The following is a 121896-nucleotide window of genomic DNA, read 5'->3' as shown; positions in this document are numbered from 1 at the left end:
GCAGATAGGCACCAGCTCTCACCTGACCGTATGGAGAGTCCTTTCAGGGGGATTTCTTGTTGCTTTTCCAACTTCGATCCTGGAAAATCCATCTTCCGAGTACAAAAAGAACACAACGTAAAATAACTACAGAAGCATTAACATGTTAAAGACTTTATACCTCTTACTTTATGAGGGCAACACATTTACAATGACAAAAACATACTCAGCAGTATGATTTGAGGTATAAATTATTCAAATGTGTCACACAACCCTTCACTTACACTATTTAAATATGTCCTCTGCTGCACTTGCCAAATAGCAAATTAAAATTTCTTTGATAAAATATCACTGCCAAAGAAATATTGTTGTGAGGTTCCCCTGACAGAAAAAAGAGATCTTCAAAGTATTCTTTATTTATTTCATGGGGACATGGATGGGAGGGCTGGCAGTAATAGCAAAGAAGTAGATAAAAGCGAAGCATAATCCTTTTCCTTTATGCCAGCAAAGGTCACACTCGTGCCTTTCCACCCACTTCCTTTACCTCACACATTTAGGGGAGTCAGATGTGTTCTGCTTAAAGCAAATGATGAATTGAACTAATGTATGAAAGTGTTTAGTTGTATTTGTTAAGTTGTGTAATGCCATCTGTGCTGCTGAGAAAAGTTTAAATTGTCAATGAATGTGTTTAGGCATTTCAGCTGTTTAGCAGGGAAACGGAATAACTGTTTACAAAGGGAACTATAAGCAGGAAGCCAACACTTTTTGAAGAGACCACAGATTTGCAGGTTATGAGTCATCCTTTAATGACAGAAGCTTCCAATCAAGTTTGCCTCACAGAATCCCAGAAGTTCTAAGTTTAACCACAGAACAGGGCTTTAGGGGACACACTTTCCATCTGCTTTACTTAATTTACTGATCCCATTCAATTAGGGTTTGTTTTTTTTAAATATGATACTTTCACATGGGTTTCATGTGTGAAATACCTTTCTTTTTTCCATGTCAACTAATGCCATTGTTCAGGTGCTTGTTTTTATAAGTTTTTTGTGTATTCCAATCTGTCCCTACAATAGGTTCCTAACTTTTAATTTTATGCCCCAAACCTAACCAAGAACTGTATTTTATCACCTAACTGTTAAAGAAAACAAAGTATATACACGGTGGCCACTTATTTGGTAAACCTTGCTATTACGGGCTTGGGCCCTCTTTAGCCTTTAGAACTGCCCTAACTGTTCATGGCATAGATTTGAGAGGGTTTCAGAAACATTTTTAGGAGATCTTGGCCAATATTAAGATAGCAACATCACGTCTTTGCTGCTGATGTGTCAGTTGCACATCTGTGATCTCAAATTCCACCACATCCCAATGGTGCTCTGTTGAATTGAGATCTGGTGAGAGGCTATTGAAGTGGAGTAAACTCATGAAATCTAATCATTTTCAAGTAACAAGAACCAGTTTAAGATGATTTGAGCTCTGTGCCATGGAGCACTATCCTGCTAGAGACAGCCAAAAGGAGATGGATACACTGAGGTCCGAAAGGGGTGGACATGGTCAGCAACAATACTCGGGTTGGCTGTGACCTTTTAGCTATGCTCAGCTGGTACTAAGGGGCCCAAAATGTGCCTAGAAAATATCCACCACACCATAACATTACCCCCACCAGACTGAAATGTTCATACTTGGCAGGATAGATCCATACTTTCATGTTGTTTAGGCCAAATTACAAACCTATTATGTGAGTGTTTCAGCTGAAGACTCATCGGACCTGGAAACATTTATCCATGGTATTTTTGGTCCAACCTGTGTGAACTGTAGCCTCAGTTTCTTGGTCTTAGCTGCCAGCAGTGGCTCCTGGTGTTGTCTTCTGCTGCTGCTGCCCATCTCCCACAAGATTTGATGTTTTGTGCGTTTAGAATCAAAATCAGAATCAGAATCAGAATTAGAATCAGAAAAGCTTTATTGCCAAGTACGTTTTTGGACATACAAGGAATTTGTTTTGGCGTAGTCGGTGCAATACAGTACAAAGTGATTGTATTTTGCATACCTTGGTAGTAATGACTGATTATTTGATCAAATGACACCTTTCTATCGTCACAAGTCACTTTTCACATCACATCAGCAGGTTGTTTTAGTGCACACAGTTGTAGCTCACTGAAAATATTCTGTTTTTCAGACCCTTCTCGGTAAACTTCATTAGGTATGGACACAACCATGCCACAAAGAGCTGCTTCACATTTTATTCACACGGGTGTACATACCAAAGAAGTATGATGCTAGTAATCCTTTGGAAGACATATTCAGTGTTCAGAGTTAAGGAGTAGATGGCACTAAAACTCTCCTCTAAAACTAAAATGAAGACAAAACAGAGGTCTTCCATTTCGGAACTTCTAACCTCCTAAATTTTGGCCCTTTAGAAATTAAGAATTACGTGAGGCCCTCTACTACAAGGATGTTATTCTGGATAACAGTGTAAACTTTAAAAAACTGTCCTGACAGTTTGTTAAAGCTTTTGCAATAGCTGCTCCAAAACTGTGGAATAACATCTCTCCTACATTAAATATTTTTTAAAAACTGTTTTTATTCACCTGCTTTTAAAACCTGACTAAATTGCTGTCTTTAAATCTGCAATATCATTCTTCTTTTGATATTCTGCAACTTGTACACCACTTTGGTCAGCTCTTACCTCCGACAAGGAGGTTATGTTTTTGTCTGCATTTGTCTGTCTGCCCATCTGTTTGTTTGTAAAATATCTCAAAAAGTTATGAATGGATTTGGATGACATTTTCAGCCAAGGTGCGTACTAGGACAAGGAACTGATGATTAGATTGTGCTGCTGATGTGTAGCATCCACTGGATCTTGGATTCTTTTGAAGGATTCTTCATCATTGGCAGACCATGGTGCGACAATTTAAAATTCCCACATGGTTCCTCACCCTGTCAGCAGTTGACATGCAGTGACCTTGGCAAAGCTCAGTGCCCTCTGAGTACTTTTCTAGTTTTTAATATGCTTTTTAAATAAATCGACTTGACACCACATCTAAATGTTACATGTTTTGAGTCTCTGACATGTGACTGGCCCATCCACTGTTTCTATTAACAAGTAATTCAACAGCCATAACCTTTAAAATGACCAGTTAGTGCATTTTTTCCTAAATTACTTCAAAACTACCCACGCCAATGGAGGCATTCCATCAAAGGGCTACCAGAAAAACCCACCCTCTTGTTCGGGCATGTTTTGCTCAAATCTTGTAGAAAGCTTGGATTCCTGAAGAAAACCAATCCATGCATAAGGAGAATGTCTGAACTCCACACAGAAAGGCAACAACCAGGAGATGCCAAGAGCCGAGACAGCAGGAGTTGACAGGAGTCGAGACCCACTGCAAGGCAATGGTGCCTACCACTACACAATCATATAGCCTGTTAGCTTTTGTGGCTGGATTGCAAAAAAAAAAAAAAAAGAGAAAAACCAACACAGAACTGGGAAGCCACATTTCTCATTGTGCAAAACTAGAAAAAAATATAGTATTTCTCAGGAAAAACAAATAAAGCTACTCCAAAATAAACACAGTTTTAATTGGCTCTTTTATGTAAATCTCCAAAGCATAACTGTATATGCACACAGTTGCAGATATTCATTGTCTAACAGGTCTTTCTCTGCCAGTTTTCCTTTGGTGGTCACTGCCCTTAAACATAAATCTTTTCTATTATATAATGAGACTGTTGGAGGCCGTAAACTGTTCAAGCTGGAACAGTAACTTGTGGTATTTAGATGTAAAATTGTCAAACAAAAATTGACATGTTTTCTGTTGTTGTGTACCTCTACAGAACCCCATAAACTACATGATCACATTTTATGGGTTTTAGTTTGGCAGGAATAATGATATAGCAGGTTTTGATCTTTTACAGCATCTGCCTCCATAACCACGCATGAGACTGTGAAACAAAAAGCAAGTAATTCTGTGTTCCAGTATTTTGCACGTTCAAATTTAATCAACAGCAGATGCAAAGCCCTGCAAGGCTCAAAAGGGGAGTTTATTTAACGCCTTCTTTTTACTGCAACATTGTTGTTTCACAACACCAACAGGATGTGGGTCAGAGAAACAATATCTGGAAATTTCAATTGGATCTAGTCAAGGAATTTTTATACATTTCAGGGTGGGTCCAGAGACTAACACTTCATTAGGGGGACACATTTTATAAGGTGTGACTTGCCCTGTACACTTAGACTTGGCTGAGTAATCTCACTGAAAATCTTTAAAAGTGCATGTTAAAATAAACTGAGTTTACCTGTTCCCCTGAGGGCAGCTGATGTGATGAAGGTGTGAGCTGCACCTGTAGCAACAGCTCTTAATTAAAACAAGTGTGATGTCCACTGTATGCTTAAATCTTGGCCAGAAAAAGTCTCTCTAAAAAGTTTGCAGATTGTGTCATATTTGCGAGGCTGAGTGCAGAATCTGTGTGTGTGTGGTTGTTCTTGTACTTGTTGCTGAGTGAGAACCATTTTTCGTATTTTTATCGCAAAGTGAGGACATTTTGACAAAGTGAGGACATTTTCCTGGTCCTCACTTTTTCAAATTCCGTTCTTGGGACAGGGGTTAGGTTTAGGACTAGGGTATGAATTGAGTTATTGTTAGGGTTAGGGTTAGGTATTAACTGGTTAGGGTTAGGGTTAGTGCTAGGGTCAGGGTTAGGCACTAAAAATCAAGGGAAATGAATGGAAGTCAATAGAAGTAACCGAAAAGTCCTCATAAAGATAGTAAAACACGGATGTGTGTGTGCGTGCGTGTGTGTGTGTATGGGTGCGTGCACAGTCCTATGTTGTCTTTGCTGCAAGAATGGCTGACAGACTTAATTATCCTCATCTGTGTCTCCTTAAGGCTCATCGGGAGCCTTCCTTCCTTCCTTTCCTTACCTATTGCTCTCTCTTCTTCAGTTTCAGAACGATTGAGTGCTCGCCAGTTTGTTCTCCAATCTCTCCATTGTACGGCACCCAATCCACCAGAACTCTAACCAAAGGTATCAAGCAAGACACAGACACCCTTTATTCACATCATATTTTTATTCTCATCTGCTGAATAGTTCAAAAACAGGTGTTCTATTTTCCACTTCTGTGTACCCTGGCTGCAGTCTAAGAAGAAAGAACCATTATTGATCCTCGCAATAAAACACTTAAAACTGCTTCTTGTTTTTGTAGTTGTATCTGCACAGCCTTGTTAACAAACATGACATAACATGACATGATTAATTATGTTGCAAAGGGGTAATCCATCTTTTGACTACAACTGTCCTGCATTATGTTTGCTGCTTCAGAAGGAATGTCTGATAAATTAGAATAAAACGATGCTGACCTTCATCAACAGATTACTGAAAAGAGGATGTGCCTTCAACACTGACATTTCTGCAGCAAAGAATGCTTTTTGTTATCTCATGGTAGTTATATCACTCCTGTTTTTCCACTGGTATTTACATACCAGGAACTCTAACACTATCTGTATGATAGATCTGAGAGCTTTTATTCTTAATCCACATGCAGAATGTTAGACCTGAAACACATTAGTACGGTAAGTCTTTTATGTTGATTATCTCAAGCTTCTCGTTCTTGGAGTTTTTCATAGATAATAAATGGACGTATTTTTTAAATGCAGAATGAAGCTCAATTTCCTAACTGAAATTTGACTTCTAATCTCCAAAATATACCAAATATGTAAACAGTCGCCACATCAACACATTTGAGGGTGGTTGAAGAGTTTTGCCTGTTGAAAACCTTTATGTTTATTGACTTAACTGTAAATGTAGTTCCCAAGTACACAAAAACTGAACATATTTCATTGGGCATCCACTTTTATGCATGACAATAAATCTTTAAAATTCATGCACTTTGCTTGTAATCTGTGCCTGAAAACGTCCATCTTTATGAGCATGCCATTATAGGTCCCACCAGTAACTGAGCTTTAATAAATCTTAAATATGGCCTGTCACCTGCTGTGACAGCTGACAGTGATGTATTGCTGATGCTGATGCTGACACATTTCTCGCCCATGGTGAAGTGAAATTAATGCACTACCTACATTATAATAGGCCACTGGCTTTATTCCTAAATTCATTGCTACTTTGTTTCCTTTCTTCAGATATCCCTAACATATTCCAACGCATCCAACTGCCTTTAGAAGTTGCATAATAAGTAAAGGATCCAGCAGTGTGTAAATAACATAAGAGAAGAAATGGCATAATGGAGACATATGAACACACCAGACAGCTTAACGATAAAGTTGTGGATTAAAATGATTAGATTATAAAACATTATCCAAAGCCTCGACCTACTCCCAGAGCTCCGTTCAATCCATCATCTGAAAAATCGACATGGTCCTTAAGCTAAACTAAAAGGCTCGGAAAGAAGAGCACTAATTAGAGAAGCAGCCCAGAGAACCTTGATTACTCCGGAGGAACTACAGAGATCCACAACTGTGGTGCACCCCATTAATCTAGTTCTTATAAAAAAGTGGCAAGAGGAAAGCCATTGTAGAGTGAAAGCCTGAAGATGTCATGTTTGCAGTACGGTGCAAGGCCTTTACGGGATGAAGCGAACATACGAAAGGAGGTCTGGTCTCATGAGACCACAATGTAACGTTTTGGCCAACAAAACGCTACGTTTGGACAAAAACTAATAGTGTACACATCCTTGAACACACCATTTCTACTATGAAACATGGTGGTGGCGGCATCATGGTGCAGGTTTGCTCTTCTTCAGCATGGACAGGAAAACTGCTCAGAGCTGAAGTGCTACAAAAGACTTGAGACTGGGGAGGAGGTTCATCTTCCAAACTTACCAAAATGAAGGTTTGGTAAATTCAGAAGTTTTAAAAGTCTGTGGTCTTTTGACTGGATCACTATGATAATTTATACACAACATAATGAAGAGATTAGGATTTAAAGGGTCTGCAGTTCATTGACTCGTTACATTCTCTTTTTTCTATGTGGATTATCAGCTGATAACACATAGCGCCTATAGCTGCCACAGAAATCCAAAGTTACCACAGAAGACTGACATACATTGCTCTGATACTCTTAATTTCCAAGAGGAGTTTTAGGTATTGTTGAACCAGCCATCTCACAGAAAATCAGATTGTCTTAACTTTGTTACAAACCTTCCTTGTCTTGAACTTCATAGATGGGAGTGACTCCTGACTCCTTGACCAGCAGTTAAAATGTGAATAATCTGAGACTCCAAGCAACCATCTGTAAAGCTTCACCTCCTCTATCTGTGTTCTTTCAAACTGTCCTCTAATAAAAGTTGATGGTGATGGGAGGAAGCTTGTCAAGAGGCACAGGGACTGATTCTTTTTTATATGCTCTAAGGTGTGGATCTTATGATACTCTGATGTTTGGGTTTTGGTTTTCATTTGTGATTGGATTGCCATTATTTCTGGATCGTTTCTTGTTGTTATGATTTTGCCTTATCTAGCTTATTTCTTTGGGTTGAGTTTCTTACTTGTTTCTAGTGTTCTGTTCTCTGTGCATTTTGGTTTAAGCTCTTATGCTGGTGTCAGGCTTTTTCCCTTTTGGTCTGTGCATCCTTTGTATATATAATTAAGCTTTGTCTGTGTTAATTAGTCTCCTTGCCTCAGTTTTATTGCACAGCGCTCCCCCAGCTGTTCTTTATCCCTCCGATTCGACTCACCTGGTTTTAATGTCCGTCTTGACTTCTCAGTATTTGAGCTCCTTGGTTGTCGTTGTTCTCTATGATTTCCTCTGTGATTTCTTCTTAAGTACTACATCTGGTTCCATGTAGCCTTTTCTCTGTACAAAACATGTTTTTTTTTGTTTTCATCATTAAATCCTTAAAATATCCCTGTGTTGCCCCCCCCCAAATCTTCAGCTTTCTACACTGAATGTCTGTAGGATTGAGGTATGGTGATTAGCTGGGCCAATACATAACCATCTTGTGCTTGTTTTTTACCCACTTTTTGTTGCAGTGGCAGTGCATCTTTGGTTACTGTCACACTTGGAGACCCCTATGTAGTGTTCTAGTTGAGGGATGAAGAAGCAGCACTTGACCTTCATCCGTTAGCGTTTCAGTGTGGCTTTTCTCTATGTAGTAAAATAGGCAGAGAGCATAATATTTTCAACTCTGTGCTTGAAATGTGTTTTTTTGGTCCTACATAGCAGGTCCTTTTTTTCCAAATACTGTCGGTAAAGTTAATGGCAAACACCTGAATTTTGGTTTCATCTGGCCTAAGCACTTTCTTTTAAGGCTGCTCTAAATAAATTAGATATTCACTGGCAAACGTGTGATTGGTCTGTACATGATGGTAATTTAAAATTTCTTGCATTTCTGAAAAATCCCACCAACAGACATTGGCATTTTACTGAACTATTTGATGATGGTCCCTTTCTGTTTTTTCAGGGATAAAAATCAGAGACTGTTGACTTCTTTGGAAGGCAGAAAACTTACAAAATTGATTTCTGCCCAATATAAGCCATCACTGGCAAAGACAACCTAATAGAATGGTGATGAGTTGCTGCATTATAACCTTTTATCTTGGGAAATAAATGAAACGGAGGGACGCTTGGAATAATCATCTTCTGTAGTTTAGATCCTCAACAATAAGCTTAGACCTGAAATCCTCCTGCCCTTTCTCTAATAACCCTTTCTGGGTTTCAAATGTAGGTGCAGTGGAAGGAGGAGGGTGGACAGGGTTCTTGAATGGAGATCCAAGGAGCGAAGAATTCAGGAGGCTGTCAACCTGTGTGGTCCAACGAGGTAACGAGAGGCTTGAGTCTTTGTTCATGGAGCTGGATCGCTTCTTTCCAGAAGTGGTTAATGCAGGCAGAGTTCCACGCAGAAGGCAATGTCAAGTTCAGGTAATCCTGCAAGGTAACAGATTCAGATTACTAAAAGTTCAAGGCAAGGACAAGACATGGTAATGTGGCTTGAGCTGTACCACCAAGGGGAACACTCTGGCAGTCAGTTGCTGGCAGCCTCCTCCTTATATACTCCTCAGCAGGTAATCAAGGGACAGATCCTGACACCCAGCTACAAATAGTGTGATTGTTCTTCAAATATGTGGTAATGGCTTCAATAAAACACTGCAGACAATAGTTTGTGGAAAGAGTGAACAAACAGTCGTTTATTCTGTTGTGTCACACTGGGATTACTTGAACAAGTCCCCCATGAATGATGTATTCATTTAGAACATTAAGGTTACATACACACATAACAAAGACGTATAATGATTTCTATTATACAGTATGTCTATGCTATAAATGATCTTCCTTCTAAGTACTTTGGAGCCAATCGGAAGGAGTTTTTATTGTCTTAACCAAGAATATCTTGGCACGCGACAAGATGGAGTTTAACACGCTTGATCTTGTTTGAACAGGATATTAAACCTCCCCCCCCACCTAAATTCCCACTGTTATACCATCATCAAAATGCTTGTAACCCACGTTTCATACCGCTTTTGTGTGAATATATTACTGTGTTTTTTTAAAGTACAAGAGGATTTTCCCATGTAAGTCAGTTGCAATTATTCCACTTGAACACCTTGGGGCAAAACAATATGCAATGACCTTGAATAGGATTTAAACAGACTGAAAAGAAAGAAAGCATAGTCGTAGTGTAAGCAGAATTTAGTGGAATGCAGAAAGTTGAACCTAAACTCTATTCTAGTTACAAATACAATTATTAGAATCTTTGGAAAAAGTGGCTTCAAATGTTTGTCTTTTTAAAAATCAGAAGTAGGTTCAGACTTTGCTATTCGTCTTCTGATATATATAAGAAATTTATGTAATGACAGGAAAAACTATCCAGACTTATTGTTCTCTTGCATGGGACACGATTATGTGTTGCTACAGATTTTACATCTGATAACTTTGCAAGTTTTATTTAATACTTATATTAGATTTGGATTGAATAAATTGTCATATAGTGATGGCTGCATAATGTATGCCAAATCATTTAAGATAATTTCTTACTGTACTCTAATAGACCCTGAAATATCCATGTCAAGTGTTCTAGTGACTTTGAGGTGCCCACACTTGAACGACCAGAACCAGACTTCAGATTTCAATCAGTTTAACTTTATTTGACCGGTGCAGACGAAATAATGAAACAGGTGAAAAACCTTCAAGACAGAAAACACAGATAAGTTACTTTAAATGCAATGCAATCAATAAAGATAAATATTTCAACAATATCATGTTAATACAATAGTATGTTTAATCTAAAACTGGATATGTTTTATATCTAAAGAAATATATTAAATTCTGTAGGAAGTATATTTAATTAAAAAGAAAAATATAATTCTTTAAGTAAAGGTTTTTTCCTGCACAAACATTTTTAGCCACATTTGATCTATTTTTATACATTTTACTTATTTTAACTAATGTTTAAAGATGAATTTGGGTTTCCACTTAATTTATACCAACCAGGTTAAAGCTCAACTGATTTAGCATTTTTTATCTCAACTGAATACTTATTTTAAGGCCAAATACATGTACACTGCTCAAAAAAATAAAGGGAACACTCAAAAACACATCCTAGATCTGAATGAATGAAATATTCTCATTGAATACTTTGATCTGTACAAAGTTGAATGTGCTGACAACAAAATCACACAAAAATCATTAGTGGAAATCAAATTTATTAACCAATGGAGGCCTGGGTTTGGAGTCACACACAAAATTAAAGTGGAAAAACACACTACAGGCTGATCCAACTTTGATGTAATGTTGAGGCTCAGTACTGTGTGTGGCCTCCACATGCCTGTATGACCATGCTCCTGATGAGACGGCAGATGGTCTCTTGAGGGATATCCTCCCAGACCTGGACTAAAGCATCCGCCAACTCCTGGACAGTCTGTGGTGCAAGGAGACGTTGGTGGATGGAGCGAGACATGATGTCCCAGATGTGCTCTTTTGGACCATTTGCATGTTGCTGGACGCCACTATGCCTTTCCAACGTCATCGGCCATTTTGTACCGCAGGATAGTCTGTCCTACAAAACCCAGCGGCCACTGCGGCTGATATGACGGGGTCGTCCCAGGTCTGACGTCACAGGAGGCAATATAAGAAGGCGAACATTTGAAAGAAGCGGCTTTTCAGCTGGAGACCGGAACAGCAACTGAAGAGTCCCAAGTGGATTTCATTTATTCTCCTTCGTTGGCCAACGAAAAATTCATGAAAGAGGTTTCTGGAATGAGAAGGCCAGAAATTTCCCTTTGCCGATCGAAGACGTGAGTTTAACACGTAACCAAAACCATGGAGTTTCAAAGAGACGCAACTTTCCCTCCTTGCTTGGTTCCTGTCGACTGCTGACGGTCAGATCATAATTTTCCTTTTCGCCAAGGAGGCCAAAGGACGAAGATTGACCGCTCTTCCCGAAGTTAATTGTGGATGCACATTAACTTCCAACTTTCCGCCTCCTCCTCTCTCCCTCTGCTCAGAAGGAAGACTTCAACAAAGTAAAACCTATCCTTTAATTTTATTTCTCTCTTAGAAATAGTCTGGGCAGGGTAGAGGAAATGTTAGTGCGATTAGAGTCGCCATTTAGAGTCTAATGTGTTCTGAATTGTATGTGCATGCCATTGTTTTGAAACTTGCTGGTACTTTCGGAGGCCGCCGTGTCTCGCAAGTGTGTCTTTACCGTGCGAACACCTGTGAAACTGGACCGCTATAATAACCTTATGGTGAAAATCAACCATTTTCTGTCTTAAACTTCATGTTTTACTGGTTTGCCGCCAAAAGGGTTTATGATGCTTTGTGTGGACTGAGTTTTACAACCTTGCTGGGAGAAGGTTTATGACTGCCCGTGTCCCGCTGAGCTACACTTTGGGAGGGGCGCACCCAAAGCTTTGTTCAACCATATTCCCCTTTTATTTTGCCATAACTGCTGGTTTGATCTCATACACCCCCACTGCTGTTTTGCTTTATTTTGTTTAGTTAGATATTTTGCCCTTTTGTGTAGAACTTTGCATGTTTGAGTAGGTGAAGATTATTAAATCGGAAGAGCGGATTGTATCAGGCTGTGATTTAATAAATATTCACATAGATAAAGAGAAGACGTTTTGTGTTTATTTTGTGCAACTGTGATTTGTCAGTCAAAATAAGGTTAAAGTTCCCCACGTTTCGGCAGAAACGGTTGATTAAACAGTGACATCTCTGGTAATAGTTATCAATTATTACTGAGTGTTTAACGGTTGTAATTATCAAAGGCGTTGAGCCACAATTACAACACCAGAAGACATCTCTGGCTTCGATTCATAAATGAGTATTTTGGTTAAGAAATGAATTTTGTCAAATTATGATTGTTAATTATAATTCTTGATAAATATTAATTAATCAATAATCATAATTCCAACAGCTCAATCAGATTCAGGTCTGGGGAACCGGCGGGCCAGTCCATAGCTTCAATGTCTTCATCTTGCAAGAACTGCTGACACACTCCAGCCACATGAGGTCTAGCATTGTCCTGCATTAGGAGGAACCCAGGGCCAACCGCACCAGCATATGGTCTCACAAGGGGTCTGAGGATCTCATCTCGGTACCTAATGTCATGGAGTCGGTTTCTAACCGTTTGTGCAGACACATGCACATTTGTGGCCTGCTGGAGGTCATTTTGCAGGGCTCTGGCAGTGCTCCTCTTGTTCCTCCTTGCACAAAGGCGGAGGTAGCAGTCCTACTGCTGAGTTGTTGCCCTCCTATGGCCTCCTCCACGTCTCCTGGTGTACTGGCCTGTCTCCCGGTAGTGCCTCCAGGCTCTGGACACTACACTGACAGACACAGCAAACCTTCTTGCCACAGCTCGCATTGATGTGCCATTCTGGATGAACTGCACTACCTGAGCCACTTGTGTGGGTTGTAGAGTCCGTCTCATGCTACAATTAGTGTGAAGGCACCACCAACATTCAAAAGTGACCAAAACATCAGCCAGAAAGCATAGGTACTGAGAAGTGGTGTGTGGTACCCACCTGCAGAACCACTTTATTGAGTGAGTCTTGCTAATCGCCAAAGATTTCCCCTGTTGTCTATTCCATTTGCACAACAGCATGTGAAACTGATTGTCAATCAGTGTTGCTTCCTAAGTGGACAGTTTGATTTCACAGAGGTTTGATTTACTTGGAGTTATATTGTTTTGTTTAAGTGTTCCCTATATTTTTTTGAGCAGTGTATATTTAAACCTTTACTCAGAACACAGCATTCAAACTTCAAATATTTGCCCAATAGAAAAATACAAATACATTTTCTTCACCCAAACAGAGATTTTAAAGTGCATAAAAAAAATCAAAAGTGAGCTTAGCGATAGTCCTTTTAAAATCAGAAGTCCTATTTTTCCTCGCTGCCTAGCTGCCATCTGTTCAGCTTGCTGTTCAGTCAAAACTGGTTTGCTCTGCATCCATGGCCTTTAAATAGGAGCTGCTGATTGTCCAAATGCAGCACACCTGGTGGAGTGCTCATGGCACACTGCTGTGCAACTGCTTACAGCATGTGTGCTTGTATGATGGCATGCAGTTCTACAAAGATGGGAAGACAGGTCACCGCAACACCTCCCACTTGATCTTTATGTGGTGATGCCCGGAAAGATCGTATTTCCTCAGATGAGCTAGTCTTTCTCAACTTGATCTTCAATTGGTAGAAGTACAACAAGGCGCCAAACATCCCGATGCAGTATGGTACCTTGGCAACTTGACTCACAATGTTTGGCAATGGATTTTGGAGTCTTCACCGAAATGCTGCAACTTGCCGAGATCTTCACATGGACATCTCGAACAACACCTCAGGAATCCGGATTCACGCTGACAACTTTTGCGAGCTTAAACTGTCCTCTTTGCACATTTTGGTCACAGAGCCAAACTATATCTCCAACAGCAACATTCCTTTCAGCGGTGTGCCATTTGCTGCGGATGAACAGGTTTGGACCTACGAGTTGGCACCAGGACTTCCAGAAGCTGTTGACTATACTTTGCACTTCTTGGAGTCGTTTAAAGGGGTAAGTGGTGCAGTGGATAGTTTTGAAGTCCCCACTTTCTGACGCTCGACCAAGCAACAGGGGGTTTGGTGTGATGTATTGGTTACTCTCTTCTATGCTCTGAAGCCTAGTGCCAATAGGTCTTTCATTGGCAGGATTGGCAGCTAGTTGGAGCACTGTCGGAAATTCACTCAAGGTCAGGCCTTCTTCTTTGCCGAGACTTTGGAGAGCCTTTTTAGTGATTCTGACAGCGGCTTCAGCGGCCCCATTCCGTTGAGGTAAATCAGCTGGAAGGATCTCCCACATCCAGTTGGTCGCATTTTTATCGGCGTATTCTTCCAGTGATTCTTTATTTTATTCCTTAAGGTAAGTGTACATCTCTTTTAGGACAGGTTTTGCTCCAACAAAGTTGGTACCAGAATAAGACCAAATTTCCCGGGGATGACCTCGCACTGCGGTGAACCTCTGGTAAGCAAGCAGGAAGCTTTCTGTAGACAATGTGTTTGCCAGCTCAACATGAATGACTTCATTGTCAACCTCTTTTTGACATCATCTTTCAAATGGTAAGGTCCAAACAAGTCAACAGATGTGAACTCAAATGGTGCGGCACAAGTTGACCTCTCCTTAGGGAGGTTTCCCATTATCTGCTTACAGGTTCTTGCTTTTATTTTCTTGCAGACAATATACAAGTCAACAACCTTTTGGGCAATGATTCTTACAACGCTTTCTTTCTTCCTCATCTGCAGAAGGATTCCTGCTACTCCATAAGTGGAGTGGATATCCAGGCTTGGAAAGGTAGGAGGGCTTTACAGTCTTCTTTGAAGGTCTGGACTCTACCACCACAAACTAGAAGTCCACTTTTCTGGTCTCTGTAGACAACTAGCCTATTTGTCGTGGTGCTAGGGAAGTTCACACCATCTTACGCTGCCAGACAAAGGTCTTGAAACACATCTTGTCTTTCTCTGACTGAAAGGACACCTGATAATTGTACTGCCTCCCAGTTATCTAGGCCTTTGGTTCTACCACTCAGGAACTTTTTGGCCGCTCTTGGGATCCATGCTATGGATCTGGAGACCAACCAACCTTATGAGATTGCTGAATTACCTCTCGTCAACTAGGTTTTTGACCGCTGCTCCTGCGGGTGGCCTTCTGAACTCTACACAGGCTGGATCTTGTGCAGCCTTCAAGTGACTTGTAGTAAGAACAGCAACAAATGTTTTTTCTGGATCTTTACAACTTTATCTCGAGTTTGTGAAGCAATAATTCTAGCAGATTTTTTAGGCCACTCACAATCAGGAAGTTGGAGAAACTTTGGACCCAACTGCCACTCAGAGTCCTCGGAGAGGGCTTCAATACTGGCCCCTTTGGTGATTATATCCGCCACGTTCACTTGCCCAGGAATCCACCACGAATCGTTAACATCGGTGCTTCTCTGGATTTCGCCAACACGGTTTGCAAAGATGGTTTGGAAGCCATAGCTCTCACTGGATTGCACTCAGCACAGTCTGAGTGTCAATAAAATGATACCATTTCTTGACCCTGACCTGGCAGTGTTTTAGGAAGTTGTTTTTTAGGCGAACAGCAAAGATGGCCCCACATATTTCTGCCTTGACAGGATCACCCTTCTGGTCGAGGGGAGTCAACTTTGCTTTAGCTTCGACAAGTCTCACGACGACACCACTGCTGCAGTTCTATCGGAGGTACATTACTGCACCATATGCGTTCTCACTGCCATCAGAAAAAGTGATAGCACTGGGTTCTTCGCAGGGATCTAATGGAGTCAGGGATCTGACAAACCGGAGTTGGCTCAGGTTAGCATACTCCTCCAGAAGCTTTATGGTATCTTCTCTGAGCTCTTTAGACGAGGTAGTGTCCCAAGTATCTTCTAAACAATATTTTATTTTAGCTTCTTGAAAAGCTCTCCTAACCAGGATGGCACCTTTTTGCTTGATAGTAGTTATGAGGCCTAGTGGATTGTTTAGGCCAGAGACTTGGCTTAGCAGTTCTCTTCTTGTGAGTGGATCAGGGGTTTGATTCCTGACTTCCTCTCTAAGCAAATTTTGACCAAGGCGCATTTTGTTCTTTTTCTTTGAAAAAAACTGCAACCATGACATGGAGCTGGTCATAGTTGATGGTGTAACCAAGGCCAAGAGCTTTGTTCTCATCTTCTGTCAACTGGTTAGGCAGGATCATGGTGATGGGTTCTGCTATGGGCGTTTCACTTTTACATCCTTTCCTCCCACTTTGATTGGAGTAGACCCAGGGTTTCATACAGAATTTTCCAGCTTTTAGTATGTACTCAATGTTGGTTGTGAGGCGTTTCAGATGCTCAAGATCATTGTGCTATGTTAGAATGTCATCGACATAAGCATCTTCTTCCAGCACATGCCTCTCTTCCTTGAAGTGCCTGAATGAAGGTAGGGTTGCAGTCTCTCGCATAGCAACTTGGGATATGCAACCAGCAGGCGTATCTCCAATATTGACTCTTTATAGCATAATCCTCTATTTCTGCATCTTCAGAATCACGTCACAGGAATCTGTCCAAGTGCACCTCTCGGTCTCCTAGCCAGACAGTCATACATCTTTTGGATGTCACCAAGAGCAGCGTAGACACCAGTTCAAAACCTCAGCAGGACAGCTCTGATTGGGTTTAGGACATCAGGACCTTTGATGAGGATGTTATACAGACTAAAACCTTTATACCTCTGACTGCTATTCCAAACTAATCTCACTGGGGTCAAGAGCGAATGTGGATTTGGTGCAATGAGGTGACTAATGTACCACACTGGTCCAGTCCAGTTCTGCAAGACATCTTCGGACAGCTTCATTGTAGCTCAGCGATTCAACTGCTTTTCTGTTGTTTGGTAAGGTTGCTGGATCTACAACCCATGGATACTTTATATGCCAGTGTGATTCATTACTATGGTTATCTCCGGTCACATATATCAGCCCGTTTCTCACCATCTCCAGCTCCTTTTCTTCTGCTAGAGTCATTTCTTTTCCCCCTGGCTGGCAGTTTCCACAGCAACATCCCCCACATCTTGGCTCACAGGCAGCTCCAATGCTTTCCTGTCTCCACCACTTGAGAAAGTTTATGCTGCTAATGGCTGTGTTGGACTGGGTCTCAAGAAGGTACTGACAGCAAATTACATTTTTGGTGAGCTCTTGGTACTTGGCAGCCGCAGTTCTCATGGATTGGGCAAAATGAGTCTTGGACGTGTGAGCCACTAGCGTGACTTCTTCAAAAAGATCTGGGTGTGTGCCCCCAATGGTCTTGCCAAGTGGACCTTCCCAGAGCACTAGGTCACCGATTGAGCGGACTTTCTGGGTCACCAGCTGGCCTTCTTTGTGGCTGATCAAAAGCTGAATTTCTCTAGGTCTGCTGAGTTCTTGGAGGGAAACATCTGGGAAAATCTTCTGCAACTTTTGAGCTTGAACATGTCTGTGAACTTTTTATCAAGTCCATAGCAGATTAGTTGATGAAACTTGAGGGTCCCTCTTGAAGTATTGACAGAAATCTTGAGAAGGCACCGTTTAGTTGCAACAGACACCTTCATCCCGCTGACACCATGGACAACGAGTGTGATAACTTCTCTGCGAAGATTTAACTTGCTTGCAGCTGTAGTTATATCTATAGCTGTAGTTATATATATATATATGTTATATAGATTGTATTAGAAGCCAGATCAATGAGGGTCCCGATTTGTTGACCATCGTTGGCAGTGACATTAAGACGCATCACGATCACAAGATATTCATGCAGACCAGTTTCCTCCAAAAGGCTCCTTTCAGGTACAGTGGAGTTATATTTTCGAGATGTTACATTGCAGAAAGCATCACGACACTGCTGAGCCAATTCAGGTGAACGTTTAGAGCGGAATTTATCTTAGGCCTCAGTGTATCTTCTCTCAGCTCTCACTGGGCTGGACTTGGAACTTTGGGTCAAGAGTCTGGGCATGGGACAGAGAAGGTAGTGGTGTTGGTCTCTGCATTCTGGATTCCCACACAGGTAACTGGTTTTCCTGAAGGGTTCATTGTCATGGATCTCGAGACACCTTTTGCAGGCTCCGTGCCGCTGCACTGCGTCCTTCTTCTCTGGTAACTGTGTGATTGTTCTGAATCTTCTGCAAATGTACAGTTTTCTCTTATGATTTGGGTCTCCACAGTTGATGCAGCCTGCTGATTCACTGCTAGATTTGGAGGTCCTTGTTCTGGCATACTTTGTTTGAACCCTGGTCTTGTCCTTAGCAGGGTCAATGTCTCTCAGTCGCTCCAACTACTCGTAGATGGATTCTTGAGACTGCAAGTATGCGAGGAGCTTGTCAAAGCGGTTTTGAGTGTTTACCGCATTTTTCTTGTCAGCAGCATAGGTAAGCCAGTCTTTCTTCAGGGTTTCTGGAAGCTTGTCTTCAATGGATTTTGTTACTAGTGGGTTCTTTATAGCATTTGCATAATTCAATTCATTTAAATCATAGAGAGCCTTTTTAACTGCTTGGATGAGCTCTATGATTCTTCTTGGCTGATTACCACGGACAGGTGGAAGAGCTTGTAGATCTTCAATGATCTCTATGGCAATAGTGGCTTGGTTCCCATAGCGGTTTTCCAGGACTCTAAAGATCTCAGCTGCTGTAGTGTACGTTGACAGGTGTAGCCACCTTTTTATCGAGGCTATCAAGCAGTTGAAATTTCTTTACCTCTCTGGACCCTGTCGGTTAGTCTTGCTTCTGCAGACCCTCCCAATCTTTCTTCCATCTGTAGAAGTCACGCTGGCTGCCTGTGAACTTTGGTAGGGCTGTGGCTTTAAGCTTTATGGTTCCGGCAGTAGCTGAGCTGTGAGCTGTGGCAGGTTCCATTCCGGTGTCCTCTTTGAGATTTGCTGCTTTTATCAGGGCAGCCTTCCCCGACACCAACTTGGGAAGGCAGATCTCTAGCTCCATCAAGCGAAGATTAAAATCTTGCTTCTCGGCAGGTGGAGCCCAGTGACTCCAAGTTTGATGTGCTCCTGTGGCTTTTGCACGAGCGTCTCCAAATTAGTGAGCATAAAGTCATAAGCCTCCAGGGACTGGTGTTCAGTTGAGGTAACATTGTTACACTCTGCCTCTGTGATTTGTAGAGCGAGGGACAGTTCTTTCTCACCATATGAAGTCCATAGTGTCTCTTGGATCAGGTGCTTTGCTGCCTTTAACTTCTGCTCACACTCTTTCTCCATCTTCTCGATGTCGGTTTTCTGCTGGTCGCTTAGTGCACCCTTTCCACCTGCTGCGATGTAAGTAGCCTCAAGCTCTTCATTTGCCTCCATCATTTTAGAGCCCTCCACTGTGAGTCTTTTGAAGTTCTCATCTAGCTCCTCTACAGACATGTCCATATAAGTCCTCATAATATGGTTGGTGTCTTGAAAATAGTCTTTTTACTGTGGTTCGCTCACTTTCAGATCTTCAAGTGACTTGAACTCAGCCATGTTGCTCCTCTTGGCTGTTGGACAGACAGATGGCAGACTTTTCCTCCAGGCCCCTGGAAGGAGTCTTCTCCTCTTTGTGACGTGCTATTGTGGAGTCTTCACTGATCAAGCAGTTCCACTGGTTAGGTGGTTTTTCACTGTCAAGTGTTCTAGTGACTTTGAGGTGCCCACACTTGAAGGACCAGGACCAGACTTCAGATTTCACTCGGTTAAATTTATTTTACCAGTGCAGACGAAATAATGAAACAGGTGAAAAACCTTCAAAACAGAAAACACAGATAAGTTCATTTAAATGCAAAAATCAAATCTGACTTTTTGCTCACTTTTACATACAGCCACCAAGATGCGTGCAAAAGGCATTCATCACATCATTACTTTGAGGTAAAATAAGCTTTTATTCCGCAATTTGTGTCCCTGAGGCTCTTAGAACATGCAGTCATAATGATTAACTGTTATTTAAATACTTATGAATACATGTCAAAGTATTTCTTAAACACTGTGAAACAAATGCACTCGGGTGTTTCCTTGCTTAGAATATATCTATATATCTCTCACAAACTGAACATAAACAGCTTTCAGCCAGTGGCATTTTCTTCTAGAGTTTTTTTTGTTATTCTTTCACCAGCTTATCTTAGATTTCCAGCAAGGTTTGTTTTGTTTTGCCTTCATGCACTCGCAAAACTCAGACAGATTACTTCTTGGTCCTGTTACCAACTCATTCCACTTTCCTGAGAGAGGAAACACTGAACATCCAACACCTGCCAGATGAAAAACAGCCGATTGTTTTCAAGTGATGACCTTGAGGCTGTGTCAAATAAATGTTTTTGTTCTGAAATGCCCCCATCGATAGTGCTGAAAAAAGGCATGTTCAGAGCTGCAGGTCTAGGGACCCAGTCCAGTTTATATTAGTGTGACTACTGATAGGTTGATTATTGATTCTATTAGTTAGTTATTGTGACTGCTAAGATTTTTGATGCATAAACACATTTACATATCAGTTGCTACATCTAATGCTTCATCCTTTATTGCTCTATCATTTATTGATCTTTATGATTTGATAAATTACCAGCTCCGTTATTCTGTTTATTTGGTCAGGTACTTTTGTATAAATGAATTTCTTCTGGGTATTCCTACAGCAGATTACATGTTTTTCATCTGCCTTGTATTTACTTATAACCCCCTAGCAAAAAATACTGAATTATTACTGTTAAAAGAGGTTTAGTCAGCTAATTACACATCTAATACACAATTTTATCCAACAGGTAATCATTCTGGTTCTGAAAAACAAGTTTTAAAAAATGAGTACTTTGATGTAGTTTTTGGCCAGCTGAGTAGGGAAAAAATATGGAATCAATCTATATTATGGTTTTGTAAAACAAATACCTGCACCTATCAAATTTAACAATTGAAGCCGCAGTTAAAAGAGAGGGATTGCAGAATGAGTTCTTGCACAAAGTAAAAGGGCTAGGTTGCAAAAGATGCTGGTTGTTCCCATCCATCTGTGTTCCAAATTTCGAGCAAGGACAAACAAAAAGAGAAGGTTGAGAAAGGAACACCAAGGAGTAAGGGCATAAAATCTAAAGCAAAACACATTGAAAATCAAAACTCCAAAAGAAAAGAAATGCAAGACAAATGGGAACAAACGAACTCAGTTTTTCATTATGAAATGGTAAAAAATGGCTAAAGGAAATGAGATTTAGGTTAAAAAAACCAAACTACCATCAACGCTGGTGCAACACAAGGTTCCAGCCGGCTGAGGAGAAGCGAAACAGTCAGACTGCAGAAGTGAGATTTAGTGATGAGTCAAATGGTACATTTTAAAAAGTGGCATCGTTCAGGGTATTTTCTCCACTGCGGTATTAAAAATGCAAGTACTCTTGCCACAACAGTCCATTTTAAATACAGGTCCTTCTCAAAATATTAGCATACTGTGATAAAGTTAATTATTTTCCATAATGTAATGATGAAAATTTAACATTCATATATTTTAGATTCATTGCACACTAACTGAAATATTTCAAGTCTTTTATTGTCTTAATACGGATGATTTTGGCATACAGCTCATGAAAACCCAAAATTCCTATCTCACAAAATTAGCATATTTCATCCGACCAATAAAAGAAAAGTGTTTTTAATACAAAAAACGTCAACCTTCAAATAATCATGTACAGTTATGCACTCAATACTTGGTCGGGAATCCTTTGGCAGAAATGACTGCTTCAATGTGGCGTGGCATGGAGGCAATCAGCCTGTGGCACTGCTGAGGTCTTATGGAGGCCCAGGATGCTTCGATAGCGGCCTTTAGCTCATCCAGAGAGTTGGGTCTTGAGTCTCTCAACGTTCTCTTCACAATATCCCACAGATTCTCTATGGGGTTCAGGTCAGGAGAGCTGGCAGGCCAATTGAGCACAGTGATACCATGGTCAGTAAACCATTTACCAGTGGTTTTGGCACTGTGAACAGGTGCCAGGTCGTGCTGAAAAATGAAATCTTCATTTCCATAAAGCTTTTCAGCAGATGGAAGCATGAAGTGCTCCAAAATCTCCTGATAGCTAGCTGCATTGACCCTGCCCTTGATAAAACAAAGTGGACCAACACCAGCAGCTGACACGGCACCCCAGACCATCACTGACTGTGGGTACTTGACACTGGACTTCTGGCATTTTGGCATTTCCTTCTCCCCAGTCTTCCTCCAGACTCTGGCACCTTGATTTCCGAATGACATGCAGAATTTGCTTTCATCCGACAAAAAGTACTTTGGACCACTGAGCAACAGTCCAGTGCTGCTTCTCTGTAGCCCAGGTCAGGCGCTTCTGCCGCTGTTTCTGGTTCAAAAGTGGCTTGACCTGGGGAATGCGGCACCTGTAGCCCATTTCCTGCACACGCCTGTGCACGGTGGCTCTGGATGTTTCTACTCCAGACTCAGTCCACTGCTTCCGCAGGTCCCCCAAGGTCTGGAATCGGCCCTTCTCCACAATCTTCCTCAGGGTCCGGTCACCTCTTCTCGTTGTGCAGCGTTTTCTGCCACACTTTTTCCTTCCCACAGACTTCCCACTGAGGTGCCTTGATACAGCAATCTGGGAACAGCCTATTCGTTCAGAAATGTCTTTCTGTGTCTTACCCTCTTGCTTGAGGGTGTCAATAGTGGCCTTCTGGACAGCAGTCAGGTCGGCAGTCTTACCCATGATTGGGGTTTTGAGTGATGAACCAGGCTGGGAGTTTTAAAGGCCTCAGGAATCTTTTGCTGGTGTTTAGAGTTAACTCGTTGATTCAGATGATTAGGTTCATAGCTCGTTTAGAGACCCTTTTAATGATATGCTAATTTTGTGAGATAGGAATTTTGGGTTTTCATGAGCTGTATGCCAAAATCATCCGTATTAAGACAATAAAAGACCTGAAATATTTCAGTTAGTGTGCAATGAATCTAAAATGTATGAATGTTAAATTTTCATCATGACATTATGGAAAATAATTAACTTTATCACAATATGCTAATATTTTGAGAAGGACCTGTAATCTAGCATGTGTTTGTCATTAGGTTCTTTCTTTACATCTGATCCGCCTTTTAAAACATTTCCCCACAGACTATAAAGCGATTTATTAAAATCCATATAATACATTTTATTCTATTTGTTCAAAGTTCTTATAATGATTTGTATCTTCCCCTTCATCCCACCGTGCACAGAAATGAGAACAATCATTGCACATTTCAAAAGTAGTTTCACAAGAGCAATGTTTATTAAAATCCACATTTTTGTTTGTTCTTGTGAGCATTAGATGTCAGATTTACACAATATACAACTGGTGCATTTTGTAGCAAATATACGTTCTATTAAGACAGCAGCAGTAGATTTGGCTTGTACAAAAATACACATTTTGTTTTTGCAAACCATACCAGAAGGATCAAGATAGTGTGTATATCTATATATATATATATATATATATATATATATATATATATATATATATATTATAAAAATCTTACATATATCTATGTCATAAATATGCAAAACTATACAGGCTGAACATAATTCACGTTAGTGGAGCTAATTATAATAAACAAGGATAAAGCACAAACAACTAAAAACACTTTACACGACAATGATCCCCTTCCTCTGTTGTAATTCATTAAAAAAAACAAAAAAAACATGTGAAACCTGTTCACCGAGTTAAATTCAGTGAATTATGTTTGTTGTTGTAATAATAAAGTAGAATTAGGTCATTTATTAAGATATTAACAAGTATAAACAAGACACGAGAGGAAGAAGATTCTAGGAGGCATACAGGCAATGAGCTGTATTCCTGTTAAATTGGCAGATTTCCTAATAAAATATAGTGCTATTAAAGCAACATTAAAAAGAGATTTTAAGTAGAGCTGCACAGAAAATCAGCTGTTTGACCAACCTCCCAGTTAAAGACTCAAGAATCTGATCTTTTTCCACTGAGTGACTGCACCATACCAAGGGTCAACAGCTTGAGCTGACAAAATGGAAAATGTCACTGAAGACTGAACTAGATGTTGGATATTAATAAAAATGTCAACTGTGTTATTATTTTGTGTTCACCAAATGAGTGTCATTAATCATAGCCCACAATCATCAGATTAGGCAAAATATCAGTTAATGCAGATCAAAAAACCTTAGACTGGAGATCGGCCACAAATCTCTGATTGGTGCATCTCTATTTTTAACCCTCCTGCCATGGTCACAGATCCAAACCAGAGCTAACAATACCAAGAACACTGATGTGTGAGTGAAAGGACAGCTTATTTGAAAAAATAGCTTAACAATTCAAAAATGCAACAAAAGCTTTTTCCTGTTGAAAAGGTGTAGTTTAAAAAATGCACCTGTTAAAACATAAAGGTACAAATAATTTGATAATTTAAGTTATTAGTATATACAGAAAGAGCATTGACTTGTTTTCTACAGCTTTCATTTTTCAGAAGAAACAAAAAAGTAAAAGAAAAAAAGATGTTTCTATGAAAGATGATGGAAACATGAATGTAAGATAACAAATGTCAACCTAAAACACTTCCTGCTAATTTAGCCCACGAGTAAAAAAGGTTGTAATAGCTGTATAAACCATGTATAAAGTCAGAGCTAAAATCACTTCTAAATATTAGGGATATTTGGAAAATATTTTTTGATAATTAAGGTGCGTATTTGTACCTTCTAAAATACTGAGTACCATTAAAGTACTCTGCTTCATAAAAAAACATGTACTGTATATAGGGAATATAATACCAATAATGTCAACAGCTTTACACAAAGGACCACATATGATAAAAAAAAAACAGTCCCCCATTTACAATTTGTTTGTACAGTTCATATTTACACATATGACTCTTCTGCAAAGAAGAGCTGTTCGAAGTCCTCCAGTCGTGGGTCGCTGCACCGCCTGCTCTGCCACTCCTTCTTTCCCTGCGCAATCGCTATCGCCACCTCCTGACTCCTCCGAATGCAGGAGTCAGCATCCTCCTGACCCTGCGAGGAAAAGTAGTCCCTCACCACCCGGTTGGCAGAAGGAGAAAGGCAGAGCTGCGCCTTAGAGTTGCTGGACTTCACATCTGATGCTCTCAGTCTGCTGTCCTTCAGCTGCGTTCCATTACCAAAAGGTGTATTAAGGGTAAGGCTCTTGGAGATGTCTGAATTAGCAGAGACCTTAGCAGGCTCAGACGCTCGGCGGGGAAGAGTCTTCCGTCCTTTGTGACCTTCCACAGCAGGAGTAAGAGAGTGGGATTTTGGCCTTTGGATGACCAAGGTGGTGGTGTTTTGTCCATAGAAAACACTCTGCGGGGGCTGCACTCTCTCAGTCCCTGATGATCTTTGCGAGACCTCAATTCCTGTTATCAGTTTGGGAGTGTCTGATGAGGTTGGGTTTGAGCATTTGTAAGTGCAGCTCTGGTCATTGAACTGCCTCAGCTCTTTGACAGTCAGGGGTTTCTCTGCTCCTCTGTAAAAAGGAGAGGGGTTTCGCTGAAGCTGAATAAGAGCCTGTTGGTAGGATGGAGGGCTGTTAGATCGCTGTTGGCAGTTTTTATTTGTCACTGCAGTATCGTCAACAGGCACAGAGGAACCACTACTGTTTAGGTAGGAGTTCCCATTTACCACAGGCAAGTCCTCCAAGTGTCCACTATCAGGTTGTCTTAGAGACAAGCAGCGGTCCTTCTTAAGCCAGGTGTTCGGGTGAAGCCCATGGGACTGGGAGGAGATTTGGTTTCCCCTAGGAGGATGAACGGATGGTTGCCAATGAGGCAGGGTGTCCCTCTGAGGTGGGGAGTCTCTGGGTGACTGCTGAGTAGCTGCACCATTCGTAGTATAGTCAGTGGAGTACTGTGAAAAGGCAGAGTCTAAAGAGCTGAGGGAGGAACCAGTTGGAGAAGTCGCAGGCGAAGACAGGCTGGAACAGCTGGCATCCAGTCGCAGTGGAGGCAGAGGTGCATGCTTCATCTTCCTCCGTCCACTGCTGGCTCCTCTCTGAACACACCTGTCCTTGCCCTCCTCGTTTAGCTGCAGCCTGGTCAGCCCCTGCTCCACAAACACCTCGTCCTCCTCCCCTTCTCCTTCCATGGCTGCATCATAGCTTGCCTTCCTTAAAGGTAAATGGTGGTTATCTGTGTTAACCATCACAATGCTGGAAGATGGCAGGTTTGCTAACGCCAAGGCAGGCTCGGAACTTCTCCGAAGCCTCCTGGGACCATGCAACGAGCCGTTCCGGGGGTGTCGTACTGCAGGGCTGAATCTCTTTGGTCTAGCCAGAGGGGGGAGCTGCAGTAGGTGGTCAGTGTCAGGGTCTGGTTCAGGGTCACCATCACTCAGAGTGATGACCGAGTCCCGGCTGCGGGTATCCGGCTTGGCTTTTTCACGAAGCAGCAACTGTTCCTGGTAGGGAGACTCAGGATCATCATTCAGCTCATTCTCGAGACTGTCGTAGGACGAGTCATTCATTTGGAAGGAAGATACATCTGGAAAGACAAAAAAAGGTAAAGGTTATTGACTTTTAAGTGATTTTTAAAATCGCTTTAAAAGTGGATTTTTAAATACACTTGTGGACTTGGAGATTATTTAAAAAAGGGGTCCAGTTTGCAAACGCCAACTTCGGCTTTCTTAGCTAGAGGCCACAACAATAGTGGGTATGGGTAAAAAACTTGTCCTGACTTTGTTTCTATTGAACATCAAATGAAAGTTGAAGAACTAACCCGAAAGGGTAAAAATTGTCAAAAAAAACAAAACATGGGCAACAATTGCTGTAGAAAAATCTTTCACCTGGCGCTACTTTAGCCATGTTCAGAATCTCCTTTTGAATTCTGATGTAGCTAATGTTGATGTAATCGCCACCAGCTGCTGGAGCACAGGTATTACAGCTTTTATTTTTAATTTGTTAACATTTTGTGGCATTATTAGCCTTTATTCACAAACATGTCAAACATGCAGCAATTTGAAACTCAGAAGTGCTGAATGGAGGACAAATAGGCTTTGTGTACAGGGCGCCTGCACTACCCATGCCATACATAGGTAGCGCAGGGTTTTGGGTTGAAATCCAACAAAGAAACAGATGGAGATTTGTTTCAGAAACTGCAAAGAAATATCAGTTAAAACATATGTATATCCAGAGTATTACTCTGGATGGATTCAGAGAAGTAGCAGGGGACCTCCCAACTGAAAATCACAGTGCACTGCTGAAGATGTGGAGAACAAAGGACAAAGCTTCATCCTGCTGTGAGCTCTTTGACCTCGAACAGTTATTTTTGGCATGAAGAAGAAAATCTGTGCTATGTATGAACGAAGGTATTCAGAGACATTTTAATCAGCACCTGTGACCCTAGCAGGCACTGAAATTACTAGAGGTCAATCTGCTGACCACAATCAACAGTTCTGAAAGACCCCAGGCACCTCGGCTAGATAGACAGACAGAGACAGTAAGTCTCAGTGCACATTACTTGTAGGAAGAACACAGTGAGGCTATATTACTACTTTCAAAAAGGGAATAAATGTTTGAAAAGCACACAGCAATTGTTTTAGTAGTTTACCCCTGCTGTGCTCAAAATGGGACTAAAAGCATGTAGGATTAAAGTTAATCAAACTAAAACATGAAATTTTGGCTTTCATTTATCTCTTTCCCTTTATTTTGGGTCTGCTGGCTCAGTATTTACCAGATCCATGGTCGCTGTTGCTCTTCTGGCTAATGTCTTTGAACAATAAGGTAACATCTCCCAGGAGATTCCTGCAGTTCTCTATGAGGAAGCGCACAAGCTCACACACCTGTGGAGAAAAAACACAGGTCAGTTAAATCACACTGCCAATCACATTTCAGCATTTTTTTAAATTTACGTTTCTGCAGCTGCTGACAGTTTGTTTTTCATTGTTTTATAGACACTTTGAAGGATAGTTGCTGTTTATTGTTTCAGTTGTTCAATCAGTTCCTCAGGGAAGCAGCCAAAGTTCAGCAGAAATTGAGCCAACAAGCAGTTTCAAAGTGTCCACATCAGCACAAAATGCAAAGTCAAATGCATGCAAGGATCACGTAGTCAGACCGCCACAGTTGGAGGAAATGCCTGAAATGAAGCATTCTCTCACAGTATTACTAATGAAAAGAAAAACATGTACTTAGAAAATATATAATACATTTTTTGGGTATGGCAAACAGATCAATTTCTGAACAATCAGAATAGTTCCTTTTAAAAAAGGGAAACACCCAGTTCACTGTTCCTTGAGTATTTGAAACAGCTCTATATCTAAAAAATGTCAGTAATCTAAAACGTGCCAACAGAAGGTAACTAGTAGATGAAACTGAACTGCAGATTGTAATTAGTCAATAAAATAAATTTTATAAAACTGTTAATCATATAAATATCAATTACTATTACTACCAGTACTGATAATGTTGATGACAATGGTGATATTCGTACCACTGACTTTATGCTTCCAGCACTTTTTGCATATTTTAACAAAAGCATGATATTTATAACTGTGACGAATTGGATGTAATAGTCAAAATATAACTTTTCCTCTCATTACATCCCTATGTGTAGTGCATCAGTATTGGGATCAAGAGGGTGACATTTATAGTGTCTAAGTGAAAAGGAAAATTATTGATCATCTGACCATCTTAGACTGAAAGTTTAATGCTTTTATAAACAGTCTATGAATGGCCTCAGGTGGTCATTTAATTAATAGATGAATCACTGAGAAAATAAGTCCAACCCTCCTCCCATCTCGGCTACTCCAAGCAAGCAACATGCTGAGGTGAGTGAATCTTTATCAATGCAGACAGACCACCCATACAACGTAGTATGAAATTAAGTACTGCTATTATTAGAACATTGCACCAACATCTGTTTAGCATTTTCATAATTTTGAGAGAGGGTGTATATATGGTGTCTCATTTTTTTATGTCCAAACAATCTGAATATTATGTGTGCTACTGTATGCTTTGATGGGCCTTATTTACTTAAAGTGGTACAACCTTATTTACCATTGAACACAATGCAAATTCCGATTAATGTTGAAGGGGTATTACTATGTATGTTGCAATGTGTTCTAAAGCAAGAAATACAATTAAACTTTGACATTTGAATTTCTGGTAACACCTTTCATCATGAGGGTAATACATAACTGTAAACATTTAACCTGTAACCAATGCCATTTATCAATACAATAGATACTGTTGTATGTCGATGCTGCTTCAGGGTGCTGGAGACTCTGTCAGCTTTGTTGTTTAGAACCATGATCTTAATGATTTTGTAAGAGGTTTCGAACAGCTACCAAAAGCGGTGCTTTCTGGTCACTCAGGTTATCATAGGAGTGCTGTGATGACATCAACTACCCAAGTCCCGCAAGAGTATTTGCATTCACAGCTTCTCAAACACATCCTTCTCAGTTCTGGAAAATGCCCTGATGTTTTAATGTAACACAGTTTCTAGCTCTGATACTTGCTAACTTTATGAGAATGACAAGTCCAGAAGACTTGACTCCATAAACAATGTGTTTCATAATACAAACTTGAATGTTTAAGAGCGAAGAAAGTCTCACAATTTTGGTTTACTGGAAGGATGGACATTCCAACAAGGTGAGGTTTTCAAAAAACATGGTGGCAGTGTGTTTGCTTTGCTATCAGCTCAGACTTCAAACAGATCCCAAAGCTTGTCTGAAGCCACCACCTCTTAAACTAAACAGAGAAAATGTACTAAACACTAAAGTCATCGTCCTACACAAACACCAGAGTCGCAAACTGTGGGAAGTTTCCACTGAAATCTGCCTGTCGGGTTTATACAAGAGTTGTTGTTCCCGCCGCTCTGCCTCCATGATAAATACAGTGGAGATGAACATATACATTGGCTTGCAAAAACATTCAGAAGTGGTAAACCTTTCGCATTTTGTCGCATTAAAACTAAAAACATTCATGTATTTCAATAAGATTTTATGTGACAAACCAACATAAAGTACAGCAGATTTGAAGCTTTTTTACAAATAAAAATATAAAATGTGTGGCAGGCATTTGTATTCAGCTTTTTTACTCTGATACCACTAAATAAATTCAGTGCATCCTTTCTCCAACTATTTGGTGAAGGCCTCATTTTGGTGATGTAGGCTACATAGGGTAAACACTAAATATTTGGAGGAACATTGCTCAGATGACAAAAAATGTAAACTTTATGGCCTGCATGCAAAACACTTTGTGGTGGAAGCTAACATCGCAAATCCCACTGAACAAACGTTTTACTATGGAGAGTCATGGCGAAGGTGCTTTTCCTCAGGATGAACAGGGAAGCTGGTCAGACAGAGCAAAATACAGTAAATACTGGGACAATATCTGTTAGAGGCTACAAAAGAGTTAAGTTGAGTGGAGGTTCACCTTCAAGGAGAACAATGGCCAGAGCAACAATAAAGCGATTTAGATCCAAGCATAGTTATGTGTTAGAATGGCCCAGTCAAGTCCAGATTAAGCCAGTTCAACTCACAGACATCCTTAATTCAAATCAGGCTGAGCTTGAGATAGATTTATGAAATCAAAAAAATGGCAGTCAGTTTCAAATTTGCAAAGATGATAAAGGCATACCCCAACATGGCTGTAAGTGCAGCAAAAGGTGATTTTACAAAGTATTGTCTCAAGAGGGCTGAATACAAATGTATATCACACTTCAGATTTTTTACTTTGATAAAAAAAGAAAGCAAAGAACATGTCCTTTCCCTTCCAGAGGTCTCGCATTATTCTTGCATATTAGAAAAAGTAATACATTCACCACTTTTTTTTCCCACAAAAAGCAGTGGGAAAAAAATATCTGTATATATAAAATTCACAAAAATCTCATCCCCTCTGTCACCCCTCCTCTAATCCACCTTAATTGACCAAACTAGCGATGTCAAATGTTCACCTTAATACCTCTACTTTTGGATCTGCCTTCGCTTGCCATAGAATAACCACAAAGGCCTTGCAGTGATTTGCATCAGGAGGAATGAAACTATTTAACTTTCCAAGTAATTTGGATTAAAGGCATGATAACTTCAGTGATTGTTGCTCTTCTCTGACATCTGTCTGCAAAATGGCATTCCACTGTCTCATTCCCAAACAACAGCCCACTGTTTGTTATACAGGTCCTTCTCAAAAGATTAGCATATTGTGATAAAGTTCATTATTTTCTATAATGTAATGATGAAAATTTAATATTCATATATTTTAGATTCATTGCACACTAGCTGAAATATTTCAGGTCTTTTATTGTTTTAATACGGATGATTTTGGCATACAGCTAATGAAAACCCAAAATTCCTATCTCACAAAATTAGCATATCATTAAAAGGGTCTCTAGGTAAGACACAGAAAGAAATTTCTGAACGAATAGGCTGTTCCCAGAGTGCTGTATCAAGGCACCTCAGTGGGAAGTCTGTGGGAAGGAAAAAGTGTGGCAGAAAACGCTGCACAACGAGAAGAGGTGACCGGACCCTGAGGAAGATTGTGGAGAAGGGCCGATTCCAGACCTTGGGGGACCTGCAGAAGCAGTGGACTGAGTCTGGAGTAGAAACATCCAGAGCCACCGTGTACAGGCGTGTGCAGGAAATGGGTTTCAGGTGCCGCATTCCCCAGACCTGGGCTACAGAGAAGCATCACTGGACTGTTGCTCAGTGGTCCAAAGTACTTTTTTCGAATGAAAGCAAATTTTGCATGTCATTCGGAAATCAAGGTGACAGAGTCTGGAGGAAGACTGGGGAGAAGGAAATGCCAAAATGCCAGAAGTCCAGTGTCAAGTACCCACAGTCAGTGATGGTCTGGGGTGCCGTGTCAGCTGCTGGTGTTGGTCCACTGTGTTTTATCAAGGGCAGGGTCAATGCAGCTAGCTATCAGGAGATTTTGGAGCACTTCATGCTTCCATCTGCTGAAAAGCTTTATGGAGATGAAGATTTCATTTTTCAGCACGACCTGGCACTTGCTCACAGTGCCAAAACCACTGGTAAATGGTTTACTGACCATGGTATCACTGTGCTCAATTGGCCTGCCAGCTCTCCTGACCTGAACCCCATAGAGAATCTGTGGGATATTGTGAAGAGAACGTTGAGAGACTCAAGACCCAACCCTCTGGATGAGCTAAAGGCCGCTATCGAAGCATCCTGGGCCTCCATAAGACCTCAGCAGTGCCACAGGTTGATTGCCTCCATGCCACGCCGCATTGAAGCAGTCATTTCTGCCAAAGGATTCCCGACCAAGTATTGAGTGCATAACTGTACATGATTATTTGAAGGTTGACGTTTTTTGTATTAAAAACACTTTTCTTTTATTGTTCGGATGAAATATGCTAATTTTGTGAGATAGGAATTTTGGGTTTTCATGAGCTGTATGCCAAAATCATCCGTATTAAGACAATAAAAGACCTGAAATATTTCAGTTAGTGTGCAATGAATCTAAAATATATGAATGTTAAATTTTAATCATTACATTATAGAAAATAATGAACTTTATCACAATATGCTAATTTTTTGAGAAGGACCTGTAGATGGCACTTGTTAAATGGCTCTCCAAGCTTAGTTTTTATAGGCCTTTAATTGAATGTGAAACCTCATACACGGGCCCAAAAATAGTTTTCCGAAAACTTAAACGAATTTGCATCGACAATTTATATTCTACTGAACTGCCGCCTGCAGATCTATGACATTTGTGGGTGATTTATGAGGGTCAGAAACTAGCAAAGATGCATCCAAGATAGACTAAAGAGTGAATTATGGACATTTTTCTTCTGAACAAGAAACAATTAAGTTTGACAATTTTTAAGTTTGGCAAGTTTTTACAGCAATAAAAAAGCACTTTAAAGTTTGCTAAAACATACTATAAATATTTAAAAAACTTTTATCTTTATGTTCATAATAACATTTCCAGAAACTTTTGCTGGCTGCTGTAAATTCTTTGTAAATGAATATGGTAAAGGACAAAAGAAAAAATATCTGTGTTATTTATCTGATATTATCCTTCTCTGACTTGCCAATCTCTGTTTCACTTTGCAGCTTTCCTGCTCATCCTGAATTCCTTCTCGTCACTCAGCGAGAGCTGCTACGTGATACAACACACTGCTGAAGAGAGCCTGCAGGCATCCAGTAGGGTTTCAGCCATCCATCCATCAGCAGCCAATTCACAACTGTTCTTCTTTTGCCTCAGTTGGATGTCAGCTTTACATTTTTAACCACATTCACAAAAACACTGAAAAAATTTCAATTAAGTGTTAAATACCTGTTGGTTGCACAAAGACACATCCATATAGTGCCTTGCAAAAGCATTCACTCCTTTTAAATTTTGTCACATTTTGTCATGTTACATGCATATCCAGAATCTTCTTTTCAAAACTTCTCAACCCAAGTCAGATCAATGGAAAGTAAATCTTTTAGTCTAGCCACAGATTCTTAATTGGATCAAAATCTGAACTTTGACTGGGTCGTTCTAACACATGAATGTGCTAATAACATGATCTCAACCATTCCATTGTACCAGCTTCCCTGTCCCTGCTAAAAAAAAAATACATCCTCACATCACATGATGCTTCCACCACCATATTTCATCCTGGGGACGGTGAGTTAAGGGAGATGTGCGGTTGGTTTCACCCATAGTGTTTTGCATTTAAGGAAGAACATTCAATATTGGTCTCATAGGAAGGTACTCTGCCACCGTCCATGTAGGGGATGCAGCAAATATGTTTTCAAACTGCAATTTTGGGTTTCATTCAGCAATAGCCTCCTTCTTGGCACTTTTCCATAAAAACCAGATTTGTGGAGTTAATAACTAATAAATGTCCTACTGATATATTCTTTGCAGCTCTCCCAGAGGCTTATTTACTAATGTGACCCAGTGCAATCAATGCCTCTGAAGGCAGCTGATTGCACTGGATTATAATTACGTGTGTCAGAGTAATGGAGGGTGATTAGCCATGTATGCCACACTTTGACATTGATTTGTAAAACAAATGTGAAAAAAAAAAATCGGTTTTCCTTTTAGTTAACAATTATGTGTATCCCAAAAAACAATCATGTAAATAGAAGATTGTGTTTGTAATGGAAAGAAGTTGTAGGGGTGTTTTGCAAGGCACTGTTTATCAGTGCCACACAGTTACTATCCACAAGTCACTTAAGCACCAATAGCTTTGCACCTACTTCCTGTTTCAGTGACATAAAGAAGTCCGTGCAGTTTTAAAAGCCAAACCAGACCAACGTAAAAGACTGGCAAGCAATTTTTTTAACCACAGTTGAGAGAAAAACAAACTGTGCACAAACTAAAGCTGCAATTACCTCAGAATCTCCCACACAACTATGTTCAGCCGAAAGCATTTAAATTATATGCTGCATGAAGGAGAATCAGACACTCGGGCAGAACAAAATCTGCTAAATCTCAGTGTCCACGTGTCTGCCAACAAGATTAGGAACCAGTGGAAAGTGTCCAAATCTCAGTTTGTTATTTTGTAAGATCCCCCCTCCCCCGTTAGAAAAAGGTTCCCTATGCTTGGAACGAACATACAAACATCCAGTGTGGTGGCAAGAAAAATGTGACCAGGGGAGTATTTGTGAAACAGATCTTCTGGCATTTGAGAGTGTTGACGATTTTTGTGCTGACAAGTGTGTGTGTGTATGCATATGTGTGTGAAGAAAGAAGGAAGGGGGTGTTTTCAGTGACAATGCTCCACACATACTTGGAGTTGGGATTGTATAGGAAATTCTTTTAATGTTTTCTCAATGAACCACTCTAAGGAATACACACACATTCGCTTTGCCTCACTCACATATTTGAAAGGATAAGCAAAGAAACCACCCACAAAGATTGTCACTGTGATAAACTATCAAAACTGACCACAAATCAGAAAGATTTGTGTGTTGGATTTTCTTAAGAGCTACAGGATCAATTCTGGAGTAAGCAGCTCTCGTAGAGAACTGGACCCACTTCAGGTCAGACTGGCTGGCCAAGGTGCAGTAAGATACCTTTAGAATCTCTTTTAGATTCACAAGAGTATACCATTTACAAGGTATATAACAAAGACTGTTAATATATTAGGATTTGTTGACAAATGACTGGTACCAGGATAAAGGTTTTAGGAAAGGATGCAAAGCAAATGTGACACATTTATACATAAATATGCAAGCATTGAAACACTTACTAAACATACAGCAGAGCACTTTAGTTTTCCAAAGCCTTGTCTTAAAATAAAAATTAAAAGCAAAAGATGCGTTACCAGAGAAACTTAATAATGATAGCCATCAGTTGTCAGGCACTGTTAAGCAATTGTAGATCAATGCCTTGTACTTTCAAACTATGCAACATACTCACTACAATAATTATATGCCTACATAGATATTTAAAGACAGATAAACATGCTCACAATTTCTGCTATAGTTTAAATAGGAGTTTCAAAATGCTACTTTTCTAACTTCCTAACAGCTAGCTGTGCTGCCGGGGTGCTGGACAGGACTTTTCGGTGTGCCTTCTACAAAGGGGCCTTTAGTATAAACCGTTCATCAGTTCATATTTGCCAACAGATGTTTGGTACCTGCTTTGAAAACTGTTAATTCAATATAATTTTTTGAGATTCTTCTGAAAAAGAGTTCAATTAACATGTAGCACTGGGAGGTCACAGGTTTAATTTGGTTTGATCAACCGTGGTGGAAAAAGAGGCAAATTGACCTGAGGTCATACTGAAGTGCTAACACAAGTTTGCTAGCTTGTAAGAAGTGGAAGTTTGGGTTCAACTTATTTCTATTCATTTCTTGCTGTGTAAAGTTCCATATTAGTCAAATCCTTCATTAACTATGCACATTCCTGGAATATTAAAAATGATAAAGTTAGCTCCCAATTTTACACAGAAGCTTGAGGTTTAGTTAAAAAAAAAAAAAAAAGTGGACTTATTGGGAGGTAATGACAACTAATAGCAGTTCTCACAGTGTGGAACCTGATAAATAGACACCGTTTACCTGCAAGTGCTTAAACTTTCCTGTTATGTCTTGCTGTAATCCCAGATGTTTTAATCTGGGCAGAATACAAGAATGTAATGACTTCATTTTATGACTACTTCTATGCAGGAGCGGCTCAACAGCTCTCAGGCTCTCCACAGCTGCCCCCCTACTTTTATGTCCTTAAAATACTTGTAATTACTAATTGCTTGTTTGTCCAAAGGCCTCTAACAGCCTTCAAATTAAACATTAATTTACCAAAAATATATAATTGTCGATATAATCTGAGGTCGCTGAAAAACTTAGTTACTACCCTACATCAAACACTGTCTGCTTACTGCTCCATTGCCGTATCTGCGTGTGTCTCAAGCACTTTAACGAGGCAATCTGTCTGCAGCCCAGCAGAGTGGAGAAACGGGGCTGTCCAAGTTTCTGCAGTTTTTGTCCAGGTGATGTTTTAACACACAACAGGAAAGGCAACTTAAGTTTGCAATGAATGAAAGCTCAGCTGAAGTGACCAACGTTCACAGTGTAATATGTTTATTAATAGTTTGACGACAGTGACTCGTGTGATTTTTAAGAGCATCACCATATTTCCCTTTTTCAGTTTAGCTCACACGATAACAGTTAATGGACAGATTAGCTACGAAAAATTTTTTGTTTTTTCTTTTTTAGGGGCTAGAGTTTCACTGACGTCTCTGTATGATCAATATCACGGCAATGAGGTACAATAAAACCAGGTTACATGCATTTGGTCAGATCGGGAAAATAATGAATTGGCTTCCATTAGGATAAGATTTCTAAATATAACTGCTTGTGTGACCTGTGTTAGTGTGATCATTGCTGGTTTCATATCGTTATAGACTCTTGTAATAAATGAGATAATTCTTCCAAATCTTGATGATTGCATGTTGCAGATCACTATGAAAAGGAAATTTAAAAATGGAGACACTTCCAGTTTATTGGGAAAAAAAGAGACAGACCTGAGACATGATAGAGAGACCAGGAGGGCCACAGGCGAAGGAGGCCACTGAAAGTGCAACAGGCGAAGAAATGAGTGAAGATTAGAAAAATGATGTTGGCATAAGCAGTAAGGATGAGAATATTTTCAGAGACAGAGAGAAAGAAAGAAGACAGTGCAGAAGAAACTGATGAAGGAGAGAAGGAAGGCAGAGTCAGGGAATCCACCCTATCCAGCTGGACCACCTGGTATAGATTTATTCTTGATATACATTTTAGTGCAGAGATATTATATATTTCAATGAATGATGTATCTGCACAAGTCTACAGGTGTGTTAAGTAGTTAGATAGTCCAGGTTTTATAGATGTAGTCAATTTATGTTATAATTTTATGTATAATAAAAGCAAATCCCATGTGCAGAAACGCAGTGAAATCTGTATTAGATCATTCTAATTGTCACTATATATGTTTTTAGATCAATTAACTTCAATGAAGAGGTCCAGCATTGCCACCTTGAATGGAACTTTTGCGCCTCCTATGCCCCCACATGTAAAGTTTTCTAGATCCGCCACTGCTTTTACGTGAAGGCTTGTGAATGGGGGGCTCTCAGAAACGAGGAAACAGCTAGCCTGCTTCAAGCAGAAAACTTGGCTCAAAAGTTGCTGATTATTCCACATTATACTGTTTTCTGTTGGTTAAATCTAGAAAAGAAACAAGAAAAGGGTTTTAAAAGGCAGTTGATCCCTGGATCTTACAATTAGGACAAAATATATAGAATCTTGAACTACAAAAGGCAACTTTGGAGGGCAGTAAGTATTAGGTGTATTAGTTTATATATGTCAACTTAGTAAAAGTTAAGAACTGTCAGTCAGTCAGTCATTTTCTACCGCTTATCCATAGTGGGTCACGGGGGAACTGTTATAACAAAAATCTGTTTTTGCAATAATTTAGGTTTGCATCCAGTTTAAGCTAATTTAACAACAACGCTAAACTTGCTAGCAAGCTGAGCTTCATTGTCAATCCACAATGTAGCTTTGGTTGTCAGGTGAAAGGTTGGCATGGCACCCTTCAGACTAGCTTTAAAAGCTTTATTACAATTTCACAAATGTTTTATACCTCAATCAAAAATTATTATTTTTTCTTTCAGGACTCGAACCCAGGACCGCTCCCTCAAAGACTGAAGCCTCTATACACGGATTGACGCGCCCTATTTTTCCTTTTCTCCATTAGAGTTAAAAACAGATGGGCAAAATTAAAATGATTTTAATAATTAGTCAGAATTTTACATATTTAGTTAAGAATTTTTTGGATTATTACCATTTTATTTCAGTTTTTGTTTTACAGTTAAACTTACAAGATTTCTTTTTTTTGTTTGTTTTTTAAAGGTATTGTTTTAGGCACTAGCTGCCTTTATTTTTTTTTTTCCAATTTTTGGAAAGTAAGCTGAAAGGAAATAGGGTGGAGAGTTCAGGGGAAGGGTATGCAGTAAATGTTGACATTCTGTGATTTGATCCCACGATGCCCAATTTACATGATTTCTAGTCAAAAATATAAAAAAATAAAATAAATAAGGGAAATAAAATAAATGCAAGTTGTTAAAACTTGTTATTTGGTTAAAATCTAACAACTACTTTTATCAGTGTCAGAATATTAACAGGAAAATTGACTTACGTCTAAATTTAAGGAGGCTAAATGTCAGCTTGATTTCTAGTCTTTAAACAAATGCTAAGCGTCAAATTGAACCACAGCTTTCTCACATAAGTATATCTTACCAGATCTCAAATCATTGTGTTATATCCACTAAATAACATTCAATTACACCTTTGTAAAGCAAAAGACTATAAAACATGCCAGTGTGCATATTTTCTGTACCTTTTTTGTGGCCTCTCCCTCCATCTCAGGAGTGCTCGGGGTCGGAGGCCAAAGCATGCTGGGAGCAATACAGACAGACAGGTTGAAGGCATTCATCTGGTTGTCGTGGGCGCTCCCTTGTATATGATATAGCACAGCAATCACATGACGCAGCAGAAGCAGATTCTCACTGGGAAGGAGGTGCAGCAGCCTAAAACAGAATGATTGACAGACAGGGTATGTAACAACAGGCAGAAAACAAAGACATAAAATCTGCCATAAAAGACTGATTTATGCTTGGTCCCACAGTGTGAATGTGGGTTTTTAATATTTATAGACTCTAGGCTCTACAGCAGCATCTTGGTAGATTCCATTCTTTGCTTTAAGGTCGCGTGATATTTATTTTTCATACAGCAAAAGGAATTCAGTTTGTTGCTTCTGGAATAAAAGCGGTGCTGGGTGTCATGCGTTTAATCTATATACCAAACAAACATGACCTCCTTGAGACACAGCTGAGCAGTAAAATTCTGAGCAGAGAGGAAGAATTTGGGGCCCAAAATATGAACCATTCCAGGATTTCAAGCTCCTACCTCTGAACAGCTGGCAGCCTTGCCTCTTCTCCTTCCCGCTCCATCACATCCATCCACTGCTCGTACAGATCCACACTCAGTATGCTGCCCGGGATATTTCGCAGGAAGTCCTGTGAGCAAAGAATAAGGAAATGTTTTGTCTTAGTCAATCTTAAACACATTTAACATTAATGGCAACAGCTAAACATCGCTGATGTTGTGGTAAAACTCTTGAAAACCCCCAAGCTTTGTTGTATTTTCTTAAATCTATGTCTTAAAATCCTTTTAATATTCAGTCATCAAAAGCTTCACAACACAAATGCTGAGTTAATGACTTTAAACTGCCTTGTATTCACACTCCCTGAACTTTTTTGCACTTAGTTCCTGTACAACCACAAACGTCAGTATATTTTATTGCATCAGACAAACACAAAAGTAGCACCGAACCGTTAAGTGGAAGAAAAGAACGTATATTGGTTTGCAAAAAAAAAAACTGAATATCCCCTGAAAATTTTCAAGGGACATGGACAGTTTTTTCAAGGCACTGCACGTTGTCAAAAGTAAATGGGAAAAAAAAACAATTTTTTCATGCAATGGATTAATTAATCTTTAAATCTGCTTGTTTTTTCTGTCTCAGAAGAAGCTAGTTGAACAACTGAGCTGCTACCTGGATGCCCAACATCATAGTGCCTGTTTGGCCTGGAAGCTGAACAAGGCTACGACTTGTTAGTGTGACTGGTTCCATGTCTGGCAGCCAGGACTGAGACAGATTACCCTGTCTAGACCCAGGAGACTTTGGACACAGTTAAGTCAAACCTTCTGTCTGGTTTTAAACGTGTGAGACGGGGGAGAACTGGGTGAGGGTGTTACCTTGAGGACAGCGGCAATGACAAACACAGACTGGTGTGTGATCTCGGGCTCCTCCGTCCCGCTGTCCAGTCTGTCTCGAAACTCCCTGCAAGCTTTAGCACCAGCCGACCGTCTGAAGATGCCCTTTGTGTATGGCCCTTCCTGATAGAGAAACACCAACATTTCCTGGGGAACAGAAGGAAACACGAGACTTACTTATTTAATTGCCTCTCTCTCCACCGACCCCAAAATCTTTAATCTCAGGTCCTGACCCCGTCCAGCTAGCCCGAGTGACCTACTCAGCTCACCATGACGGGTTTAGGCAAGCCTTGATCTGAAGAGCATACAGAGTTCAGAGGTTGTCCAAATAGCTGTCCCTGAGTAGGAGACAGCAATGATGGGGAAAGAGGCAAGCTGTCCAGCTGGGTGCTGGAACCCTTCCAGAAAGGCCAGTTGATCAGGGATCTCTTTCTCTTAAAGGTCTTCTGCTGACCAGGTTCTGCCAAAAGAAAAATAAAGAAGATGGAGCTCTTGGTTTCCGCTGAGTTTTGCATAATAGAAGCTAAATTCGTTTAAGAACAATTGACACCAGAGCACATCGAGCAAACAAAACTGTGTAGATCCCAAATAACAAGTCTCCATGACAGCATTTAACTTGTATTTGTATTTAAAGTTACTCATGGAGAACACACACATTTCATCATCATGGTCCCAATGGCTGTAGTGCATGACAATGGCATGCAAAGTCACAATTCATGTGAAAATATTTCATGACAGAAAATCACTGATCTCTGGTTGCTTGTAGTAAACCATGAAATGTATATGCATGGCACCTGCTTTATACGCAGTTTTTTGCTGTCCACCATTTAGGAGTGATCAGATGAGCTATCCTGCAGGCATTTTAGAAAGGCATGCTTTAAAGAGACAAAGGGCAAAACTAAATATTTGCAACAAAAAGCTGCAAATTGTTCTGGAGGGAATGTGCAGAGCTAGAAAAAGATATTATTATTATTTTTCTAGTATGTTGGGACCCACAGCAATGAGTTACAACAGGAAATGCGGTACGGACTTTTCTGGAACTTTCAAAATTAATTGCATTTACCTACTTCCGGCACAACTTAGGAATTAGAGCAGACTTCCCATGATGCCACTGCCCATATAAACCCCCCACCTTTCCAATGGTCCGATCACTTCCACGCCGGTGATCATCGGGATAGGGGAGGCAAGCGCACTAATGTCTCTTTGCTGGCAAAAAGACATAAACTCTTCAAACTGGATCATAAGATCATGCGATCATATACACAAGATAAGTACTGATGAATTACTGTCTGTGTATCTGGTATATTCATTCATAAAAAGGGGAAATTAAGGTATAAGCATTGCTTACTTTCTCTCTGAGGCCTGCAGAAGCAAACTGTCCCAGAGAAGTCCCCAGTAGAGACGCTGTCTCTACAAGCCGAGTGAAGCGGGTTTCCCTGCCTGAGAGAAGGACAAGTAGCCGCATCACCGTGGTTACGGTAACGTGCAGTTTGGCCGGCCGACAGAACAGCCGCCACTCCACATAGCTAAGGAGGTTAGCTGTAGCTAACCGTTTAAAGACTGGACGTTTCTTCAAACTTCGCCGCCCTGGACAACGATCCTCACCACAGTTCAGGAGGTTAAGTGTTTGGGCAGAATAATATAGAAGAGATTTAGATTGAAATGATCTAAACGTTTTTCATTTTATGAAGTTTGGTTTTGTTTGTGTTGAACTCAGCTATCTTGGTGCTAGCAGAATATCTGCAGCACACGTGTTCAGGTTGTGTTCTGTGTTTGTGGGATTTTGAAGTTAAGAAATACAGAAGATCGGCCATAACGCGTCGTCCGCGCTTATGCATTTTAACCCTTTTATTGACGGTATTTTTAAAAAGGTGTGTGTTTGATTCTGGTGCTAAGCTATCAGCTTCTTAGTTAGCTTCAACTGCTAACAGGTAAGGACACGTGCTTGCTGCTAAATAATATTTACCCAGAAGGGTTTAATTTTCAATCCAGTAAATAATGTGTCCCTAACATCATTTTACTAAATTTGATAAGTAAACACCATTAAGACCCATTTCTCCAGAAAGATTTGGCTCTTTTCCAAAATATTTCCTTAATAATATTTCTTTAAATATTATTTTAATAAATAAAGGCAGCTAATTAAACACCGTTGAGAATTAGTCATCCAGAAGGTTGGTTTTATTCAGCAGATCATTCTTAAAACGTTATTTTATTAAAATAATATTTTATCTGATCTTGCATTGTGAATGGTTGCCTAAGTTAGTTCCAAGACTAACTTAACTTCATTTCCAGATTCTTCAAGATAATTCTTGGTTCTCAAACATAAACATTGCATTGTAATGTTGCATCACTCTTTTGGTCATGATTTTAACCATCTTTAATCAACTTGTTTATATTGTACATAGCCTATTAGTCTTCCCTATTCTTTAATTCTGCTTGGTAGTTTAGTTGGATTGTTTTAGCATAGTAAAGAGTTTGTTGATTGAAATATGTTTGACTTTGAGTTGACTTATTTTTGTTAATAAATTATTGTATTTTAAGAAATTGTGTGAATTAATTCCATGTGTGTACAGAGTTTATGCTGTTCAATAATGTCAGAGCTCGTCTCACATCTTTCTATTTTGTCCTAATACCATCACCTTACTGGGCTGATATTCACAGGACAATCCTTAACAGACCAAAATATTATTTGATAAAATATTAAAATATTAATATTAAATAATATTCTCAGATTCATAATCCCAATAAGTATTAAAGAAAGTAAAACTCTGTGTTCATGAAATAGAAAAGAGTGGATTTCTGAGAAATATACTGCCAAAAGAAATCCTTAAATTGTAGCTACAAGAACAGATTGTGAGCCATACAAAAGAAGGATGGGTATTTATAGACCACAGTACAGAAACAACAAAGAGAAAGGCCTACCCATTGAGTCGATTAAAATTAATTCCGTGTTCATGGTTGAGGACACTATTTATCTTAAGGCTTGTGTGTGTCAGTAGGAGTCTATATTTCTCCATGCATGGATATTCCTTGGCACACATGCATGGTGCCCCATGGTCTCCTGATATTTGTCACCATATGTCCTCCACTAAGTGTTTGCTATGTGGTGCAGAGTAATAATCTGCATCTGTTCTCTGTAAGTACAGGTCTGCAGTATATCTACACTTTCTCTGTGGCGTAATGACTTAGTATTTCTCCACAGTCTAAATTGGCTGTAAAAATGTACCCAAAAATATCTTTACCAAGTGATAATTATAGGTTCAAGATATGTACAGTGCCTCGCAAAGTATTCAAAGTAGCTCTGGCTGTATGTTTAGGATTCGTGTTCTGCTGGAAGGTAAACCTCCCCAAGTTTAAGTTAAGGTCAGAAAATTCCAATTTGGTCTCAGGTGACCAGAGGACCTTCTTCCAAATGTTTGTTGTGTCACCTAAATAGCTTGTGGCACACTGTAAACAGAATTCTTATAACTTTCTTTCAACAATGACTTTTTTTCTTTTGCATTCTTACACAAACACTCAATTTATGGAGTGCACAACTAACTTGTCTCGTCAACAGATTCTCCCACCTGAGTTCTGGATCTCTGCTGCTCCTTCACCACAACTTCATTCTTGACCTGTCTACTTTGTTCCTTGGTCTTCATGATGCTGCTTGTTTACTAATGTTCTCTAACAGTCCTCCGAGTCTTTCACAAAACAGCTGGATTTATACTGAGATTAAATTGCACACTACTTACTAATTGGGTGACTTTTGATCATATTTGGTGGCACAGGATTTTTATTTAAGGGTCTCATAGGAGGTTTTATTTAGTGACTGAATTTAAAAAGACTTATCAGATTTTTATTTATGCTCCATTTTAAAAACCATTTATAATTTTCCTACCAGTTCAGAACTATGTACTACTTTTTGTGGGTATACTAGATAAAAATGTTTGTGGTTGCAACGTAAAAAAATTTAAAAAAGGTTTAGGGATTTTAATACTTTTGTAATCCTTTGTTGGACTGGACAAGTTACCAAGAATGCTGGAATATGTTGGACTAAATGTATATTACCCTGGTCTTTGAGAATTACTTATACACCTCCCTATATATTTATATAACGATATTTATGTATATATGGTGATTTCATGTCAGTCGGTATTACTCAATATACTGCTAATGGTAACTAAACTAGCAGAAAGCACAAGCTTGTAGTAAATCTTTTAACAAGCTATTGTACTTGTACACAAGTGCCTGGAATCTGACTTGTCTACAATCTTGAAATAATGCCACTTATTTTATTAGGCAATTGTAATTTGTATTCAAGAGTGGGACTCGAACAAACAAAATATTCTTTAAGTGGGCGGAGGATCCCGTGGCCAAAAGCGGCCCCACAAAATACACCGCATACTGCTCATGGAGTTCATGATTTAACAATCTCTTGTGGCATCATGCCTAAATACACTCTGGAACAGAGTTCAACAGCAACACAGTCACTGGTCTGCTCTGGTACTTCTCAGAAGGCCTCCCTGTCATCAGAAAAAAAAAAAACCCAAAAAACATGACCTTTCTGCAAATCAGGTGCTAAATTATAACAGGTCAATGAGCAGGGCATAGGTTCAAAAAGTGAGGAATAAGGATGGAGGTACAGACTATAGCTTGTCCATAGAGAGGCAATGTCTCAAGATAATCTTCTGCTAAAGCGTGATGAACATACTCAGGATTTCACATTAGTGGATTTAGGTAATTAGCAAACAGGAACTTCATGCAAGAAGATCAATGATTTCTGTCGTCTTCTTTAAGCTGAAACAGTATCTATTGTTTTAATTTCATAGACACTTGTATAAGAAGCCTGACAGTGGATGCTGAGGTAAATGTTGCAGAAAATATGGAGGTACTTCACAAACATGCAGTGAGGCACTCCTCTCACTTACATGTGGTTGCTACTTGGTTAGAGGGATAGCTTTGATTTTGTTCAGGTAGAAAGTTGGTCTCAAGTGTGCTAGACTAGAAATGGTTTGGAACCCTTAGGGACACACTGCAGAGAAAAATGCACTAAACAATTCAGGTTAATTACTGAACCTGCTGTACCACCTCTACTCGCATGAACGTTCTGGTGCGAGTTAAGAAGTTACAAATGCAGTGGAGTTCACAAACAGCTTCACAGTGATTGAAATGGCTAAATTTTGTTCTTCCTGCAAAATCTATTGGTCTATTTGGAAAGACATGCAAGAAGTGGACGAAAATGCAAAATAGCCAACAATATTTTCTAAGAAGGGAAGTCTGGTGCAAGAGAGCAATACTTCAGCAGATACCAGAAAGGGTGAATGAACTTAACAAGATTACTTGTCTTTCTTTTCTTTTTGTGCTTACATCATCTTCACTGAAACATGCTGAATTTAAAATGTGGGCATACTTTTGCAAATTAGGTCTACTTATGCTACAGGAAATACAGGGAAAGGTTGTGTACAGTTAGCAATGCTAACTGTTATACAGAAAGGTGTTCATAGTAAAAACTAATTTAGCTAATCGAGTAGTTAATCTGATCTACATCTCAAATATTAGGTTTGACAGCTGTTAATTATTTTAGGAAAAAAATGTATTCTTCTAACATAAAAGATATGCTTTAACTGTTTGATTTGATTCTATCTGTATGGATACCTATTTCCCATACACTAGAGGATTTTACCTTCCAAGTATATTTCTAGTGCTGCAGAGAGAAAGGCATCTTTATATGTAGGGCTGTTCTGGACAAAATGCAGAGTTCTATTTGAAAATGTATGCATCATAGTACACACTTGCCAATTTTACGTTAAACCAAATAGCAGAAATCTTTTCTAGGGTTAATAATGAGAGCCCTCAGACGGGTTAAAATCTGTAGGTTTTAGAAAAATTGGAAATTGAATATCGGCTCTAAAACCCCCCCAAAAATCCTAATGTTTAAGGGTTATATTCAGACTCTGATCAAACAAAAATCGACCTCTTTTTCAACAGCAGAATGGCAGAAATGTATCAGAGGTCATCAAAACATAGCACAAAAACAACGTAATGATGACAGTTTCCATTATATTTAATTTGACTCCATTGAGAAGCACAGCAGGCTCCATTTAGTGGTTTGTGTTCTACTCTGAGCCTTAGTCGTTCTCCAACTCCAGCCAAGAAGCTTCTTTAACCCAAACCACAATTGGAGCAAATCATCTGGAACATTTTAAAGGGAAATTATAAAGCATGTTTGGGTGACAGAAATGGTATACTGGAAACATTTCTGTTTAGAGAGGGAGTGATGTGGTGGCCACACTTCTCAATATCATTGCGCAAGCAAAAGAGGTTGTGTCAAAATAATCCTCCCATAAATAAACTTGCAGATAAACCAAACTTGATGATTCATATCCGGAGAGCATTTGGCTCCAAAAGACGAAGCACTTAGGCTGTTTTATGGCATAATAATCATCTGCAAATGACATGGATTTTGATGGTCTGGAAAGTCCCATCATGCAGATGATGCCCATAGAAGAGGTTGGCGAGTTAGGATTAAGAGAGTACCGTTCTAATACTTTCCCAGAATATTTTGTATTCAACCTGAATAATTGTTTGTCTAAAAGTATCCCAGAGAACAAAGACTGTCATGTTTCAAACGGTAGCAAGGATGGACTTGTGTAAAACGTCTCACTGTCTGTGCCATTAAAATACGGAAACCATTGGGAATGTTTGGTTGTGTCCATATCTACAGTGCTTTGTAAAAAAATATTCATACCTATTGAACTTTTTTACAGTTTGTCTCATAAAATCCCCCAATTCTAGTAAAATGCATTGAAGTTTGTGGCTTTTATGGAAATGCCTTTGTGTTTGAATAATTTTACATGGCTCTAAATTGTAACCTACCAAGAGGAAAACCGAGGTGAAAGATTTTTTTCAATCATGATAAATCTCAGTTTTGTTGGACGAATAGAAGGCCTGAAAAGGGTTTCTGCCATGCTGCCACCGGGTAGGTACAAACCTTTGTAAGCTTTCAGGGAGGGTGTGAGCAATTATCCCTCAATGGCTGCAAGGCTGGTATGGAGAAGTTATGTAACACTTGTTATGGCTAAAGCTGAAGAATATGAGGAAAAGCTTGTGGTGAGTTAACTGGAGCCTCCTTGACTGGAAAACACAGTTTTTGCTCCACAACTTGTTTTGCTTTAAACCCCATGTCATTCCCCTTTTTTTCCATTCGCCATTATGGTGTTCGTATCCGCAGTTTGTTCTCACTCGCATCCTCCGTAGTCATGCCCCCCACCCCCACCATACATTTGTCCATCCTGCTCGCACTGGAAGTCCCCCCTTTTCTCAGTCTTTCTCCCTCCCTGCAAATTCCTCTTTCTCTATATCATAACAGATCAGTTTTTTTTTTCCTTCACCTCTGCCGGCCATCGTTTCACTCAATAGCTGTGTCATCTCTTTTCACTTTCCATCTTCCTATTCTCACACTCATCTGTAGCTTCTGGGGTTTCTTCGTTTTTGTCTGTCCTAATGATTTTTTATTTTGGTACTGTGTTTGTCCTAACCCCTGCCGTAACCCTTTGTCGGTTAAATCTCTTTTCCCACCGTTCTTCTTTTCTTTTCATCCACCTGTTTCTTCCTCCTCAGGCCTAACATCACGAGTGTAACCTTGTGCTAGTCCCAAATGAGCACAAACATGAAGCAGTTTATGTAAGTGGAACAAATTCTGGGAAGTACTTTCTGTTATGCATTAACACTTCTGTATCCACATAGTTCTTCATAGAGAGGTTTCATAGAGAATTAGACCAATGGACAGATTCTGGACTTGCTTATGTGAAAACTTAATTTTACCTTAAAGAAAAAGTCATGTGCTCAGACTATGATTCTTTTTCCAAGGTACTGGTTTATAAATAGAGTACAAAGCTTTTGTTATGAGCATTGACAGTTTTTGCATGAATAGTGCCCCGAGCAAGACGTTCCTTTTGCCACCCCTAACCAATCAAACTGCAGGAAATCACCTGATTCTCATTATTCTCAGCAGTAGGCAAGGGGCACCTACTGAACATACTCAGGATGCCAACTTCCCATCAACTCCTTAAGCATAAAAGCATTAGAAAATTTGTTCAAAGCACAACCGACAGAAAAGCATGTGCCCTCATTTCTAATGCCACCCTGGGCAACTGCCCAGACTGCCCAAAACCAAAAACTGCCACTGGTTGTTAGGGTTATTTCATAGATAACGCCATATCCATCACTCTCCATACAGTCTTGAATTATCTGGAACGCGGGAACAGCTACATCAGGATGCCATTTGTGGACTATTCCTCTGCTTTTAATACCATTATTCCAAACATCCTGATTAATAAATTTGACTCTCAGTCTCCCTCCTCCAACCTGCAGCCGGATTAAAGACTTTCTGATCAACCGTCCACAGTCGGCCTCCATCTTTCATCTAAAATCTTACTCAGCACCGACTCACCTGAGGGCTGCGTGCTCACTATATACACATTAGACAGAACACCAACTTTTCAATCTAACTCTGATATTAAGTTTGCAGATGACACTACTGTGGTCCAACTCATCATAGGTGATGAGTCTGCCTACAGGCGGGAAGTTCAAAACCTGCTGGTATGGTGCCTGCTAACAACCTCATTCTCAACAGTACAAAAAACAACCATAAAAACAATCTCATATTTGACATCAGGAAGCACAATACAAGTCACAAGCCTCTCTTCATAAATGACAACTGTGTTGAGAAAGTACATTCATTTAAATGTCTTGTTGTTCACATCTCCGACTGTCATGGTCATCAAACTCCTCAGTAACTGTTAAAAAGGCACAACAGCGCCTCCACTTCCTTAGAATAAATACAAATACAAATAAAAAAGAGTCAAAAGCTGCTTGTATCTTTTTTACAAATCAACAGTCGAGAGCATTCTGGCTTATTGCTTTTCTGTGTGGTTTGCTGGATGCTCCGGTGCAGATAAGAAGGCATTAAGACAGCAGAAAAAAATCATTAGGTGCCCCCTCCCCTCTCTGTCAGACATTGCGAACAGGCGCATTCTCTTAAGAGCTAAAAACATCATTAAGGACATTACACACCCAGGTCTTCATCCGTTTGAACCATTCCCCCCCGCCGACAGATTCTTTGAATCCGGAAGTTCCAGACTTAGAAAGTTTATTTTCCGTATGCCATAACTGTAATAAATAATCACTGACTATAATCCCCTCCCTGGGCACCTGGACCCTCTGCCTTTCGTTTTTTTTTTTACTGTGTATTTTAAATTTCTGTATGTGTATTTTTTAGTGTTTGCAGGTGTACCATTTGTAGCTGCACTCTGAATTCTCTTGTTCTGCCTCAGTTCAATGACAACAAAGGCTTTTAAGTTGTCTTGTTCCAAATATTCCAAAAGGTTTCTATTTTAACAGCCAGGCAAATAGCTGTTTTTTGCAGCATTGCTTTTTGCAGAATTCCCATAAACAGACCAGAACAATGGGTTTTACAACTGGAAAAGTCAGTTTTAAAAAGGTAGAAAATATACAAATTCTTGGTTTAAGCTGCTTCTTATATCCTAGGATCGTTTTAATACAACTTACCTATAATCGATAGAAGCTCAAGGACAACTTTGTTGGGTTTAAGGATAAACTGGCATTGGGTGTCTGGGGGAAGGCACTGATCCAGCAGCAGAACTTCAGGGCAGTCCGTTGGACTCATTGGCTCCCTCCCAAGTCCTCCTCCATGTCCACCAGGACTGTTCCCGCTGTCTCGAATGTGGCTCATCTTAATGCTAAAGGGAAACTCGTGGCCTGAATCAAAAGGTCAGAGTATAGAGGTTAGAGGTGGAAGCTCTGGTATGTGGAGTGTGAGGAGGAGAAGCAGAAAAATCGTGATAAAAATTAGGGCAGAGCTGGCACAGCGCAACAAGAAAATCTCAAAAACAGAGGAAGGGATGCAAGGAATTCCATGTGAACTAGAGAACAAAAAGATTACGGTGAAGGAATGTTTGAGAAATACCACTGCGAGTCAAAATAATCTGCACTGAAACGCTCCCAGATGTTAACTTTCTGATGCTCATACTGAAGTAACTCCTGCTTTGCTTGGCTTTAGTCTTGTCGGATTATTCCAATACCTTAAGTGATCAGCCAGGAGGAATTTTGTTCAATTCATTTATGCAAGTTTAACAAAAAAAAACCAAATAGGTGAATGTCTTATGAATCATCGCCTTTTTTTTCTTAGCTTAAACCTAATCATAAATCTTAAATAACAAAAAGGTTTTAAATATGAATTTCTCACCAATGAGAGGGTATGGAGGATCATCCTTACAGGAACTGACCCACAATCTGTGATCTTTGACATAACCCTAGACAGAAAAAAGGGAAAAAATAAAATCACTTTCGTTTAAAAAAAAAGAAGACGCACTGAGAAATCAGCTGTTGACCAGAAAAAGATGATTCTTGGCCCTGATCGGAGACGGGCCAAGCTGAAACTTAAAAATTCTATCTTTTCCCAATTAGTGAAGTTGTTACTGAAGGAAGAGTCAATGTTAGCTATGTTTAGCATCAATGAGGTGTTTAAAATGAAGGTTCACAGGTGTAAGAAGCTTCTAAAAAGGTAACTTTGTTTTCTGCACTGACATGTCTGCTGTGTAACAGACAGCAAGACTCCAACAGATAAAAGGAAGGCTGAGGAAAGTACAACAAAGTTGTTTGGTTTTATCCTTTCGGGCTTTTAATCTCTGTCATGCTGGATTTTGAAATACTGGCCTTTTAAAAACCTTCCGGTTAAGGTCGGGTCTACAGTCCCTAGGGAACAGAAAAGACTGCTGTTTACAGTTACTCATGCTAACTGCTAATATGACGGCTTACAATGTTAACTCCAGCATTATTTAGTCTTTGATTCAAAGAAAAACTGCTTTACAGCAACTCCCTTCTTCTCCACCCAGTGTAACATTGCCTTTGGTCCTCATTTAAATAATTAATGACCGCTCATGGCAGGAAGGCTAGAAAATATTTTAAGTGCTCTTAAAATTATTGCAGGTTTCAAAGAGAAATCAATATCTCCTAAAATCAGTATCAGCAGGTCCACACAACTCTAATCGGCCCATCTCTGTTAACATGTTTATTTCCTTACATTGACAACACCTAAATATTAAAACTAATTATCAGATTCTTTAGGATTAAATTATGTATTTTGTTACTCACTGATATGCCAAACTGCTGCAGAGCCATTCGAATGACATCGTTGGTGCTGTCACTGTTGGTGACGGCGAGCGTCTTGGCCTGGCAAAACATCATGGAAATATCTACTTGTGTGTTGCATAAACTAAAATACTGCTGGTATTGCTATTAGTTAGTGAAAATATCTTTGTGGTTAGAGAATGAAAAGGAGAAAAAATATATATAAAAGCGTACATATGCACAATTTCCAACATCTTTGGCAAATATCTTTAGCGGAATGGTTTTGGGATCGTCCTTCTCTTTTCCCTCATTTGTCCAACTGAACATGGAGACAAAAAGAAAGGAAATAAATTATTTGTTTCTATTCAAAATATAATCACAAAAGAAGTTAAACTATTGTCACATAATCATTTTCTTTTGAGTTTCTTTTTTTCTTGATGTTGATTACAGTCTTAAAAAAGTAAAGGTTTTCCTGGTCGATTAAAGAAAATCTGATCTTCATTAGTTCCAGTCAGGAACTTACCCATTGATGAGTGCCAACCATTTGTCCTTGATCTCTTCAGAACTGAAAAAAGTAAAGAAAATAATGAAAAATAATTAAAGCTTCAGCTTCTCTCTAAATCCCAAACCGCAGACTTTGCCTTGAGCTCAGACTTGATTCCTGGTAACAGAAAATGTGATATGGTGGTGTGTTTGTGGCACTGAAGCAGGTGCATATACACAGCATGGCATGTGTGACTGCATTTGTTTGTGCTGCGTGTTCAGGCCTGTTGTGTGCACATGCAATTGTCTTCTTTGGCTTACGGAGGATAAATTGAGCTGCTTTAAAAAACGGGAACTGACACAACGCTCGAGGGTTTAAGGGATTTTATGGCTGCATGTTTGATTTGTAGTTCCTCTCCATGATGTACCTCTGCATCTCAGAACATTGTGTTCTCTTTCAGAAACACCGTTCATTTTGATCTGAGTTGCCATGAGGGCTAGTATTTTAATTAAATTGTGTAAGAGGACAACAAATTACATAAATTTTTTTATATTAGATTACATTAAGATAATCTAAAAATGCAGCCTTTGGCTTTTCAGCCAGTCCTTTTCTGTAATATAAAATCTTATTTCGTGTTGTGCATGTAAGCTTAAATATATACCTGAAAGTGGCCACAAAGTTACAGGTGGGCCATCCCATAACGAAGCTCCTCTCGGGGTTTGTGCTTCCCTCACACACCTCATCCATGCAGTTAGCTGTCCACATCTCGCACACTCGGACCTGGGCCTTTACTTTGAAATGAGTAGGAGATCTGCAAAAGTAAGAAACAACAATTCTTTCATATTTTTAAACATTATTTGTTTACGAATAAATATCTAATAAGTGTGGTGTACATTGGTCTTCAAACCCATTTACTACAATACCCTTGCTTAAAATCATTCTGAATCACATTATTGGTAAACAGAATCCACCCATTCAGTCTCAGTAAAATCAGCTGTTTTGTTGGATCAGTGGTTCTCAATCCTGGTCCTCAGGGCCCATTGTCCTAAATGTTTTAGGTGTTTGCCTGCCGCCACCTGATTTTAATAAATGTGTGATTAACAGGCTTTTGCAGCACCTGATGGCATGCTGAGGGGGTAACACAAGCATTTCAAGAAGTGTGCTAGGACAGATACAGATCTAAAACATGTTGAACAATGGGTGTTGAGGAGCAGGACTTATTCATGTGTCCGAAGGACTCAGACAAAGTCCAGATGACTTGAGATTTGAAGTTCCCAGATGCTCTATATTCAATCTCACTGAGTTTGAGCTATTTTGCAAAAAAGAATGGGCAAGAATTTCTCCAGATGTACAAAACTAGTCGGGGCCTACCCCAAAGGACTGGCAGCTGTAATTGCAGCAAAAGGTGTTTTTACAAATTATTGACTCAGGTGGGCTGAATGCATATGCTTTATATTTTGCCTTAGACCTGTGCATAAAATCCAAATAAAGCCCACTGGCTTGAAGGTTCTCCAAGTAACTTAACTGAATCCTATTTGAGGTTGGAATCTCACAATATATATTTGCACAACCCTGCAACACAAAGTACGTTTTATATAGATGTTGATATAAAAAGATTCTGCTATTTTCAGACCATAAACATGGTCGCACTCAGTGAAATGTGCATCCATTTAAATATGTCTCTAATTATAGAGGTAGATGATCCAGTTGAACATTTTTGGTCAATATATCGGAAGGAAAACCACTCATGAGTGTCTTTTCCCTCTTGCCATTGCTCTCCTCCAAGCATACATTCCTCTAATTCACCCTGTGCTCAACCGCAAAAAAATGAAAGCCAATTAAAGCGCCTTTTCTCCTTACAGGAAGGGTCAGCTCCACCCACTGGAACATGACTCCTGGGACACACCACAGACAGCCTGCTGTGTCTGTGTGTACAGTACGTCCAGATCTACACAGTCTATTTGTAAATGTGTGTGGATGTAGACCTCAAAAATGTCTATGTGTGCCTTAAGTTTCTATTTTTGTGTGTTCTAGAGTGAATCAGTTTGTGGGTGGGGAGGCCCTTACTGCAGGGCTAGTAAGACAGGAGGGTGGGGCTTTGATGTCAGCCAAGCTTCATATGGATTTCATTGGCTGGGAAATAATTGTAAGGCACGAAGGAAACCAGGAATAGAAGTGAAAGGATGACAGTAGGGAAAGAGAGTGAAATATGACTAGATCCTTAGAACATATCAGAAAGTAGAGGAACACATTATGCATTCTGTAGATGTTCTTCCAACATACTCATTCAAGTTTTTTCCTTGTTTGCATCTTTATGTCTTCATATTCTGCAACCCAACCACACTAACCAACACATAAAGAGACGCTTCTCACTCCAATTTCAGGAGAATGGGAGAATGGGGAACTTACTTGGCCTTAGCGACAAGCAGCGTGTCACTGAAGAGGAAGAGGTGTCTCTCCTGGATTTGTAAACCCGTTTTTAGCTGCGTTTGAGCATGACCCAGAAAGAGGCGGCCAGGATATTCAGCCAGGAAGGCCTGAACAAGAGGACAGGACTCTGGGCTGACTGGAATCATGCAGATTTCCCTGGAGGGATGAAAAAAGGCACAAATGACATTTACAATTGATTTCCAAAGTACAGATTTAACTCCTTGATGTGTTTGGAGACATGCAGGACAGAAGGCCTGGAGAAAAAAAAAGTACATTGGAGCCAAGATTCCCTCAACAGTTAAAGAATATTGGGGAACAGCAAAGCGCAGAGGACCAGAACGGTTAAGGGCAGATGTTTGGTGAGAGGAGGCACAGTTCTTTGCAAAAGTATTGATAATCCTTAAACTTTTCCTCTTTTAGTCATATTCCAGGTGCAAACATCAATGTATTTTATTGGAATTTTATGTATTAAGTCTTATCAAAGGTTCTAAGCTGGATTTAGGTCTGGATTTGACTGGGCCACTGTAATACTTCCACTGTATACTTCTTGAACCATTCCATTGTGCCTCCCTTCAAATCGACTCTGATCAGCTCCTCTGTCCAAGCTGATAAACAGAATCCCCACAGCATGATGCTGCCACCAACATGTTTCACTATGCGTATAGTGTGTTCAGAGGAAGTGGAGTGGTAGTTCTCCACAATGCATTGTGTTTTGTAGTCCAAAGAGAACAGAGCTCCATGAGATGTTCTAAACCTGGAGAATCATTTTATAACCAATGGGTATAATTATATTTGCAGATGTGTCAGAACAAAACTATCAGAGAAGAATCAGGAGTTACTACAATCTACTTAATGTTAAAACTGTGTCAGGTTAGAAGGAGATTTAAGATGCAACAGAGCTGCTTCAGGCATTTTTGTAAGGGTTAGCAATTCAGCTGCTTAGAAAAGCAAGCAATAATCCTGTAAACATGTATTACTAATCAATCAAAATTTATTTATAGAGCACTTTACATACCATCAGGCAACCAACGTTCTGTACAGTAGAATAAAACAAAAATGTCAATGTTGAGGTATAAATATCAAATAGGTCTGGTAAAGCCAGCAAAACCAGCTCAAAGCTAAACAGCTAAACCAAAAATGGCTCTCAAGCATTTCCCGCTGAGCTTTATACTGCCCAGAAAAATCATAAAATCTGCTCAGCTCTGTTGCTTTCACTGACATACATCTGCACAGGAGTTTTTCTCCAATTTTATTGACAGTGTAATATAATGATCTGGCAGAAATCACGTAACTAAATACATGAGGCCCATGTAGTGGTGAACCAAACCTGGAAGAGATTGAAAAGGGATTAAATGTCCCTGTAGTTTCTCCAAAATAAAGTAAATGGAATTTTTGCCACAATATTTCCTGATTTCTTGCTGCAAAATAAATGCTGGGCTCATACAAAACCACAAATAATAAGTTATGCTGCCTAAGCCAGTTGGAAAATGAGTTGCACATGGTTTGTATGTTTTAAATGCGCATAAAAACAGCTTTGGAAATAGAAATATTGTAGTTCCTGGGATTTTAAATTAGCTATTAATCAAAAGAGATTAGGTAAAATAATGCTTTCTCATTCTGTATTTTATTCAAACTTGCCTTTTATCTCTGGTCAATACACCCCACTGTTAAAGAATACAATAGGAGGAACCTACTTTTTTAGAGGAAAAGGAAATAATTAAAGTGCTTCATCCTTTCCTGTTTATCCATTCCTATCTGATAAAACACTTAACTGTCCACTTCCAGCCACATTTACTATCTCTGTCTCTTTAATGTACACAAACGGGCACACGTTCTCTGCCCACAGGTCCACACCCTACAATTAACACAGTCTCTACTACTCATTACTTTGAAAGGGAGCATGCATTATTATTATTCTGCAGCAAAGCACTGAATACTGGATCAGGCTTTGCTGACAAGCAAGAGAAACTTGGATTCCCTCGCCTAACCAAATACTTTCAGCTACATCAGACAAGTGTTTGGTTACGTAATTAATGAAGAAAAGTGAATAATTAGACAGCTCCCCTATTCTCTGTGTGTCTTCCAAAAATAAATCTCAAAGGGAGCTGAGAGAATTCTCGTAAATTGAATTTATGTGGTTAATTATGCACAGATGCTTAGAGGAGAGCAGCCCTTTATGCACAACATATATAAAAGGTAAAGAATGAACTGTTCATACGATAAATACATGTACTCGTTATAAGAACAGCCAAATATTAAAACTGTGGGATTTTTGTTTTTTGAGAAATAAACACCACACAGATGGCCCTGAATGGGATTCAACCTCAGGACCTTCCTGCTGCGAGGCAACAGTGTTAACTAGACTATGGTGTAGCCCTAAAACTAATGTTTAATGTTAATTTGTTTTTTTATTTTCTTTTTGTATGAAAGACTTGATAAACAGGTTAATCCCAAACCAAGTCATAGACCTGAAGTTCCAGTGTCCAGGTGCATAAATGACCTGCCTGGAGTCCAGACGTAATGCTCACTAAATCATTTCAGGAATTCAGCAAAACAAAAACAAAAGAAACAAGGCAGATCTTGTTTCTTTTGATCTATTCTCATCTCTTTGTAAAGGTAAAGATGAAATAACCCTTGTATCATGTTCTGTTTACTGAGTAAGGAAACAGTATTTTCAATTTGGTATTTATTTAAAATTGATTTAATAATTCTATTGTCCTGTTATCCTGACTGGAAAAAAGCAAACAAATGAAAAAACAAATGATGAAACATCTTTGCTGTCACTGGAGGGTTCACCTTAACTCATCCCACTGTGTCCAGATTTCTCCAAAATCTTAAAAATGTAATTAACAAAGCACTACTTCCATGTAGAGATGCAGTGACAAGTTATGAGGATTTCACCTTATCAGGGAAACTGAAAAATGCCCCCTTTATCTGATCAGTGAACCATATGTTAGCACTACAAGTTGCACTAAAAACAACAGTCTTCTGCGTGGAAGTGAAGAAGTCTTTATCTTTTTTATGCAATTTTCGGTATCGGCGATGTGTTAAGATCACAGGATAACAGGAAGGCTGATTAGAATACAAAAACCTTTCTCTGCTTTATCCATTGGAGCTTTCTAAAATTCTGTCCAGCATTGAACATCCTGGATTTTGAAATATTGGCAGCATTTTAGAAAAGTCAGAGTTAAGGTAAGGACCTTGATCTTGATAATGTAGAAACTTTCTCTTAATCCTTCACATAAAGCAGAGATCATAAGGTCCTGATCAAAGCATCTGTACTTCTAAGACATCCTTCTATAGAAAGATCTCCTGCACTCATGTCATTGTAAAAAAAAAAAAAAAAAACCTACAAATGGAAAGTGGGGAAATCTGTGGTTCTGTATTAAGTGAGACTGAGATAATGGATGCACATTATCAGTTCCTGTCATCAGTCCAAGTCCAAATCTAAGAACCCCCCCCATTAGGACACACACAAGCACACATGTGCTAACCCTTTTTGTACGGTCCCTTTCACTTCTCACTGCTCCTACTAACAAAGACATCTTCCGTATTCACTGCACATCCCTCCCTCCTAAATGCCAGATCGACAGCCAACCCGCTGTCCTTGAATCTGATGGATGAAGAGCTAATGTCTCTATTCTGCATCATGTGATGTTGATAGATTCATTCCCACCCCTCCTGAATGTACATGCTTATTTCTGTTGAGGCCTATATGGCTCCGTGTGGAGAAATTTTGACTTTTTAAACACAATAAGAGGTTGTCAGCGTACAAAGATTCACACAACGCTGCATACTAATCCTGCAGGATGAATATTCAAGCAGCAAAAATGTGCATATAAAGGTTGATGGATTTTATCAGGACCAATCTCAAAGATGGACACTGTCAAGTTGTAAAAGAATAAAAGAATGGTCCCATGTTTCTGAGTGAGGCTCGGTGTTTGTCAGCAGTGAGCTGGACTTTTCTTGTGTTGAATGGCTCCTGGTTTGAGCAGAGAGCATTCATTCTGAGACGCATTCATCTAAAGCAGCTCAAGCCGTGGAGGCTTGTGCGGGGAAGATGAGAAAAGTCTCAGTCAGACATTAAATGAGATCTAACAGGTTTAAAAGGTGCACATGCTGAGGATAACAGCTATAATTTGCCTTTTCTCATTCTTAAATTAAATTAATTCTACTAATTATCTTGTACTTTTTCAGCTTGTTATGTCTAAGTAACAATAATGCATAATTCAGTAAGACCTGGGCTACTACAAAAACTCAAATTACCTATCTTTTTTTGATCAGTGAACGTGCACACAACAATGCTCTTCAATGTGGAAGTTGCTACTGTGTGGAGAAGACTAACTTTCAGTATCAGTGAGGTATATACTACAACTGAAACTGATTTCAATGAAGGCACACAGTCTGTTTATCCAGGCAGCAACAACAGAAAGCCAGACTTTCCATGGGTCATTTAAATCCTTTGCCATGTCATCCATTTGCAACCTTGACGATTTCATAGCTGAAATAGTCAGGTTTGAATAGGAGCGTCAGGCCAACACCAATCAGGAATTAGTGAATGCATTAAGAATGCTAGCTGTAAAAGGAGGACTTATCAGCATCTTTCAGTTTGTGCTAACCTCACACTGAAGGATTGCATCACCAGCAGTCCAGTCTGGTTCAGACGGGCAGCAATTGACAGTTCAGTGTACGAGCTCTTTTTTCTTCTTCATTACTACTGTCAAACTCACTTTTAGTCATGTTTGAATCATATTCCAACCAAAGATGACTGAATAAGGTATTCATTTGTGATTTTTTACTAAATTTCTAGAACTATCCAGTTGCAGATGTTATTGCAGCAGGCTTGTTTTTCTGCTTTTCACAGAACTCCCTCAGCTAAAACGAGAAGAAAACTGACACTTGACTTTAATTAGATGAAAAAGAGAAGGGTTTCTATGAAGGTAAAAAAAGAAGAACTGCTAATAAATCTGCACCGATTCAAGAGATATTCAGAAGACAATTATATGGGTAACATTTTGTCAAACAAAAATAAAACCTGAAGAAAATTGCATGCATTTGTATTCAGCTCCCCTGAGTCACTATAGAACCATCTTTGAGTTTATATGAGTGTTACAGTTTTTTGAGGTGTGTCTCTATAAGCTTTGCACAACTGGAGTCTGATTGCTTGAATTTGAGCTGGTCTGGCCTAATTGGATTATTTCCCTGTGGAAAGTTGACCCTCTGTCCCAGTCTCATTTCTTTTTGAGCCTCTAACAGACTTTCATCCAGCACTGTCCTGTATGTGACTGGATCCATCTTCCCATCAACTGTTACCAGCTTCCCTTTCCATGCAGCATCCCCACAGCATGATGCTGCCACTACCATGAGGACGGTGTTTGCGATGTGACACATAGCCACACAAAGCACTTTGCATGTAGGTCATGACCCCAAGTGGCTTTCATCTTCCGCTCTTCCATAAAGGCAGACTTGTGAAGTTGTGTTGGTGACAGATTTTTCCACCTGAGCAGTATGTCTCTACAACTACTCCAGTTACAATTGGCTTCATGGCAGCTTCTCTGATTAATGCTCTCTTTGCTCTTTGAGGCCTTCACAAAACAGCTGTATTTATACATATTAAATTACACCGGTGGGCAATAATTACCAAGCAGGTGACTTTTAGCCAATTGATTGTGCTGGATTTCTTTTTTTTTTTTTTCGGGACATGAGAGTATAGACGGCTCAGTGCACACAAATGCACGCTTTAGTTTTCAGATTTTAATTTGTTAAACAATGATATCCTTTTCCTTCCACTTCACAATTATGCACTACTTTGTGTTGGTCTGACAAATAAAATTCCAATAAAGCCTATTGAGGTTAGCGGCTGAACATGATAGAATGTGAAAACATTTAAGTTTCCTCTCAGATTCCCACTTCCCAGTTAAAGAATACCCAAAATTCTGAACGCAGAAAGGATAAATATATATCCTTTTACAGTATAAATTGTACAATTGGTGTATTCTTGTTGCTCTCCCCCCATCTCAAAGGGATTTACTTGGATACAAGGCACACTGGTGATGCAATGATGCTAAAGCCACTGCCAAGAACTGCTGGATCCACTCATTTATCCATTTTAACTGCATTTATGTGGCTTCAGAGTCCCATAGATTTTCTTTCCAAAGCATGCACAGAGTCAGAAAAACCCGACAAAACAAACTAATTTATAACATAAATTGCCTGTTTAAACAAACTGATAGAGCATAGTATAAACCATAATCAAAACCGTAACCTATGACTTTTACAGTCATCTAACCCCAATAATTGGAACATCTTCAACACAAAACACCTCAACACAACCTCCCCAACCCACCTTCACCCCCCCAAACACTTCCTAATTTAATGTCAAAGGTTAAGGGTGATAGCTGACAGTGTCAAGTCCTGGCTCCACATCCACTCTTATTTCTCACACACACACACACACACACACACACACAGTTTCAGACTGGCCTGACTGTGTAACTGCTTCGTGGTAAGGACTCAGACAGACTAAGTGGCTCTGTCAGGCAGACTATTTATCTTTCAGTCAATAGAGTGCCTTTCTCAACCTCTCACCATACCTGCCAGCAGAATACATCTCCCCAACTCTCTTTAACACACAAATCCTACCAAGAGAACTGACCCAATTAACAGCACAGAGAGCTCCCCTCAGCAGTGGGCCGAGTGTTGGAACTCCAAACTTCATGCATGTTGCAACCAACCCTGATCTCCATCCGCGAGTGCAAAAACCACTGCCTTCATGCCCGTATACAATGTGGCATTAAAAGCCTTTTATCGTAAAGGTCTTAAAACTGGAAGCAATTTGAGAATAAGCCTGTCTCTAAAGCTGCCATCAACAAGAGTTAGTCGCTGTTTAGAAGATAAAACAAAGTGCTTTGTAAATAAACAGTGGGGCCAAAGGGGATTGAAAGGGTTTATTTCCGACCCTGGTAAAGGAAAAGGAAGGGATCTGAGTGATGGGGGGGGGTGATGAAAAGCCTGATAGCTCTGGGAGAAGTAGGCAGTGAGTGAGTCTCCAAGGCCAAACTCCAAGGTTTTAGGCAAACTGGAGTAAAACATATGATTCTTAAGCAAATATATAAATTGTAGATTTAGTCATTGTAAACCATAATCTAGATTATTCAGATCTGCAACCTAAAGCTTCTACTTTTTCTCACCACAGATCCAAATGTGTAATGTCTATCTGCTGATTTTATGCCAAGCCTCCTAGGCTCAATTTTTTCTTCTTTAATCTATGTGCTATCAGCCTCCTAAATCAGTGCTTAGTGTTTTCTGGATAAACTCGGTGACAAAAACATGAAAGCTTTGTGAATCAGGTCAGGCAACTATGAAACCGCCGGGCAAATTAGCAAACGTTTCACAGTTGTTGGAAAAGTTAAATTGACATCAGCAAAGACCTGTTTTATCGAGTCCAAATTTATAAATTAATCTATTGTTAGGGAAGGAATGAGAAGTTAGGGTAAAACAGGCCAGTGTTCCTCTGTATTAGAATCTCAGCGAGAAGAATTTTTCTTTCAGATTACTTACACTTTCTAATCTGTTTAAAAGGTCTGTTGTGCAGGGAGTAAACATTTAAATGCACTAAGGAGTTAGAGTTAACAGCAGCTTCATCCACAACATCTCTGTTCGTTGGAGGACCCACAGACCAGCACTGGTATAAACCAGGGATGTCCCAATCAGGATTTTCTTGGCCTTGATATTGATGAACCTCATTTAAGACAAGGGATTTGCCAGTAAGGCCTGATACCATGTCTAAACAGTGAAATAACACACATGGTCTGAATTATTTTGCTGATTTGTTGCTAATTCAGCTCAAAACCCATTTCAGTGCGGTTATAGTTAAACATCTTCAGATCAAGCTTGTGGAAAAAGTTTAGAAACTTATTTTGCTTTGAACATCATCTAATTCAATGACTGGTGTTTCAGCTGCTCTCTGCACAGCTCCTCTTGGAAGTCTCTTGGTATCGGGGGCCCTATGATCGTTTTAATCAAGAAAATAACGTGCACGGGCTACAATCCAGTTTGTAAGCCAGGCACACAAAAGTAAGATACAATTTTTTTTAAATCAGTCACACAAATTGGCTGACAAAAATCAAAAACCACACCAACAATGGATATCAGGAGCTGAGTTTTCTCAAAGACTATGCTGCTGATAATTCAAATAGGCTTGATAAGGACGCCTAGGATATGATCAGGACATGCCCAGTTTTAACAGCACCACTTTCAGGCCCTTTACGACCAAAACATGGGCAGCGGTGTATGCACATACCTGGAAGCGCTTCTTGATCTTGTAAGTGCTTTGCTGATGACCAGCGAGGGAGCAGACTGCCGCCTCTGGGCCAGGGTCTTCATCTTCTGAGTGGGCAGAAAGAAAGAGCAACACAAAACATGAGTCAAATGACACACAAAGGGAAGGTTGTGTCAGTGTTTTTGGTTACATCTGTTGATGGGCAGCAGTAATGTTTGTAAGGAGGGGGGCAGAAAGTCTACAGTCAGCACTCTGTGAGGCTGCTCGATAGCTGCTGAAGAAAGTTAGGGATTTATGAGAAAGAGAGGATCGTGACTGACAGAAAAGGAGAAGTGCAAGCAGAGAAAAACGGAAATGAGACAGACTGAAACATAAAGGTCAGAGGGAGTAAAGCAGTGCATCATCTGAGAGTATGGCACAATGTTTAATATTCCTCAGAAATTCTTCCTGCAATATGACTGACTGTGTCCTCCACGACAGGAGCATGACCGACATTCTCAAAGCTAGTGAAAATTAAAAGGTATCACAACATATTATATTTCTTTAAGGCAGAAAATTCCTAACAGAGCAACACGAATTAAACGTGACTCTAGAGCTGATATTACACAGGCAATATGGATAACATTCCTGTCTTAGCAGACTTGCATGAGATATGGCATTGTCACAGTATTCCAAAACAAAAAGCACTATGATGAGCATCATGGGACACCAAACTGAGCGCTTGAAGGGATAAATGGTTTAACAGTCACTTTTCATTAAACAAGCCACAATAAAACAGCTCTCACAGACATTAATCTCACTTTTATATTTCTGATTAGTTTTGTGCCACAATCTGTAAAACATTGAGTACTTGCAGTCACATGGGTTTAAGCCCAGAGCACTAGTTCTGACCCCCTATTCCAGAAACTCTTAAATTGACATTTTCAGCAAAAATCAAAACAACAGTGACATAAAAGATAACGTCTTATTTCTGAAGAGAACAAATGACTGGCTGAATATGCGCCATGCTTTCTGGGACGTTCTCCACAGCACAATTAGGAGACTAATGAATAAAATATTTTTTGCTGATTGACTGAAGAAGGTAAAGAGGAAGCCTAGCCTATAGGAGCAACCTGGAAAAACAGATGAGTCATACACCTTGCAACACAAAATAAATATTCTAATGGAAACACTACACAGGAAACATTTTCTAGATATGTTTAGTCTCTGACATTAGGCAAATCTTTAACTACTCTTTAATGGTTTATTTCTCAGTATTTGCAAACATGAAATTAAAATCAAAATATAGCAGACTAAGCCAAGACATAGCATACAAAAGAAATTGGTTAAAGCAACGTCTTTTTGTTTTCCACATACAGAAATGCAAAGGGTGTGAAGAACTAAAATATTTACCCAATTAATAGATAGAAAGGGTTATGTTCAAAGCCAAGAGCCACTCAGATAATAATAATTAAGTAATTTACATGATACATCTTCGCTTACATTGAACCCGTTTAGGTGAGATTTAATTAATCCCTTACAAATGGAGATTTTTGACTCTATAAATTGTTCTTTTCCTGCGGACAGATGCAGTGACCGGTTTTAAACACTCAAGCGAGGGGGCGCTGTTTACAACAAGTTCTCAAAGCATTTGAAGGGAAATCGCATATTTCTGCAAAATCTGAGGTAGATACGTAGAAGAAAATATAACAATGGATAGGTCTACCTTTTAAGGACTGTAAGGGCTTACAATTAAAATTAAAAAAATACGTTTTCTTTTTTTTTTTTTACAGTTTTACATATTTATCTGATTTATAAACGAGCGGAGTGGTTTTGGAGGATTTTTTTTGTGTGTGTAAGTTAGTTTTTTTTCTAAATACTTTATTACCAATAAATAATTAAACTTAAAAAAACGTTCTAAGTATAGGATGCTATAACATGACTTTGTCTTATTATTTATACACCTAAAATCCTTGTGTACGGAGAAAAAACGTTCTGGCATTCATCAAAACAATTAATGTTATACTTTAGTGGTATTTAAGGCCCAATAAAGACAAAGCAGAGACGAGTCAAATAATTTGTAAATAATTGTCACCTCAAAAAGCTCTCGATTGTTTAGATATTTAACACTGGGATTTGGGGAAAATTGAGAAAATAAGTTTAAGAAATATTTTATAAATAAAACTTAATCTCCAAACTAGCCAATACTGACATATTCTGTAGTATTTTGTTTTTACAGTAGAAATCTACTGCAGCCGAACTCTGGTTTCTACAAACACACTTAACTCCTCTGCGCCCTAAATGACCCTTAACAGGCGCACCCAGTGGCACGGAGCGCCACCCGAAAACGACCCCGAGCGCCCTTTTACCTTTTTGTTTTCGAGCAGCACCTTGCCGTCACCCGTCAGAGAGTCGGACCTGTTCTGTCCCATACTCCACTGCTGCGGTGACATGCTTTCCATCAAGGCTGTGTACATCCACGGAGCCGAGCGCACCGGCGGTATATTCCCATCATACGAGGAGAAAAGTCCACGGTTTATCCGGCAGAGAGGAGAGTTGGTGGAGGATCCATCACAGAAAAACAGATGATCCAACAAACAAGCCCGTGTAACCGAGGAGTCTGCAGAGATCCAGCCTCAGCCTCAGCGCTGTTTAGAATGAGCGCCTCCTCCACAGTCTTCCTCAATTCACTCAACTGGTTGAAGAGCAAGAGAGCATCCAGTTGCGATTTTCAAAATAAAGGCGCTTGAGAGGACCACGACTAACCGTATTTTGACGAATTTTGTATTCAGCATTTTTAGGGCTTTTCTAAGAAAGAAAGAGATGGCATTTTAAAATACAGAAACGGGAGGCAGTAAGCCAGCTATCTAATGAATAACTAAATTAACCAATGGGTGCTAAACATATCCAACATTTGACAAAATGAAGTTCTTCTATAAAGCTCTATCAATATATAAATCTGCTGTACAGTATATTCACTACATGCTCTGTAGTCTCTTGTGGAGCTAAACGCTTTTAAAAGAGTAATAAATAAAATAAAAAAGTTGGTGTGTTAAAAAAAACAATGAAATAAAGGATGATACAAACGAAGGCTTGGACCCATTTCTCGATCTGTTTATAGTAAACTTAGTGACACATCCAGCTCATTCTTTTAAAACATTGTCTTCACGTTTATTTTGAAAAAAGGCCAGGCCTAATCAAAATGATCTGGCACAGCTGATGGGCTGGCTGAGGACGTCTGTGTGCATTCAGTGCCATATTGACACGTTCCTACAATACATGGCGGTGTGGTCCAGTCCAGGTGTAAGAATGTACCGACCGAGCCAAGAATAACAGGAGTGATGAGGAGGAATGTTGCCTGTAGTTTTTTCCCCACATTGCGTGACGCACTAGCCATTGAGTTATAGGTGCTGCTACAGTAAACCTCAGTGTAGGAAATCTTCCTGGGAGGAGAAGACTGTTTACTTTAAGATGTCTGAGGGAAATCAGAGAGCATAGCCCTTCATGAATCCTAAAGTTAGACATGCCGTTTGTGACCGCAAACTTAGTTTTCAGATTTTGGTTTTGCTCTCTAAAACTAACCACTTCATGTCTATGACATAAAATCTCAATAAAATAAATGGAAGGTTGGAAAGTAACATTTTAAAAATATCGAGGGGTCTGAATATTTTGCAAGTTTCTGTATGTGAAGAAACTAGGACTCTCATGTTATCATAAGATCATATATTGATACATTTTAATCTACATCTATTTATTAACCAGCATGGTAAGGATAACAGTAAGTTATGACAAAAATTAAGAACTGTGGCTAGAGGACTTAGTGTTTGGAAGTTATCTATGGCAGTTCAGTACAACGTAAAACCACTATCTCCTTTTCAAAAATGCAAAGGTATGCATCAATTGTTTTAGCTTATCTCTCCCCTAAAAAGTGGGTTGCTTATGATGATAACAGCAATGATAGAGTTCAGTCATCCTCTTTGATCCTTTTGCAAGCTGCTCAAGACAGTGGCTGGGGATCACGGGCTTCTGTTTTATCTCTCATTACAAGAATAACAATACAAATACATTCCTCTGTGACACACAAACTGTTACATCCAGAAGGATTGCAAGCAGGTTGGACTTCTCATCAAACTTCGACTGCAACCAGCTTTCTGAGGTTGTGACTGCGGTGTGTGTTGCTCTTTAAAGAGATCCAAAGCAGAAAAAGCAAGGCTAAATTCAGGGTGTGTCAGAAATGTGGTTGAAAAACGTCATTGGCTGACCATAACTGACTCTGTGCACCACTGTGCTGTTTCTACCTCTTAAATGTTCCACTTTTTAAGTGGCTGAGTTACAACAATAAAAAAGTGCGACTTTGTTTCTTCCATTTTCCATGGCAAAGTCAACACATCTTCTCATGATAAGTTAAAAACACATTTGATTTAGCTGTTAAACCAAAAGTAGGTCGCACATCTTACTGTCACACTGTAGTCAAAACCTCTCTCCTCATACCTGAATCCAGATTAGTCAAGTCATCTAAGGTCAGGGAGTAACTGGAAGCCTAATCATTTGGGATTAACCCCTTCAATGAAGGATAGAGAATCAATGATGCCCTTGTGAATATCAGCCTGTGTTTCCTTTGAAGTGTGTCTAGAGGAGAATGTCTTTTTCATGCTTGGGGAGGCCGGCTATTGCAAACTTGAAGTCAGGGAGAGTATTGACTTGGACTGCAAACAGTCGATTTCAGAGGGCGAAAATGAGCTGGAGGCACTCCAGTACCCGGACGTGAAGGGGTTATTCTCGTCTGCACAGGGAATGGGTGCTGGGGTTGAACTTTGTACTGTAAACACAGGCAGACACAATATGGACGTATATTTACATAAAAAAGCATGCACAAAAACAAACACGCTCATTTACAGGGAGGCTTAGGAGAAGCCACAAGGATGTGATGAGTGCTTTGGGGTCAGGTTTTGACACATGATGCATGAGCTGAGGGAGGAAGAGATGAGTGGCCCAGGACAGAGGTGTTTCAGTCAGACAGGGAGCTGCTGCAGCCCAAAACAGCATCAACCGCCATGGTTCGGACGCCTCCACCACCCCAACAGCTGCCACCATCACCGTTGCTACTTTAAGAAGGCAGACTGCCATGACAACCCAGCCCCACTGTTTCCATTTTTTTTCCACTGAAAAACATAATTTAGAGGTTTCTGGCTGACAAATGTTTGAGGTATGGCTGTGAAAATTATGGGAGAGATTACATCTGGAGGGGATTATTGTTTTTTTTATTTAACATTTCTCAAACATAAGGGTTGTATAAAACTTCAGGGTCTGGTTACTGTGAATAGATTATACAGGCCCAGAACACTCGAAAATTATTCAATAGTTTCTGCATTTTATCTGAGCTGTCTTTTCTTGAAGCAGCATTTCCAATAAAGGCTGTCAAAAATTAAAAAAATGCCTTTATAACTTTTTAAACATTCATCGAACTGGTGATGAATAGCAAAGCTGCTGGGCACTCAAAATACAGGTGTGTGACTCACTGCTGTTGCAAAATAGAAAATTTCCTTCTAATCAATAATTGGTGGAACAATAAGAGTTATAAAGAACAATTGCTACGCATTATACTGCTTTGCAGCTTTTACAGTTTTTCCTTCTTTGGTTCTGTTTATCTATACAGCTGCCAATCTGCTTGCAGGCTTTACCTGGAAGCTCCTCACAGAGAACACATACAGATCACAGATTGCAAGTATGATCTAAATCGGGCTACAAAGTAAGAAATACAGAGAAAAAGCTCTGTTCTACCTCCTGAAGAATGGCAGTTGGCAACCTTGCATTTAAAGCAACTGTTCTACTAAATCAAATAATTTCACACATTCTTATTTTTGCATGCTGTGTGCCTTGTCAGCATTCAACAGAACATGTGATATTGACTCAGTGATAAGAACTCTTTTTCTGATTCTCCATAGATGGCTTAGCCCATTGTATAATCCAACTAGGATACCGACAAATCGTAACTGTCTCACACAACCACAGTTTAAATAAAATGACTATCCCTTCAACAAACACAATTCTGCAATGGAAACAGGACTTTTTCTGACAATCGTACATCTGGAAACAAAATTCACTGATGACATATAAAAAGAGAAAATATAATACATATGAACAGGATCCTGGCATCATTAAGATGGAGACAGATGAGGAGTGATTCTGATCTAATTAACGAAACCTTTTAATGTTGTTTTTTTGGTGGGGGTGTGGGGGAGGGGTGATTTGTGGCCACCAATTCCCTCCCCAACCAACACACAAGAAAATCTCAGACGCCAACATCCATGGATAGCTATGCAGATGCCATGGGTAGGAGATAATCACAGGGTTGGAAAAATAAGAATAATGTCATTCAGCAACAAATGTTGCTCATTTCATCAAGGGTTAGGGTTCATCAAGGTTTTGTGTTGTAAAATGTGTTCACAATTTCTGGTGTAATTTTTAGGATTTGCTTCCTGTTTTCCCGGCCCTTCTCACTTACTGGTCATCCAACGATTTATGTTAATTTCTTAGAGGTCTAGCTGCTGAATTCACAATCTTGGTTGTTTCTATATTTCTGTCTACTGTAAATCTGTACATATGTTCTCCTAGACTTTCCTGACTTTCTCTGAGTTCTGTGAAACATTGATTTCCATGTAGCAGATTAAACCCTCAAAAATATTTTTCATGTCACATAACACTTGACCTCTCAGTTACAATGACCATTGTTCACAAAACCAAGGAAGATAATTTCTGTGTTAATGCAAAATATAAAAAAAACTGACCAAGACACACATGAAGAACCATTTAAACCTTCAGCACAATGCTGAATAAACCTTCGTGAAGTAATTATGTGGTTAAAACCACCCAAAATGTCCACCTAAAACTATTCCAGAGTATAATCTTACAGTAATAGAGCTCTTTAAAAAGAGTTTGAGTTGATCTTAGCTTTCATGTCCACTGTTTCTGAGTCCATCATCTGTTTACTCCTCAGGGATTAACAGATCCAGTCTTTAAAGCCATCGGGACAAACACAAGGGTTAGTTACAGGGAATAGGATGGCAGGAATTTCGGCATCAGCTTCTGCCACAGCCAGCTTGTCTCTGACTCTCTCGTTTTGTTTATATATTGTGGCGTTGGGTGGCTGAGGCGTATCGAGCCTCGGAGACATGCGGAGGAGACAGACGGAGGGACTCCTGATGAAGCTGACTGAGACAAAGCCTGTGGTTAGAAGGAATGACTCAGGTGGAGGACAGAGAAGGACAACGTCCAAAATATACAGCACTGGAGATGGAAATTGTGGGTTAGCTGGCATCTGCTTCAAACCATGCCATAAGTAATGTGACGTTTTCAGGGCTAGCTTTAAATCCTTTAAAGTAAACAGCGTAGATTTTGGTACATTTTATCACATTAAAACCACATTAACCCAGATAATGTGCCACAGGTTTTGTAAAGTTTACTTCTTTTGTGTGTTTCCTTTTTATGAGAAAGCTTCTTGGGCTGAATATCTAATTATTTTAGACGTAAACACCAAAACTATAACTTATTTCTTTATTATGGAACTGTATCTGTTTGGTGTACCAGGAGCTGGCATACAGTGCCTTGCTAAAATATTCATACCCACTGAACTTTCAATCATTGTGTCACATTACAACCATAAACTTTAATTGTGTTTTGTTGTGATTTTTTTGACCAAACAAGTATGTCACCAAAGTCTTATTCTGTATTTTCTAAATAACATCCTTAGGCCTTCTGAAATTATTTTTCTTTGGCTTTGTCAAATGATGAAATCTGACCACAACTCCAGTCAGTTCTAAGTGACATGTGGCAATGTAATAATGTCAAATTGTCACGTCAAACTCACTGCGGTTCTACTGTGAAAGGACAGCTGTCACTTTTCTTGGTGCTGAATAGAATCACTTCCAAAGAGTCTTAATGTGGGCTGCTGATTTGTTGTGGAACAGTTTAATAAGCTTGCGCCCTTTCTGGAAGCAGCGACAAGTGTCGCATCCATCAGATAATCAGCCGTGACCATTAACGGGACTTTTAAAATGAAGTGGTTTCCAAAAAGCAAAAGTCAACAACAGAGCAGGCAGAGCTGCCAGTGTTGGTTGGAAACAAAACTGGAGCAGTAACGCCAAGCACACTATCGTACTGTTAGCTGAATGAGAGGCTCCAATCAAAGAATCGCTTATTGGAAGCAAAACCAGTGGTCTGGAATAGTAAAGGAGCTGAAGACATGAAAGTTTGTATTTACAATTTGACAAAGATTTTATAGTCAATTGGAGGGTCAGCATTCCACTTTTCATCCTTTTTTTAATGGTTGATGGGATGATGGATTCATCTAAATACAGGGCAATACTGGAAGAAAACCTGTTATAGAGGTTGCAAAAGACTTGAGAAGAAAACAAATACATGTCATATCTTTCAGTTTTATATCTGTAAAAAAAATTTTTATTGTGTATTATTATCCTTTTACTTCTTAACTATGGACTATTTTGGTCTATATATATAATCCCCTGCCAGGACAAAATCTGAAAACGTTTTAATAGGCTTGAATACTTGGAGGGTATGACAATGTGCAAAAATATGTTACTTCATGTATTTTTCTGCTGTTAGATGTTGTTTTCACAAGGGCAATGAAAAACGAAGGTCCCATCCACGCTAAGGATTAGCACCACTGAAGATAAGTTGGTCTTGTTCATATTAGGCTACAGAACAAGGAATATATTTTTCTTGATTTTTTGCACCAGTGCACAAGTGCTAATGCCAAAATGTCTTTTGGCATTGTTACATTCTCCCAGGACTTATTCCTCTCTGAGACAGAGACAATCACTCACTGAATCAGAAATACAGAGAAATAAATCAGAGAAACAGACGGTGTAAGCCTGGCTGTTGGTTTGTAACATCTGTTCTCTTATTAGACACACACACACACACACATGTTCTCACTCATTCCCCCCCTCCTTCTTGCAGACCTTTTAACCCTACTAATCTGATTAGGGCTGTGGCCCTAAACAATAAGCATGCGACTGACACACAGCACTTTCAAGAGTGTCGTGGATGTTTTGACTGTATAACTCTGACTTTATTGTCTCATATCTGGCACTATGAGACCTTATTCAATGCTAAAACATAGGAAAAAAGAGTTTGTTCACATTTTGTCGCAGTACAACCTCAAACTAAATTATATTCTGGAAGATGTTATTTGATAGACCAACACAAAGTAAGGGAAGGAAGTAAACTTTAAAAGTTTTTAACAAATGAAAATTAGAAAAATGTGGCATGCATTAACCCGTCATCTAGTTTCCAGTCTTTAGCTGCCTCTAATAGGTTTAATTTTACTTTTTTACTTCCCAGTCTCTCCTAAAGAAAAGCATCCCCACAGCATGAAGTTGCCACCACCATATTTTACAGTGGGGATAGTGTGTTCAGGGTTACAGTATGTGCAGTAACCATTTTCTGCCACTTGTAGCTTTTTACATGTAGGCCACAGAGTTCAGGTTTGGTTACATCTGACCAGCAGACTTTCTCTTTCACATCTTCCGTGTCCCCTACATGATTTTTGGCAGAATATAAAGGGGGACTTCTAATATGTTTCCTTCACCATTGACTTTCTTCTTGCCACTCTTCCATTAGGCCAATAATAGTTATCCCGGGGACAGATTCATGGACTTGAGCTGAGGATCTCTGCAGCTCATCCAGAGTTTCCAAATGCTTCTTGGCTGCTTCTCTGATTAATGCTCACCTGGCCAAGCCAGTCAGTTTACATAGACATCCATGTCTTAGTAGGGCTTGTAGTTGGTTGCCACACTCTTTTCATGTTCAGATGATAGCTTGAACAGTACTCTGTTAGATGTTCTAAACTTGGGATATTGGTTTTTGACCCTACCCTGCATATTTTCACAGCTTCATCCCTGACCTATCTATAGTGTCCCTTGGTCTTCATGATGCTGTTCTCTAACAATCTTTAAAGCCTTCACAGAACAGTTGTATTTATGCTCAGACTGAATTACATACATTTTGACTCTTTTTACCAGGGGACCTCTAAAGGCAATGGTGAAAATTTGTAAAACAAAAAATTGAAAAGTGAATATCATTTTACTCTCACAACTATGTACTCCTGTTTTCTGATCATTCACAAAAAATGTAAATAGAATACACTGATGTTCGCATTTGTTATGTGACAATGTAAGACATGTTGAAGGGGTGTGAATAATTTCGCAAGACACTGTATCAACATACATGTGTCAACATAACCAAAGTAGAGATGGGAGAAAAGAAGAACATCAGAATTAATTTGTTGTTTAATCATTAGGTTTTGTATATTCATCTTAACATCTGTATATTTTGTGACTTTGAGTTAGGTCTAGTCAGCAGCTTTGTGTGTTTATGTAACAATGTGGACAGTTTTGCTGAGGGCATAGCTTGCATGTTCTTAACTAAAGAAATTTCAAGGATGCAGCAAAAAGAGCTGACGGAACTTAAAACACAGTGTGGGGTTACTGTTACAGACCTCACAGATGGTAGCACTGGCAAAATATGACATCTTAATACGGAGTGTGATTGAAGCACTGGTGTCATCTCAGCAAGCTGTGCATTTTCTGACTTTTATAACCTGCTGCTTGCCATACAGATTGTGTATCTGAGAGGCAGGAAAAGTGTTTGAGCAGGTTTCTTAGTGTCCGAACCATGACACTCAGGTCAGAGAAGTATAAATGTTACAAAACCATCAGAAGGAGCTTGACACTAAAATTATGTTTTTACATTTGTGTGAAAGATGTATTCGCTCTATGACTCTTTCTATTTTTTAAATGTTCGTAAGTTGCCAGGGAGAGGTGATGTCTTGAGTTCCCTCCTGGACTTGTTACCCCGGCAACCCAATCTTGGATATGAAAATAATAATAAAATGACTATCCCTTCAACAAACACAATTCTGCAATGGAAACAGGACTTTTTCTGACAATTGTACATCTGGAAACAAAATTCACTGATGACATATAAAAAGAGAAAATATAATACATATGAACAGGATCCTGGCATCATTAAGATGGAGACAGATGAGGAGTGATTCTGATCTAATTAACGAAACCTTTTAATGTTGTTTTTTTGGTGGGGGTGTGGGGGAGGGGTGATTTGTGGCCACCAATTCCCTCCCCAACCAACACACAAGAAAATCTCAGACGCCAACATCCATGGATAGCTATGCAGATGCCATGGGTAGGAGATAATCACAGGGTTGGAAAAATAAGAATAATGTCATTCAGCAACAAATGTTGCTCATTTCATCAAGGGTTAGGGTTCATCAAGGTTTTGTGTTGTAAAATGTGTTCACAATTTCTGGTGTAATTTTTAGGATTTGCTTCCTGTTTTCCCGGCCCTTCTCACTTACTGGTCATCCAACGATTTATGTTAATTTCTTAGAGGTCTAGCTGCTGAATTCACAATCTTGGTTGTTTCTATATTTCTGTCTACTGTAAATCTGTACATATGTTCTCCTAGACTTTCCTGACTTTCTCTGAGTTCTATGAAACATTGATTTCCATGTAGCAGATTAAACCCCCAAAAATATTTTTCATGTCACATAACACTTGACCTCTCAAGTCAAGGTTTCAGTTTTTTTTTTTTTTGCTTTAGCTTTTCCTAACTTTGAGGCCACTGGACACTTATGTCATATAAACCCTTTGTTGGAGGAAAGTTAACTATCACCAAATCACCTAAAGTAATGCAATGTCCTCTGCAAGACCAGTGTTAAAAACTACTGAACACACTGACTAAAACATTTTTCAAAACAGTTGTCACCCGGACTTCATAGACAGTACAAACAGTCCCACCCAGTTTAAAGATATGTTTCTTAAAAGTTTGAAATTGCTATTTTTCTGGCTTTGTGTAGCAACTCGCTGTGCTACAGAGCCCACAGTAGCTTAACATTAAAAGAAATAACAAGGCAAAATTAAGTTTGGTCTATTTTTTATTCTGATCTCCTATATTTTAGTGCTTAAGCTAGCAAAATGTGGGTTATCATCTCATCTTAAGGTGAAATGCTATGTTTTTCTTGCTTCTACCTGTAACTATGACTTTCTTCCTTAGAACAAGCATTTGAAAATCCATAGTATATTATATGTTTGAGTTAACGATGTTACTTTCAAAGTATTCATATGAGACATTGTGGCAAAAAATATATGAATTACTGTATCAATAAGTCCACTATGAGAGATTTGAACTGTTTAGCAGAAAATGTGATGACAATTTAACCCTTTTTCCACTACCTCAACTTCAATTTTTTTAATGAAAAGGAATTCTTTGAATCTTGTTTTGTTTCCCCAATGGTAAAATGCTGCAAATAGTTCCTCCTACTTCTGCATGTCTTCAGGATGTAAGCAATGGTTTCTAAGGCAAGTTATTCAAGATATACTTCTTAGTAATAATGTCGCCCACGTGACTTCTTGTTTCATACTCCACCTAAAGTCATGTGAAAAAAATAAATATGCTCCAATAAATATTCAGTCCTTACAAAAGAAATGTTAAACATTAATGTATTTTTTTCATCTCTGGAAAAATTAACACTGTTTGGTTGAAATAACGTCAGTGAGATGCTTCTTGTAACCATCTACTAGTCTGACATCGGTCTATGGACACTATTGCCGGTCTATTGGACACTATTATTGGTCTATTGCCCCACTTCTCAAATACAGCTGTAAAATGTTTAAGGCGTTTCTAGAATAAACATCACTTTTCAAGTCACTTTACAGGATCTCAGTGAGATCAAGAGCTGAGCCTTGACTCAGCTCAGGACTTTCCATTTCTTAATTTTCAGCCAGTTTGTGGTGGATTCACAAGTATGTTTTGGGTCACTGTCATGTTGCGGGGTCCAGTTCTGTTGAATTTAAATTGTCTTGAAAGCTCTGTGAATCCCTTGCCATACATATAAGCTGCTACAATCTTCTTTCTGAAGGCCTCAAACAACTCTTCAGATATCGCCATGGGGTTCACTTTCAATGCAACAGTCAGGAGCACAAAATTAATGTCTGATGTTTAAACAAGGCAAACCTTTAAAATGCGGAGTACTTATGTTTTTATTATTTGCAGCTGATGCCTGTATGTGATTTTAACCAAGTAGGACATGTGGCTGCCGGAATGTATTCCTTACCAGAAAAAAAAAAACCAAAAAACATTTTAAAGGTCTTTTCAGGCTGTTGTAGTTTTTGTCTGCTGATTTTGTTTTTCCATTACTGTATCTGCAGCTCAAATTAAAATGTCCAGACACATCTTTTGAAAATTTTAAATCTGTGTAGTAATACATTTAATTCTGAATATGGAAAACCAGTGCATCATGTTTTGTAAACAGCCCACATCGTGTAGCAAAGACAAATAACACACTTAATTTACTTTTGGAATATATATGTGTATAGATGCAAAATATATCTGAATCATAATATCAGTGTGTACAATATTGCAAAGGAATACTTAGACATGATATCTGAAAGGGTCGAATATTTCAATTGTAAGGAATTGCCCTACATCCATAATATATTTTACCAGTTGGATGGACTCTAACTGCCTTTAAAACCCAAACCTGATGTCATGATTTTAAGGTGTTTGGGTTTTGTTTTAGACCTTATTCATGATTGATTATGTTTTCCATGTGGTACTTCAGTTCATTTCCTTTCAGTCTAGTTTCTTGTTCTGATAATTGTGCATTCAAGGTCTGTCACTTTGAAATATTCATGGTCATGAAAATAAAGAAAACTTTGAATGAGAAGGTGTGTCCAAACATTTGGTCTGTACTGTGTATATACATATATACATATATATATATAATATAAAAGTCAGTGTCATTCCTTTTCATTATTAGAAATAAAATATTATACGTAATAAAAGAACTGTGGTATAAATGTTAGGCATTTATAGCTTCAGCATTTAAAATTCTAACTTATTTGAAACTAATGAATAAAAAAAGGCCATATGTTTATAATTGATGGTAATGTTAATTAATGATATTTGTTCCATCCAGCACACAACCACCAATAAGAATGACCTCAATGTAAACTAACATACGTACTGTATAACACTTTTTTTTCCATTTCATTTCAAAATGTTATTTAATGTAACACAAGATAGTAATAGCAATATATACTGATATACAATATTCACACACTCAAAGTTGTGGGCAGAAGTATAACCTTGTATTAACCCACCCTCTTCTCCTGTGACATTATTGCCATTACTTATTATTCATCAAGAAAACAAGAGTTTTTATTTTTTCCTAGACTTCTCCTAACACTGTTTCAAATTATTGTGGATAAAGTGTAAATTATCAAGATTAAGACCTTTAAAAAGAAGAAAAGATAGGGTTTGATGTTTTTTTTCTTGTGATGATATGAAATAAGAAATATGTGGAAGGTTGTTTGAAACATACCTAAAAGCCTCTCATCTTAAACTATTAAATATTCTTACAAATGTCAAAGGTTGATTATTAAGCATAAAAACAAAAACACAAGAAGGTTTAAGTAAAGTTGAATTCTTTATTGTAACTAAAGAGCACCAAAATCTATTTCCTGTCTCAGCACTTGAAAATAAATATCTTGAATAGTTTTAAGTTACCTTTTGATATTTTAAGACATGAACATTATCCCATAACTATTCTTACAGAAAAATGCTCAATGTTAAAACAAGCATGGCCATATTTCAGTCAGTAGGCTTAGTAGATAAAGGCTACTGAAACCATACTTATCACAATTTAGAGCCACTGAGAGCCATAAAGACTCCAGGGAACAGAGACGTGACAACTGGAAGCAAGGATTTCTCTCAAGCAGTTTGACCTTTGTGCTGAGGATTAGTTGGTCAGTTAGAGATAGTGTGCAGGAGCTCTTTGTCTCAGACTGGTGTTTTCTTAAACCTGCCAACCCATTAATCTGTTGGCAGCGAAACAGGAAGTAACACTTTTAGGAGATTTGTTGGAGCTGCATCTTTATTTTCTCCAAATTAAAAGTATCTAGTAGTACTGTGACATGGCACTTTAATACAATTCAAAATTCTTTACATAAATACAGTATATTTTATATAATCACTTCCAAATGAACGTAACAGTATTAGGCTTAGTGTTATCTTTAATGACACATTGACTATGTGAAAGCTTTACCTTGTTTTGATGAATAGATTGCTTCAAATCTATCATCAGTGATTGTTTAATCAATCGATCTGGCGTCCTGCTATCTGCAAATCATGGGAATATTGTCACCAACCACAGAAAAGTATTTAATATATGCTTGTATCCGGTCCAGCAGCTAAGCCCTCTGTGGGAGGTTTTAACTAGTGACCCCATCAGGCTTACCAGCAGCAGCTAGTCAAGAAAGACTTATTGGAAAAAATTACTTCCTTTGCTGTCATTGAGGTCATTTGTTGTTGTCCAGGATTAGTTGTTTAGTGACTCCATTAAAATTAAAAGCAAATTTTTGAAGGTTACAGAATTACATTTGCTTAATTGTTTTACCTTCTCTGCTCTACATGGCAAAAAAAATATTTCTGAAAGGTAAAAGCTGGTAACAAGAGAAAGTAGCAAAGCCGTATCTGCACTGAATGTATTTCTGCAAGAACAACCTGCTTGGTTACCAGTGTGAGGAGTCTGGCCCAGGGCGGATGTGATGTCAGAACCTATTTCCTCTGCAAACACATTAGAAGCTGAAGCCTGGACACCAAAACGTTGCGTACAGCGGCATCAACATGGACTTGCACCACTGGTAGCATGTGTCAAAAGCCTTAACAAAACGAAGCACAATTTCACACAGAAAAGATTTAGAAAAATCATTTCATGTAAGTATGAAGAGCAACACGTTTGCCGTACTTGAATAGTGTGTTCTCTTGTCTTTCCTGTTTTGAAGTGCAGCTAAGAAACTGGCCTATATTCATATTGCACTAGGATAACAAGAAGTTGTGTAATAGCAATAGAAGGTCATTGGAAGTCTGGTCAACATGAAAAAATAAAAGTATACATTACAAAAATGATTCAGTTACATTTATTTTAAAGGATTTGTTAGCAGAGCAAACAATCATCTCCTATTACTGAATAAATATAAAGACAAACTAAAGGTAGGATTTTTTCAAAAGATCTTCTGGTATAATGCTGCTGCAGTTACATTAATTCAATAAAATGCTTTTATTTAAATATATATATTTACCAGCATTAATAAATGAAGAGGAGGCTGTATATGTTACATTTACGTTATGTTTTATGTTTTGCTTTTTTTTTTGCATTTTGACTTCAGCACTAACACAAGAGGGATATGTGGCTACCTGAACAATATCTGTTTGAAAGATCATTTCTCAATAGGACCCAGACCGCGGTTGGCTTCTATTAGATGATCATGTCAATAAAGTGTCCAAAAGCCCAGCAGGGAGGAGCTTGACCTTCTGCTCTCAGCAGGAACTGGCAGACATGCAGGTCACAAAAGAAAAAGTCAATCAATCAGGCATTTTAAGAAAAAAGGATGAGTGTGTTTATGTACACTCCAGCTGCTTCTTTCCATTTTTAGCTGAGCTGTAGGTGTGCATGTGCACGCCCAGTTGTCAGGAGTTTTGTACGTTTGCAGATAGTGTTTGAGTGTGTGTCACATCCGTCAGCACTCACATTCAAAGGCGCAGTGTGTGAGCCGCTACTGCTACCAGCCGCGTCTTATCAGCATCGCAGGGGTTAAAGGTGCAGAGGTTAAAGCCTGCATTCCACCAGAGGTCAGGATTAGAGGGACCATAATTAAAAATCTAATCAGGGTAGGATTTTAAATTGTTTTTTTAGGTTATGTATTTATTCAAAACATCTATACTCTTCAATCCCAATTTGAAAGCACAATTATATACATTATGTAAACAAACACTTTACACAGCCCACATTCAACAGATAGAAGCTGACCTCAGTGGAGACTTAAGCTTGGACATGGCTCACAAGAGAAGAAAACATTTTCATAAAAAAGTGGAGGATCCATACTTTTCAGCCTTCCCAATGTGTTACAGTATGTCAAAAATAGTACAGTGTTTAAACATGCTACACTGTGTGTGCTCGATATGAAATAGTTTGCACAAAAATCAAGAACTTAGGTTTGGTTGATTTCTTTTCTTATTGTAACATTGCGTTGTGGCAGTAAATTTCATGTGGTTGGAAATCTTAAATGGTGGCTCGTTTGTAAGGAAAATTAATTTGTGGGTTAAGCTGTAGAGGTGAGTATACTAGCTGGGTATGTCAATGTATTAGATCAATTTTAGCAGATTGTGCTTGACACAATCAGGTAAAATTGATTAAGTCTGTTCAGAAATGTTCCTTGGCCAAAATGCTCAGTTATGTTTTATGTCAAAATGAGCTTCCTCTACCTGACTCACTCTTAGAGGTAGGAGGAGGAGCTCTGTCAACCGGTGTAAGCTCGGACTAGAGTCGTTGCTTCTCTGCATAGAAAGGACTTAATTAAATTTTTTTATTTTATGGCCAAAATTAAACCGCCTTAGTTAAAGAGATTGTTTGTTTGTCTGATCAGGATGCTTCCTGGATGCCATGATATCTTGTTTTTAATGTAAAGTATGAGGTTTTGGTTCTCTGGCCTACATGTGTTCTTTGAATGTGGAGAAGGGTAATCATCATGTCCCCCTGCAGCATTTTTGGGGGGGATGCTAGGGATGCTTTACAGGGCTGTTGGTCACGGTTTGATTGACTCAAGTCACACGTCTTCCTTGTGCAGGTTGGACTCTAACAGGATTCATGGACAGGATCTCAATGAGTAGTCATGGAGAGGACAGTGTCTGATTTGGAAATCTCATAGTCTTATCTCTGCTTTTAGCAGATGATGTAGTGACAGTAGGATGGAGAGAAAAATTGATTGACAGAATGGGGACTGTATGCTCTGGTCTGCCATTATAAAAGAAGGAGCTGACTCAGAGTAGAGCTCTCAATTTACTAGTCTATGTTTAGAGTTCTCCTATGGTCATGAGATATGGTGTGTTACTTAAAGAATGATATCCTGGATACAAACAGCTGAACTGACCTACCTCTGTAGGAGGTTGGACTAGGCTTAGGATAAGGTTAGGAGCTCCATTATCAGGGGAGAAGTTGGAGTAGAACTGCTGCTCCATACAGAGTTATTTAAAATGAGATCTGATCAGAATGCCTCCTTTTGAAGGTTTTCAGGATACGTCTTCACTAGGAGGAGATCCCAGGGCAATCCCAGAGTACGCTGCAGGGTTACACATCTCTTCTGGCCTGGGAACACCTTGAGAACACCCTAACCCCTGAGAAGAATAAGCCTGAGAGTGTTGCTGGGAAGATGGATATCTGGGTTTCCCTCCTCGACCTGTTACCCCTGTGACCTGATCTCCAATATGCAAAAGACAATAGATAGATGAATGGATGATTTATTTTTCCCTAGCACCAACCCCCTGATGAAACAGATTAAAAGAAACAGTGCTATAAATTGAAACCTCTTCATCTCAAATGCATTCAGAATACAGGAATATGGATGATAAAGAGCAGATATGTTCAAATAAATCATCACTTCAAGCAGGAAAGATAACCCATCCCTATTTACATCTGATTTATTCATATCTTTGGTTATGAAATAATATACTGTCAAACAAGCAATAGATACAACCATTCACTGTGAGATGTTTGACAGCCCTGTGGGGGCAGGATGAGGAAAGCTGTTTGGAGAGCAAAACTCAGTTTTAAATCTTCCCTCCCATGGTTTTACTTACTCTGGAAAAACAGACAAGGCCTGGTCTGGATTTCATTAAAGCATGGACATGTGTGTGCGGTTGAGTGTGTATGTTGTAATGAGAGTGGATGGTGCATCTTGGTTAAACAGCACCCAGAAATAAACCAGGATCTGAACCAGAATTGCAGTGTGGAACGTTTCTTTTCCCAATTTATGACCAAAATTAAACCGCCTTAGTTAAAAAACACACATGCAAATTGTATGCCCTGACGCACAAATGTTAAAGAACACGACATTATGAGGTGCCGCTGAACTCTGCTATTGTTTTTTTCTGAACTTCCAGTCATGCGACCTGTCGAAATAAAGTGGTGCAGAAATGTGCAGCTGGGAGCCAAATGTAGATAGGACTTCTGGGCCGATGCACACATCAGTCCCTCTGATGTAAAAAGTTTCACTGCATGTAAACCTGATCATTTCCTCTCACTCAGAGGTAACCTTAGTGTTTGAAAGTTCCAACATCAGAGATTACCTTAACAATAATGGTGACATTTTGGTGTTTAACTGGGAGTATTTTTTTAAACGAACTGACATAAAATCATGCTTCAAAGGCCTTAAATTAAATAAAAACTGAATGTCTTTTTATGATTAAATGGCATTATACAATGATTTTTAAAAGAATTTAAATAGTGAAAATATACAATCCAATAAACAAGAAAATTACTAATTTATTAAAATCCTTACAACGATACTTTGTCCACCACCACAGAACAGCATTGAGAATGTGCCAAGTTAACTGTAATCTTACACGTACTTTATTGCCAAAATAAAAAGTACATTGACCAGTTAGTAAATGTGTCTCCATATACATACCTTTTTGTAATACTAAGTAATACTAAGGTATTAGTTGGCTGCTAAAATTGTAAAAACTGAATGACTGTCCGCTCACTTTGAAAAGAGGATTCCTGTTTTCATATTTCAATAACTTAATATATATTTGTAAATTAACAAACCTCAAAGAATTACAAAAACCATCTTGAACACATGGACACCCTAGGGCCCTGACGCCTGGCAGATGTATGCTAAAGAGCAACAAAATGCTTATTTTATGTTCTGAAAGGCAATACAAATGCCCACTAAAAATGCTCTATGGTTTTACAACAGACCCACTGAGTTTTACAGATGGTATGTGTTTAATCTGATCTAAATTTTATAAATTGATAAACTGAAGACATCTGAGCATGTATTTAGGCCCAAAAAGAAAAGGTGCAAAGACAAGCTTCCCACCAGTTCACCACTTAAAAATTAAATGTAATTTCACAGGTGCCAACATAAATTAATTCAAATTTGTAAAGTCCTGGTGGTAGATGGTGGTAGATGATCACATTACTCAATTAAAATGTGAATTTCATAAAGACAACATTAGAGTCCCTCTGACTTTTTGCAAGCAAGGACCTGTTTCTTTTTAAATATCTTTGAGGTAGGTGACAGTTTGAGTTTTTTAAATATTCTGAAAGAGATGAAGATGACAGGTAATACATGTAAGTCTCTCCATGATTACACACTAAAAAGGTAACTATATCCAGTCAACTCATGCTCCAGTGTTGCATTAGACTCATTTGTGAATAAACTCAAGAGGTTTTAACTGAAGTTCTTATTACTTTTTGCTTCCTTTCAAAAGGTGGAATTCAAGCTTCCAGCTTCAACAATGGACGTATTTCTAAAACAGACATTAAAATAACAAGATAAATATCACTTGGAAAGGTCCCCATGTGCTCTGAAACACAGAAACAGCATGGTGTGCATGCTGTACTATCACATTTCCCACACACAGTGACTTGTAGATGCAAGTTTGAAATAGGTCAAACCGACCATGCAGGCGGAAGTGTGTTAAAGATGAATTAAAAGATAAAAGTCATCACAGCTGGAGGGCATTTCTAATAGTTTTGCAGGCATTATAGTTTTCCTTTCAGCTGTGGTATGATTCACTGTTATGTTTAACTTCATGGAAAAACAGGAAGCAAAACGCACCACTTTTTTTGTGTTTGGGAAAGCCATTTTCCAGGCAATTCAACCTCGCATATGTTTGTAACAGAAAACACACGAAGTTTAGCTGTCAGTATGTTATTTACCCTGCTCATTAAGAGAAGGCATTCAGCAGTGGTTTTCATGTGAACTTGACTGAGCTCCGATGCCTTTTCAGTTCCAGACAAAATACAAAACTGTTTTTTATTGATAAGTTTCTGTTCTTCATTTTTTTAGTTAAAACATTTTGACCTTTGCTGCACTGTCTCCTAGAGGTCCTCAACATTATGTTGATTTGAAGTGTGTCGCTGTTATTTCTGGCACTAAGAAACAGATTATTAAAAACAAGGATTTACTGCTGTGCCTAGAATTTGCTCTTTGGACACCTTTTTGTCTCAAGTTGCTACAGCACACGGAGAACTAAACGTTCACTGAAATTAACTTCTTAATACCTGTTACTGGATGTTCTTGAGAAATGTATTCTTTTTCTTCTAGGTCAGAATTAGGCCTTCTACATCAGTATCATCTGTCTTGCATCACCGTACACTTTAGTCTATTGATTCATTTATCAATGAAAAATGACTGGTTGTTGCAAGTAAATGCAGCTAAATGTCAATCCTAAAGCAAACATGTAGGCATTCTTGTAATTGGATGGACAAAGAGGGGGGAAATGATTTGCTGAAGGTAACTGCACATGGAAAACTAATTGACATGTCGGTGCATTTCCTGGCCAGAGTCCATGAGAGAGCAAAGGACACACATACGCACACATTTAAAGGCAGATGTGAGCATTCAGAGAAACCATTAAAGCCTATGTTGCCAAAGCAGAGCCCCTGTTACCTTGGACGAGAAATAGTTTTATCTTTTAATGAGCTGCAATCTAAAATTAGACCTGAGCTGTTTGGTTTTCATCCTCTCTCACTTTCAGTTTTCTGAGTATTTCTCTGTCTTTTTGTTTCTCACCCAGTGGCACGCTATAGCCTGTCTCTACATCAACATGTGGCGACCGATATCTGAAAAATGTTATCTGTTAAAAAGTGCTGTGAGTCATCCAACTGAAAATTTGCAGTATGATTTGCAGCTTTAATCTACACTTTAATAATCTTTTGTTCATGCTTATGTTAAATGTTTTGAGAGCTCTGGACTCCAGAGTCTACAGCAAAACCTGCAAAAACTTTGCATGTTTTGTTTCTTAATGTTATCTTTTGTCATTGCTGCAGCTAAAATTGCAGCATATCTCTTTGCAAATGCTATCATGTTTTTCAGACTCTTTCCTGTCAGTGGAACAATTAACCAGGAGATTTATCTGCAGCGCCAAGCTCTAACCTTTAACCACAACTCATATCTACAGCCAAAGATCTCTGCATGGCTACAGCTGTGAGGCTCATCGAGACAATGACATTGTGATGTGAGTGGAGAAGATAAAACTGTTACTGTCTTGTAGAAAGTGTCTGGTGGACAATATTGTGTCTCTGATGGTTAATGACACATCTGGTTTCATCAAAAAAGAAAAAAAAAAAAAACGGCATGACACAGCATCAAAACAGGAAGCTTTAGAAAAGATGAGATGCCCATCTTCTCATTGTAATGCGCTGAAGTTTCAAGTTTTGACCTGGACTAAACCTGCTCAATAATTAGCAACTATGCCTCACAAAGGGGGAAACATACTAATTAAATAAATATCCAAACATAAATAGGTTTAGATATTACACCAGTTATGTTTGCAATCCTTTTACGCAGCTAAGCAGGGTGTTTGTCCTTTTATGCGGTAACAAAAGAGCCTTTGGAGGGTTTTAGAATTTTCATCATAAAGCTGACCTACTGCCTACTGCACTATAAAATGCATTTTTTCCTGCTGCACTCCAACACTTTTTTTCCTTTATGCATTCAAATATATTATGATCTATGGTTCCTATCTTGTACCTCGTTTTAGCTGTTTTAGCAACTTAAAGCTGTTTTCACATAACCACTGTGCATGGCTTTAAAATCCATTATCGTGTTTGTGTTGCTTGATGGCAGAGAGGGTGTGCGCTGCACCGGGCAGAGGGACATGCATCACACCACACACCTTCATGGGCTACAATGATATGGAGCAAACAGCTCATGAACATCAACAACACACTGAGAAGCTGGGAGGGAACTACCTTCATCACATCATATCCTGAAAAGAGACAAGTTGCAGGATATCACATAAGTGCAACACAGCAATATATTTGAATTCACTTGAAATATTTTTGAACTTAATTAGCCTTAGATTTCAACAGAACCAATTACGTGAATGATATATGATACATTTATACTGTATATTTATGCATAGTTCCAACATACACAGATACTTTAACTCTCCTGGGAATGGAATTCACCAGAGCTTCACAGGTTGCCACTGGAACTGTCTTCCTCTCCTCCATGACGACATCATGCAACTGGTGGATGTTAGAGACCTTGTGCTCCTCCACCCTCTGTTTAAGGATGACCCACAGATGCTCAATAGGGTTTAGGTCTGGAGACATGCTTGGCCAGTCCAGCACCTTACCCCTCAGTTTCTTTAGCAAGGCAGTAGTCATCTTAACATTCTCACCACCATGCTTGACTCTAGGCAAGAGACACTTGTCTTTGTACTCTTCACCTGGTTGCCGCCACACACACTTCACACCATATGAACCAAATAAGTTTTTCTTGGTCTCATCAGGCCACAAGATATGCTCCAGTAATCCATGTTCTCAGTCTGCTGGTCATCAGCAAACTGTTTGCAGGGTTTCTTTTGTATCATCTTTAGAGGAGGCTTCCTTCTCGAACGACAGCCATGAAGACCGGTTTGATGCAGTGTGCCGCGTATGGTCTGACCCCCCACCCCTTCAACTTCTACAGCAATGCTGACAGCATTTATACGTCTATTGTCAAACTTCTTTCACTGCACTTCTTAGTCAACAATGGTGAGGCCTGTTCTGACTGGAACCTGTCCTGTTAAACCACTGTCTGGTCTTGGCCACCGTGCTGCAGCTCAGTTTCAGGGTCTTGGCAATCTTCTTGTAGCCTCAGCCATCGTTATGTAGAGCAGTAATTCTTTTTTTAGATCTCAGAGATTTCTTTTCAATGAGTTACCATGTTGAACTTCCAGTGACCAGTATGAGAGACACTGGAGAGGGAAAATGGCTAATTGGGCCCAATTTCAAAATTTGCACTTGGGGGTGTACTCACTTTTATTGCCAGCGGATTAGACATCAATGGCTGAGTTATTTTGAGGGGAATGCAAATTTACACTGTCATACAAGCTGGACAGAGACTGCTTGACATTGTATTAAAGTGTCATATCTTCAGTGCTATCCCATGATTAAAATGTTTATAAAAATATAAGGGGTGTTCTCACTTTTGTGAGATACTGTATTCTACACTGTACATTTGTCTGGAGAAATTATTCCACTCTGGATTACAGTCAGAAATCCTTAATAAACACCCAAGCTAATGACCATTTTACTATGTGCAGTCAAGTGCACAATTTCTTCTCATCCAGTAAGAACAAAGCTATGAAGTCAGATTTAGTCCTTCACTTCTTTTAACTGTCTGGTATCACCCAGAGCAAAACCCTGCAGGAGACCAGGTAATAAAGGACAATTAAGTGGTTTGGATGGTGTTGCTATAAAACTGCAATCAGACACATCCTGTAAATAGCACTCCAAAGCAGCATCCATAAGATTTTTATTGTTTAGTTGTAAATGTTGACTTTTTATTGAACAGCCAGTTAAACAAGACATGCTGCTACAGAGGTGCAAACCACCTTGTCTTTTTAAGAACCGTGATTACTTTTTATCAGGAACGACAGATTCATCAGCTCAAAGTGTTCTGTTGAGTTTGCATCTAGCAAATTAGCTTCTGGTCCATGCAACGTTCTAACCAAAGAACTACATAAATTACTACTATACATATCTGATAAGGCATACATTATCTTGTCTCTTTGTTCCCTCATACCACCTGATAAGCATACCACGCAATCACAGGCATTCTAGGTTTTACAGTGCATCATGTACCCATCTGTACACCGCATATGCTTCAGCTTAAAGCAAAACACATTTATCACTGTAGTTCAGAGCTGTTTCTGGAAGAGAAAAGGACCCAGTGATTCAGCACTTTTCTGAAAATAAGTACAAGAAGCAGGTACAGCACAACATTTCCAATATAATAAAAGTGTATCTAAATTGTATTAATATAAGTTTATGACCATCCATTATATCAAGACTATAAGACCTATGAGTTTTTATTGTGCTGCAGGAATCTGATTCTAAATAGTATCATCTGTTGCCGAACAGGCTGTCCTTGTAATCTATTGGCAATAGGTGAAACTTTAGTCCAAATATTTTGGTCAGAGTAGTCAGCAGTCATGGCAGCAGAGGGAGCCACCTCTCAAACAGCAGGTGTAAAACCAAATGCCATCTCTTTAAAAATCATTATCACAATTTTCCTTGTGCCTTACCCTACTTTTCTTTTCACTTCCTTTCTTTTCCTTTTACCCAGCTATCTCTACACCACATTTCTTATTTCGTTTCCCTGCTTGGCTCCTCCTCATGCTCTCTTACTCAGGAATGCAAAATCGAAGAGACGTAATCCCCCCCATCTTACAGCCAACATAATACCTCCTGCCGCCATGCAGAAGTCTTACACTTCATGACCTGCTGTGTCACGAATACTTTCTAAAGCCAAGTCAAGGGAATACAAGCTGACACTGAGTCTTTTGCTCTTTCAGTTTCTGGAGAAGCAAAGCTCTGAAGATGACGTGTAAGGAGGCTGCATTAAGGCCACCCATAAGCCCAGAGAAATTCCAAAGAAAACCATACCAGTTGATAATGAAACATAAAATCTTGATCTCACACAGGTCCCCATTTGATCAAAGTTTCCACCAACCACTGACACTGAGCTGGCCCAACAGCAAACAATAAAGCAGCAAATTCTAAAGGAAAAACCAAGTCTCTCTATGGTACGAGTCAAAGTAAAGTTTTAAGAAAGTTCTCAAGACCTGAAGGGCAGCTATAAGCCATAACATGTCACAATCAATGCATCGGGTTTCTTAAGAAAATGGTATCAGGTCATGTCACGTTCTAAATCTTGGAAAAAGCAAGTAAGGTAACATAAAAAAATAAATATGTCTGACATCTTTAAAGGCAATTCGCCAGGTGTGCCAAACAAGAATCATGTCAGGTCCTCCAGACAGGCAGGACAATGTTTATGGACAGATCTTTGTCAGGTCTTCAAGAGCAAAATTAAAGTCAGCTGGAGGGCTTGTTTGCTCGGTGCCAACCCCTTTAATGTTTTGCATTTTCTAGGTCAGATTCTGACACTAGCATGTTTTTGCTCCCCTCAAGTTTCAAGTCTTCAGAGATTTAGGTCCTCAACTTGTTCAGTCTTACAGCTTTCAAGTCAAGACTTTTTCTGCACACTAACTCTAGTCCATATCACCAGTGTGACCTCTGCACACTGAGACATATGACTCAAGCTGTGTCCACACACAGAAATCTCATACAAGTTTCTCAGTAAACACTCCCTTATTAAATTGTCCTGTGGCTATGCAATCAACCTAAACATTCACCTTCACCAAATTCTTCGCCAAACACAAACCTTGAAGTTTTCCACATTTAGTCACATTATATTCACAAACCATATTGCATTTTATTAGACAAAGTTGTTCAAAATGGTTAAATGGAAGCACTGAACCAATGCTTCATTTGGAGTGTGTCCACCAGCTTTGTGCTTAGAGACAACATTTTGTGTCTATTACACTGCTGAAAAATATGAAAGGAGTCAGAAGGTTGACTGACTTTTTAAGTCAGTTAACCTTCTGGAAATGTGTCTGGTCTGTTTTGGTGTTAATGAACTTAACAACAGGGGTACTAAAGGGGCAGACAGTGAGACAACCCCAAAAGAGGAATGGTTTTGCAGGTGAAGACCAAAAACATTTTTTCCTCCTCATTTTGTTGCTGCTTTTACTGCTTTTCAGTAGTTTTGCATTTGACCAGGGTCATGGTCAAATGCATGGGGGCTCAGATGGCTCAGGTGGCTCATGTGGCAGGGGCTTGTCCTGTAACTGGTTGCCGGTGTGAACCACCATCCATCCATCTCAGTCGTTGTGTCCTTGGGCAAGACACTTAACCTTTTATGCCTGCTGATGGTGGTCAGAGGGCCCGGTGTTGCTGATTGTATGGCAGCGCCACTCTTGTCAGTCTGCCCCAGGGCAGCTGTGGCTACAATGTAGCCTACCACGGTCACCGTGTGAATGGGTGGATGACTGATTGTAGTGTAAAGGGCTTTGGAGTCCTCAGACCTGATAAAGTGCTATTCAAGTGCAGGTCATTTACCATCTGTAGCATGAGGCAGCACTAACTTTCTTCTTTAGCTTCTCCAGAGGGGTTAGGTGGACATTGTCAGTTGTTGTCAGTTTATTTTGACGGCCATGTCCTGGTAAGTTTTCCATTGAGCCAATCTCGTTTGAGGTGATGAATTGAACAGTGCTCTGTAAACTGTTGAAAGCTCGGGACATTGTTTTATAGCCTAACCATGCTTTAAACCACGTTTGCTCAATAATGTTCTCTGTCCAACCTCTTATGCCTTCTCAGAACAACTGTACTTCTGATAAAATTAGGTTACACACTAATAGTGTCTATTAACTGACTTCTGAAAGCAATCAATTGAGCTGGATTCTTTTAGCAGCATAAGAGTAAATCAGGCTGAACGCAAATGCATGGCACAACATTTCAGGTTGTCATGATTTGGGTTGTGGTAGGACCAAAGTGCAGAGAAGTTCTCCAGGAACACAGAGAATGAAGGTAAGACGTTTTTAATATCCTTACTCACAGGACCAGGCAGGAAACCAGGAGTATGGCAGAACCAGACCAGGACACAGAGTAACAGCCAGACAGGGGAATACACGATGGTACCTCATGCTACTAGCTTACTAAAGGAACCAGCGGACAGGCAACTAAGGAACTTAAATACAAATGCGAGTACAGGGAGAACCACTGAACAGAAAGACTAGGTGATCATGGGGAACAAGGAACAGGTGTGGGCCAGACTGCAGTGAGACAGAGGGAGTGAAACCAATTAACAAATCAAAACACAGAACAGAGGGTAAACTAAGGACCAGACCAGGAGAAATAAACAAAAGCAACCACCAGACATGGCACATCGTGGCAGAGATAGGAACTCTTTTGTTTTGTTTGGCACTGCATGTTTATACTTTAAGTCTATTTCTGCACTGAGGCTAAAAATAAAACATGAAATATTTTCTCACCTTCGTTCATACCAGTCACGTCACCAAATCGTAGCTCAGGAAGATTTGAGTCTCACCACAAAGAATGTGAGCTGATCTTTAGGTTTCTCAATTTGTTCGGCCTCTAAAGGACTTTGGAGGGATTCTTCCTTAAGCACTGAGAACATAATATTCCATCTCCCCGTGGAATATTTAAGGCACACACACCTGGACTTCAGTATGTGCATCAACCCTTGATGTTTCTATTAATTTTGAAACACTTTACAGTTGATAACCATGGTAAAATGCCCCACCTCATACATTTGTCTAAAACGTCAACTAAATTGAAGCTCGACCTAAAAATAAAAATAAACTCAAATGGAACCTCACAAATAAACGTAAACACACACATGCACAGAAACCTCATGTAAATCCATTGAGTCCATACTTTCATAAGGTATGAATATTAAACCCTCTGAACTCACCCACAGGGCTGAACACAGTGATTGAGGTTGGAAGGCCTCCTTGTATATACACAGGTACAATACATCCCTAAATGCATACACATTGCATTGGCATGGTTGGATTTGTTATGACTCAGGCCACAGTAATGATCCACCTGAAAGAATCACAAGATGACTTTAATAATACACTTAACTTCATGGCTCCTGATCTCTGGACTCGCACTATATGTGTGTGTTTGTGTGTGCGCACATGGTGATGGCTGTATAATTGATATAGATAGGAGCAGACATATGCCTCATGGTATCTGTGTGCTGTGTTGAATACAAACAAACCTTCATTCCCTTACTGACCTCTGACTCATGCAGCTTTCCTCATGCAGCTGTGTTGTTTTTAAGCATGTCTAAAACCTAATTTACTCCCCTCTTCGAGAGCTGTGTGTTTCAGGTCTTTAAATCCAAAATGGTTTCTAACTACAAAGCACAGAAACCAGCGATTCTCAAAAGTTCAGACAGCCATCAAGCTCTAGAACTGGACCTAGACCCAGACCTAGACAGAACGGCATGTCAGTCCCACTTTAATTAAAGGGCACAAACTTCTAAAGTTCAGCCAACAAGGCTTCAAGCTACTATGGCACAAATTATAAATATTTATATCACTCAAAGTAGTATTAGCCATTAAAACAGGGGAAAAACTCGTTCCATGAGCTTGGTCTATACCCAGTTCATTAAAAAAGCAAAGAAAACATTCTGAAAACATTCAGCCAAATTATCAGCAAGTCAAATCAAAACAGAGAGGAATCAGGCTAATGTTAGCCTAGCATCTCACTAAACATTACTGAGCAAAAATCTTCCGCAAAATGACGGCTTTTTGCAGCAGTATGTGCCAAGTTCGATAAACTTGGCATAGAATACAATTGAAATATTCTTTATTGTCCCTGAGTGGGAATATTTAGGTGTACTAGCATCAAAGTGACAGGAACATAAATGATAAAGCTTCAAGAGTTTCAGGGGAATTCTTGTTATAACAATCTGATAGGGATCTGTGGAGGAACCAAAAGATTAAGGTTATGGCAAGAAGGTCTTCCAACCTCAAAGACTTGGAGCCCATCACAAAAGATGAATAATAAAAATAATGACTAGTTGAAACATGCAAAATGCTGGTCAGCAATCATAAGAAATGTTTTACTGCTGCTAAATCTAAATCTGTCAGGGGTATGAATAACTTTGATCTTAACTGTAATTGGAGGTCAAGAAACCCAGTTAACTCCCTTGTTGGAGGAGATAAAAACATCTGTCATCAGCAGTTGGTCATACAGTCCCCGCCTCCACAACAAGTTGTCTACAAACCTTCAGAAACCATTGAAAGTCATTCTTTCCTTCATCAAAAACAGAAAAAAACACATTGTTGTTTAACATATGCCACATAAACACCCCGTTGACAGCAGCAACAGTAACAGCATTAGCAACACAGTGGATTCATTTAGCTGTGTTTGGTATTTATACTATGTACTGTATTACTGATACTAAAATGACAAGTAGAGATCAAACAGTAATTTCTAGATATGAAGCCGGTTTGTTGGTTCACTGTGTAAATTCAGTTTAGTGACTTAATGCAGTAAGTGAAGTGGGAAGTCATATGAATTTAAGCAAAACCAGAGTTGATTTCAAGTTCAGACAGAATTCAGACAGTATTGAGTTTTAACAATGAACTACAAAGCTACAAGTTAATACTCCTTCATATTATGGTATTGAAGCAATGCAGGCCAATTTTCTGTTGGTAGACCCTTAAGTGACTCTTAGCAGCTCTACCTAAATATTCACTTCTTTACTTACCATCTTTTGTCACTAGGTCTTCTGGTTGCAGTCACCAAATGCATGGATAGTGACAAGGTCCTTAGAACAAGTAATTAAAAAAGAAAATGATGTTTTCTTAAAACTTGACATCATGTACTTTTAAAAGGTGTTATGATCTCATTCTGTCCAACAGCAAATCCCTTTGGAACAAGTCTGAGATCATTAAAACAGATCAGACCTGAGAGAACAGGGGAAAGCACACATGATTTAGGCCTGTCATGTACCAAAGGCTTGAACACTCGGCAACATGGCCTAGCTCCACTCTTTCCAATCACGTGCAGATCTTTTTTTGGTCTGCTGGATTTAACTGAAGCACAGAGAAGTGGTAGTAATAACGACTGAGCTTATTCATCTAAATACCCCCTAGATTAGGTGCACTTTATTGAATTGAGGAGATTTGTATCAGCATAAAAACACACTGTGAGTCCACCATAATGAAACAAAGCACTTTTTCATAATATTTCCAACATGTGTCCATAATGACATGGTGCGTTCATTTTTTTCCTGTAACAGAAATTACATCAAGCGTGATGTAACTTCTGTTTGGAAAGGAAGGTGCAATCTAAACAAAATCTGTTTTCATGCTTAGGTTATTGAAGATAAAAAATAATTTAGTTTTCAAAAGTATAATTCTAGGCACTGGTTAGTAAAAAATTTGAAAAGCTGAAACTGTTTTGATATAGCTTTTAAATTTAGTTTTATTGTCTTTTCATGTTTTTTGTATTTTTTTTATTCCTCTGTTGTAGTTCTATGATTATAGCATTTGCTGTACATTCTTTCCTTTTTTTAGTTTAACAAGTTTTCCCTGAGCTTCCCTTAAAAACTTCCAGTTTTTCTGTCATACAGATGTGTTCTAATTGTATACCTATTCAAAAGATCCTGTTCAGTGAATATACTGTAGTGCTAACAAGTCACACCAATCACAACAGTTCAATGCAGCACTCGCAACTAAGGAAAGAGGACTCAAAGTAAGCTAGTTTCAGCATCAGCCTGATGTTTTAAATGAAGTTAGAAGCAGCAAAAAAACCGGAAAAAAATTTCTGATAAGGCAACTGTATGGAGGCATGTTGTCATTTAGGATGCTGCAACAGAAAGTCAGACTTTGGTGGTGCTAGTTCTTGATTTCTACCCAAAAAAGTCAGGAACAAACAGGAGCGGTCTGTCACGGCACAGTGTGTACCCGCCTTTGGGACATTTTGTAGAGCTGATGAAGGGGCAAATTGGCCTGGATTTTAACACATATTAGGAGAACTGAGGGTAGTAGAGAAATTTGGTTTTATCCCGTTGAGCTTTCAAGCTCTGTCTGTCATGCAACATGGTGACTCTTAATGGGTCTACATTATTTAGAGTATACACAGATTGCTGTTTACCTTACAATAACCGCATTATTTGCTAATTTAAGATGCAACAGGAAGTTTAAAATGTCAACTTATCATCACCATCAATCCTTTTTGCCTTTGTTTCAAAATAGTAAAACCTTGGTTTATAGTGATTGCTCTCTGACACACACAGTGTGACACTCCTCTGCTTTTAGTACAAATGATTAATGACCACTCATGGTCAGAAGGCTTGAAAGAAATATTAGATGTAAATGCTATTAAGTGCAGTTCTTAAATAGGCCTAAATGAGTATCCACAGGTAAAAACTTTGCAAAATCCAGATGTCAAAAGCTTGACTCAGATCAGACCTTCTCTAATCTTAGCAGATATTTTATCCAATGTCTTGTGCAATAGAGGTTCCCAGTCTTTAAAAGTAATGCTGTGCGTTACACGAGTAAAAAAAAAGACCATAATATACTGAAGGCTGACCCATCAGAATATGAGTTAGCATTAACATGCTAACATTAACATGCTAACATTAACATTCAAAACTACTGTGATGTTCAAAATTTTTTTTTTTCATTTCCAAGTTCAGTTCCCTCAACAGTCTCAGTTATTAAGCAACTTGTCCCCCCCCCTAAGCATGGGCAGTAGAATAAGGGATTATCAGCCAAATTTGCACTGAAATTGCATTTAATGCTTCGCTATGATAATTCAAAATGATAAACTTGACAATTATTTGTTTTGCATTACAAAAAGCAAGCTTCAGCTTAGATGATGGCTTGCGTCTGAAATTTTTGCACATATGCTACAATATTAAAATAGTTTTTTTAAAGATTTGTTTATGCAGCAAAGCTGGCCAATATTTTTCTGTTACTTTCTGAAAGTAAGCAGAGAGGAAGCGAGGTGGAGAGAGAGGGAAGGCATGCAGCACAAGTCGCCAGGGCCAAGCCTGGAACCCAGGACAGCTGCGTTGAGGACTGAAGCCTCCGTATATGAGTTATGTGTTCTTCCGATACGCCACAAGCCGTGCCCCAACTGTTAGTCATTTAATATGGGTTTAATTTTCACATAAAGAATTTTGATCAAGTTCTTTTACCAAGTTGTCTCATTGATATGGTCTCTCTTTTAGCCACTGCATAGTCCTCTACGGAGTGAATAGTAAATAGTAAGTGAATATTTCTAAGACAGCTCAGGTTCCAGTTCCACGCCACACACCTGCAATGTATTGACTCGTTATCTTTAAATACAACCAAGAGAGTACACCCTTTTTCAATTCTCGGGTTTACTTATCAGGACACATTCTTGATGTGTTCTTTACCAAGCTCATGACAGAACAGGCATAAGGCTAAACAAGTTTCGTTTGGTTAGAAAGGGTTGTCACAAGAAAGTCTTATCTCTATAATATCTGAACAAACCACGAGACTTCTGGAACGATATTCTTCGGACAAATAAGACCAAACTCAAAATGTTTGGTCATAATGTATTTAATGGTTGCCCAAATATAAACACCAGCACCAAATACATTTTAGGCATAGTGAGTATGATTTGGTTTGTTTTGGAGCCATATAGGACCCTTGGTACTCTGTAGCCATTCAATTGACCACAAAGCCTCTAAACACAAAGGTCTTCATGATTCAACTTTGAGACCATCTGCCCAACACCTAAGGCTTGGCCAGAATTGATTCATGCAACCGGACAATTATCCCAAACACACAAGGAAATCCATAGGATGTCTGGAAAAGAAAATATTGGTGTTGTAAAGGCCCTGTCAAAGTCCAAACACTAACCTGATTAAATGCTGAGGCATAACCTGAAAAGAGGTCAACAAAAATGAATACCTGGAAACCTTAACAACTGAAGCTATTTTGTGAAAAGGATATCTTCAGCAATGAAGCGTGAGATTTATAAACTCACAGCTTCAAGGTACTATTACTAAAGGTGGGTTTTCAAGCTTTTAAACCATGGGAGTACTTTTTTCAGATACTGGTAGTCTATTTTATTTAGTTTTCTGCTTCCAAAATACTGGAAGTGAGGAATCTATTGTATTTTTGTGTTCTGGATATTAGATTTAAAAGAATTTAGAAATTAATCAAGACCAGTTTCTTTCTATTATGTCCTGACAGATAAAACCTCAGACTACAAAGAGGGTGTGCTTCCTTTTTGCCAAAACTGTAGATACTCATTTTCCTTGTCTATGTTTATACAATTCTTACAGAACAAGAGTATATGAAAACAAATCAAAATGTTTTTTTCTTTATTGATTGATTTTGATAATTATCTAAGATAGCTTCTGTTTCTATACAAACTGAAAAAACAAATTTGTATCAACAGTATTAATAACTAATGAGATTTATTTTTAAAATTAGCTGAAACCTAAAATCACAGTTACCTTAAGCATTGTGGGACATCATGGATCACAATAAAACATGTAAAAATTACATTTCCTTCACTGGGATTATGTTGATGTATAAAGCATGTTTACAGTACTGTATAAGAGTGTAAATGTTTAGGTACAAGCATAAAATAAAGCAAGTCAAGTTTACACTAGTGTTTGCAATCTCCTCTCCATCTTGTAAAAATGCTTAAATAATAATGGTCCTACATACTCCCTGATAGGCCACAAGTATTGTCTGCCTTGCTGAATCTGAAAGTCCGCCTTTTATTATTGTTATTGTCATTTTCCGGTTTTCAATAAAATACTTTAATTGGAATTGCCCGTCACTAAATAAATATATTCAAATTTCTACTGCAGACAATACATTGACTATATCCTTTATGGAAGAAAAGTTTTTAATAAAAATTATAGTCAAAATACTATAACCCAAAGATTTTTTTAAAGATGACAAATTCAAATACATCTCCCAAACCACTTGTTGAATTTGCAGGCCCACCAGCACTCCACATTAAGCTAATGTAGAAACTGCTTGGAAAATAAGAGAAAATCACATTCTGGTGTATCTCTAAATTGTCATCTATAAAATATTCATCCCTAAAAAAAATCCAGTTTTACCCACTTGGAGAAACATTTCGCTCTTAAATCTACATTCTCATATTAAGGAGAGGAAAACTTGACCTACTTTAAGGCTTTGAAACTCCACACAGCTTCCAGCTCTGCTTCTGGCACTGTCCATATGCTCGTCCGCCATCCCTACTAACATCTCCAGGTCAGAAAACCTTCGTTCCCCTGGTAGCATAGTGGCCTGAACCAGCCAGACTGACATCTGCTTAGTCTGATAGCTGCACTCCTGCTTCTCCCTCCTGTTTATCTGCCTCCTCTAGCGTCTCAGGTCTCAGATTCTCCAACACCTTCCTCTACACCTGCAGTGATGTAGATGCTTGAGAAAAAGCTAAAAGATAAGTTTAATTCAAAGGCAAACAATGATAATAGATTTTCTCAAGCTAAATCTTAGTTTAGATTCCCTCAGCCTCTCAGCTGCTGTCTGGCTGTCTCGTCGGCAAGGGTTTTGGTCCTGTCCAGTTGGTCATCAACACCCCTCCCACTGCCTATTTATTTCATACCCAGACAAGTCTGTCTGGTCTGATTGGTTAGGCAGGTGGAAGGGGGCAAACAGAGGGAGGGGCTGAGAGGGGAAGCAAAGGAAGGAGGTGAAGGAGGCATGAATATGGGAGTTTATGAGAAGAGTTATAGCATCTTGCAAACTCTCCAGAATGAGGCTATGATGAAGTAGTAGCGCTAATCTTTGGAACTTTATGTCTGTGATAGTATAAATTAATTTCTCCTGATTTCCAGCATATTTGCTCTCTCTACCCCCAGGTTGAGAAGTCAAGAGGAAAAGAGGTATAGAAGTAACAGCATCTCATCTTTAGCTTTATTCAGGAGACATTTAGCAGAGCATTAGAATAAACCACAGAGATCCATGTCACTGAAAATACTCAAAACAGGAATGAAGCAAATAACAAAACCATCACACACAGAACTTCAGTGCCAGAATTCAGCCAAAACCTTAGACACTGTAAGTGATTGTGTGTATAGATGAATGTCAGTGTCACCCAGTGGTCTTCCCACAGGGAGATACTGTAGTACTATGCTGTTGTTCACCTCCAGCCAGTAGCCTCTATTCAATTGCACTGAGCTGAAATGAGAATAGGCTCTATTGTGCAGAGCCTAGTAAACCCATGTGGATGGTTACACACACACACACACACACACACACACACGCAAACACATATAAGTTTGAGTAGTTAGAGAGAATGTGTATATACATTTACCTTCAAAATAACAGCTTTTTTTAAAAAGTGAGAGAAGTTTAAAGTCATTTTAGTAGCTTTTATTTCCACACATGCCAGTGTATCAAGAACACGGCATATTCTGTAACAAATCAGCACATGAAGAAAAATGTATCACATTTGTTCCCAGTCTACAGAAAGTGATGAAAAAGAATAATGAGCTGTTTAGAAAAAATCAGATGCATCTGCATTTTTCTTTGACATAATTTACTGTTTAAACTGAAAAATGCTCGATGATTGATTTGTCCTTTAATTAACTGAACTAATATTTAGTTGTAGAACCCCTGTTTCTGAGAACTGCTTCACATCTTTGCTGCATGGAGTCGACCAACTTCTGGCCCCTTTCATTTATTGGTTTTCCCTTTAGAAACAGTATGTTTGATGTTACCCTGTGAGTTTTCTATGTGATTTAATGCTCAAGGAATGGACTGACCAATTTATTGTTAGTTTATCTTGTTGGTCTGGAACCAAAATGTTACATGCTTACTGATGTGTTTTGAGTTGCCGTCTTGTTAAAATCTCCATTTTAAGGGTTTTTCCTCTTCAGCATAAGACAACATGACCTCTTTAACAACAGTATCATGCTCCAGAGCGCACCGTGGCTTGAATTTGGAGTTTGTGGGTTAAGTGACAAACTGTCTAATCTCAAAAAACATTAAATGTTGTAGACACTTTAGGTTGGCGTCATTTGACAAATTTTAACCTCTTATACCTGTTGTTTTTAAACAAAGGTACTTTGAAGGCCCGTCTTGCCAAAAGCCGGGCTTCAAAAAAGGCATCTCTTACTTCTACTACTTCTACAGTAGTCAAAATCTTTCTCTAAGCACAGATGAGCTTATTATCATTGGGTCAGCCTTTGTCATGTTGGCATTTGTTTGATCCATTTAAATGGTAATTTTCAGTTTTCTTCCACCTCTTTCTGGTTTTGATTTACATATTAAAGCATTTCAGATAATTTCAGCCAAGCAGCCATTTTCTGCACTTATGTTTTCCCCTAGCCAAACAAATTTTTTATTTAAAGTAATCTGTTCTTCTGAAAAATACCTGGAACAAACCAATTTTACTCAGATTTTCAGAGAGGAATGCACTGTAACCCGCATGTGCAGCATCTGCTGCAATCATCCACCTATGTGACACCTGTTTTTCACATGATGAACGTCCACAGTGATTGAACTTCATGCAACAATTTTGAACCGTTACACAGAATCAACAATATGCAAAATATGACTGTTGGTTTTCTATTACTCTACTGTAACTACTAGTAAATGATTTACCAAGTAAAGATATAATATTGATGAAAAAATGATTACTGTGGTATTAAGTTATGAGTGTTGTTACCACATCCTGCAATGTTTCTAAATTAGACCAAACATTCAAATCAAACTGGAAAAATTGATTACTTTTATGTTTTTTTAATGGTTAATTTTAGAAATGTGCTTTAGTTTCAAACAGTATTTTAGTAATAATATAGTTGGCTACAATGTGTAGCTTCACTACATCATGTTACCAAATTCTACACCATGCGCCTTTATTATAATGACAAAGTACTAATAACAATGTAAAAATGAGGAGATGTGACATGTATTGGAGAAATTTATATCTCCATCTGTGAGTGTAGTAATTGGAGCTTCTCTGCTCTGTTTTAGCAGCTGTTCCAGCTGTGTGTGTATGTTAGTGCACGTGAGTCGCTGCTGTGTCCAGCAGTCAGCTGGAGCTGACCTTTCAGATTTTACTCTATCACAGATGATAAGCAAGCTCCTTCTGAGATGAAAAGCACCCTGATGGTTTCAAGTTGGCTCTGGTTTGGCTTTGGTGCTTTAGTGCATCAGCAGGTGACTTTAAAGGTCAAATATAGTAACTCTAAATAGAACAATTGAGTGCCATCTTAATGTGGGCGAGATTGTCAATAGCAAGGCGGCCCCACAATCCGAAAAAGTAATATGATGCGATTTGTATATGTCACAGCCAACAACAATGGAGGACCTGCTTATTGGTCTATAGCTTCTGTCAGAGTCAGAGTGAAAGAAGAGCCAGCGAAGGCTGCAGGCAGCAAGGCGAAGCGCTCTGGATAGGTACAGGAGAGAGAAGGAAGCCATGGAACTGTGCAAGCCAGAGGACGTGAGGGTAAGCTAATGCTATCTAATGTTGTTTTGCTTTAGCAGTCATATAACTCATAGCACTCAATAAGCCCAGGATACAACAATTTAATGGTTGAAAACGAGTTAGTTATTATAATGTGTATGCTATGCATACGCCCTAACTGATCAGTGACCGACAGTCTTCTGCTGTCACGTTTTCATGAGACCAAAACTAAACTTTTTGACCCACATCTTAAATGCTTATGTGTTGTGGAAAACTAACACTGCACATCAATCTGAGCATACGATCCCTATAATGAAATATAATGGTGGCAGCGTCATGCTGTGGGGATGCTTTTGTTCAGCATGGACCAGGAAGATTGTCAACGTTTTCAGGAAGATTTTTGGAGCTAACAAGAGAATCATGGAAGACATCTTCTGCAGCCTGTTAGGGGTTGCAAAGGACATCAGACTGGAGCAGAACACCCACTTCAGCAGGTTCAAAAACCAGCAGGATAACCCTAAACATACAGCCAGAGGTACAACAAATGGTTTACTTAAAATACGCATGTGTTGGAATAGCTCAGTCAAGGCTTGCACCTCAGTCTAGCTGAGGATCTGTCAGAGGACCTGAACATTGTGTCATGATTTGCCTGTGTTAGGTGTTTGAGTTTCCTCCTTGTCTGTTTCTCTGTGCACTTCCCTGTTTATGTTCTTTAGTTGGTGTTATTTTGGTTTATCCCATTGTTTACTTTCTTGTACATTAAGATTTCTGTTGGGTTCCTTCCAGTGTTTCTGTGCTCCTGCTCATTTGTGTTATGATTTGGGGTTGTTTGGTTTTTGGTTTCGGATTTTTTCTTATGTTTTTCACAGTTCAAGTTTTGAATCATGTTTCTGTTTATTTTCCTGGTCATGCTTTAGTTTTGTCGTCTTGTTCATGTTTTGTCAAGTTTGGTTTTTGGATCTGGTTATGCTTTTGCTTCATGTTTTTTCTAGTTTCTGTTAGTTTGTGTTCAAGAGTCTCTGTTTTGCTCCAGCCACATTTTGTTCTGTTAATTCGGATCACCTGCACCTATTAATCTGTCTTCTTGTTTCACCTGGTCACATTCCATAAATACACACCTGTTCTGTCAATTATCGCGGAAACATTTGTCATATCATGTCTTGTTTTCAATTCATGCTCATGTCCTGCTGTTCATGCCAAGCCTGTCTTGCCAGCCTGCCCATGTCTGTTTTTACCGTCACCTCCCGTGAGTGAGTTTTTTTCTTATTAAATATTTTTCCACTTACCATCATGCTGCCTGCTCGTCTGCATTCTGGGGTCCTATCTCGCAAGCCTTAACACATTTGTGTTAATCAACCTTGCTCCTTCATTTGCTCTGCATTCTCCTTGCCACCACCTGCTCCACATTTCTTCTGATTAGCTCTTCTTGTTCATTGGGCATTTCTTCACCCTGCCTCTGGTTTTTATTGCTCGCCACTGGATCCTGCCATCTACCTGTCCGTTCTTTGCCCGTCTCATCGCTTTTGCTCCGTTTTCTGTTTTCACTCCTCTGTCAGTATCAGTTCTGCTATTATTAAAGAGTTTACTTACCATGCGGCTCCCACGCTCCTTTTTGCAGGCTGATCCTGAACAACACGACCGTATTACGATACATTGAGCTCCACTGCAGGTGTGCACAGCTGGTAGAAACATACCTCCAAATACATTTAACAGTAACAGGAGCACCAAGTTTTTAAAGTACTATGCAGAAAATGTTACAAGCTATGTATTATGTTCCTTACTTTATGTTGGTGTATCATATAAACTCCCAGTTTAGCATAGATTAATAAAGTTTGTGTTTGTGATCTGGCTAAATGTGAAAGGTTTACACAAGTTTTGGACTGTTGGTCTGGAAAACCACTAAAACTGTGACATGCAGTCCCGTGAGCTCGATGAATCATACATTTTTAGAGAAAATGTTCAAGAATCATGAACTTTTTTTTGTCTCTTCAGATTAGAATGTGGTTTAATGTCCTGTGTATTGCCTGTGCACCGGCAGTTATCCACAGTGGTTGTCTTGAGCCATACCTGTTTGTGTTTCTGTTAATTGCATCCACATTTTTTCCATGTCGTTCTGTTTGTCTCTGTTGTATTTAATTACGTTTTTTATATTCCTTCATTGACGTGTCATCTTTTAAAATCGTTGCTGTAGTCCCTGTTGTCGTCTCCCAGATTCCCATGTGTCCTTCATTGTTGTAAGTTCATCATCCATTTATTAAAAGATACCCTTCCCACCATGTGCCTTCAACACCTCATAACATGACATTGGGATTACATTTTATTCAGTCAATCCTTTAGTTTTTAGAACACTATAGATTAAAACCAGAAAACATGAAGGGAGTATGATGTGAATAGAAGAAAACAATTTTAATACCATACTGATGTCTTTGCATGTGGAAGTACTTTGTAATGGTCCCAGATTCCATTGTTCTCTTTGTATAACTGGACTAAAAGTTGAGCCTTTAGGCATAAATCATACCTTTGCAAAGCTGTCAGCATATCTACAATCTTAAATCAGAAACTCTATCATTGACAGCATTACAAAGTCACCATGGTTATAGGGATTTTTGTGCATGAAGACCACAACCCAAGTAGTCCAGATACTGAAAATTAAATCTTTCCATCTGTTCTGAAAGTTGATGTCATGAGATGGAGTTGCTTGTATAGACCCACCTTTTGAAAATTCTAGCATTCAAGACAGTTTAATAACCACAGTCACATGCCAGTGGTAAAAAGATTTCTGAAAAAGACAGATGGTATGAACAGCAGGGTAGACTTACTGCTTTAAATCCCTGACCAGGTGACAGGCGTCAGCTACAGTTTTGTGCTTCTGAGATTTCCATCAGTCTCATGAATTCAGCAGGCCTAAGACAGTGCTTAATGTCTCCAACTTGAAAAAAATCAATCCACTTTAAGTGCAATCCACTTTAACACATACTGGAGTTGTAGCGGCTCCTATTTGTTGTGCTCTTGCTGATATAAAGACATCTGGAACAAAGCTTTTTTTTCTAGCTGACAAGCTAGAGACACATCAAAGTACTTCTCAGAGCTCCTGACATCAACAGAAACAAGCTGTTTGTGTCCCAGTTCTGAGGTGTTTGGGTTTTGATTTTCTGTTGTGTGTATTTTTACAATTTCTTTGACTGGTTTGTTCTTTAGGTCTTGCTTTCCACAGTTATTTCCTTATGTTCATTGTTGTTAGGTGTTTCCCTTATTAGTTCATTATTTTGCATTTGTTTCCTTCAATCAGATCAGCTGTGTTCTTGGTATTTTTAGAGTTGTTTTCTATTAGATCTCTGTTAGATATTTTCCTTGGGGTTAAAATGTGCCAGGATTTACAACATTTGGAGCAGGTTCCAGATTCTGCTACTAGGTTTCCTCCAAGTGGGATGTGCTCCAGAAACCTTTAAAGGGAGGCATCAAGAAGGCACCCTGATCAGATGCCTGAACCATCTCATTTGTCTACTCTGAGGCCCACCCTTACAGAGAACTCTGCTTGTTTCCAGTATCTCGTTCGTTTGGTCATGGTCCATATCTCATTGCAATAGATTAATGCTGGAATGTAGACAGACCAATAAATCGTCACCTTGGTATTTTATCTCAGTTCTTTTTTACTTTTAAAGACCAGAGCAGCAGTTGCATTACTGCAAACATGACCACAATCTGTTTATGCATTAACACAGAGACCCTCGAACTTGAGGCAGACTCACACACAACATGGAGTTGCACTCTTTTCCAGTTAAGAATCATAACTTCAGAGGCGCGGCGCTGGTGGTGTAGGGGTTAGTGCACGACCACATATAGAGGCTATAGTCCTCGAAGTGGCCATCCCAGGTTCAAGTCCCAGATCTGGCGATCTTTGCCAAATATCTCCCCCTCTCATTGCCCCTCCTTCCTGTCAGCCTACTAACAAAATAAAGGCCTCTAGTGCCAAAGAAATTCTTTTTTTTTTTAAAGAATCATAACCTCAGAGTTAGAGGAAGTGACTTTCCCCCTAGCTGCTTTATAGCATGTTTTAGATTAAATAGCAAGCTTATAAAAGTGAATTATATGCACTTAAAATGCCTGCATTTGTACACTCTAAACATTATATCACTAGCTGACCTGCTGCAGGGTGGTAATGTAAACACTTGGGAAACTCTGAAGGTACAAGGGGCTTAATTATTGCAGTTTTTTGTGATTAAAAAGAATAATTGTCTGAGCTGATTTATTCAATCAGATCAACCTAAATGTCACGCTGATAGACTTCCTGTACTCACCAAACATCTTTGAGACTGGCAAAGCTTTGGTCAAGAGCCAGAGCAGACTAATTAGATTATGGCTCACTCATGCTTTAATAATACCAGACAGACAGCTGACAAAGGCAACCAGACAAAGAGCTTTGCAACCTAGCAGAGCAGTACAAGATTTAATGTTTAACAGACTGAATGACTGAAGCAAAGACAAGTAGGATGGGTAGTGCCTAGGGTGGCTTTTTTGGACCGGTTTTGGATACAGTGGCTTGTAAAAGTATTCATACGCCTTGAATTTTTCCACATATTGACACATTACAACCACAAACATAATTATATTTTATTGGAATTTCATGTGAAAGACCAACACAAAGTGATATACAATTGTGAAGTGGAAAGAAAAGTTGTTTTTTTTTAACAAATAGAAAACTGAAAAGGGCATTGTGCAAAATTATTCAGCCCCCTGAGTCAATACGTTGTGGAACCACCTTTTGCTGCAATTACAGCTGCAAGTCTTTTAGGGTATGTCTATACCAGTTTGCACATCCAGTGATTGAAAGTTTTGCCCATTTTTCTTGTGACAATATGTGGAAAAGTTCAAGGGGTATGAATACTTTTACAAGCCATTGTATTTAGGATATAGAACATCTTACTTCTGAGGACTAGATCTTCTCTCATCTTTATTTGTATCTCAGGCTCCTGTACCATATTATTTTATGTTGTAACAAATACTGATGGCAGTCAATAACCTTGTAACAACAGCTCTAGTAAGCTCAATTTATGTCTGCTTGATTGTTCTAATAATGCTCATTAATAAAAAAAAAACAATTAAGATTTAAATGACCAGAAAAAAGAAGCTTAAAATTATTATAAATAGATTTCCCCCCAATCCACTTTTATTTCCACACCAAAGGAAAAAGAAAATTATCTTGCACATACACTTATTTATTGCCAAAAACATAAGAGTGAACTAGAGAGCTACCAAAATACAATCCTCAGCTAGCAAGATATGTTCTGCTTCTTTTTGTTCTAACTAAATCAAAAGACCTAAATAGAAATTTTATAAAATGTAATTAAACATTGAACTTATTTACTATATAAACATCTTAAAGTAAAGTGATACTAGTCAAAGTGGATTTGGGAAAAATGGTTTGAAGACACAGACAAGACTGAATAATAATGCGAATCCTACACTTAGATTGAGGCAAAGAAATATTCAAAATCTATCACCAACTTTACTAATATGGCAGCCAATGTGACTTTTAGTTTAAGTTGTAGATTTATTTTTCTTTCAGTTTTTGGCTTGGAGTGCTAGAGTCTTATTGTAGCTATATACATATATTATAATTTCCTCTTACTTAGGCATGGTAAACTGTGCTGTCAAGTGGAAGACCACAGGACAACTGTTCTTTATATTGACAATCTGTCAGGATCTGTGCCATGTCTGTCTGTTTTGTTGCTATTTCTGTTCTTAGCCTCTAGATGGCGTTTTGAACCGGAGGAGAGGTGACAGGTGTTCTCTATCTCCTTGATGATCTGCTGAGGAGTATTTAAGGAGGAGGCTGCCAGCAACTCACTGCCAAAGTGTTGCCCTTTGTGGTACAGCTCAACCCACATTACTTTGCCTTGACCTTGCTTTGCTCTTTTGTAATTTTGGATTTGTTGCCTTGCAGGTTACCTGAACCTGACTTTGCCTTCGGCATCGAACTCTGCCTGGATACCGTCTTCTGGAAAGAAGCTATCCAACCCCATGAACCAAGACTCAAGTCTCCTGTTTCCTCATTGGATCAAACCAGCTGGCAGTCTCCTGATTCCTTCGTTCCATGGATCTACCTCTGTGAACCCTGTCCACCCTCCTCCTCCCATTGCACCAACTATAGAAACTCTTGGACCATCAATCATCCTGGCACACCGGTGTTCACTGTCTCCGGTCCCACGGGTCAACAACCTCCTGGTCTCTCCACCCCCCACTGGTGGATCTCTCCCTCAAATCAGTAAAGCAGAAATATCTTTTGTGAATATAGGTCCAGAGTTTCCCCTTGCTTATGGTTCTGTATATTTTACAGTTGGTGTCCCGGTTCCAGTCTCCTACACATTTCAACATACTGTCAATAAACGTCTTACCGTTAAAACTCTGTCTCCTGAATTGCTTTCTGCATGTGGGTCAAATCCGTTCGAAACATTATGACACAATCATTTCATCTTTTGACACGTACTTTGGTCACAAAGCATTTAGTCAAACAACAGTTCTCCAACACAACTTTTAAGTATGAAGTCAACAGTCTAAATATAACTGTACAGGAATTTTACCCACTTCATAGCGGATATCATCTTTTCTTCATGACATTTGCCAGTTGTGGTACCTTCTATCTTTTTCATTCATAATGCTAATAATATTTTCATCCTAAGGGAATGAGGTGAAATACAATAAAAAGTGAGTGGGTTAAAAATAACAAATTGCATTGGAAGTCATTACAATGCCCTTATCAGGATAGAAATACAAACTTATCTGTATGTGTGTGTCAGTGAGCCTTCCATCCATCCATTTGTCTAAATATGCTTATCTGTGCAGGGTCACAAGGGAGATGGTGCCTATCTCCAGAGGTCATTGGGCTGGAGTTGTGGGCAAATCACCAGTCAATAACAGGGCAACACAGAGAATCACAGGTAGAACAACCATGCATGCACTCCCTCATAGCATGTTTTTTTATTATAAGAAAATAACAACCTAATCTCTTTGCAAGAAACTTTTTGTGACATAGAGTTTAAAGTTCTCTCATTATTTTTTAGCTGTGTCATGATATCGCCATATGAGTTACTGTTGCTGTTGGACTGATTTAATAAATATCACCAGCTCCACTCATAAACGTATTTCTCTGTAAAATGATTAAGCTAAGCACACTAATAACTTTGCAAGTTAATAATGATGCAAAAAAAGCTTTGCAATGAATGTTAGTCTGTTTTATTACTTGGCTATATTGACGGTGTTGCTTCATTTCTAGCAATTATAGAAGAGCTTATTGGATCCTGTTGAACATGCCTTATTTGTTTAGAAGTTTCTTGTGAATGATCATATGCATTTTTTCCTAGCATGACAAGGATTTTGTTCCTCCTGCTATTTATTTTGTTTTTACAGGTAAACTTGACAGGATAAAGCTACAGTTCAGGATTTAAATAGTAGATTGGCACCAGATGTTAAAGCTGTGCTCATACTCATACGCGTCGTACTCTGCTTTATCCGGGACCGGGTCGCAGGGGCAGCAGACTCAGTAGAGAGACCCAGACGTCCCTCTCCCCAGACACCTCCTCCAGTTCCTCCAGGGGGAGCCCAAGGCGTTCCCAGGCCAGCCGAGAGACATAGTCCCTCCAGTGTGTCCTGGGCCGTCCCCTGGGCTTTCTTAAGGTGGCCTGTACACATAAAGAACAGTAATGTTATTATGTTTTGGTAAAAATGAGTAATAGGAGTTGTTTAGTCACTCTTCCAAATAATAATGTAAATGAAATTAATAGTTACATAACAGTTCAAGTCTGTTGACACGACAACAATAAACTCAGTTTCCCTCTTTCTTATTTTTCAGTGCTGTTCAAGATGTCTTATGTGGTGTAATCCAATACATAAATTCAGACTTAACTGTTAACTTCCCACCTTTTCTTCTTGAGTTTGGCCATGTTGTCTCAAAGCCACAGCTTCACAGCAGTCATACTCTTTGAGCATTTTGTCATGTAACAACCATGAACCCCAATGTTCAAAATTAGGATTTTATATGATCGGCTAAAAGAAAGTAGTGCATAATTTTTAAATGGAATAAAAATGATAAATGGTTTTAACATCTTGGTTTGTATTCGGACCCCTTTAACATGACACCCCTAAATAAAATCCAGTCCAACCAAATAGATTTTTTTCTGATGTTCTCAGAAAGAAGTTCTTAAGAAATGCAAAGAATATAATTTAAAGGATGTTAGCAATATTTTTGAGAAAACAAAGGATTGCGATCCTTATTCTTCTCAAAATAGGTTTCGCAAATCAAAAAATCTTACAGTAGAATAATTTAGTAAAAAGTTTAATTTAGTAAATGTTGTTTATAGTATTATTTTGCTTTTTATGGAAAAAGGAAACATTTCCAGATGTTGCGCATATTAAATGCCAACAGCAATATTGTGGTGTGGATATACTTATTTTAAGGTTTTGAGTGGAAAGTGTTTTATACACAGGCAGAATCTTTGAAATGCAAGTTAAACACTAAGAATCAAGTAATTTTCCCAGCCTGTTTGGGATTCCAATCAAGGCTTTTTTTTTTCTTTTTTTTTTTATCAATCAAGGCTTTTTAAAAGAAACTTTGCACCAAATACCTGGTGTAGGAGTATGGCCTGTAAAGAGTCGTGCAGCCGTGTTTTGCTAGTTGTTGAAAATTACCATTATTTCCATGAGCTTGGCTTGCAAAACAATTTTAGGGCATGCACATTGTTTCGTTGATCAAATAAATTTTATTTCCCTTTCAATGTCTTGCACTTTCTAATCATTTTGATAGTTAAAGATAGATTGCTTCAGCTTCCTGTCAGTCTGTACCATGTGACCAACTCTGTACACTATAGATGTTATGGCCCAGATAACCCCAGCCGCAAAGGAGAGCTGCGCAGAGAGCTGCACAAAGCTAAGCCCTAAATTTAGAAAACAGAACAATTTTCTTCACATATTTTATTTGCAAATGCATTATGTGTTATGAGCCAAGTCAATCTATTATTTCAGAACAGTAAATATGCTAATATTGGCATAGCAATTATCAGTTTCAAATTAAAACAGTAAAACATCAGCAGGAGCAACAAAACGTTTACTGAAGACTGTAGCTGAATATGTTGATACAGTGCCTTGCGAAAGTATTCTGCCCCCTTGAACTTTTCAACCTCTTGCCACATTTCAGGCTTCAAACATAAAGATATAAAATTCAAATTTTTTGTGAAGAATCAACAAGTGGGACACAATCCTAAAGTGGAATGAAATGTATTGGATGTGTCAAACTTTTTTAAGTTAATACTTTGTAGCGCCATCCTTTGCTGCAATTACAGCTGCAAGTCGCTTGGGGTTTGTCTCTATCAGTTTTGCACATCGAGAGACTGAAATTCTTGCCCATTCTTCCTTGCAAAACAGCTCGAGCTCAGTGAGGTTGGATGGAGATCGTTTGTGAACAGCAGTCTTCAGCTCTTTCCACAGATTCTCGATTGGATTCAGGTCTGGACTTTGACTTGGCCATTCCAACACCTGGATACGTTTATTTGTGAACTATTCCATTGTAGATTTGGCTTTATGTTTTGGATCATTGTCTTGTTGGAAGATAAATCTCCGTCCCAGTCTCAGGTCTCTTGCAGACGCCAACAGGTTTTCTTCCAGAATGGTCCTGTATTTGGCCCCATCCATCTTCCCATCAATTTTGACCATCTTCCCTGTCCCTGCTGATGAAAAGCAGGACCAAACCATGATGCTGCCACCACCATGTTTGACAGTGGGGATGGTGTGTTCAGGGTGATGAGCTGTGTTGCTTTTACGCCAAACATATCGTTTTGAATTGTGGCCAAACAGTTTGATTTTGGTTTCATCTGACCAGAGCATCTTCTTCCACATGTTTGGTGTGTCTCTCAGGTGGCTTGTGGCAAACTTTAAATGAGACGTTTTATGGATATCTTTGAGAAATCGCTTTCTTCTTGCCACTCTTCCATAAAGGCCAGATTTGTGCAGTGTACGACTGATTGTTTTCCTATGGACAGACTCTCCCACCTCAGCTGTAGATCTCTGCAGTTCATCCAGAGTGATCATGGGCCTCTTGGCTGCATCTCTGATCAGTCTTCTCCTTGTTCAAGATGAAAGTTTAGAGGAACGGCCGGGTCTTGGTAGATTTGCAGTGGTCTGATACTCCTTCCATTTCAATATGATTGCTTGCACAGTGGTCCTTGAGATGTTTAAAGCTTGGGAATTTTTTTGTATCCAAATCCGGCTTGAAACTTCTCCACAACAGTATCTCAGACCTGCCTGGTGTGTTCCTTGATCTTCATGATGCTCTCTGCGCTTTGAACAGAACCCTGAGACTATCACAGAGCAGGTGCATTTATACGGAGACTTGATTACACACAGGTGGATTCTAATTATCATCATCAGTCATTTGGGACAACATTGGATCATTCAGAGATCCTCACTGAACTTCTGGAGTGAGTTTGCTGCACTGAAAGTAAAGTGGCCGAATAATATTGCACGCCCCACTTTTCAGTTTTTAATTTGTTAAAAAAGTTTGACACATCCAATAAATTTCATTCCACTTCACGATTGTGTCCCACTTGTTGTTGAATCTTCACAAAAAATTTGAATTTTATATCTTTATGTTTGAAGCCTGAAATCTGGAAAGAGGTTGAAACGTTCAAGGGGGCCGAATACTTTCGCAAGGCACTGTGTCTGTCTTTAGAAACAAATGATAAATCTACCAAGTGTCAGGACAAAATAAAAAAAACTGAGGAGCGACTGTAGTATCTGGAATGCCATTGATGAGTTTGGTACAAAACAATAACAACATTACTGTACTTTGTAATACTGGTGGAACATAGTAAGTTATTTTACTGCAGATAAATGGCAAAAGGTTTTGAACTGGGATTCATGGTAAATGTCTATTCTTAAATAACTCACATCCGTTCAGGGGGAAAAAGTCCTGGTCAGGTACAGGATATCCCAAGCAATCAGTACTATTCCCAGTTACAATTAGTGGTAACTGAATCAACCTAGAATTAAAACCAAACAGAAAAAAACAGCAACTTTCAGCGAACACAAAGACTGGATCTTACAAATGGCATGCAACACTTAAAGGCCCTAAATTGCCAGAATTAAGTAAGCCACAGCAAAACAAGAGGAAATGCACTAATATGTCAAATTAATCTGAATTTTAGGCCAGTCTCTGTTTTCATAAATCTCTGGACATTATAGATAATCCTTCACCCTCAGGCAGAGGAGGTTTATAAACACAGCATCTCAGTAGCCAAAACTGTGACTAGTGTAACTATGCATCAGGTAGGATAAGGTTTTATAGACAGCAAGTAGCTCCTTATGACAAATGTGGATGTAGCATTAATTTAAATATGGGAAGGCTTATTTTAGTGTGAAACTTAACTCCAAGTCTACCAACATTAACAAAGGGATGAGTGAACCAAATTTTTGCGATTTAGAAAGCCTGTGTTGCTGGTTCAGAAAGAAAAAGCAAACCTTTGAACTTCGGAGGTTTCCAAATGTATTATATGGTATTTGTGCTTACACAGAAAAGACACTTTCCCATAAACCTCCGTCTTAACCACGCATCAAGCCTCATCTAATGATATTATTTACTCAGATAAGGAGTTGAAATATCTTCCTTCTCAAGGAGCATTAAAATAAAAGTGGGTATTAACTGAGGGCCCACAGTCAGAGAAACTGCAGAAAGGTGGTGTTAAGTCAACTTATGATGAGTTATCCATATTTTCACACACTAATGAATTACTCGATCAAATGCCTTTACTCACATGTAGTCTAAGGGGGATTTTTTCGCCAATAAAAGAAAGGATTCCATTAACTTTACTAACAAGAATTCTTCAGAGAAAGAAAGTGAAATATCCCGTTTGGTTGCGTAAATGAAAGACCTCTTATATGAACAGATATAAAATATTTGAAGTATGGTAGGCCGTCCTAGAATCTTTTTTTTTTAAAAACACTTTATTTTTGCGGATCTTTGAATTGAGGTAAGCATTCCAATAAAGAGGTATCAAACAGGAAAGTCAGTCTTAGAAGTAAATTACTTGCAATGATTATTTCTGTTTTGCAAAAATAAGACATGGTACTGATGAGAAAAACTCAAAAAGTGCTAGAGGGAAATCCTGCAGCTCTTATGGGCATATTATAATCTCAGCCATTCCAACAATTCCCTATACTAAGGTGAGCGAATCTTCATCAGCACAGACAGAGCATCTGCAGATTGTAAGATTAAGTAATGTTATTATCAAGTAATTCCTGCGATATCTCATAGCAGTGGTGCACATGTACAGTATATGAGGTTGCTACACTAATGCAACAAAAATGCCTCCGGAGATCACAATACACCTGCTTACACTATCAGATGCATAGAAAGACTATTGATGTATATTTCTCTGTACACTATTCAAAAGCAAGGCAGTGTTAGGAATCTGAGAATATTATTTAATATTAATATTTTAATATTTCAGTCTGTTAAGAGTTATCCTGTGAATACCATCCCAGTTAGGCGATGGTATTAGTACAAAATAGAAAGGTGTGAGACGACCTCTGACATTATTGAACAGCAAAAACTCTGTGCACACATGGAATGAATTCACACAATTTCTTAAAATACAAGAATTTCTTAACAAAAATAAGTCAACTCAAAGTCAAACATATTTCAATCAACAAACTCTTTACTAGAATAACAAAGACTCATGGGTTCTGTACAATGTAAACAAGTTGATTAAAGATGATTGAAAACCATGCAATGTTATTTATGTTTGAGAACCAAGGATTATCTTGAAGAATCTGGAAGTGACGTGAAGTTAGTCTTGGAACTAACTTAGGCAACCCTTCACAATGCAAGATCAGATAAAATATTATTTTAATAAAATAATGTTTTAAGAATGATCTGCTGAATAAAACCAACCTTCTGGATGACTAATTCTCAACGGTATTTAATTAGCTGCCTTTATTTATTAAAATAATATTCAAAGAAATATTATTAAGGGAATATTTTGGAAAAGAGCCAAATCTTTCTGGAGAAATGGGTCTTAATGGTGTTTACTTAGTTATCAGATTTAGTAAAATTATGTTAGGGACACATTATTTACTGGATTGAAAACTAAACCTTTCTGGGTAAATATTATTTAGCAGCAAGCACATGTCCTTAGCTGTTAACAGTTGAAGCTAACAAATGAGGCTGATAGCTTAGAACCAGAATCAAACACACACTTTAAAAATACCGTTAATAAAAAGGTTAAAATGCGTAAGCGCGGACGATGCGTTATGGCCGATCTCCTGTGTTTAAAATCACCCTTTAAATAAAGTTTGTCTTAACTTTAAAAACCCACAAACACAGAACACAACCTGAACACGTGTGCTGCAGATATTCTGCTAGCACCAAGATAGCTGAGTTCAGCACAAACAAAGCCAAACTTCATAAAATGAAAATGTTTAGATCATTTCATTTTAAATCACTTCTATATTATTCTGCCCAAACACTTTACCTCATGAACTGTGGTGAGGAAAAGCTGTCCAGAGCGGCGAAGTTTGAAGAAACGTCCACAGACTTTCAACGGTTAGCTACAGCTACAGCTACAGCTACAGCTAACCTCCTTAGCTATGTGGAGTGGCGGCTGTTCTGTCGGCCGGCCAAACTGCACGTTACCGTAACCACGGTGATGCGGCTACTTGTCCTTGTCTCAGGCAGGGAAACCCGCTTCACTCGGCTTGTAGAGACAGCGTCTCTACTGGGGACTTCTCTGAAACACCGTTTGCTTCTGCAGGCCTCAGAGAGAAAGTCAAGCCAGGCGTGTACCTTAATTCCCTTTCATGAATGAATCTGCCAGATACACAGAGTGATTCATTTGTACTTATCTTAGTGCATATGATCGATGATTGTATGACACCCTTGGATCAAGTTTGAAGAGTTTGTCTTTTTGCCAGCAAAGAGTTTTAATGTTGTTTCCATGGCTGTGGGTCCCAACAACAGATACTCTAAAATGCGATGGGAGTATTAGGGTGGAACTAAACATAATAAGATGCATTTTAACAGATATTTAACTCAGTTTAAACTCTGGGGAAATAGATTCAGTCTAATGATATCGGTACAATAATGTCTTGTTTTCCATTTTGATGATTATCCTTGTAATTACAGCTGCTCCATATACTGTATATAGCTAATTTATCGATATCACAGCATCTCTATACTCAATATGAATATTGCTAAGAACGGCCTGCAATAAGAATTAGCTCATTCATGCTCTCTATGCCAGTAATAAAGCTGGATATCCTTGTTGGTTAATGCAGCAGAAAAAGCTTTAGGATTTCATTATTAGTATTTAAAAACTTTGGACTAAAACTGTTTTATACCAGTGACCCAGCTTACTGAATGATGGGACCACAACTGCCTCATACCAGCGACCTCAAGGATTAATATTATCATTTTTCTTCTAGCACAGGATGATTTCCTTACCACAGAGGACTTAATGAGCTAATTACCTCTTTTAGAAAGATTGGATTAGAACCAGCTCTTACCAGTAAACTCCCAAGGATTATTAATGTAATTTGATTTGTTTTTCTGTATCATTGTAATGTTTTTCCTCATGTACAGCAGTTTGAGTGCCTTGTTGCTGAAAAGCGCTATATAAATAAACTTGACTTTACTTGACTTGACATTAGGACATCTGATAAGGTTATTAAGAAACTACAACTAAGTAGTTTGAAAACCAAAACAGCAGATGAAATGAAAATAATGAATAAACAGTTTTTCATGTCGCCAGGTATGTTTGCTATAAACCAAACCAGGAAGAAATGAACACTGTTAATTCAAACATTTGTTTGTTCGTCACAAGTCATATTGCCATCTCAACATTCACATTCATTATTTCATATCGCATGTATTCCTAATATTGTACAGACTCGGTTTTCTTTCAGTGCTCTTATTTCCCTTTATTTGCAGATTCAGGTTGTGTTGGAAGATCGCAGTGTACATTATAGATACATTAGGACATCATTTATAAACTATAAGCCACTAGTTTTATTCAGTTTAATTCAGAAAAAAGTTTATATTGCTCTGTTGTCACTGGTTATAGAGTAAGAGCCAGACATTTTTGCTCATAGGACAGCATGCCAAAAGAGCTTGCAGATGATGGAGAGTCTCGTTAATCTAATTTATTATGGCCATCATCACCCTGAAAATAAACTTCATCTCTGACTCTGTGAGTATTAGCTGGCTCTCTGGTTTGCTGCCAACATGGTATTAGTGCATCGGATTAACTCTGTGCTAATGAGGTCCATTTTTCTGCACGGAAGAAAAACCAAATATTGTTTCATAACACTGAGCACTAAAGGCTAAATGTTGGGAGTGCAAATCTAGTTCTAGAATCAGAGAGAAAGTGACTCCTATTCCTCCAAACAAGTTATTGTCTCTGCAGATGTGGTGAAACAATATGTTCTCACTTAGCTTATTTTGTGCTTGGTGTTAGTATAAAAACTCATCTCTATGTCCACTTATGTTCGGCCCACTGTGGGATACTTATTATTGACCATTATGCGACCTTTCTGTAATAGTATTTCATTATATTCAACTTAAGACTGAGCTGAAGGGAAGATGTAAGACAAAATTAAAAATAAACACATAAAAACAAGATCTGAAAGGATAACAAAACATAATTTAGGAGAAAGCTCTGTTTAGCAGTGAAGAAGAGCCTGAGTTGATTTTGGCAGCAGTGAAGGAATCAACCTTGCATCTGCCATTTATAAAAATCTGGTTTATCACGTTGCCTTTAGTAAAGTGTAAAAAAAGCAACTCAGAGAGAAAACGCTTCCCTTGTCATACCTTCTCTCTTGGTTTAAAGATTCCACTACATCTATCTAACTTCATTAGTGTATCACCACCAATAAACTCACTGTAACAATTAACCTACATTTTGGGTAGATTTAAGCCTATATCTCTGAAAAAGTAGAGAATTAATACAGTTTTACTCATCTATCTGTTTTTCCATGTTAGAAGCAAATATAATAACTACTGGGATGCAAACAAGGCATAAAATGTCAGTGAAAGATATTGGTATTAAAAAGAAATCAATTGAATGACGCTTCTGCCTGTGCGTCATAATGTTAGCAAAAGTTCTGTTGCATTGTTATTGTGCAGAGATATGCTGAGTGAGAAAGCTCCTCAGGTGATGCTGCACATTTTGAAACACAACAGAACCATTCGTAATTGGGGCAGATTGGGGCAGATACTGTCTGTTCCAGACACACTTAAAGATAGTTTAAAAGAGGTTACCTACACACCTAACAGGAAGAAACATCCATCCATTTTCTTTAAAGATCTTTTTTTTTTTTTTGCAGCACTAGTGGCCTCAATTTTTCCAGTATTATTTGACAGTAGATAGACAGGAAATGGGAATGAAGAGAGAGGGGAAGACATGTGGCACATGTCACCAGATCCAGGACTCAAACCCAGGACAGCTATGTCAAGGACCAAGACCTCTGTATTTGGTTTGCACGCTTAACCCCCTACACCACCAGCGCTGTGCCCATCCAACCAATTTCTGTAGCTCTCTTTACTCTGATACCCCTACATAAAAGCCATTATTCCCCTAGTACCTTAGTACTGATTGTATAAATAAAGCTATTCCTTGAAGGCCTCAGGGATTTGTAAAAGAACATTAGTGAAGAAACAGCATCATGAAGAGAAAGAACACACCATCCACATAGTGAAACATCATGGTGGCAGCAACTTGATAATGGGATTCTTTTCTTTTGCAGCAACATGGAAGCTGGTCAGAGCTGATGAGAAGAGGAATGGAGCTAAATACAGGAAAATCCTGGAGGATAAAGGATGCAAATGACTTGAGACTGGGGTGGACGTTTTCCTTCTAGCAAGACAACAATCCTAAACATACAGCCAGAGCTACATTGGAATGGTTTAGATCAAATCATATCCATGTGGTGATCAGTCAAAACACACTGCCCCAGTGGTAGAACATGGTGGTGGCAGCGTCATGCCACAGGGATGCTTTTCCTGGTCAAAGTCTGTGGCTATACTTGAGAGTTGATGACAGGGTCCCTTCATTCTTGGGATGAGTAAAACTGGTAGAGACATACCCCAGAAGATGTACTGTTGTAAAATCTTCAAAATGCGGATTTACAAAGTTTTGACTCAGAGATACATGCCGCACTTTTCAGCTAGTTTTATTTGTAAAAACATTTGTATGGGAAGAAACTAAACCATGAACCATTTTATTTCCCTTCACAGTTTTGCGAAATTTTGGGTTGACATAAAATCTCAATAAAATACACTGAAGTTTCTGTTTGTAAAAAAAAATAAAGTATAGAAAAAGTTCAAGGGGTGTGAATTCGTTTACAAGTCACTGCACACTTGTGCCCACTGTCTTCATCTGGGGATTGTTAACATCAGACAGTACAAAACAAAAACGTGGCTGCATGGTAGTGCAGTTGGTAGCACTGTTGCCTTGCAGCAAGAAGGTCCTGGGTTCGATTCCCAGCCTGGGGTCTTTCTGCATGGAGTTTGCATGTTCTCCCCGTGCATGTGTGGGTTCTCACCGGGTACTCTGGCTTCCTCCCACAGTCTGAAGACATGCCTGTTAGGTTAATTGGTAACTCTAAATTTCCCTTAGGTGTATGAATGAGTGTGTGCATGGTTGTTTGTGTGTTGCCCTGCGATGGACTGGTGACCTGTCCAGGGTATACCCTGCCTCTCACCCATAGACTGCTGGAGATAGGCACCAGCTCCCCTGTGATCCACTATGGAATAAGCAGTAGAAAATGACTGAGTACAAAAAAACAAAGAACCTAAAATTGAGGTTATTCATGTGAACATGAGATGTACACCTAATGTAGACACTGAGCTCATTCTCCCACACCTGGATCCTGGTTTGCCTCCAGCAGAGAATGTTTGTACATCTAGGTGATTATGTAAAGGTGTGTGAGCTTTGCCAGATAAGGTTGCTGGATCAGTTACAGTGAGGAGTGAAGAGACTGCACTGTGACTCAATAAGGAATGGTCATTTTAACCTTATGTTCCTCCTAATGTATCAATTCTGGAAAGTTGTTCTTGATTAGAAAAATAACTTATGTGGACACCAGAACTGAGAACAATTTTTGCAAAAATAGATATTCCAGCATTCCAGGAAAACCCAAATTCACACCTGGAAGGTTTATGTGCCATGGTCAACAAGGATCCACCATGAGTTCTACCTTGTATCAGATTGTGCTAGAAGGAAAATGTGTGATCACCAGCCAAATGGACACTACTAAATTGTAAATGGCTTGTACTTGTATAGCGCTTTACCAAGTCCCCAGAGTCCCCAAAGCGCTTTACACTACAATCAGTCATCCACACATTCACACACTGACAATGGTGAGCTACATTGTAGCCACAGCTGCCGTGGAGCACAATGACTGAAGTGAAGCTGCCATACACAGGCCCCACCAAGTCCTCTGACCACCATCAGCAGGCAAGAAGGGTGAAATGTCTTGCCCAAGGACACAACGACTGAGACAGACTGGCAACCGGTTACAGGACAAACCTTTACCACTGTCGCCCAACTACATGACAACGACCAAAAACAAACCAATAAATTCACCAAGGATGGGCTGAGAATTGAGAAATGGAAGGTCCTAAATCAAAACTCACATATGGATCTTACTGAGATGCTGAAGGGTGACTTGAATACATACAAGAAACTCCTCCTACAAACATCTCCTAGCTGAAAGAGAGGAGTGGGGCAAACTTTCCTCAGGCTGATGAAAGAAACAGGAAAAGGTTATAAGAAACCTCTCAATTAAGTTATTTTAGTCTAAAGGGGTTACATTAGCTATGAAGGGGAAGGGGGTCGGAACCTGTACCTCTGTGGGAATACACATTTTGTTTATCTTATATTTGGTGAATGAAACAATTTCAACCTTAGGGGTTTACCAGTAATTTAATAACTTTCTTTCCCCAGGATTAATTAAAAAAATATTAAACATCAGTATGTGAAGATTTCCTTTGCAAAACCTATTTGATTGGGTGTCTAGATATATGTCTAATATACAGGGGTTGGACAATGAAACTGAAACACCTAGTTTTAGAGCACAATAATTTATTATTATGGTGTAGGGCCTCCTTTTGCGGCCAATACAGCGTCCATTCGTCTTGGGAATGACATATACAAGTCCTGCACAGTGGTCAGAGGGATTTTAAGCCATTCTTCTTGCAAGATAGTGGCCAGGTCACTATGTGATACTGGTGGAGGAAAACGTTTCCTGACTCGCTCCTCCAAAACACCCCAAAATGGCTCAATAATATTTAGATCTGGTGACTGTGCAGGCCATGGGAGATGTTCAACTTCACTTTCATGTTCATCAAATCAATTTTTCACCAGTCTTGCTGTGTGTATTGGTGCATTGTCATCCTGATACACGGCACCGCCTTCAGGATACAATGTTTGAACCATTGGATGCACATGATCCTCAAGAATGGTTCGGTAGTCCTTGGCAGTGACGTGCCCATCTAGCACAAGTATTGGGCCAAGGGAATGCCATGATATGGCAGCCCAAACCATCACTGATCCACCCCCATGCTTCACTCTGGGCATGCAACAGTCTGGGTGGTACGCTTCTTTGGGGCTTCTCCACACCGTAACTCTCCTGGATGTGGGGAAAACAGTAAAGGTGGACTCATCAGAGAACAATACATGTTTCACATTGTCCACATCCCAAGATTTGCGCTCCTTGCACCATTGAAACAGACGTTTGGCATTGGCATGAGTGACCAAAGGTTCGGCTATAGCAGCCCAGCCGTGTATATTGACCCTGTGGAGCTCCCAACGGACAGTTCTGGTGGAAACAGGAGAGTTGAGGTGCACATTTAATTCTGCCATGATTTGGGCAGCCGTGGTTTTATGTTTTTTGGATATAATCCGGGTTAGCACCCGAACATCCCTTTCAGACAGCTTCCTCTTGCGTCCACAGTTAATCCTGTTGGATGTGGTTCGTCCTTCTTGGTGGTATCCTGACATTACCCTGGATACCGTGGCTCTTGATACATCACAAAGACTTGTTGTCTTGGTCACAGATGCGCCAGCAAGACCTGCACCAACAATTTGTCCTCTTTTGAACTCTGGTATGTCACCCATAATGTTGTGTGCATTTCAATATTTTGAGCAAAACTGTGCTCTTACCCTGCTAATTGAACCTTCACACTCTGCTCTTATTGGTGCAATGTGCAATCAATGAAGACTGGCTACCAGGCTGGTCCAGTTTAGCCATGAAACCTCCCACTTTAAAATGACAGGTGTTTCAGTTTCATTGTCCAACCCCTGTATTTCTCCTGTTCACAGCACATTCCATTATTTGTATTATGATTACACCTCCCCTGTTAAATATTGCAGCACAATATCCCCCAAATCAGCAAAGCTCTGTAAAAAGGTACTTCCAAAGAGATCTTATCTGTTCTGATTTAGAGCTGGTCAAACACATGAGGACCACTCTTCATGTGAGGAACACCTATAAATATATAAACTTCTTCACCTACAGGAGAGGAATGATGCAAGGACGTATGTGACATTTTCTGCAAAATGGGGCATTCAGGGAACAGGTAATATCCAAAACCAACAGTCGCATGTGTGATGAATCTGCAAGTCAACAGAGGAATCCCATAACTCAAGTGTGATGAAGTGAAAATAATGATCTGTGGTTATTAATGTTGGTGTTATGATAGAAAAGTTTCTGTTTGAACTTTTGAAAAACCTGCCCAAACACCATTCATATTCAGACTGTGAAATATATCTTTCTCGATAAGAATATCTCTGAACCAAAGCAAGCAAAGAAGGGTTAGAAAAGTGCAACATTATGGAGACCGATTATTGGAAAGTGAGAGCAGATTTTCCCAGGAGAGAATAAAGTGGGTCAACAGCTGTCCTTAAGTAAAATAAGACCTTCGATCAGAACATTAGATTAGAAATAGAAAGTTTTCAAGATGTTTCTCCTCCCTGATTAAATTTAACGCCCTGGCAGTTACAGAGGTATCCTCTGCAGAAAAATCATCTCTGTAGCAACACTGATTACATTCATCCCACATTCCTTATATTTTGAGCGGTGGTCATCATAAAATTTGGTTTTAAAACTCATAAACAACCTGCATTCCAAGAGAAAACTCTTTGAAAGCGCGCACACTGCACTTAGCATAAGTGAGGAGGACAACCTAGTTGCTGGCAGTACTTCATTAAAGGGGGAGAAGAAAGTGCTCTCAACCAAGTGTGGTTGTTTGTGTTATTTATTTATAATAAACTCTGACTGACCTGTAAACATAATGATTATGTGAGCTCTTTAAACACTAGAGGCCTTTACACCAAAAGAATAACTGAGAGTCAATCGGAGGTTCTTGATGCCCCTCCTTTAGACCCTAAATTCTGACACACATTAATGTAAGCACATCCAGGCTGTAGTTTGAAGTATGAACATGTAAACACATTTTCTATCACACAACCCTGTACGGCAGTGTTTCGAGGAATGTGACAAAGTGCACATATACTGACACACTTCAGTATGGGATG

The 121896-nt window shown here is 39.0% G+C and overlaps 1 protein-coding gene and 1 long non-coding RNA gene across 2 annotated transcripts; both read right to left on the bottom strand.

Annotated features, from left to right (window-relative positions):
- Window positions 1-23119: 23119 nt before the first annotated feature.
- Window positions 23120-65066, bottom strand: arhgap20 (Rho GTPase activating protein 20). Its single transcript, XM_047370038.1, has 15 exons — window positions 64764-65066; window positions 62437-62522; window positions 54114-54290; window positions 52366-52515; window positions 51744-51785; window positions 51455-51539; window positions 51245-51322; window positions 50337-50403; window positions 49640-49849; window positions 40357-40547; window positions 40070-40234; window positions 39221-39330; window positions 38652-38841; window positions 27556-27664; window positions 23120-26367 (listed from the first exon to the last, which is right to left on the bottom strand). Exons 1-15 carry the CDS (start codon window positions 64869-64871, stop codon window positions 24734-24736), a joined length of 3402 nt encoding a protein of 1133 aa, XP_047225994.1. The 5' UTR covers window positions 64872-65066; the 3' UTR covers window positions 23120-24733.
- A 42871-nt stretch (window positions 65067-107937) lies between these two features.
- On the bottom strand, window positions 107938-113897 carry LOC124871089. The gene is made up of 3 exons (XR_007038944.1): window positions 113836-113897; window positions 111254-111345; window positions 107938-107994 (listed from the first exon to the last, which is right to left on the bottom strand). It is a non-coding gene; the product is annotated as an uncharacterized LOC124871089 (long non-coding RNA).
- Between the last annotated feature and the right edge of the window lie 7999 nt (window positions 113898-121896).

The sequence above is a fragment of the Girardinichthys multiradiatus genome, chromosome 7 (genome assembly GCF_021462225.1).
Source record: "Girardinichthys multiradiatus isolate DD_20200921_A chromosome 7, DD_fGirMul_XY1, whole genome shotgun sequence".
Taxonomy (NCBI): Eukaryota; Metazoa; Chordata; class Actinopteri; order Cyprinodontiformes; family Goodeidae; genus Girardinichthys; species Girardinichthys multiradiatus.
Note: the sequence above shows the minus strand (reverse complement) of the source record. Positions and strands in the feature narration are given on the sequence as shown.

What these genes read in the sequence shown, in the direction of transcription:
- arhgap20 (XM_047370038.1), bottom strand. Translation starts at nt 64,871, where the DNA reads ATGTACACAGCCTTGATGGAAAGCATGTCACCGCAGCAGTGGAGTATG. An exon ending in TGCTGCTCGAAAACAAAAAG is followed by an intron (nt 62,523 to 64,763) that starts GTAAAAGGGCGC and finishes CTGCCCACTCAG; the next exon opens with AAGATGAAGACCCTGGCCCA. An exon ending in AGATCAAGAAGCGCTTCCAG is followed by an intron (nt 54,291 to 62,436) that starts GTATGTGCATAC and finishes TCATCCCTCCAG; the next exon opens with GGAAATCTGCATGATTCCAG.